At 39.1% G+C, this 144179-nt stretch overlaps 1 protein-coding gene, 1 long non-coding RNA gene and 2 pseudogenes across 3 annotated transcripts; 1 reads left to right on the plus strand and 3 right to left on the minus strand.

The window, feature by feature from the left end:
* Positions 1-2264: 2264 nt before the first annotated feature.
* LOC131403874 (centrosomal protein kizuna-like) lies at positions 2265-11096 on the minus strand (annotated as a pseudogene).
* Positions 11097-11402: 306 nt separating this feature from the next.
* On the plus strand, positions 11403-20807 carry LOC131403870 (uncharacterized). Its single transcript, XR_009219618.1, has 3 exons — positions 11403-11462; positions 18307-18354; positions 20690-20807. It is a non-coding gene; the product is annotated as an uncharacterized LOC131403870 (long non-coding RNA).
* Positions 20808-28441: 7634 nt separating this feature from the next.
* Positions 28442-31006, minus strand: LOC131403864 (mucin-16-like). Of its 2 annotated transcripts, none has more exons than XM_058538107.1 (2): positions 30667-31006; positions 28442-28538 (listed from the first exon to the last, which is right to left on the minus strand). In XM_058538107.1, the coding sequence occupies exons 1-2, from the start codon at positions 30916-30918 to the stop codon at positions 28521-28523; spliced, it is 270 nt and encodes an 89-aa protein (XP_058394090.1). In that variant the 5' UTR covers positions 30919-31006; the 3' UTR covers positions 28442-28520. The 2 variants fall into 2 exon arrangements, with proteins under 2 accessions (XP_058394090.1, XP_058394089.1); XM_058538106.1 differs by lacking the exon at positions 28442-28538 and adding an exon at positions 30266-30317.
* Positions 31007-47341: 16335 nt separating this feature from the next.
* On the minus strand, positions 47342-89286 carry LOC131403866 (androgen-induced gene 1 protein-like; annotated as a pseudogene).
* Between the last annotated feature and the right edge of the window lie 54893 nt (positions 89287-144179).

A 144179-nucleotide genomic window follows, 5' to 3' on the forward strand; every position in this document is an offset into this window, starting at 1 on the left:
ATCCTTCTAGTTGCTGTAGGTGGGACACGGCCTCAGCACGGCCTGAGAAGCGGTGCGTCAGTGTGCGCCTGGGATCCGAACCTAGGCCGCCAGCAGCGGAGCGCGCGCACTTAACCGCTAAGCCACAGGGCCGGCCCCTGGGTAGTACTTTTACCACACAAAATCAATGGGCTCAAATTTGGTAACAGACAGAAAACAACCATTGCTGACTGACCTTTCATCCTGGGACCATTCCATTAGGACAAACTATACAAAAATTCCCCAAATGCCCATATTTTCTAACAAATTTTGGAAAACTATATCCCAAAATTCTAAGGAACTTGGCTTTAAGATCATAGGAAAAAGTCAGTCATATAGGAGAAGGAGAGATAGAACATTCTTAATTCTATACACATACCCAACTTTTTTCATCTCAGAAAAAGCCTGAGTCCTGGGTAAGTACACTAGTCCCCCAGTTAATCCACCAAACTACTTACTGGTCCAATGAATTGCTATAAAAAGAAGCCTGCAAATACGAAACCCAAAACAGATACATTCTATCTCTAGTGATAAAGTTTCTGATGATGTAGTATATAATACCTGTACCTTTTTGATGAGAGAAGTATTCTTACTAGAAAAATCCATTGTGGGGCCAGCCCGGTGGCGCAAGCGGTTAAGTGCATGCGCTCCGCTGCAGCGGCCCGGGGTTCCCTGGTTTGGATCCCAGGCGCGCACTGACGCACCACTTGTCAAGCCATGCTGTGGCGGCGTCCCATATAAAGTGGAGGAAGATGGCCATGGATGTTAGCCCAGGGCCAGTCTTCCTCAGCAAAAAGAGGAGGATTGGCAGATGTTACCTCAGGGCCGATCTTCCTCACACACACACAAAAAAATCCATTTGGCTTGCCACTCTAATAAATCAAATTTCCCAATGACAGGAACCATGTTGGTTCTTCCATCCACAGTACAAGTACTTTGTACTTGGATGTGCTATTAATAAATATTTCTTGAACATCACTTTAAAGTCAATCAGACTATAAATTAAAATTTTCACCATAAGTAGATAATGAATGGTAAGAGGCAATACATTAAAGGTGCAACGCTGCTCTAAAAGAGAACATATCCCCTCATATACAAGGATGCCCACTTGGCTTTTCACTGTTGCTGGGACTGTTGGAAAGAAAGAGTGATGGCATCACAGTGTAACAGAAAATTCTAGTGGTGCCATGTGGGTTGGGGAGGCAGGCTGTATGGAAGGTCTGCCCCAACGGCCTCCGTGTCATTCCTATGCCCCTAGCCTTGATTTCCTCATTTTTAAAAGGCGAGATCTACCTTAGTTTGTTACGTAGGTTCCTTCCACTCCTAAAAGAGATTTGATGCTATTAGAGTTATTTTTCATTGCAGAATTGGTTTTCAACAGTTTCCATGTTTTCTACACAATTCCACCTAGTACCTCCAATCAATAATAAAAAATTATACATGAGCTTTCATGAGTTGGATATTATAATAAGTGCTCAAAATGTATAACACTGATGTTGTTCCTATTTAACATTAAAGATTCCAGTGTCCTCATATTTACATTCAGAAAAGGAAAGCTGGCTTAGATATACACTTAGAAGAACTTATTAACTCATATTTAATCGTATGACAAAAATGACACCAGGGCAAGGGATATTAGGATTAAGCAAATTAATTAGATACAAAGTTCCTAGCCTCTAAAGCTGAATTCCTAGTAAGTTTAACCGTTTGTCACCTTCTGTGTTACCACAACTTCAAAATGATTTGTTTTCTTAAAAGGCTGGAGGGTAGGGGTGGGGGGAATGACTTATGAATTAACCAGGGATTGTTTGGATATAATTATAAACTGCAAATCACCATGATTTCAATGATATTCAGACTTTTAAAGCTATTTTATAAAAAAAGAAAAGAAAGCAAATTAGACCTTTGCTAAGAGATTATTTATGAGTAAGGAACTTATACATTCATGACTGAGTGTTCGACAATACATTCCCAGTGGAATGATCTCTAAAAATGTCTATAATTAAAAACAGAATAGTAAAAAAAAATTCAATGGCTTACTCTCTTGTTGGTGAGTTAGTGGAGGATTCTTTTTTTGAATCAGGAGAGCTTAGAGTTTGCAAAATACAATTATGTTTTTCGGTGGATAGGGCACCTCTTTCTTGCTCAGAGTGGATTAATTTTAAGGCCTCTATTCCATCTTCTCCCTCCATCTTGTCACTCGGATCTGGCTGTGGTTCTGGACTCTCTAAAATCAGACCATCTTCACTTACGGCAACTGTGAGGTCACTGCTGCTGCTCAGACTTTCCTCTTCCTGCTGTTGCTGCATTTTCCTGAAGGGCTTCTGTGCCTCGGGGTCCCCGTGAGGAGGATGATCTGGAAGAGGGGATATGAAGAGACTACTGATCACTAAGTGCAGGGAGAAGCGAGGTAAGACGTTCCACCTCACGGAGTGGGATTATTCATCAGTTAAAACATGTAGAAACAATCCATGATTAATTACAGTATTTAAAAACTCATTAAAAATATTTTATTAAATATATTAAAAATATAACAATGAGTTTAAAAATCAGAGAATTCGCTTGTAAGAATATTTCCACATACATATTTAAGAATTCATTAGAATGGAATTTGTTGGCAAAGTCACCACTGTACTTTGTTTTTTGACAAAAGATAAAATTAGAGAGTACACTTTGTTCTTACATAAGACCACTACCACCCAGAAAAACTAAATACCAACAAAAATCAGCCTCTCACCCCACCTGAGAAACCTTCCTGAGCAGAATGCTTCTCTTGAGAACACTTACTTTCAGATGCACAGTATTCTGAGACTGATATCGGAGCGACTGGTAGTCTGGCACTGTCTTCCTTGACTTCAATATGTTCCCGTGTCAGTATTTCTCCCTCTGATGCCCCTGATCTGCTGGAACTGTCACACTTTAAATCAGTGGTTCTGCTCCCTGGACGTAATCTTCCCCGTAACAGGGAATGGAGTTCAGCAGACTTTTTGCTTTCAGATAAATTACTCTTGCCGTGACGTGAGTTGCTTCCTATCTCCAAGCAATGAGTCTGTTCCTCCTCAGACAATGGGCTGGCTGTCACTGGCGTTTTCTCACCAATCTGAAGAGATGTCCTTCCATCTATTTTGTCAGACTTATTTAAGCACTGTGTGCCACTATTAGTGCAGACTACATAGCTGTCTGTCACATCACTGCTCTGGCTGTCTGTCGCTGTGAACGTGGGTCAGGAATTGTTCTGAAGTTCTTCGTGGGTTGGGGAGATTTCTGCTCTGTACTAACATCTCCAGCGCTTGGGATGGCTGACATTTGGCGGCCCATAAAGATTGTTGCTGGTTGATACAATCCTCTTGACACAGCTGTCCCCAAGTTAATCCCTGCCTGCATTGCAACCTGCAGCACCAAAAGAGACGTGAGTTAAATGTATTGTGTATGAACAATTAGGTTGTTTAGGTTGTTTTCAGAAATGAAATGAGGTAAAGGAAGCATGACCATTGAAATCAACAGCTACCATGTTTATAAAACTCATGGCTTCCTACAAAATGAATGAGCAAAAAACTGGTATAGTCCATACTCTTTAATTTTAAAAACAGTGTTGGTTCACAAAGCAAATATTGTCAAGGAACTATGGAATCTATATTTTTCAAAAAGAAATGCATACATTGCACAACTATGTGAATGTACTTAACGCGACTGAATTGTACACTTAAATGTGGTTAAAATGGTAAATTTTATGTTATGTATATTTTAGCACAAGCCAAAAAAAAAAGCTGTGAGTTCTAGCCACTTTCCTCAGAGATGCTCAGATTTGATGGAGCTAGGAAGGTACCTGATGGCAAAAAAAAAAAGGGAGAGGGAGAGAGAGAGATGCATACAAAGGACTACCAGAGGTTTCAAAACTCTATTTCTGGTATTATGTGTAATATAAAAAACCCTCCAATAATCACATTCAAGATTGCATTATAATATTCTGCATATGTGCAAACAGCCATAATTTCTAGTCAACCTCAAATAACAACAACAGTTTTTCCTGAACATCTTCAAATAATTTTAAATACATTTAAAGCAATTTAAATTTACTGGCATGTCTATCAGGAGAATGAACATTGTCTCTTCCTTGAAAAGAGAGAGGGGAGGGGAGAGGTGGAAAAAGAAACAGAAGCAATTGGTTCAGTGGCTTGATCAAGGACACGCAGTGGGAAGCAGAACTGGAAGTAACAACCCTGAAGCCTTGAGGAATTTAAGTGCTTTTCTTCCAAAGAGACCAAAGCATCTCCACATATACAGTAGCATTTAGTTCACAGAGCCCTACAGAATAGATGGGGAGACGTATTTGCACCCCTTTTCTGCATATGGAAAAACTGAGGCCCAAATGTTCAGACAGAAAATGCCATAAACACAGCTGAAACAGAATCAGGTGTTGCTTCTCTTCAAATATACCATCTCTTCTATTCCAAAAAATAAAAGAAACAACTTTGATGTTAAAAACAAATGAACAGAGATGTCAGAGAAAATGGTAGAATAAGAACCTCTCAAAATTCTATGTTTCATAAAAGAAACAGTGACACCGGAAAACATCTTCGACACTGGAAAATAACTTAGAATTCCGGAGATTAACCACAGGCTTGCAGCAATCAGGGGAGCATTTACTCAAGAAAAACAACTGAATCTTGGTAGGAACAGTACACTTTATGGTGCTTTAACTTGTCCTATTCTCATTTCCCACTCTTCAGGTCTGCGGTAACTTTGAAAATCCACAGCCTGTAACCCAGCAGTCTAACAGCTACTGGAAGGAGTGGAAAAGAGATGGAATTCCTTCAACGCCCCATGCTCAGAGAACTGTCATTACGTGACTTATCTGGTGGTTTCCTGGAAGGCTACACTCACAAGACTGTCTTTATTTGACTTGACTTGGAGCTCACACAGTGCAAAAAGCCTTCTCCTTGGGGATATTTGTCAAAAATAATCAGAGACAGGGGCCGGCCCAGTGGCGCAGGCAGTTAAGTGCACGCACTCTGCTGTGGCAGCCCAGGGTTCGCCGGTTCGGATCCCCAGCATGCACTGACGCACTGTTTGTCGAGCCATGCTGTGGCGGCGTCCCATATAAAGTGGAGGAAGATGAGCACGGATGTTAGCTCAGGGCCAGTCTTCCTCAGAAAAAAGAGGAGGATTGGCATCAGATGTTAGCTCAGGGCTGATCTCCCTCACAAAAAAAAAAAAAAAAATCAGAGACAATTGTTTAACATCAAGGCTGTATATAAAAGTTGGGCAGTAGATAACAGTTGGGCAAACAACAGGCTAACCAAAAACCTTAAAAGGAAAAGCTGGTTAACAAGATGTCCATAGGGGGCTTTGAAAAGCTCCAACACACTCCTGGAAATCCAGATGGCCACCTGCACGCTCAGGCCTTGGGCATGCTCAGGAAAAGTCCTGAGAAGGGCCTAAGCTCTCACCTCAGGCTCACCCTGAGGCTCTGTGCAAGCACTTAGCAAAGGTCAAGGTGGAATTGTAAACTGCCTGGATGAGGGCTGAAGGTGTGCCCGAAGACACACTCAAAGCCCCTTGGCAAAGACTGTGAAACTTACTGGTTTTAGGCATTTCAAAAAACTCTGTCTAATCATTAGCTGATCACTAATAAGTGAATAGAACCTTCAGTGACCACACATGACAAAAAAATACTTTACATAATTAGTCCAGAAAGTCAGTAAACAAACAGCAACAACAAACTCTGAGAGGAAGAGAATCAGATGTTCAGAGTTGTCATATTTTATTATTTTCAAATGTCCAAATTGTAACAAAAAATTATGAGACATGAAAAAAAACAAGACAATAAAGCCCATACACAGGAAAAAAAAAAAAAGCAGTCAAAAGAAACTATCCCTGAGGAAGCCCAGATGTTGGACTTACTAGAAAAAGGCTTTAAATTAGCTATTTTAAATACGTTCAAAGAACTAAGGGAAATCATGTCTAAAAAAATAAAGGAAAGTATGAGAACAATGTCCAAAAAGAGATTATCAATAAAGAGATAGAAATTATTAAAAAAAAAAAAAAAAAGAACCAAATAGAAATTCTGCAGTTGAAAAGTACAATCACCAGAATAAAAAATTCACTAGAAGGGTTCAGCAGCAGATATAAATAGGCAGAAGAAAGTATCAACAAACTTGAATATAACTCAATTGAGATTATCAGACTGAGGAAAAGAAAGAAAAAAGAATGAAGGAAAATGAACAGAGAGAGATCTGTGGGACACCATCAAGCATACCAGCATAGGCACAATGAAAGTCCCAGAAGGAGAAGAGAAAGAAAAAGGTGCAGAAAGAAATTCTGAAGAAATAATGGCAAAAACTTCCCAAATTTGACGAAAAACATTAATCTACACTTTAAAGAAACTCAACAAAGTCCAAGTATGATAAACTCAGAGATCCTTACCTAGATACATCATAATCAAACTATTGAAAGCCAAAGAAAAAGAGAGAATCTTGAAAGTGAAAACAGAGGAGTGACTCCTCATATATAAGGGATCCTCAATAAGATTAGCAGTTGATGTCTCATCAGAAACCATGGAAGCCAGCAGGCAGTAGGATAACATACTCAAAGTGCTGAAAGAAAAAGACTGTCAATCAAGAATTCTATATCTACCAAAACTTTCCTTCAAAAATGAAGGAGAAATTGAGGTATCCCTTGCTAAACAAAAACAGAGAAAATTTGTCATTACCATACCCGCCTTACAAGAAATACTACAGGGAATCCCTCAGGCTGAAATGAAAGGACACTACACAGTAACTCACATTCATAGTAAGAAATAAATAGCACTAGTAAGGGTAACTACATTGGGAAATATAAAACAAAGCATAAATATATTTTTTGTTTGTTTGTAACTTCTTCTTCTCCTATATAATTTAAAAGACAAGTGCATCAAGCAGTAATTATAAATCTATGTTGATGAGTAGCATATAAGATATAAAGATATAGTTTGTATTACAATAACATCACAAGGGAGTGGGAAAAGAATGGAGCTATATAGGAGCAAAGTTTTTGTATGCTATTTAAATTAAATTGGTATTAATCCAAACTAGATTATTATAAGCTAAGATATTAATTATGACAGTAGGGTACCCACAGCAAAATAAATGACAGAGATTTAAAATGGTATACTAGAAAATATATATTTAGTGCAAAAGAAGGCAGCATGGAGGATTAAAGGAACAAAAAAAGATATATAGAAAACAAAGAGCAAAATGGCAAATGCAAATCCTACTTTTTCGATAATGACATTAAGTTTAAATGGAATAAATACTACCATTAAGGTAAGAGACTGGTAGAATGGATAAAAAACATGATCCAACTATATGCTGTCTAAAGAGACTCATTTTAGATTCAAAGACACAAAGAGGTTCCAAGCAAAGAGACAGAAAAGGGTATATGAACAAAGCCTCATGGAAAAAATACACTATGCAAACAGTAACCAAAAGAAAGCTAGAGCGGCTATATTAATATCAGACAAAATAGACTTTAAGACACAAAATTGTTACTTGAGACAAAGGACATTTTATAATGATAAAAGGATCAGTTTATGACAAATTTATAACAATGAGAAACAGATATCTATACCTATATCTATATATCTACACATATCTTAACAACAAAGCCCTAAAATACCTGCAGCGAAAACTGAGAGAATTAAAAGGAGAAATAGACAATTCAACAATAGTAGTTGGAGACTTCAATACCCCACATTCAATAATGGATAGAACAACTGGATAGAAGATCAATAAGGAAACAGAGGTCTTGAACAACTATAAACCAATGAGACCCAATAGACATATACAGAAGACTCAACCCACCCAACAGCAGAATACATATTCTTCTCAACTGCACATGGAACATTTTATATGTTAGGCCATAAATGAAGTCTCAATAAATTTAAAGGGATTGAAAGTATGAACTCTGCTGACAATAGAATGAAATTAGAAATCAATAAAGGAAGGAAATTTGGCAAATTCAAAAATATGTGGGAATTTAAAAACACACTCAAATAATTAATGGGTCAAAGAAAAAATCACAAGGGAAATTAGAAGATAGTTTGAGATGAATGAAAAGGAAAACACAACATACCAAAACCTATCAGAAGCAGTGCTTAGACTAGGGAAATTCATAGCTGTATGTGTCTATATCAAAAAAGAAGAAAGAACTCAAATCAGTAACCTAAACTTCCATGTTAAGAAATTAGAAAAAGAAGAGCAAATTAAATCCAAAGCAAGCAGAAGGAAGAAAATTATAAAGATTAGGGCAGAAATAAATGAATTAGAGAAGAGAAAAGCAGTACAGAAAATCAACAAAACCAAAAGTTGATTCTTTGAAAAGATCAACAAATTGAGATACCTTTAGCTAGACTGACCAAATAAATAAATAAATAAATAAATAAATAAATAGAGAGAAGATTTAAATTACTAAGTAAATCAGAAATGAAAATGGGTACTATGTTACCTACCTTACAGATATAAAAAAGATTATAAAGGCATACTAAAAATAATTGTATGCCAACAAATTAGATAACCTAGATGAACTGGACAAACTCTTAGATGGACACACACTAACAAAATCTACTCAAGAAGAAAGAGAAAATCTAAATAGGCTTATAACAAGTTAAGCAATTGAATTAGTAATCAAAAAACTTCCCCTAAAGAAAAGTCCAGGACCAAAGGCTTCACTGGTGAATTCTACCAGACATTTAAAGAATAATTAACACTAATCCTTCATCAACTCTTCCAAAAACAGGTGAGGAAGAAATACTTCTCAACTCATTCTATGAGGCCAGTCCCTAACACTGAAACTAGACAAAGATGTCACAAGAAAATTACAGACCAATATTTCTTATGAATATAGATGTAAAAATTTTCAATAAAATACTAGCAAACCAAATTCAGCAACATATAAAAGGGATTATACACCATGATCAAGGAGGATTTATCCTAGCAATGCAAAGTCGGTTCAACATATGACAATCAAGTAATGTAATATACCATATTAATAGAATAAAAGACAATCCCTCTGAATAATTATCTCCATAGACACAGAAAAAGCATTTGACAAAATCCAACATGTTCATGATAAGCAAAAAACACTCAACAAACTAGGAATAGAAGGGAACTCCCTCAACTTGATAAAATGCATCTAAGAAAAACCCACAGCTAACATCATAGTCAACGGTGAAAGATTGAAAGCTCTCTCCCTATGATTCAGATTAACACAAGAATGTCTGCTCTCATCACTTCTATTTAACACTGTACTGCAGATTCTAGCCAGGAAGTATGACAAGAAAAAGAAACGAAAGGCATCTAAACTGCAAAAGAAAAAGTAGTCACGTGCTGAATAATGATGTTTCAGTCAATGACGGACTGCACATATGACGGTAGTTCCAAAAGACTAGTACCATATAGCCTAGGTGTGTAGTAGGCTATACCACCTAGATTTGTGTAAGTACACTCTATGATGTTCGCACAACACTGAAATTGCCTAACAATGCATTCCTCAAAACATATCCCCATCGTTACGTGACGCATCACTGTAAATCTATCTCTATTTGAAGATAACGTGATCTTATATAAAGGACTCCACAAGGAACAAACAGAGCTAATAAACAAGTTCTGCAAGGTTGTAGGATACAAGATCAATATATAAATAGAAATAATGTACTTCTATACATTAGCAATAAACAATCTGAAATTGACATCAGAAAACAATTTCATTTACAATAGCATCAAAAAGAATAAAATACAACAGAATAAATTTAACAAAGAAGTGCAAGACAAATACACTGAAAACTATAAAACATTGAAGAAAAAAATTAAAGAAGACCTAAACAAATGGAAACACATTCTGTGTACAAGCAATGTAAGACTTAATATTGATAAGACAACAATACTCCTAAACTGATCTACAGATTCAAAGCAATCTCTATCAAAATCCCAGCTGGCATTTTTGCAGAAATTGACAAGCTGATACTAAAATTCATGTGGAAATACAAGGGACCTAGAATAGCCAAAAAAATCTTCCAAAGAAGTGCAAAGTTGGAGGACTCACACTTCCCAATTTCAAAACTTACTACAAAACTAGAGTAATTCTAGTCTGTACTGGTATAAGGACAGACATACAGATGAATGAAACAGAACTGAGAGTCCAGAAATAAATCCATGCATCTAAGTCAATTGATTTTTAAGACATCATCTTTTTAGAGCAATTTTAGGTTCAAGGCTAGAAGGGGCTGGAATTGGTTATTTCCTTTTCTCCACATAGAAGCCTAGGGCCTTCTGGAGTTGGGTATTTCCCTTCCCCTAGATCAGTTAGGTTCTGGTTAAATAGCTTCTCCTGAGGGCAGATACTGCTAAGAACAGAATGCTCTAGTGCATTTCAAAAATGGTTCCTTTTCCCCATTCCTCTACCTGAATTATGAGGGAATTTTTCTCCGATGTTCACTGTGAGGACCTGTAAACTCACAAAAGAGGGGAGTCTCCCTATGACTAGTCCCCCTGGAGTTTTTAATCTCTTGAACCTATTTACACTGAGCCTCCAGCAATTTGTCAGTTACAGTTGAGGTTTCTCTCCCTCAGCACTGGTTATTGTAGAGGTTTCAGCTCTGTTCTGGTAAGTTGTGATTTCTCTATGCACCTGGCAGTCCCTCCAATTTTAGGAGTAGTGGACTGCCCTATGATCTCACTTCTCTGACAGACTGAAGAAGAGTTGCTGATTTTTTGGTTTGTTTGTGTTTTTACTTGTTAGGATGGAGTGGTGACTTCTAAGTTTCTTACTTGTTGGACTGGCAAAGAGACTATATTGCAATTTTAACAGCTGCATATTATCCTGTTCTATAGATGCACCATAATTTATTTAACCAGTCTCATTTTGATGGACCTTGGTTTGTTTCCCACCATCTACCACTGCAAACCATGCTGCAACAATATCCTTGAGTGTATGTCTATCTGCAAACGTGAGAATATTAGTGGGACAGCTTCCTAGAAATAAAATTGTTGGGTCAAGATTGCCTTATAGGATATTGCAATTTCACCATCCAAAGAGGCCATTACGTCATTACTAAGCGTTTTCCATTATACCATATGGTTTAATTAGCAAAATTATATTAATCAACATTCTGATTTATCAATATGAACAGTATTTGTGATACAATGTGTCTTCTATTCCTTTTGTAATTGAAAAGCTGATATAATAACAAAGACAAATTTTAAAACAGGCAAAAATCACCTATTACCAGTACCCTAATGTAACAACTACTTTCATTTTTCCTATTCTCAAAATAAGTTATTTATAAAGATGGCTCCAAGTGATGTGCTACTGTGCTTGAGCTTCAGCTAGCTGCATGTGAGGACTCAGAGTAGGTACACAATAGCGGTCATTTAGTGAAGACCTGAGGCAAATCAGTGACCAGACTTGTGAGTTTGGAAGGCCTTGGATATTTCACTTTCAAGACCCATTTAGGGAGTGTTGATGAACCAATACCAGAGAAATTACTAACCCAGCTCAGGGAGTACACAGCAGTCCCTCCGTCTTTGTTGGTCTGTTAAAGGCCAAGACATAAAGCAAAGGTGTAGGCCTGTCTCAGAGATGAGAAAGCCACCTGGGAGGGCCAAAGGAAGTGCCTTGAGTTACTCCTTGCAACCAGTAGTTCTCAAACTCCTCTGACCCACTAAGAGAGGCAGAAGACTCCAGGCCCATTTCCACTGGACAAAGAATGCAGAGAGCCAAGAACTGGAGAGAAACAACAACAGTCTAAACGGTAACCGGTGCGATCAACAAAAGTAGCACAAAACCATGATTTAACTTACAGTAAACGCTTCCGTAACCACAGGAACTGAAAACAATGACCAATTCAAAAAAGCACGGTTAACAGTGGGTACTTCCTAAAAACAGGAGAAGTTACAATTCTCTGTGATACCAAGTAGTTATTAAGTGCCATTTTGCCAAGAATTCCAGACTTTTTAGAATATGGAACTCTGGGTCCTCAACAAACTCTAGTAATACACTAATTAATGAGAACATTATATTTTAGTGGCATGTAATAAATCAGGAGTTATAAAAAGATTACCCTTAATTATGCATAAAAATCAGTCTGGTGCATTATTCCCCCATAAGGATCAAAAGAGGCAACTTGTATTTGAGGATCTGCTGAGACCCAATAGGAATAAATAGAAAATTATTTAGGAGACTCAATAGGGAAAAAAGTTCTACTTTTTTGGAGGGGGAGAGGGGTAACTTTTTATTTTGATATAACTTCAAACTTACAGAAAAGTTGCAAGAATCATACAAGAAACTTCCCTAATACTCTTTAGCTGGATTTAACAATTGTTTATGTTTTGCCCCATTTGTTTTATCATTCTCTCTCCCTCTACATACATGCATGTGAGTATGTTTATATATATGCATACTATTTTTTCCTGAACCATTTGAAGGTAAGTTACAGACATCTTCCTTCTCTCCCCCTAAACAGTTCAGTATGTATTTCCAAATGTCCACAGGGACATTCTCTTTCATGAGCAGAGTTCAATGATTAAAATCAGGAAATTTTACATTGATACAATCTTATTTTTCATTCCACAGTCCACATTCAGATTTTGTCAATTGGCCCAATAATCTCCTTTGTAGCCAACTTTTTTCCAGGTTCAGGATCCAATCTAGGGTCATGTCTCTTAAATTTCTTTTAATCTGGAACAGCTCCTCAGTCTGTCTTTGTCATTCTTGACCTTGACATCTTTTTAAGAATATAGGCTGGCTACTTTGTAGACTGTCTCTCAATATGTGTTTGACTGATGTTTCCTCATCGTTACATTCCGGTAATGCATTTTCGGCAGGAAGACCACAGAAGTGTGTTTCTAGTTTTTAAGTGACAGGAATAATACTTTCATAAAGTAAGTTTTTTTTTTTCTTTTGTGAGGAAGATGGGCCCTGAGTTAACGTCTGCCAATCCTCCTCTTTTTGCTGAGGAAGACTGGCCCTGGGCTAACGTCCATGCCCATCCTCCTCCACTTTATATGGGACGCTGCCACAGCACGGCTTGAGAAGCTGTGCGTCGGTGCGCGCCCGGGGTCCGAACCAGCGAACCCCGGGCCACTGCAGCGGAGCGCGCGCACTTAACCGCTTGTGCCACCGGGCCAGCTCTGATAAACTAAGTTTATTGGGAGGGAAATTAACTTCCAATCTTTCTCCTATCAAACAAAATAGTTAGAAATATTCCCTTAAAAACTTGGCTTAAAAAAACAAAAAACAAGACTGACAATAATGTAATATCATTTTATACCCATTACATTAAATTTTTTAAAATTAAAATTATAACACTCAATCCTGGACTGGGTCCTGGAACAGCAAAGAGGCATTAATAGAAAAACTGGTGAAATCTGAATAAAGTCTGGAGTTTAGTCAATAGTGATGTACCTATGTTGGTTTCTTAGATTTGACAAGTGTGGCACTATAATGTAAGAGGTTAACAATGGCGGACACTGAGTAAGGGATTCAAGGGAAATCTTGATATTATCTTTGCAGCTTTTCTGCAAACCTAAAATTATTCTGGAATGAAAAGTTCACTTAAAAAATTATAACCCCCAGTATTGATGAATGATAGGTAAAACAGAAGCTCTTGCATTCTTGGTAGCAGAATAAACAGGCAGAATCCTCTTGGAAAAGAGTCAGACATTAAGGGTCCTAAATATCCTTGTTGCCTTTGATTCTATAATTCTACATGGAAACATTGTAAGGAAATAAACCTAACAGAAAAAAAAAGCTACGTGGACAAACAAGTTCATTTGCAGCATTATTTATAATCATGAAAAGTTGGAAGCGACCTATATGACAACAAAACAGGCAAGACTAGGAAGTCATAAAAATGAGGCAAATGAAGACTATGTCACATCAAGGGAAATGCTTAAATATGGTAAATGAAAAAAAAAATTATATATTCAGTATGCTTATACCTATGTAAAGATCAATCTAAACACAGGAAAAAGAAATTACCCAAAATCTGTTTGTACAGGATTATGCCAGGAAAATGAACATTGTCTTCTTGGCTTTTTTTTTTCCAATTTAACAAATTTAACTTAATTTAAACTGTTAAAAACAGTTTTATTGAGACATAATTCACAGATCATACAATTCATCTTTTTAAACTATATAGTTTAGCAGTTTTTTAGTTTATTCACAAAGCTGTGCCACTATCACCACAATCAATTTTAGAACATTTTCATCATTCCAGAAAGAAACTCCATACCCTTTAGCAATCACTCCCCATCCTCCCCAACCTCCAGCCCTAGCAACCACTTACCTTCTGTCTCTAAAGATTTGCCTCTTCTGGACATTTCTTATCAATAAAATTATACAATAGGTGTAATAGGTGGTCTTTTTTGAGTGGCTTTTTTCTTTTTCTTTTTTTTGGTGAGGAAGATCGGCCCTGAGCTAACATCTGTTGCCAATCTTCCTCTTTTTGCTGAGGAAGATTAGCCCTGAGTTAACATCTGTCCCCATCTTCCTCTGTTTTGTATATGGGATGCCACCATAGCATGGCTTGATGAGCAGTGCATAGGTCTGTGCCTGGGATCCAAACCTGCGAACCCGGCGCCGCCAAAGCAGAGCGCGTGTACTTAAGCGCTACACCACTGGGCCAGCCCCTGACTGGCTTTTTTCACTCAGCATAACGTTTTCAAGGTTTATCCATGCTGTAGCAGTTATAAGTACTTCCGTTTAACGGCCAAATAATATTCCATTGCATGGATATACCACATTTTGTTCATCCATTTATCAGATGATGGACATTTGAGTTGTTTCCACTTTTTGGCTGTTATGAATACTGCTGCTTTGAAATTTGCACATAAGATTTTGTGTGCATATGTTTTTACCTCTCTTGAGTATATACCTAGGTGTGGAGTTGCTGGGTCATATGGTAACTATGTTGAACATTCTGAGAAACTGCCAAACTGTTTTCCAAAGTGGCTGTACCATTTTACATTCCCACCAGCAATACTTTAAACTTTTATAACAAAAAATGTACAAGAAATCTGCAAAAATTAACTCCTGCTCACCATAAGGTAATGCTACATTTGAACGGGCTCAACATTTGCAAAGTAAAGTATTGGCTCTAGCAAAATACAAGCTGGGCTTTTGCAGGTTGGCAGATTTCCCACTTGCCGAGAACAGGCACAAAGACAGGCGTCTCTTTTCTTTTTTAAAATAGTCGGTCAGTTTGTGTGCTTAGCAACAGGAAATAGGGTGGTCTTGAATCTTAAAATTCTGAACATAATTATGTGTCTTCTCAAAGCAGTTTCTGAACCAGGGAAGCTGAAGAGAGAACGTCGCGTTTCACATTATTGTTGACACTAGAATAATAGTAGGAATTGACAGGTTTTTGAGAGACAGATGTTATTGCCGAAAGAAGGACCGTGTATCAGAATTTAAGGATCTGACATAATGATCAACTTTTTTACGCCTTCCTATTACTTTCTGTAGTTGAGTGCTTGAGGTAAATCTATAATCAAAGATTTTAGTTCAGTTCTTCCTTTTCCTGTCACAGTTACCCATCTGCAATTTCTTAAAAAATATTGAGAGTTGGGGAAAGTGATAGCAAAGCAAACAAAGACAACTGAAAATACTTATTAAGGAACAGAAGGTAACTTCTTCAATCAGGCATTCCTCTTTGCTGGAGGAAAAGAGGGGACATATATAAGGAGATATCAGCAAGTTTAGAATTATTGTAATGATGTCTCGGTTAATAATTACTAACCGGAATTTTCAAAGCAAGAGGATCTTGACCACTACTGTACTTTGAAAAAATATTTGTTATACTTCGTTTTACAATATGCTGAGGAAATTTTAATTTTTTCTTAATATATTTTTTCCCCAGACAAGGGAATTGGGAAGCATCAAGGTGAATGTAGAATGGAAACAGAGCTGTCAGACTAAATTTTCAGCTTTTCACACAGTATAATTATCACTTTTTAGTTTCCACATAAACAAGTCCTTAAATTACATTAAGAAGATTTCAAAAATATCCCTTAATAAAAACACATATAACAATCCTGAAGGAATTATTTTACTTTACCATGTGTTATAAACTGAATTGTGCTGGCCCCAAATTCTTATGGTGAAGCTCCAATCCCCAATGTGACAGGGCCTTTAGGGAGGTCATTAAGGTTAAATGAGGTCATAAGGGTGGAGCCCTAATCTGATAGGACTGGTGTCCTTAGAAGAGGAAGAGACAGCAGAGATCGCTCTCTCTCCACGCACAGGCACAGAGGAGAGGCCATATGAGGACACAGAGGAGGGTGGCCACATGCAACACAAGGAGAGAGGCCTCACCAGAAACCAACCCTGCTGGCACCATGCTCTTGGACTTCCAGCCTCCAGAAGAGGGAGAAAATACATTTCTGTTGTTTAAGCCACCCAGTTTGTAGTATTTTGTTATGGCAGCCTGAGCCAACTAAGACACCACACCAATGTGATTTGTAACTGTTCTTTCCTTTTTGCCACTGTGATAGATTATAGACACAACCAAATTTTCTCAACTGAGGCCACAAAGAGATGTCTCTGGCCATTAAATCCAATAGTCATTGGAACTATCTAAATTTTAAAATGGAGCCATTAAATTGAGGCTTCAAAGGATGTATTCTAAGTTATTTTGTAGGATAAATCACTATAAAATCAATATATTACAAGTTGTTACCACCATGGGGCTTTACCTCCCATTTCTTTAATTCATAGCTAGCCTCTCTATCCCCAGAGCTGGCCTCTCCACTATCCTAGATCAGCGGCAAGAAGCCAGGACCAAAGTATGGCTAACCTAGTGGAGAACAAAGATGGTGATGATGGTGACAGTGGTAAGAGTGGTGGTGACAAGATCAGTGAACATTTGTCAAGCACTTACCAGATGTCAAGCAGATATCTATTACCTTTTTTAATCTTCAAAACAACCATTATTATTATCCCCACTCTTACAAGATTTAGCAAGGTTGAACAATTTGCTCTCTGTCACAGGATTCAAACCCAGACACAAGCACTCCAGTGCCCATTTCTTATGCTACAATTCTCAAAACTGAATCATTTAAACTCAAATTGTGTTACTGAACCATAGCTTTTTGGAAAAAATAAATAAAAATCCCTAATAATGAATCTGAAGTCTATGTCTAATTTCTTACTAAATACAACCAGTACAAAACCAGATCTACTAAAATAGACTCTAAATGGAACTTGTACCTGATAAATAAAACCAAGTCCCTGTAGGGTAAATGGGAAGAGTAGAAAAGCAGACAGAAGCTTCAGGAGAAATTCAGCATTCCTAAATTGTACCAGTAGGTGATTTTCAAAAAATGATGGAACATTTTTTGTTCAACATTTTCCCCAATACCTCTAGGCCAAAGCAACTGCCTTCATCAAAACAATACAAGTTAAGTCTTGGTTTCAAGTAAAGAACAGAAGCTTAACAAGTGTCTGAGAATATCAAGGTAACTGCTCATTCTTTTATAATACAGTTTAATATGCCCTGTATCTGCTCGGAAATTCCCAAATAGGGTGACTCAGGATATAACTATGTCTCTTAGAGTTCCCTGTTCACTAAAGAATTACCACAGAGAGACAGAACACCAACTCCATTTTCTAATTCTGAGAGACCTGAGTAAAGATAAAAGCAACTCATACTCTACCACAATTAAAAAAGCAATCTCATCCACAGGCAGGCTCCTTTTTCCTAAAATGGATTAACCACCTGTCCATTCCTTCCTCATATATTTAATTTTTTTTTCACTATATTAACATTATTAAATTAACTAGAGCTTCTATTCCTAGAGCATAGATTACCAAAAGTTGGATTGCTGGGATAAAGTATATATGGCTATTAACTGTGATGGTTATTGCTAGATTCCTTTCCAAAAAAAGTTCTAGGCACTAACATTTTTTTTCAGACTATATGAAGCAGGCTGTCCTTTTCTACTAATACAGTATTTCATAAAACATAAGTACACAAAATTTGGAAAGTCTTCTAAAGAACAAGAAATCAATATTTGTTCTCCTGTGGAGGCTTCTGTAATCCCTTGTACTATCAAAAGGAGAAAAGAAACTGTTACTCACAAAATTTATCTGCCTCATGCAAAATCGACTTATGTTTCCTTTTCCCATTCTCGTTCACTTTTCCTCTCTTCCCCATCACTCCACTGTAAGATGTGCACCTATATGTATGAACACAGCTTTCTCGCTTGTAAGAGCCTTGACACCTAACACACTTGTCCCATAATTTCACCACAGAGAAGGCGAAAGGAACGATAGTTGGGTAGCCAAACATTTCCACAAAAGGTAAGACTTTATTGTTATTTTCTTTCTTGACTACGAGAGAAGCTAAATCCCTTAAAGAAAGGCTCCCTCTCATCATTTTCCTAAGTGAAATCTTTCTTCCAGTAACTGAAAAGTGAGTAGATATATTTATTAATTAAGGCTCTGAACCCGTCTGCTGAGATTTGCTCTTCTACCGACCAGTTGTGTGACCTGGGAACAAGTTACCTAACTTCTTTGGCCTCTGTTTCTTAATCTGTAAAATGGGTACAAAAATAGTTCTTACTTTGTAAGGTTGTTGCAATGAGAGTGTGTATATGTTTATGTTTGTGTGTATATTTATAAATATTTATATACACACATATATAAAGACCTTAGTACCTGAAACACAGTAAGACCAATGTAAGTGTTAGCTGTAAATCTGAGCCACATTCCCCACTACCCACCTGGAAGGCACCCCTAAAAGGAAGCAGGATGTGGAGAGTTCAAACTTCATTTGCCCTCTAACTCCATGTGAAATGGGAGGCATGCACACCTGGCTCAAAGAGAACAGCTGTCTCCTCTCCCTCTTTGAAGTCAGCGGGCCATTCTCACTCACCAGGTGTAGCAGGGGAAGGGGCCCTGGGCCCTGCCCCACGGGAGCTCATGGTCTAGCGAGCCTGGAGAGAAGAGCAGTTACTACCCTCTCCTGAAAACAGGCCTGCAGATCTAGTTTTAGGGCCAGGACTTGAAAAACTGTTTGTGTATTCAGTTTAATTTCTAATTGTTTTCTGAATAGAAACACACATGAATTAAAAGCTATTAAGATAAAAGAGGTCCAGCTGAACACAGAGAGACTACCTTTCGACTTGTCGTCGCTCTGGGTCAAATGAAGTCACATCTTTGAGGATGGCAGAGCTGAGGGGTCACCATCCCCATGAAGGCACAATGGCTTGGTATTAGAAACCTGGGCAACCGCTCAGAGCCCCACATTAGGGAGATTCTTGTGCACTGTGTATAACTGAGCAGTGATTCAAGGGGACTGTTGGTGAAGGAAGCACTGTGGGCTAGCAAGGGTAAGAAACTGAGGCTTATACAGACAACTTTAAGTAAGAACCCAACTCCTTCACCCCCTTCCCCTACTGTTCTTTCCTGTAGCGAGTATGACAGGGCCAGGCCCATATCCCTGAGGCCCTCACCACCCCAGTACATGCCCACAGTGTCCTCCTACAAGCACCCATGCCTCCTGGCCGGAGCACTTCCCTCGCTGCTGTGCAGCTGCCAGAAGTGGAGCCAGGCACAACACTCAGTCAGTGACAGACGGGAGGGGAACGGTAAACGCCTCCCTTTCCCACCCCCGTGTGCAATAACTCTGAGGCATGTTCTACAGTCTTCCAAGGGGACTGAGCTCCAGCTGCTCACAGAGGTAACCTACTCAGTCACACTCTTTATCGGCCCTGTCACTTTCCTCTCTCCTCTATCTGGGATTTTTGGGACCACCTCCTACATAAACTACTTATACTCAAATCCTTGTCTCAGGATCTGCTTCCTGGCAATTCCAACCTAAGTCATTTCCTCTTTAAATATGGGCACTTCAGGATAGTCTTATGACTCCTTTCCCCTTGCCAGGATGTTTATTTTAACCAGGTGTCCCCTCCAGAACACGGGTCACTTCACCCCTTGGAGATAAGCCTGGGCTCTACAGTGGCTGCCTTGGTCTTATGAATACTACTCAGATCCTGGGACCTGCAGGCTGTCCTCTCAGGATGGAACACTTCCCACCGTGTAACGCTGGGGTGTCTTCGTCTGGTGCCTCTCCTGCCGTGGGGCTTCTTCCGCTCACAGCTCCACCACCTCTCCTGACATGGCTCAAATCCACAGCCAAAGCCACTGCACACTAGGCACACATCTGTCTTCTTGCTTGAAGTTTTCTTCAGTGGAGCTTGAAGGTATTTCTTCTCTCCAAAAAAGCCAACTCAAATGGATGCTCCTTTTATTGGAAATGTGAGCAGTTTAGAGATGGGCACTCTGCTTTTCATGGCTCACCTGATTCAGCTGGAATATTACAGCACTAAGGGAGACCATTTCACTAGCTCCCAGAGTTAGATAAAAATGCAGAATCTAAATAAATAATTGAAATATTTCACATGATGTAGCTAGGATGTTTTTATCTGATCAGGAATTCCTCCCAACTTTTGAAGAGCCTTTCACCCATGCTCACTTATAAGGCAGTGCAGCAAGATGGCTAACAGTATGGCTGCTGGGGCCAAATGGTCAGGGTTTGATTTTTGCCTCTGCCTAGCTGTACAGTCTTAGACAAGTTAACTTACCCCTCTGAGGCTCCCTATAAAATGAGGATAACAACAGTATCTACCTCCAGGATTGCTGAGAAGATTAAACGAGTGGGCCCTCAATTCAGTGACTGGCATCCTTATAAGAAGAGATGAGGACACAGAGACATGGAGGGAAGAAGATCATGTGAAAGACGTAGGCAGAGATTGGAGATCTGCTGCCGCAAGACAGGGAAGCAGGAACCACCAGGAGCTGGAAGAGGTGAGGGAGGGTTCTCTGCTGTTGGTAAACTGTGTGTCAATTGTAGGCCTCTCCCTTTGTTCTCACTCAAACCATAAAACCTAACAGTACCTTGTCTTAAAAATTCTGATTATCATGTGGCTTATCATATGGCTGTCCTGAAGATCATGGACCATGCCCGATGCCATCATTTAAATTTCTCAGGTCCACAGTTATCACCCCTGAACTCCTTCATTTCTCATTGTAACTCACTGAAATCATAGTCTCCATCTAAGAATCAGTAAGGAATAATTTTAAATGTATGGGAGAGAAAACCCAGCGAAATTTAACTTAAAATAATTTAACAATATAAGAAGAAGGAAGAAAAGATTCGATGAGGGAAGAAATCAGCTCTTGGTAACGAGACTTGAGGAGTAGATTGTGTCCAGGCACAGAGATGCAGCATACAAATGAGGGGGCAGGTCTTGTCCTGACCGTCCCTGATGCCCCCCCTCCTCTGCTCTCCTCCCAGGTGGCCTCAAACCCTGTCAGCAGCTCCTGCACTGTGACCTCGCTCAGCTCCACTCCCCAGAACTCCAGGTCTGGCAGGTAAGAACCCCGTGTACACCCGGCTCCTCCTCCTGTCCCATAAAGGGTCCTGTGCCTGGATCCTGCTGGACCAGAGAGGGCCATTTGACACCCCATTCCTAGGACATTGGGGATTTGGAATATGCAGAGTAGCTCACACTGAGGAATTAGAACACCCTAGTCCTAGGGAAGAGTCAGCCCCACACCAAAGCTGTGGGATCCGGGAGGGAGCCATCACTGTGTTAAATCCAGAGGCCATTCTCAGGAGGCACAAGGCACAGCTGTCCACCTCCACTCCCTCTCTGCCCTTCTGTTTCTCAGTCACTCTTTGACCCTCTGAAATAGGCTTCCTTCCCCATGACTGCTAAGACTGCTCTATCAAAGCTCTTCAAGAAAGTCCAGAAAATTCCAGATCCTTCCAAAACCACCTCAGTCCTTTCCCTTCCTGACCCAGTGAAAGATCCCCCCATCTCACTTCTGTAACTTGACCCTTTTTGGTTAATTTCAGGTGTCAACTTGACAGAGCTAAGGGATGCCCAGAAAGCTAGTTAAGCATTATTTCTGGATGTGTTCACATGGCTGTTTGTGGAAGAGATTAGCATTCAATTCCATAGACTATGTAAAGAGGCCCACCCTCACCAGTCTGCGACCTGATACTACCACAAATACGCAGGCAAAAGATAAGTTCATCAAACACCATAAGAAACTACAGTAACAATTCAGAGCAGAAGGAAATGACAAATCTCCAGAAACCAACCTTGAAGTCACAGAAATTTACAATCTAAATGACAAAGAATTCAAAATAACTGTCATAAAGAAACTCACCAAGTTACAAGAATGTTCAGACAGTTCGATGAACTCAGGAATAAAATTAATGAGGAAAAGGAATACTTCATCAAAGAGACTGAAGCTATTAAAAAAAAAAAACAAGCAGAAATTCTGGATATAAAGAACATAATTAATGAGATAAAAAAGAATCTAGAATCCTTACAAAATAGAGCTGATATCAGGTTGAAAGAATAAGTGATTTAGAGGATAGAAATATAGAAATGCTTCTAGTGGACGAGGAGAAAGGACTCAGATTTTTAGAAAATGAAGGAATTCTTGGAGAAATATATGACGCAATTATAAAAGCAACCTAAGAATTATATGTATTCCAGAGGGAGAAAAGAGGGAGAAAGGAGCAGAGAGCTTGTTCAAAGAAATAATAGCTGAGAACTTCTCAACCCTGGGCAAGAACCGGACTTAAAAATACATGAAGCCAACAGAACGCCTAATTACATCAATGCTTAAAGACCTTCTCCAAGGCGTATAATAGTAAAATTGGCAAAAGACAATGACAAAGAAAAAATCTGAAGGGAAGCAAGACAGAAGAAAATAACCTACAAAGGAACCCCTATCAGGCCTTCAGCATATTTCTTGGCAGAAACTTTACAGGCAAGGAAAGAATGGAATGATATATTAAAAATACTGAAAGAAAAAAACTTTCAGCCAAGAATACTCTATCCAGTGAAATGATCCTTATGATACAATGGAGAAATACAAGTTTTCCCAGATAAACAAAGGCTGAGGGAATTCATCGCCACGAGATCTCCCATACAAGCAATGATCAAGAACGCCCTCATACCTGAAACAAAAAGAAGGCAAATGTCTACAAAGCTTTGATCAAAGAGATAAATAGACAAAATCAGAAAGCTACAGCTCTGTTTCACAACAGGGTAGCAAATACTTAATTATAACTTAAAAGAAGAAGGGAAGGAAGGCATCAAAAGTAACTATAAACACTTCAACTTAGTCACAACCGCACAACACAAAAATGAATAACTTGTGACAACAATAACTCAGAAGGAGAAGAGGAAAGGAATGGAACCTGCTTAGGCTAATGGAGATAAGAGGCTATCAGAAGATGGACTGTCTCATCTATGAGATCTTCATACAAACCTCAGAGTAACCAGCAAACAAAAAATCAGAGCAGAGCCATAGATCGTAAAAATAGAGAAAACTACCACAGAAAACCCCCAAAATGAAATGGTAGTCAGAAACACAAAGGAAGAGGAACAATGGAAATATAGATTAGGTGGGATTAAGCCCTCATGTATCAATAATCACTCTAAATGTAAATCGATTGAATTCTCCAATCAACAGACACAGAGTGGTGGGGTGGATTAGAAAACAAGACCCAATGATATGTTGCTGCCAGGAAACACATATCAGCTCTAAAAACAAACAGGCTCAGAATGAATGGATGGGAGACAATACTCCAAGAAAATGGCAAATAAAAGAAAGTAGGTGTTGCCATACTCATATCAGACAAAGCAGACTTCAAGATAAAAAAGACTATGAGAGACAAAGAGGGGCAGTATATAATGCTAAAGGGGACTTTCCACCAAGAGGACATATCCCATTCAACATAGTACTGGAGGTTTTGTCCAGAGCAATTAGGCTGGAAAAAGAAATAAAAGGAATCCCAATTGGAAAGGAAGAAATGAAACTCTTGCTGTTTGCAGATGACATGATTGTAAATAGAAAAAACCATAAAGAATCCATCAGAAAACTATTAGAAATAATCAACTACTACAGCAAAGTTGCAGCATACAAAATCAACTTACCACAATCAGTTGCATTTCTACTCTAATAATGAACTAACAGAAAGAGAACTCAAGAATACAATCCCACTTACAATTGCAACAAAAAGAAAAAAATCTCTAGGGATAAATTTAACCAAAGAGGTTAAAGACCTATACAATGAAAACTATAAGACATTATTGAAAGAAATCAATGATGACCTGAAGTAATGGGAAGATATTCCATGCACATGGATTGGAAGAATAAACACAGTTAAAAAGGCCATATTACCTAAAGTAATCTACAGATTCAATGCCATCCCAATCAGAATTCCAATGACATTCTTCACAGAAATAGAACACAGAATCCTAAAATATATATGGAATAACAAAAGACCTCGAACAGCCAAAGCAATCCTGAAAAGAAAGAACAAAGCTGGAGGCATCACAATCCTAACTTGAAAATATATTACATAGCTATAGTAATCAAAATGGCATGGTACTGGCACAAAAGCAGACTCATAGATCAATGGAACAGAACTGAAAGCCCAGAAAGAAAACTACACATCTGTGGTCAGTTAATCTCTGACAAAGGAGCCAAGATCATACAATGGAGAAAGGAAAGTCTCTTCAATAAATGCTGTTGGGAAAACTGGACAGCCACATGCAAAAGAATGAAAGTAGATCATTATCTTCCACCATACACAAAAATTAACTCGAAATGGATAAAAGACTTGAATCTAACACTTGAAACCATAAAACTCCTAGAAGAAAATATACGCAGTTCAGTCTTTGACATCGGTCTTAGCAGCATCTTTTCCAATACCATGTCTACTCAGGCAAGGGAAAGAAAAGAAAAAATATACAAATGGGACTACATGAGACTAAAAGCCTTCTGCAAGGCAAAGGAAACGATGGACAAAATGAAAAGACAGGGTCGGCCCCGAGCCTTAGTGGTTAAGTGTGCACGCTCCGCTACTGGCGGCCCAGGTTCGGATCCCGGACGCGCACAAACGCACCACTTTTCCAACCATGCTGCGGCCGCGTCCCACATACAGCAACTAGAAGGATGTGCAACTATGACATACAACTATCAACTGGGACTTTGGGGGAAAAAAAAAGGAGGAGGATTGGCAATAGATGTTAGCTCAGAGCCAGTCTTCCTCAGAAAAAAAGAGGAGGATTACCATGGATGTTAGCTCAGGGCTGATCTTCTTCACCAAAAAAAAAAAAAAAAAAAAAAGGAAAGACAACCCACCAACTGGGAGAAAATATTTGCAAATCATATATCTGACAAGGGGTTAATCTCCAAAATATATAAACAACTCATACAACCCAACAATAAAAAAACAGATAATCCAATCTAAAAATGGGCAGAGGATATGAACAGACATTTTTCCAAAGAAGATATACAGAAGGCCAACAGACACATGAAAAGATGTAAAACATCACTAATTATTAGGGATATTCAAATCAAAACTACAATGAGAGATCACCTTATACCTGTCACAACAACTATAATTCCCAAGACAAAAAGTACGAAATGTTGGAGAGGATAAGGAGAAAAGGGTACCCTCACACACTGCTGGTGGGAATGCAAACTGATGCAGCCACTAGGGACAACACTATGGAGAGTTCTCAAAAAATTAAAAATAGAAATAGCATACCTTCCAGTTATCCCACTACTGGGTATTTATCCAAAGAAATTGAAATCAACAATTCAAAGAGATTTATGCAGCCCTGTGTTCACTGCAGCATTATTCACAATAGCCAAGACATGGAAGCAACCCAAGCGCCCTGCTACAGATGAATGGATCAAGAAGAGGTGGTATGTATTATATACAATGGAATACTACTCAGCCAGAAAAAAAAGACAAGATCATCGTGTTTGCAACAACCTGGATGGACCTTGAGGGTAGGATGTTAAATGAAATAAGCCAGACAAAATCAAACATGCATGATTTCACTCATACGCAGAAGATAAACATATACAGGGATAAAGAGAACAAATCAGTGGTTACCAGAGGGGATGGGGGCTGGGCATTGAGTGAAAGAGTTAAAGGGGCACATATGCATGGTGATGGATAATAGTTAGACTACTGGTGGTGAGCATGATGCAGTCTATAAAGAAATTCACAAATAATAATGAACACCCGAAATTACACAATGTTAAAACCCTTTATAATTTCAATAAAATAATTAAAAAAGAAAAAAAAATAATTCATTCTTTTTTATGGTTGAATAGTATTCCACCATGGGGATATACCACACTTTGTGTATCTGTTAACCAGTAGATGGACATTTTGTTTGTTTTCCATTTTTGTCTAGAATAAATAGGTTGTTATCAACATGTGTGTACAAGTCTGTGTATAGACATATGAGTTTATTTCCTTTGCATGGATTCCTAGGAGAGGAATGGCTGGATAGACGTATGTAATTATTAAAGACGCATCCAAGCTATTTTTCACCAGCACTCGATGAGAGTTTCAGTGACTTGACATCTTCAACAACACTTGCTATAGTCAGTCTTTTTAATTTTAGCCATTCTCAAGTGTGGTAGAATCTCATGATGACTGTCACTTATATTTCCCCAATGACTCATGTTGTGAAGGAGAAGGCAAGCCACACACAGACTGGGAGAAAACATCTGCAAAACATATCCCTAGAAAAGGACGTGTACTTATAATATATAAAGAGCTCTTACAACCCAATGGTAAGAAGACAATCAACACGTCATGGCTTACCAGGAGACAGCAGATCAGGCCTGTGATGAGCACCAGGAAGCCCGCCAGCAGATGAGGATGAGGGCCCAGAAGGAGAGGTCTGGGGAGACAAGTGGTGGGGTGAGCCACCTCCTGTCATCGCCCCAGGGCTCCTGCTGACCCCACTGTGCCTCAACCGTCCTTGACAAGGGTTGGCCAACTTTCCTCATCATCCAAGACCCTGTGCGCATAGTTCTCTTCGATGAGGCACAGCATCAAGATACTCGCCCCCTACCGTGGTCCTGGGTTTTCTGCAGGTTTACCATGCTTCTCAGTCAAGGTGTCATTTCTGTTGGGAGAATATTCTGGAAGTGAATGAAATGGAGAATGCATGTGAGTGTGTTTCACTCTTTTTAATAAAACTTTTTAGACACAGAAAAATAAAGGGAACAGTCTCATAAACATCCATCATCTAGATTTAACAATGCATATTCCATCCAATTAAAACAATATTTCATCAATGTATAAATTATTAACACTTGCCGCCCTTGATTCATCCCATGTTTTCAATGAAATATTAAAGTCAAGTAGACATCATCATGTTTCACCCCATTTTACTTTCCATCTCTAAAAAGTGAGCACACTTTGCTACAAAATTCAAGGCCATTATCACAGAACAAAAGTGTAATAAATTAAACTAAATTAATACCTCTGGGCACAGAGGACTGAATTTGGGTTGGACTATCTTATGATGGCTGGGGGGAGAATGGGTCATCACAGTTGGCAAGCCTATGTGATCTCTCTAAATTCGTAAATTCCCACTCAAAATTGTTCTTCCGTGCCTAGAAACACATCATCCCCTTCTCCTTTATCTATTTGCTTAATATTCATTTTCTAGGATTAACCTACAATGTAATTTCCTGCAGGAAGTCTTCTCTGGTTACCCCCTAAAAATATGAGTTTGTTCAGATCAAATAATTGATAAGTTTCAATTCTCTATTCTTGTTATTGCCAGCAACAACATAAACTCCAGGAGGGAGTGGGCATGGGGGGAGGGGTGCAGGTCCCCCTACTTGTGCCTCTACCCAGACAACCTCTTAGAGGTGTGCTGTCTGATATGCAGCAGCAACAAGTCTCTTTTTGAATTAAAATTAATTTTAGTTAAATAAAATAAAAATTCTAACCTCAGTAACATTAAAAATCAGTAACAATAAAGACCAGTCACAATACCATCTTTCGAGCACTCAACAGCCACATGCAGCTATGCACTGGACAGCACAGATACAGAACATTCCACCACTGCAGAAAGTTCTAGTGCATTGGTGCTCATCTAGAGCGGGACTTGGCAAACTATAGCCTGTGGATCAGAAACCACATCCACCCCCAAACCTGTAAGTCTGCTTCACACACAGCTGGAGGCCCTCATTGACCATCGGGCCCAGTGGCTCTCAGTGCAGAGATAAGGAAACAAAAGTCCGGAGAGGGGAGGTGACTAGCTTGAGGTCACTGAGCTGTGTAGGAGAAGTTGAGGGCCTCCCATACTACACTGGTGTGCTTTTCTCTCTCTCAATGGTGGCTAAAGACTGGGGGACTATGCCACCTCCTGCCAGCCTGAGCAAGTTCAGTGTTCTCTCAGCCCCAGGCCTCCAGAGTCCCTAGAAAGGCCTCACTTTCTTCCCCAATGACCAGGGAGCCTTACCATCCACAAGGACATTCTTTCCGTCCAGGGTCAAGTTCTGCAGCTGGGTACCCTTCTGGTCAGCCGCAGGAATTCCTCATAGATGGCAACTCTATCCAGTCTCTGTGCCAAGGCGGCTGGGTACACAGTGAGTCCACTGCAGTGTGGTTACCATGGGGGACCGACCTGGAAGGACACAAGGGATGAACAAGGGTGTCTGGAATTCTACCCTGATTCTAGATTCCCTGCTTCTGGGTCCTGTCCAAGAGAACTTTCTGCAATAATGTCAACATTTGCCTGCACTACCAAATACACTCATTATTAGCCCCATGTTGTTATCAAGCACTTAAAATGTGGCTAGTGTGTGTGAGTGAGGAACTGAATTTCTCATGTAATTTCATTTAAAGTAATTAATTTATAAATAAATAACCACAGGGAGAACATTTTTGAAACTTTGGAGTAAGGACGTCTTCAAATGCATAAAAACAATGAGAACACTGGTAAAAATGGTCGAAATCAACTTTTCAGAAGTCTAGAAATTAATCAAAGGCTTGCAAGAATCTGAGGAGGGTTTAGTGAAGAAACATGGTGGAATCTTGATAAAGGGAGCAAACTTTGTGGCATTATAACTTGCACTATTCCCATCCTGCTCTCACAATATCCTCCATAACTTTGAAAACCGTCAGTCTCAGAACCATGGTAGCTGAGACAACCAGCATCCCAGCAGCCATAATGGGTGTGGAGCTCTGAAAAGACCCATCCCCACCCAACTGCAACTAGCTGACCTGCCTGGCAGCTCCCCGAAAACGCCCCATGTTCAGGGCTTGTTGTTACTAGACTCAGAGCTTGCCCAGAGAGGAAAGTCTGTCCCCAGGGCACTTGCTAAAAACAATCAGGGCTAATTGTTTCCTATTGTAGTTGCCTGAGGGAGTGATACCAGCTGAGGCAGGCAAGAGGTGAGCCAACAACTTAGAAGAAAAATTGGGGGAATGAGATGTCCACAGGGGGCTTTGAAAATCTCCAGGGTATTTCCGGGCATCCAGAAGGCCACAAGGGCTCAGGCCTGTGGCACGCCCAGGAAAGACTTGAGAACATCTTAATCTCTCACCTCTAGTTGAAGGGTTGGCTTAATATCTGAAAACTTGATTATGTAATACACCATATTAATAGAATAACGGCCAATACCACGCAATCTCGACCACATATACAGAAAAGAATTTCACAAAATACAGTGCCCTTCATGCCTAAAAAAGAAAACACTCAACAAATTAGGAATAGACAAAACTTTCTCAACCTATAAACAGCATCGATGAAAAACCCACGGCTAACACCATATTCAATGGTGAAAGACTGAAAATTTCCCCCTAAGACCAGGGACAAGACATTGATGTCTTCCCTCATCTCACATGTTAATCACAGGCACCAGAGGCTCTGATGAGGGCAATTAGGCAAGAAAAAGGAATAAAAGAAACCCAGATTGGAAGGGAAGACGTAAAACTATTTGTTTTGCAGATGAGAAGATATTGTATCTAGAAAAACCTAAAAAATACCACCCCCCCACACACAATATGTGCATCGTATCCCAATACGTGTATAATAAATTTAAATTGCCCCATCTGGTTAGTGGCTCCAATATTGGAGAGCACAGTTAGACCGCTAATATTTGTTGAACCTTTCCAGAAGAGGAGGAGGAGGAGGATGCTGGAGGTTGGCGGCCCCAAATGTTAATGCTTTTCTCAACCCCCGAAAATCTATGGAAGGAGATGGTAGGATTAGCTGACAGGGATGTGGGGCAGAATGGGCACCATGTCAGTGACTTCCAGATCAAGGATGTGTCACAGGAGCTCAGAGCCATCAGCCACCTGCTCAGCCAATGCTTCCAATCTCCTCAACCCACATCAAGTCGGTGACCAGGCAGGAGTGAAATATGTCTCATAGCTGGCTGCCTCTGTAGAGCTTGGTGACCTAGAACAAACGCAAGGGAGAGTGGGTGAGATGGAGGTCTCCTGGAGACGCAGGGGGCCACTGGAGCCAGTGAAAGATCACAGACCTTGGGGCAAGGGAGACCTGACTTCAAATCCTGGCTCTGCCCCTAACTCACTGTGTGACCTTAGGCACAAAAATCCCCTTTCTGAGATTCAGTTTACCCATGTGAGAAATGGGGAAGGCAGCTAGGACATCACCTCTGGACACTGAGAGAACCCAGGGACGCAGGGAAAGTGAAGGGTTGAAACAATCACGTAACAGATGTAAGTCCGACGGAGGAATGAGGGTGCCCTCAGGGCAAGGAGAGACGGGACAGGGGAGACCCCACCTGGTCCTGGGTGTCCCTCAGCAGGGCGGTGTACTCCGAGGATGTGGGCTCCGGGTTGCTGAGGTTCCAGCTGATGATGTGGAAATGTAGCTGGTGCTCTCTCTGGATGGATAAACTCTGGGCTGCAGAGCCTGGAGCCACCGAGAGGAAAAGCAGACAGGTGGAGACTCTCCGCTCCCAGCACAGAGGCATGGAGGCCCACGGGGTCAGGATGGTAGGTGCAGACGGCGTCCACACTGCTGGCTTCCCCATCCTTTTCAGGCCTGGGGAGAGAGGGATGTGGGGACTCTAGAGAGAGGTCCTGAAACCTCTGGGGTGGGGGCCAGAACAGGAAGGAGGAAATGGGAGGACAGGGGGGAGACTGAGAGAGGGGTGGTCACAAAAGTGGTCATTAGGGGCAAATACTCAGAGGAGGGTCTCACCTGAGGGAGACCAGTCTGCAACTCAAGGAGAAGAGGCCCAGGCTGCTCTTCTTGAACAAGGATCCAGCTGGGGAGGAAGGAGGAGGAGGAGGAGCAGGAGGGACAGGGAGTGGGGGAGGGGCTGGGTGGGAGCTGCTGGAACCAGGGTCTCCTCAGGCTCTGCAGGACCCTCTCAGTGGAGTTGAACGTGGCTGAGCTGTTGCTCCTGTCTGATGAATACTGGAGGGTGGAGATGGGGAAGGTGACTGTGAGGGTCTTCAGGTTGTGTCCCAAAGCTGCAAGACGAGAGGGAGAGCGATGGCCAGCACTGAGAGCTGGCCTGAGACCAGACCAGAGTCCTGCACTCATTATCATCTGTCGTCTTCTCTCCCAGTGTCACCACCACCCACCCGTGTGGTCACCCAGGTCAGAACCAGCATATCTGCTCAGCTCCTCCTCCCTCCCAGTAACACCAATTCCAGTTGCGCACCGGTCCTCACATACACTCCCTCTCTCCATCCCTGTCCCAGCTCAGGTCTTAACTTGCTTCACCCGGACCAACACCCCAGCAGGCTCACTGGATGCTCTGTCTAAAGGATGTTCTACATGCACCACTAGAAGAATCTTTCTGAAATGAATACCTCACTAGGGCCACCACTGCTCTAGTACCACCCATGGCTCCCTATGGCCTTCAGTGTTAGTTCAACCTTCTTGACCTGGCACTCAAGGCTCTACTCAATCTGGCTCCTGCTGACCTTTCAGTCTCATTTTATCCATCTACTGCGGGTTAAACTTCATGCTTCACGCAACCCAAATTCATTTCAATTCTCCCCATAGGGCATGTTGCTTCAGGCTGGAGCCTTTGCTCACGGAATCCTCTCTGCCAGGAAAACCCTTCATCCTCTAGTTGCCAGGGTCCCTCCTACTTATTCTTAAAGACTCCATTCTGGTGAAACTTTCTCTAGCAAGCTCTTCCCCTCCAAATTATGCCAGGCGCCTCTCCCCGAAACATCCCACATTGTACTATAATGGTGTGTTAATTTCACAAGACTCGGGGCTCTCTGAGGGCTGGCCTGAGACTGAACCGTCGGTATAATCTTTGTGATCAGCATGATTGCCCTAAAACCAGAATTTCACACCCTGGCTTCCCAGCTCCTGGATCACAACTGGCTGGTGGAGGAGTGGGGCCGGAGAGCTTCTCTTGGGAAGGAAAAGGGGCCCCCAGATACCTGTGGTGGCTTCTGGTGGCACAGGTGATGATGAAGTATGCAGGGACGTGGTGGCTGGCTCGGGAGCTGTGGCGAGGGCTGTCTCAGGGAGGGACAGAGTGGGAGGAGCCCCCAGGCTCACCCGGGCTCCAGCAGTGGCTGTGCCAGGACCACCATTCACAGGTGAAGCATACATGAGAGTGAGGGGAGGGGTGACTGTGTGAGTAGAGGGATGAGCAAGCCTGTGGATGAGAGGAGCCCGAGAGAGAGAGATAGGTGAACAAGAGAGACTGAACTCGGAGGAGAGGCAGATGGACGGGCAGAAAACTGGACAGACGGATGGGATACCTGGAAAAGGAGGACCAAGGGCGGGGCTTCAGGAGAATTAAAGTGAAAACCACGTGGGGTCAGAATGTGGTGGACAACACGTCTGTGTCTAAGGCTTTCTCACCCTGGGCTGGGACTCTCCACCAGAACCCGGGAGGGAGAGAAGGGATGAATTAGGGCCCTTCCAGGTGCTTCCCTCACCAAGGACAGCGGGTGAAGGAGAACAAGTGCTCCCCAACCCCAAATGCGGACGGGACCCAGGACGTCAGGGCCAGGAATACTCACTGGTGGTAGTCGGGGCTGCGGCTCCATAGGTGTAATCTGTGGAGAGAAGGCGAGAGGAGCTGAGCAAGAGTTGGGGTGAACATAAAGGATTAAGGGAGAGGGGGGATGTAGGGAGCTTTGTGGGGAAAGCAGAGGGGAAGTGGGGAGTGGTGTTCAGGGGGGAGGCAACGAGGTGGAAGGTGGCTGGACCCAGTGATCACACAGTGATGAGAAGACTGATCCCAGACCAGGAGCATAGAGAGATGGATCATAGCTCACTTTAGAGCAACGGAGGCAACACAGAACTCTGACTGGGAGAGAGAGTGTGGCTGTAGCCCAGCCCCTCACCACTGACGTAGAGGCTGTCCCCGTCCAGGGTGAGGGAGCCCAGGTGGGTGACGCCCTGGGTCTCATGGCTCAGCTCACAGTAGAGTCACTCTCTGTTCAGCCCGGGACCAGTGGGGGTCAGAATGGAAGGTGCAGACGATGTCCTCCCTAGTGGCTGCCCCACCCTTCTCAAGCCTGGGGGAGGGAGAACCTGGGGACATGGAATACTGAGCAGGGGTCCTTCTGGGTGTGGAAAGCGAGAGAGGGGAAGGGAGGAGGCTGAGGGAGAGGCTGAAGGGGCTGCTCTGATGTCTGGAGAGGCTCTCCTCGGTGTCTCCCATGTGAGACAACCCCCTCACAAGTAAGGCCTGACTTCCTTTAGGATGTGGAGGGGGGCCTGTGAGTGACAAAGATGGGTGAACACACAGACCTGGGTGAGGGGGCGCCTGCAGGTCTGCACGGACAGCAGCGAGGAGCACAGTCAGTGCCCTGTGCCATTTGACACATGCAGGCAAGAAAGTACCGTTACGTTCTCTCGGTTCTCCACTCGGAGGTCTTTTCTTTCTACTTCTTTCCTACTCCACAGCCATCACCCAGGCCTAGGGAACAATCATCTTATTCCTAATCTTATTCCCAGCACCTCCCATCTTGCCTATTAAGTCTACATTCTTAACCATGAAGTCCATTTGAACCAACGTGCTTAGACCAAACGCTAATCACATCCTCCTTCTACTCGCATCTCTCCAGAGTCTTCCCACTGGCCTTAGAACAGAATCCCAAGTCACCCCTGATCTGGTCCTGCCTGTCCCCCCTCGCCGGCGTGGCTCACACCCCTCCCCCTGTGTTGACTCGGCTCAGCCATCCCTCTTCTCAGTTCATGGACACACCAGGCTCTCTGCTTCAGGGGTGTCCTCATGCGGGTCCCTCTGTCTGAAACGCTCTCTTGAACACACTCCCACACCCTCACTCCAGTCTAACCCTCCAGACGCGGATAAGACCCCTGGGGACAAAATCACACGGAGGACGGTGACGGAGACTCTGAGGAGGGGCCGGCGGCGCCCGGAGCCGGGAGGAACAGAAGCCTCGGGCGCCCTGACGAACAGCCCGGGGGACACGGGGCTCCGGGGGGACGGAGGGACGCCGGGCCGTGAGGGGGCTGCCCGCGGCCCAGGCCCCTCCCTGGACCGCGACCGGAGACGGGACCGCCCGCAACTCACCGCGCCTCGCCCCTTCGACCGAAGGGCCACGGGAATGCGGTCCGCGCCGAGAAGACTGGACACACCGCGCAGACCTCCCGCTCCATCCACGGCGCCGCCCGCGCTTCCGCTTCCGGTCTCGGGCGGGCGTTCTGGGAGGACGGAGTTTCGGGGAGGACGGACGTTTGGGGGCTCCGGGTTGAGGCGGCGTGAGGGGCGGGGCAGGGCGGGGCCTCTCACCCCAGCCTCGGGGGAGGTGTCTAGTTTCTAGAGTTAATGTGAGGCCGGGCCGCGGGGTGGGTCAGCACCAGGGACAGGGACCAGGTCTAGGGGCGGGGCTGTGGGTGGAAACCAGCTCTAGAGGCGGGGCTGTGGGCGGGACCAGGCTGTGGGCGGAGCACGGGACCTGGCGGGGAGAGACGGAAAGAGCCGAACTGTGGCCGCGAAATCGGAGAGAGACGAACCCGAACCGCTGAGCCGAGGAGCGGCTGAAGATAATGTCAGTTTTATTTCATCCTTTCCAATAAATCATTCCTTTTGTATCATTTCCTGCCAATATTGCATTAAGCAGGGCCTCCAGTGTGTGTTTCGTAGTAGCAATGATAATGAACGTTCTTCTCTTATCCTTGATTTCAACATTGCACCATAAAGTTTGACTCTGTAAATACTCTTTATGAGATTGACAGAGTTCCCTTCTATTCCTGATTTTGTAAGAGTTGTTTTTGTTGTTGCTGTTTATTTTTTAATACACGAATGGTGTTGAATTTAATTAAATGTCCTTTTCTGCAGTTATCGAGGTTATTATTTCTCCCTTTTCAGGGACTAGATAGAGTACTGAATTACATGGCATGACCCAAGCTTAGTCATGATATGGCCTTCTTATAAAATATATCTGGATTTGGAATGCTGATTTGATTTTTATTTAGGATACATGAACTTAATTCAAGAAGGAGAGTGGCCTGTTATAATAGTCAATTACTAAATTGACTAAGGAAGCATTTCAACTCTGCAGTTCTCATCCAGAATATTTCCTCGGATGAATAACGGACATAACAGAGAGGTAGAGAAAGTCTCTGTAAGGCATATACTCACCTGTCTCATTGGAAATCTCATTCTCTGGGCAGGGAGTGCAGTGAAAACAACAGAAAGCCTCTCTCTCCTGAGGGCTCTTCCTAAATCCAGGACTACAATTCTCCCTGCATAAGGAGCATGAAGTCTGGAGATAATCAGATACCTGTTGGTAACAGCTGTGACTTTTAACTAATTTTCTAATAACTAGAATGTTTTAGATTATTGGGCATTTAACAAATATATATATATATATTTTCATTTTCTGAGGAAGATTCACCCTGAGCTAACATCTGTTGCCAATCTTCCTGTATTTTGTTTGTGGATTGCTTCACTCCTTTCCATGGCTGCATAATATTCCAATATATAGCTATGTCACATTTTGATTATTCATTCATCCATTGATAGACATCTAGGCTCTGTTTACCTTTTGGCTATTGGGAATAGTGCTTCTGTGAATGGTTTTTACATTTTTAAATGGTGAAAGAAAGTCAAAAGAAAAATAATATTCCATGACACATGAGAAGTGTATGAAATTCAAATTTTGTTGTCCACAGATAAAGTTTTATTGGCACCCAGCCACATCCATTCACAACATCTATGGCTGCTTTCACATTATAACACTGGAGTTGCAACAGTGACCCTATGGCTTGCAAAGCTGAAAATATTTACTACCTGGCCCTTTACAGAAACAGTTGCTGAACCTTCGGTGAAGGAATCAGAAGGTTCATTATTAGTCACCTCCTTTGCAAGCTCTGCTTGGATGAAATATTAATGCTCTCTTGTTTCCTCTTATTATGTTCTCCCACATTTGCGGGCTGCAGACAAATTAAGAGAGAGCCTCATTGTAATATCCTGTAAAAATAATATATGTACATATTTGTATGCAGTGTATAGTAATAGTGATAGTAGCTGATAGATATTTACTGTGTACATCCTACTCTGCCAAATGCTTTCCGTGCATTGTTTCATTTAGTCCTCAAGATAACTGTGTGAAGTAGACAAATATTTTTTAGTAGATGAGAAAACTGAGGGTCAAAGAGACTGTCAATTGTTAAGGTCACATATTACATGGTTGGATCTGGAATGCGGATGTTATGGCTGAATTGCATCTCCCCAAATTGGTATGTTGCCGCCCTAACCCCCCGGGACCTTAGAATGTGACTGTATTTGGAGACAAGGCATTTAAAGTGGTGATTAAGGTAAAATGAGGTCATTAGGGTGGGTCCTAATCCAATATGAGTGGTGTCCTCATAAGAAGAGGAGATTAGGACACAGACATGCACAGAAGGGAGACCATATGAGGACACAGGGAGAAGGTGACCGTCTGTAAGCCAAGAAGAGAGGCCTCGGGAGAAACCAACCCCACTGACACCTTATCTCAGAATTCCAGACTCCAGCACGGTGAGACGATAAATGTCTGTTGTTTAAACCACGTAGACTGTCATATTTTGTTACAGCAGCCCTAGCAAACTAATACTGTGAAACTCATGCTATCTGCCAGAAAAGCCAGTCCTCTAAGCTCACAGAATTTATTGTCCCTGATTTGGGCTGTACCCTTCAGACGTCCCTCTCCTTCTAGAAGTTCTTCCTTCTCAGAGGCTTAGGCCTGGAGGCTCATGTTTTTTCTTCTCTAGATTCTTGCAGATCCACTTCCCTGAAATTCTGGCCCATGGGCCCTGTGCTTGGGGAGCAAATGTGATGATGTATTATTTTCCTCTCCAAGCTTCTGCACTTTCACATCTTCCTCTGGTTCTACTTCTGGGAGTGTCTGAAGGTCTAGGGTGACAGTTCTTCTAGCTGTTCCTTCTGCCTTTGAGATGGAATGATAAGTAAGAGCATTCGTGGATCTGAGTTTCTGCAGTAATCTGCAGAGGGAGCGTGTGTGTCCAGCAGGGCTTGCAAACACCAGGAATCTGCTCCAAGGGGGTGGGAAAGCAAATTGTGACACATTCACAGAACAGCACACAATGTAGATTGAAAAGAGTGTGGCCGAGCTCTAATTATTGCTAAGGAAGGGGTTTCCAAGAAATATTTCTTATCAGTCAGTGTGCAATTAGGAAATAGAAACTGTACACATTTTTATTGTTTTATCTTGATTTTTAAGGAAGTATAGCTAGAGGTTGTATCTTAGCTTTCTAAGGTCAAATGTATTTATCTTTGTGAAATGAGATCAAGCCCCATATGAAAACAAATTTAAGAGACCACGATTCTCTGGAGAAACTCAAAACTCATGTCTTTTGGTCCCTTTGTATAGCATAAAATAATTTTGTCCCTTTATATAGAATGGGCAATAAAATAACTTGGCAGAATGGTGGGCACTCTTTATTTTGGAGCCAATCTTATCAACTTTTGGAGGGATGATTCACATACAACACACGGCTTCCTTTCACAATGTAAAATTTGCTGTGTTTTGACAACCTCTGTCACAATCAAGATAAAGAACATTTCCATCATCCCCCTCACTTTCCTCGAGGCTTTTTCTGATACATCCCTCCCTCTGCTTCACCCTAGGCCACCATTGATTTGTTCCTCCTCTCTCCCCTATATATGGTTTGCAACCTCTAAAATTTCCTATTGTTGGACTGTGTGATGGCTAACTTTATGTGTCAGTTTGGCTAGACTGTGGGGACTAGTTGTTTGGTCAAACACCAGTCTAGGTGTTGCCGTGAAGGTATCTTTCAGATGTGATTAACACTTAAATCAGTAGATTTTGAGAAAACCAGATGGCCCTCCATAATGTGGGTGGGCCTCATCCAGTCAGTTGAAGGACTTAAGAGCAAAGATTGAGGTTTCCCAGAGTGGAAGGAATTCTTCTTCCAGACAGTAATGTAGAAATATAGAAATTCTGCCTGAGTGTCTGGCCTTCAGCCTCAAGACTAGAGCATCAACTCTCACCTGAGTCTCCAGCCTGCTGGCTTGTCCTACAGATTTTGGACTTGCCAACCCCCACAACTGCATGAGCCAATTCCTTAAGATCTCTCTCTCTCTCTTCTATTGGTTTTGTTTCTCTGGAGAACCCTGACTAGTACAGAACTATTCCAGCATTTACTCTTTTGTGTCTTTTACGTCAGATTTCTTTTCCTCAGCATAATGTCTTAGAGATTCATCCACATCATTGAGCAAGTCAGCGCTTCATAGTGTAGATATATCACCTATCAATGGACGTTTGGGTTCTTTCCAGTGTTCAGTGATTGTGAATAAAGCTGCTGTGAACATTTGTGTGTGAGTCATTCTGTGGAGGTATGTTTTTATTTCTCTTGGATAAATACCATATGATCCAGTAATCCAACTTCTGGGTACATATGCAAAGGAAATGAGAACAGGATATTGAAAAGATATCTGCACCCCCATGTTTATTGCATCATTATTCACAATAGCCAAGATGTGGGGACAACCTGTCTGTCAACAGAAGAATGGATAAGGCAGATGTGACATATATATGATGGAATATTATTCAACCATGAGAAAGAAGGAAATCCTGCAATTTGTGACAATATGGATGGACCTTGAGGGCATTATGCTAAGTGAGATAAGTCAGACAGAGAAAGACAAGTACTGTATGACCTCACTTATAGGTGGAATCTAAGAAAAGCTGAACTTGTAAAAACAGAGAGTAGAATGGTGGTTTCCAGGTGCTGGGGTGTTGATGCAATGGGGAGATGTTGTCCAAAGGGTACAAACTTGCAGTTATAAGATGAATAAGTTCTTGGGATCTCAAGCACAGCATAGTGATTATAGTCAACAATACCGTATTGTTTACTTTAATGTTGCAAAGAGACTAGATTTTAAATGTTCTCACCACAAAAAAGGATTGATAATCATGTGACATGATGGAGATGTTAACTGATGCTGCAGTGGTAATCATGTTACAATATGTAAATATATCAAATCAACCCATTGTACATCTTAAACTTAAAAAAGTGTATGGATATATTTCCATTCTAGTTGGTAAATCACGACTTCAGTCCAGCTGCATATCTAGCCTTTACCATAAGATATCCCACAATCCAGCTACTGATGAGTTAGTGGCTGGCACCAGGGGTGGCCCCTAGGATCTTGTCTGAGGCTCATAGCCAGTGTCCGTTCTGTATGGTCAGTGCCCTGCCCAGACCAGGAATCCTATACTTTGAATATCACCTGTGCAGAAAAATATTAACATAATTGGCCATTGGTTGGGGTCTGGGAACTTGGACCCTGCCATGAGGATTCTTGTGCACTGGGTTTATTGAGGGAGGACATTTAGCAGAGGAGGAGTGAGGGGAGCAGGTAGGACAGAGGGAGGAGCTGAGCAAGGAGGTGGTCTCAGTTGGAATCTAGCCTCAGCCTAATCCCCTGGGGAGCCCTGTAACCTGAACAACACCACCGAATTGATCTCACCTTGGGGCGAGGGCTGGCTTTTTGTACTTCTGTGACCACCAGTTATTGGCTGTGGGCTGGGTCAGAGGGCTTGTGCAGCTGTTGGACTGGAAAGCAGTCCTCTGGGGAAGCGGAAGCTGTGAGCTGTGAGCAGGCGACACCCCCGGAAGCTGGGGGATGGGTGCACCAGCTGCTCAAGGGTGGCTGGACAGGGAGGCATCAACAGTGTCTGCTACAGGGGGCTTCAATTAGTTTAGGATGACTGGGGTTTTGGGGGAGTGGGGAGGCTAGAGGGGGAGACCAGTGTAAGATGAGGGAGGGTCTCGAGTGCCATATTAATGAGCATGGACTTCATCCTGAAGGTAATAGGGAGCCATGGGAGGGTTTAGAACACAGAAGGAGCATAGTCAAGGTGGGCAGGGCTTCCCTGGAGCCCCCCACACACAGTGTGAGGATGAGTGACATCTCTGGCGCTCCTCCAGGCTGACCTCTTCCGTCTTGAGTGTCCTTAGATTTCCCCTTTGCTGGGAAAGTCACAAGGGGTTAGGTTTCTGCAATCGCTTGACTAGAATGGTTCATTTCCTCCATCCCATCTTTCCCCTTTTTCTCCCCTTATGACTTCCCTCATCCTTGCAGGACCTCTGTGGTCCAGATATTATAGCCTTGGTCACCTCTTTTGGGTTTGAAGGGTGAATGGCATCTTGTGTGCTCAATCACTCACTAAGACCCCAGACCCCATCTGTGGTAGGTAGAATAATGTGGTTCCCCACCCCAAGTTGCCCACATCCTAATCCCTAGAATCTGTGAATATATGACCTTACACAGAAAAAGGGACTTTGCAGATGTGATTAAGTGAAGGATCTTGAGATGGGGAGATTTTTCTGGATTATCCAGGCGGGTCCAATGTAATCACAAGGGTCCTTTTAAGAGGGAGGCACAAGGGTCAGAGAGAGAGAATAAGAGAAGGAGATGGAGGGGGAGAGAGAGAGAGAGAGAGAGAGATTGGGATCTATGTGTCTGTGTATCTATATATGTATCTATGTTTCTATGTATTTATGTATCTATATATGTACGTATGTATGTATGTATGTATGTATGTATGTATGTATGTGTGTATCTATCTATCTGTCTATCTATCGAGAGGGTGAGAGAGAGAAAGAGGAAAAGGTAGAAGAAGAAGAGAGAGAGAGAGATTTGAAGCGAGAGATTTGAGGAGGCTACACTGCTGGCTTTGAAGCTGGAGGAAGGGGTCTTGAGCCAAAGAATGCAGGTGGCTTCCAGAAGCTGGAAAAGGCAAGGAATGGATTCTCCTCTGGAGCTTCCAGAAGGAGCACAGACCAGCTGCCGTCTTGATTTCGGCCTCATAAGACTCATGTGGGACTCTGACTTCCAGCCCTGTGACATAATAAATTTGTGTTGTGTCAAGACTCTAAGTTTGTGGTGATTCATTATGGCAGCAGCAGAAGACTCATTCATCACCTCATCCCATTCCCATCCCCACGAGGAATCTGGGCTTGATCAGAAAACCTTCCAATTCCTTAATGCAACCTCCAAAAGTCAACTCTTCCTTCTGTCTCAGACTCCCCACCCACATCCTGATGTTACCCCAATTCTCTTCCTACTTCCCAAATTCCTCTCCATCTCCACAGCCCCTGTCCTAGACCAGACCACCACCACTCTTTTCTCTCTCTTGGATCAGCCTCACTTTCTCCCTGTCTCCCCACCCATGACCACATCCTGTGCAACACCCACTCTACACAGCACAAGTGTTGTAAAACACCAACCTGCCCATTACTCCCTTCCTGAACCTCCTTAAATTGTCCTGAGGATAAAGCCTCAACCCTTTCACCCACTTCAGAAGATACTGGATGAAATGATCTTTGGCGACCTCTTCAATTCAATTGTGGCTGGTACCATGCCTCCTATGAGTAGCTGTAGCCATTTGGCATAGTGGGATAATGATATTGACAACAGTAACTAATACTCTTGAGCATTTAATCTGTCATGCAGGATTTTTTTATTTTATCACATGAAACCTCAAACCTTATGAAGTTATTATCGTCATTTTACTGATGGGGAAACGTTGCTTCTCAGTGTGTTAGTTACTTCTTGCTGTGTAACAAATTACTCCAAAACTTAACAACTTTAAACAACATATTTTTATTTTCTTATACTGTATCGGGGTCAGGTATCTGGAGGTGGCCTAGCTCGGTGGTTCTAGATTGGGGTCTCTAATGAGGTGGCAGTCAAACAGATGGCTGGAGATCTCAGTTCCTCCTCACAGGGGCTTCGCCACTGCGCTGCTTGAGTGTCATAACAGCATGGTGACTGGCTTCACCTCAGTCAGTGATCCTGGCAAGAGAGAGCACGGAGGAAGCCACAATGACTCTTACAACCTCAGGTGTCTCAGATGTCACACAATGTCACATCCTCCTTTTCCTGTTCATTAGAAGCAAGTCACTAAATCCAGCTCACACTCAAGGAGAGAGGAATTAGGCTCCCCCTCTTGAACGCAGGAGTATCAAAGAATTTGTGGACATCTGTTAAAGCTACCCCGTTGGTCTTTTTGCCTCTAGGGTCCACACTCCTGGATGCATTGAACAAGGATTATAGAAGAAAGTGCAAGTCCCAGCATCCCCTCCCAGGTAGCAATGTTACCAGACATTACTGCATCCCTTCCACAGCGATCCTTTGGGACAGGGCCTATTGCTATTCCTATTCTCCAGATGAAGAAACTGAGGCCCAGACAGGCAAGTCATCTCCCAAGGTCACTTTGGGAATATCTTGCAGATTCAGCATTTGATCCCAGGTCTGTCTGACCTCAGACCCTATCACTGTGATAGCCAACGCTGGGGGATTTCCTGTCTGCCAGGCTCTGTTCCAGGCACGTCACATATGACCACTCCTCGGATGTTCATGTTAGCCACACGGAGTAGATCCTACCATTACTGGGCCCATCTCATAGATGGGAATGTTGGGGCATAGAGAGATTGAGAAGTTGCCCAGGACAACACATGACTGGCAAGCGGTGGAAATGGGATTTGAACCCCCCAGCAAGCTGGTTCCAGAGTCTGCTTTTACCCTCCAGTGCTTCTCAAACACAACACAGCTCTGTTTATCCTCCTTCTTGGTGGAATTTGCTGCATTTTCATGCTGGCTCTTAACTGCAGCCTCACTGGGGCAGGGTCCCTTGATGAATCTGCTTCAGTGATCATAACTCCAGGATGGGTATCTTTCCTTGCACAGATCGAAAGGGAGAATGCAAAGACAAGTGGGGCTTTTCTTCCCAAGAACTTGGGGCTGGTCTTTCCATTTCATTTTTTAGCTTGTAGCAGATACTCTTGGTGCCTGCCCACCCCCGTGACCCTCAACCCCTCAGGACACACTAGAGTGAAATCTGCCAGCCACTGCATTTTGTTATCAAGAGGGTTACACTCTGGAGCCTCAATCTGTGAGTGACAGGAGCTGGTGGATAAACACCCCAGTTCCCTCGCCCCTCGGTTGGGATAACTCTGAAGAGTGCACTCTATGCTGCCTTCCAGAGGTGCCAGGGAGATTAAGATCCAGTTTCTCACTGTGTAACCTGCTTGATTACACACCTGCTGTGGGCTCTTTCCCTTCCGTATCTCACTTCCCCCCTCACTAGCTGGAGTTTTGGTGGCCCTCTTTGCAGAACTACCCTTACCAGAATTCTTGTCTCAGCTTCTGCTTCTGGAGGACCTGAACTAAGGTGTTACTAGACCTCCATATTTATGAGATTGTGCATGTGTGTGTGTTGGGTTGGCTTGGGGAGCTGGGAATGGGATGGGAGCGTTGTTGTGCATTGAGGTGATGATGGATATGATCAGATATAGTGGAGAGCTGAAGGCAGATGAAATGAGTAAACTCTAGACTTTGGATTCAGAGGGTCCTGGATTCAAATCTCAGGTCCAAGTAATCTTGGACAAGTCACATCTCTTCTCCAACCCTCAGTTTCCTTTTGTAATTTTTGGTAAAATAGGTGGGGGTGGGAATCCCTACTTTATGATGTTGACATGATGATGAAATTAAATTTTGTTGGCAATGTGTCTACACAGTGCCTGGTACATGATGGCTATGGTGCTTATTTTTATGGAGCAGGCTGGGAAGAGACCCTTGAGTTGGGACTTGCCTCATTGGAGTCAAGTGGTGGAAGCCCATTTATCATTGGGTGCAATGGAGGAAGGTGATGAGAGATGGGAGGTAAATGTTGGTGGGGAAAGGAAAAAGGGAGCAGGAGGGAAGGAGAGAGAGATGGAGAGAGATAACATGGTGACACAGCAGCCAGACCAATTTTTCTTCACGGTGATGAGAGGAGAAAATAAGGGGTTTGCCACCCTGTCCTCATTTAGTGGGAGCAACTCAGCAAAAAGGGTCATGATATTCTCACAGTGTTGAGCAATTCCAGCTCCACCCCTGCCCTCTTCCCACACTTTCTGTAATTGAAAACCCGGAGAACAGAGAAAAAGTTCCCCTCCTTGAGTGACAGAAATGCAGCACGATAGGGACCTTCAGCTTGCTCCTCTTCTGGGGTGAGTGTGAGGCTGAATGGGGCACTCGGGGAAGCCTGGGCTGGAAACAGGCTGTAGGAAAAAGGGAGGGCCATGGACCGTCCAGCCAAGAGGTCATAAATGTAGGTTGGACACTGCAAACACCTTTATTGGGGGACCTTCAACAAAAATCACTCTAGCTCAGGGAATTCCATCTGTCAGAGCAGAATTCCTTTATAGCCATTCACTTGACATGTATTTCCTGAGTACCTACTATGTATCAGGAGCTGTTCTAGGCAGTGAGGATAGAGAAGTGAATAAACAGGCGAGGTTCCTACTCTCGTGGGGCTAACATCCTAGTGGGAGGGTGTGGGTGGAAAATAATCCACTAACAGTAACAGCAACCACCCACTTACCATCATTCTAAGTTCCTCAAATATAGAATGCATTCAACCTCCACAGAATTTCTCTGATATTGGGTCATCAATAGCTCCATTTTACAAAGGAGAAAACTGAGGCAAAAGAGATTAAATATCTTGCCCAAGACAGCTTAGCTGGTAAGGGGTAGAGTCAGGGTTTAAAACCAGGCAGTCTGGTCCAGAGTCTGTATGCTTTATCACTACACTATGCTACCACAAATAATAAACAAAAGTATTTCAGGTAATAATAAGTGCTATGAAAGAAGTTGTTATAGAGTGTGACTAGGGGTTGTATTGAAGGCGGAAGTCAGGAAAGACATTTCTGAGGGGATGATATTTGTGCTAAGATCAGAACAATGAGATGGAGACTTTCTGTCTGTCCTCTTATTGCTTCTTCTTTAGGCGTCAGTTTTTCTTGGTATTGTTTATCTTCTATGTTGTGGTTTCTTTGACATGTCTTGTGAGTTTGGGTCATGGGTTCAAATCTAAGAATGAGGGATCTTTTCTAAGTGACAAGTGTGGGTTTCCTCTGCTGTTGTAGAGTTTCTCCTATTTTATGAAGGAGGAAACTTAGGTATGATGAGATTAAATAACTTCCCTGAGGCCACATGGTCTGTAATTGGTGAAGCCAGATTTTTAAACCCGCATATTTTGATGCCAGATTTGGTATGCTTAAATACGATACTCGGTTGCCTCTAAGATAATTCATGAGCAAGAGGATTTCAGTTAGTGATGGTGAGTTGGAGTGTTGGGAGTTTGGGTCTGTGGAACTGGTTGACTGGAAGGCTTCATCAGAAGGAGCAGATAAGTCATGGACTCCAAATGCAGGAATGCAGGGTTGTTGCTTTGGGGTGTCAGCACTGGTATTAGCCATTAGCACCCCTCATTATGCCCTGAAGTCAACCAGCAAAGAGTAGTGATGATGACTTTGATGATGTTGATGGTGAGGGTGATGATAATGGTGGTGGTGGTGGTGGTGGTGATGATGGTGATGGTGATGATGAAGATGATGATGGTGGTGGTGGTGATGATGATGGTGGTGGTGGTGGTGATGATGAAGAGGATGATGATGGTAGTGGTGGTGGTGGCAGTGGTGCTGATGAAGATGATGATGGTGGTGGTGATGAAGGTGATGATGGTGGTGATGATGATGATGGTGGTGAGGGATAATGATGATGATGATGATGATGATGATGATGTTGGAGAAGAGCTAAATGCTGGAGGACTACACTGCCTTTTAGATATTTAAAAAAACTAATTGCCCTACCATTTCATGAAATTTTAATACCACAGGTAGACTGTACATCTATTTGTGTATTATATGTATATCTATATGTGTATTATACATAAAAGAGTAAGATTTTTTTCATCTTTCCCAAAAGAACCAAGTTTTGCCCTTTTGGGGGAGATGTCATGCCTTTTGAGAATGCGTGTTTTATTGTACATCTTTGAAAACCGGCTGGAGCTATTTTTGTAATTGAAAAGAAAATGAATACAATCAAAATGAAAAACCAAAATAAAGTGCAGAAAGGCAGGAATGGTGGCTCTGAAGATTATGTGCAATAATGTATGTTTCTCACTCAATTGGGTTTCTCATGTAAGCTCATCAAACCTGAGGCCATGCCAGGAGTAATTTTTAAGGTTGAGCCCCAAAAGCTTCTTGCTGCTTCACGGTATTTTTCTTTTCTTTCTACACAGGGTGTTGTGGTATATGTAGCTGCAGAATATTCGCATCAACCCCACCGGAATCAGCGACATGGCGTAAGTTGGTCCAAGAGAATCCATATGTCCAATGTGGTGGGAGGACGTCTTCTGGAGAGGAGATTCTTTTGTTCAGAGGCTGACAGCTGGTCACTTGCTGAGAGCTAGTTAGTGGCAGAACAAGGGATAACTTCCAGGTCTCCTGGTTCCCATTCCAGGCTCTTTCCTTTGTACCTTAGACTTGCTGTGTGACCTCAGGCAAGTCACATAACCTCTCTGATCTTCAGTTTCCTCAGCTATGAAATACAGATAACAAGATTCCTATCCCACAGGGATGTTGTGAAGCTTGAATCAAAAGAGGTAACTTTGTAAACCACCTGGTATGTGTAATAAGAACTTCATAAATGGTAGTGTGGTGGGTATTGGGATGAAATTTAATCAAACTACAACTCAATGTGAAAAAAATACATTTTTTATGTTTAATTAAGAATTCTCATCTTCCATATAAGCTCCTGTTGGATAGAGGAGGAAAACGTTGTCAGCTCTTAGTGTTCTCAATGTCTCAGTTTCTCAGTTTAGTCTTACTTGGAAAACCCAGTTTATATTGTGTGAAGACTTAATCTTTCAAAATTTCTCACCCTGCTCTTGTTCCTCCCAAGATGGCATCTGGGTGTTGGTGTAGGTGCAGCTTATGGGATCTTGGAGCTGTGAAGTGTGGACTCTGGTTGGGGTGTTTTGTCTACAGATGGAGCATGGTCCTACCTTGGTTCTTGCTTGTCCATCAATCCTCTCAGAAGCTCTGCATCCCCCAGGGGTCCATGCAGTAGCTCCTGGTTTCCATGTCCAGGCTATAGAAACCAGAAGAGTTTTCTTGGGTCACCTACTAGCTCTCCCTGTCTGCTGGTTCTAATCCTTGGCCCCCACACCATGTTGGATGTGGCAACAGCAGAAAGAAAGCTTTTGTTGGGAGAAGTCACCCCTTAGCCTTGATGCCCCTAAATTCACCCACTCCTATCTGGAAGTCTCTGAGGTGACCCATCTCCACTTGCATTTAGCCTTGAGGTGAGATGGCAGAGAAGCAGGAATCCTGGTGAGTCTTCTTCATCTTATCTCTCTTTTAGCTTCCCACAGTTTTCTTTCTGCCTGTATAACAGGTATATCCCTTACATCATATCCTGAGTCCTCTCTACACCACAGCTTAATGAAATCTCTATCTTCCAGTCCTCCAAGCCTGGCTATTGAAAAATAAAATTTATTGAGATATAACATTGTGCAAGTGTAAGGCATACAATGTGTTGATTAGATACAGTTATATATTGCACAATGATTACCACCATAGCATTAGCTAAGACCTTCATCACCTCACATAATTACCATTTTTTTTGTGGTGAGAACATTTAAGATCTACTCTCAGCAACTTTTAAGAATATAATATAGTATTGTGTACTATAGTTACCATTCTGTACTTTAGACCCCCCAAACTTATGCATCTTGTAAGGCTTTGCTTTCAAGACTATTGTCTTCTTGGGAACTCAAAAACCCAATTTGATAAGGAAAATCTGAACATTACCGTTTGGCTGTCATTGTGTGTCTGCAGCTAAAACATCTGAAATTTTCCTGAATGAGATGAAATCCTTTGGCAGAATGGGTTTGAGGAGGGGGGGGTGTCACATCCCTATAAGTGGAAAAGAGAAAATTACGTCAATATATTTCCAAAAAGATCATCCTTGATTTAAAAAATCTATCATTTTTTAAACAATAAAAAAGTCTTTAATAAAAATTTTTAATAAACCTGAGCCCAGAAAGCCTTTGGTTGGTGAGAAAGAGCTAATCTCCACAGTTCTGGGACCCCGCCCAAGCCTGGCAGAGTGTGGGGAAGTTAGGTGGATAAATGAAGAATATGTGCCCCACAGAGAGAGTGTGAGAAAAGTATGGGAGAGGGATGTACAAGGAATTTATAAACGGGAATTCAAAAGGCTTAACCTTTGAGAAAATTTGGTACCATCAGGATTAAAAATCCATAAACACAGGTGTATTAACTTTGTGAGAGTTCATTGAACTGTACACTTATGATAGTTGCACTTTTCTATACATATATTACCCTTAGTAAAATGTTATCAAAATGCGCATGCACTTGACACAGCAATTCTTCATCCAGGAATTTACTCCAAAGAAATAGTCATATAACATAGAGAGATATCTCACTATACACTCAAGGGTGTGCATGTTAGTACTATCCTGGTAACAACCTGGTATAAACTAAATGTTTGTTTACACTCAGGGACTGGTTGGGTTAATTGTTGTGCTGGTTAGAATAACTCTAGCTACTGTAACAAATAAACCCAAAACTGTCAGTGGCTTAATAAAAAGAAATTTAATTCTTGTTTGTTTAAGAGTCCAATGCAGATATTTCTGGCTAGTGAGTGGCTTTCCTCCACGCGATGATTCAGGGACCCAGATCCTTCTGTATTGTGGCTCAGCCAAGCTAGGGTCTCAGAGTCTTCTGCAGGCAGCGGCAGAAGGGGAAAGAAACAGTGGAGAAGGCACACCCACTTCATAAAATCCTAGGCCTGGCCGTGACACATGTCACTTCTACTCACGGTCACATGACCATACCTGGAAGCAAGGTGAGCTGGGAAATGTAGTCCATGGTTGGGCAGCTGCCTTCTAGTGACAATTCCACACCATAGAAAGGGGAGCGTGGAGTTTTTGTTTGATCTTTGGCTACCTCGCTATCTCTGGTGCATCTATAGCTCATGGATACAATGGAATACTATGCAGCTGTTAAAAAGCATGAGTTAGGTCTATATGGACTGACTTGGAAAGTTGTCCAAAATGTATTATTTTCTTAAATTTCTATTATAGAAATATTAAACAATCAGAGGCAGAGAAAATAGTATAACAAATGGCCATGTGCCCACTGTCCAGCTTCAACGCTTGACAAAAAAAAATTTGCTTCTCTTGGTTTGCAAGACATACTGTTGAGTGAAAGAGCAAGTAGAAATAGAACAGAGCTGCCCAAAAGAACTTTCCATGATGATGGACATGTTATAGATCCACAGCAGCCACTAGTCACATGTGGTTATTGAGCAGTTGAAAAATGCTGTTGGCACTATCTTCATGCTGCCTCAAACCTACCTCAAACCAACAACCAAAAGAACCCCACACTTCCCCCTCAAGGCACAAGGACACTTCCTCTCTTCAGTTTCAAAATAGAGTTTCTCTGTCATATTTTGTTTAAGGGTGTGAGTCCAAAGGAAGGTTTTTGCTTCTAGACAAACTAAAGCAGCTCTCTGCTAAAAAGAGGGCACATAACTAGCAATAAACCCATATAAGAAAACAATGATCCTCAACTCCTACCTCACACCACACACAAAAATCACTACCAGATGGATCATAAACGTGAATGGTAAAATGACAAAGCTTCCAGAATATAGCATAGGAGAACATCTTCACCATCTTGGATTATGTAAATATTTCTTAAAAGGACAAAAGAAAGCACGTACAGTAATGGAACACATTAATAAATTGGGCTTCATTGAAAGTAAGAACATAAATTGATCAAAAGATATCACAGAGCCAGCCCTGGTGGTCTGGTGGTTAAGATTTGGCACTCTCGCCACCGCGGCCTGGGTTTGTTTCCCAGTCGCGGAACCACACCACGCGTCTGTCAGTCGTCATACAATGGTGGCAGCTCACGTAGAGAACTAAAACTAACAACTAGGATACACAACCACGAACTGAAGCTTTAGAAAAGGAAGAAAAGTGGCCAGCCCGGTGGCGTAGTGGTTAAGCTCACACACTCTGCTTTGGAGGCCTGGGGTTCACAGGTTTGGATCCCGGGCGTGGACCTACACACTGCTCATCGAGCCATGCTGTGGTGGCGTCCCACGTACAAAAAATAGAGGAAGATTGGTACAGGTTAGCTCATGGACAATCCTCCTCATCAAAAAAAAAAAAAAAAGAAAAAAGAAAAAAAAGACATCATAAAGAGTGAAGATAAGCTATCATAAAAGATACACTTGTAATATATATCTAACAAAGAATTCATGTTTTTTTAAAAAGCATCCTACAAATCAGAAAGTAAAAGAGAGACCACCCAATTTTGAAAAATGGCAAAAGACATTAACAGGCACTTCATAAAAGAGCCTACCCAAATGGCCAACAAGCAAATAAAAAATTTTAACATTATTAGTGACCAGAGAAATACAAATACAAACCACAATGGAGTATTACTACATATCCCCCAGAATAGCTAAATAAAAGTCATAAAATAAATCAGAAAAAACACTGACTCTATAAAGCACTGGTGAGGATACAGAATAACTGGAACTCTTAAAGACTGTTGGTGGGAATGTAAAATTTTAAAACCACTCTGGAAAACTGTCTGGCAGTATCTTCTAAGCTGAACAAATGTGTATCCTATATGCAGCCATTCTAATCCTAAGCAGACATGCACACACATGTGCACCAAACACACACACAAGCACGTCTATAGATACATTCTTCTTTTTTTTTTTTTAATAAAGATTGGCCCTGAGCTAACACCTGTTGCCAATCCTCCTCTTTTTGCTAAGGAAGGTTGGCCCTGGGCTAACATCTGTGCCCATCTTCCTCTACTTTATATGAGACGCCGCCTCAGCATGGCTTGATGAGCGGTGCGTAGGTTCAGGCCTAGGATCTGAACCCACGAACCCCAGGCTGCCAAAGCAGAGTGTGTGAACTTAACTGCTATACCACTGGGCCAGCCCCAGATGCATTATTCTTAATAGCTTAAAACTGTAAATAACCCCAAAATGCGTCAGCCATAGGATGGAACGTAAATTTTAAAATACACAAAATGGAATTCTACAAAGCAATGAAATAGAACAAATTATTGCCACATGCAATCACATGGATGAACCTCCCAGACACAATACTGAGCAAAAGAAGCTAGAGAAAAAAGCAGTACGAGTTGCATGATTCCATTTCTATGGAAATCAAGAACCAGCAGCACTAGTCTACAGTGACAGAGGTCTTAAGGGTTGTTACCTTTGAGGAGGTAAGTCCATGGAGGGGACTCAAGGTGGCTTCTGGGGTGCTGGTGGGGTTTTTTGTGTGTGTGAGGAAGATTAGCCCTGAGCTAACATCTGTTGCCAATCTTCCTCTTTTTGCTGAGGAAGATTAGCCCTGGGCTAACATCCGTGCTCATCTTCCTCTACTTTATATGTGGGACACCACCACAGCATGGCTTGATAAATGGTGCGTAGGTCTGCACCTGGGATCCGAACCTGTGAACCCCGGGCCGCCGAAGTAGAGCATGTGAACTTAACCACTACGCCACCAGGCCGGCCCCAGGGTGCTGGTGTTTGATATCTTGATTTAGGTGGTGGTTTACAGATGTGTCCCCTTTGTAAAAGATTTTTGAGCTACTCATGTAAGATTTGTGTACTTCTCAGTAAGTCTGTTACGTTTAGGTAATAAATAAATTAAGTAATTAATGAGTGAGTGAATGAATACAGAAATTTATAAATAAATGGGGCATAGTAAAATGGAGTCAAATGTGTGGAATCATGGTATTCCACACTAACGCACCTTTAGTCCAGGGGTTTAAAAGGCATTTCTCACAGTAAATGTCTTAGAAAATTCAATATCTGTGTGTATACCACATATATAAGTCTGTTTGAAACTGGCAAAAGCGAGTGTTAATATCCTCACATACAGTTAAAAGCGTCATTTTATATACCAGAGCCAGATTCTGGGCTCCGTCCAGCTGAAGTTGTTAAGGAGAATTCTCTGAGCTGCAAACTGCCCTTCTGTTTTTAATTCCCAGAAACCGAGGTTAGATTAGGGACAAGGAAAACCAAGGAGTTCTCTTTCGCTTGCTGCACCATCGAATAGACACCACAGACATTGGACTATCCCAGTCAGACGATGCTTCCTTCCAAGTCTTTTCGTTTGGTTTTAGGTTTCACAAGATACTGTCTTCAACTGAGTGAATTTCTCTTAAATGCCACGTAGCAAGTGGGAAAGCTTACAGAAAATTTTATCTCACCATTTTTAGTACAGTAAATCTGGAATGTTCTTAAAACAGATTTGAGTCTAGTGCCTCTAATTCACACTGTTAGAGCAATCTTACACAGTAAACACGGAGAGAAAAGCCAGCGTAGAGTCACCTCTGGCCACATGGGATATGACCTTCCCTTTTCTCTGAAAATCCTTTTTACTGAACTGCAACTTGAGACATGTAATTCAGCATAAAAGCTTTTGTGCAGCCATTTTGACCAGTCTAAACGTTCAAGCAAAACATATAACTCCACTTAAAACAACCATAATTCAAGCAAATGAGTTTTCAGAGGGAAGTTTATGTAAAATCATGCTGTCCATCATATATTTAACTGGACCAGGAATTTAATGGAAGTGTTTATCTTTGTTTCCCTCTTTTAGAAGAAACATAACCAGACAAACACAAAGAACCCCAGGAACTGAAACACACAAAAGATACGAAGTTGAAAACGTTTCCAAGTTATCATGGTGTAAGGATATTTCAGTTGATCTCCAAGCTTTCACAAGAGACTCCTAAGTCAGGGGTTCAGAGGACTCTTACAGAAAGATATCCCGTCCACCTCTGACCCAGAATTCTTCCCCTCTTCCCTGTGTCCCCCTATGTCATCTTGTCCCCTTTGGAACCTCCAGTAAGGCTCCTTCCCCTCTGCTTCTCAACTACTTGGTACAAAGGCTAAAACGCAAGTAAATAGATGCCGAGATTTCCACATATGGCCAGTTGGCATATTTTCATTGCTTGCATCTGGGGGAAAAGTTTTCCAGTTTACTTTTAAGGACCTACATTTTCACTTATAGTTCAAAAATATCTCAGTTCACTCAGACATCACTATAATCTTGTATAGCTGGTTTCCACAGTCTAGATGATAGGATCTGCATCTATGGTAATGTTTTGGATAAGCTATCACTTTGCTCTAAGTAAATTGTCCACTTAATGTTCTTTATTTACTCAAGACACATCTCTATAATGAGTAGACATCTTTATATTAAAATCAATCCTTGATTTTATTTGTCCATCAATAAAAAAAATTGCTTTTTTACCCTCAAGAAAATCCTAACCCAACGTTTGATATAACCTATACAAATTTTATGGTAAATGAAGGCTTTCCTAGAACAGTGGTATAAAAATTTCACTTATCTGTAGATACTATGAAAATTGTTATGTTTAACTTTTAAATACAGAAATAGCTGAATGAAGGGCAGTGGTAGGATCTGGGGAGAAGAAGGGGTAATCAAGGGAGGCCACCGTGAACCTAATCCAGGGTCCAAATTACTAAACTGAACTAAGTTTGAGAATTGGGAGAATAGAATATACGCTTTGCTAATCGAGAGATATCCAAATGTTATTGGTAGAAACCAATATATTTACTTATTTATTCAATAAACATTTTGGGGGCTCTCTAAGTGTGCTAGACACTGTTCTATGTGACGAGGATTTGGAAATGACCAGGACATGGTCCCTGACCTCAATGAATGCAGAGTGAATTGGAGGAGACAGATAAGAAACACAAACAATACACATATTTGTTTTCTAGTACCACAAACTAAATGGCTTAAACAACAGAAATGTATAGTCAGTCTCACAGTTCTGGAGGCTAGAAGTCCAAGATCAAGGTGTCAGCAGATTGGTTCCTTCTGAGGGCTGTGAGGAAAAATCTCTACCATGCCTCTCCCCCAGCTTCTGGTAGTTTCCTGGCAATCTCTGGCATTGCTTGGCTTGTAGAAGCATCACCCCAACCTCTGCCTTCATCTTCACCTGGTGTTCCGCCTGTGTGTGTCTGTGCCAGACTTTCCATTTTTATAAGGACACCAGTCAGGTTGGATTAGGGCCCACCTTATGCCATTATGATCTCATCTTAACTAATTATATCTGCAATGACCCTATTTCTAAATCGGGTTACACTCTGAGGTACTGCGGGTTAGGATTTTGACATAAAAATGGGGGGGTGGTGGAGCGGGGACACAACTCAATTCAAAACCATACAGAAAGAAAGGCATTCAACCTCCCTCTAATCATCCACAGACTTTCCTTAATGGCCTCCATTCCTACCACCTATTTCCAAGTCAGTCCCCTGTCCCTACCATCTGCCCCAGTGGGAGGCTGGCTGTCTGCAGAGCTAAAATCTCAATGAATGGGAGCTACTGCAACTGAGTGTGCACAATAGCTGTGTGACGGTCCTTGCCTTCTACTTAACTTCCAAAGCAAAGCCATATGTCAGAACCCAGAATACTGAAGTTCCAAAAAAATAAATCGGAGAACTCAGTAATACATTCCCTGACAGAAAATGATCCATTTCACTTGTGTTGCCAATTCAAGGATAGAATTGTGCTTGTGGACACATTTTTTCTGGAGCTGTGGGGAAAATATTGATATCATTTGGTACTTTTTTCTCAGTAAAACCTACACTTCATAGTGTTTATAGTCAACTTGAGGAAGCATTTCAGCTATCACACTCCTAGGGAAATATTTTAGACTTAAGGATGTAAATAATAGGAAAATGACAATACAAAACAGATCTCCGAGCTTCCAGAATTTTTGTCTCTGCAGGTCTATGCTCTGTTTGCTCACCCTCATGGCTCCATCAGCAGCCTCAACGTGAAGATCATTGACGCCTCTCTTCTGAGTGCCACTCAGGGCTCTGCCTCTTCCCCTAATATGCTGTTCACTACCTCCCACTCTTAGCACTGTCTTGAGTTTTCTCTTCGGTCGGTCAAATGCCTTTGGTTTATCTGGTTTCCTTGGTTGGGAGACTTCACTAACCACTTACCTTACCCTAGCTTGACCACACCCTCAGTATTCTGCTCTGTTCTCCTTGGTCTGTACCATGCTGCTCTTCTTTTAAACATATTTTTGTGAAAATGTAGAAATGTGGCAATGAGCTGAGAACACACTCAGAATTCTGTCTTAGCTGAGCTAAATTGCTAATAGGCCATTGTCCACCCCAGACAGACATCCCCAATTCCAGGCTTTAGTTCTAGGCCCACTAGCTGTAGCTCTGGGATACACTCAGGATATTCTATGGCTTCCATGGTTTCTCTGATCCAGCACTGAAAAACAAAAACAAAAACAGAAGAGCTCACACCTGGGCAGGCTAAGAGGTCTTTAGTGAATCATACGTCATACACTCAAGGTCTTTAGAATTACAAAGTGCCCAGTTGAGACAAAGGACCACTATCTTCTTCCGCAGATGGCATCTTCAGGCTGGAAAGAGGTGCCCTCATGAGGAAAAGAATCCCTCCACTAAAATGAGGTCAGAAGGAAGCTCCACCCTCAATTAAAAGAGGGGCCAGTGTCCTTCATTTACTACTGTGAAGGGATTAGAGGAATATAAGGCAAAGGCCTTTATAGAATAGGGCTGGAAGCCCTGTAACTTGGCAATGGTTCTATTTTTTATTTTAGTCCCTTGTCTGTTTCCATGGAAGAATTAGCTGTAAAACTTGAAATAAAAAAGTTCAAGAAAGGCAATGAGGAGGATTCTCAGAAACCAGCATGGATCAACTCTCACCTCCATATTTGTGTATCAAATGGCTTCTGAGAAACAATGCTGTGGTTGACTAAAATAAAAAGAGAAATCTCTTACCACCATCCCCACCACTACCACAACCATCAGCAGCAACAACCATCAGAAACACTGTCAGTTCCCTCCATTTAGTTCAGAAAATGAAGGCAAAATACTTTGATGAGGAAAACACTTTTCACTCAGTTACTCATAAGAATTCTGGCTAGTACCCAAACCTCTTCGTGGGCCCTGGTAATTCTCCTTTACTGAACAATTTTGGGTTAGAACTTCGCAGGAAGAAGGAAGTTTAGTAACTCATTTTGGAAAACTTTGATATTTATCACATCTACCTGTCAATGCTATAAATGAAACCGCATGAGCTAAAACAGTGTACTTCTGAACACAGCCATATCCTTCACCAGGCAAAGGCAGAACAGGTATATGCACTCTACCACGCAGTGTGGTTCCTTATGTGGGTGGTCTTAATTCAGCTAATCAATGTTACCTTAGAATCCAGCAGTGACTGCTCGGAGCAGAGTTCTCAGTCATTCATAAGATCCTGTACATGTCTATTTCACTACACTTTCACATTGCTTTATAAGTGTTTGGGTCTGATGCCCCCACTAGACTGCAACATTTCTGAAGGCAGGAGCTGTGTATTACTTGTCATTGTATTACCATAACCTAGCAGAGTGGCACATGGTAGGTATTTAGAAAGTGTTTGCTGAGTAAACAAGTCAACTAATAAAAAATGGCTCCTTTTTCATTTTCTTTGCGTTGATTTTAAATGTATAATTCGGTGACACTTTCTGAAAGAACAGATTCACTGGTAATGGCCTAAGACATATATGTATGCTAGATATTTGTGCTAATGTGTACACAAATCTTCAGGACTCTGGGATAACATAAAAATTAAATTAAGTGGCAATCCAGTGTATGGAGTTTTATTTGTTTCTTTGTTTTAGTTTGCTTTTGACTTTGATGAAAAAATAAACGACTGTTTTGATATGTCTACATCTGTCTCTGCTCATAACTAACCTTTGTATTTTATTAAGTCAGATATCTGCTAACTAGAACAAAAAGTAAAGGTGCACGATGGTGATGAAAAATAATGTCAACTCCACTATTATTTTATCTAGGACACTTTTACATGCCAGATTCAGAATGTTAGCATGAATGCAATGATAAACAATTAGTATAATCTCTCATTGGGTATATTCTGTCTATGGTCTTTAAAATATATCCAGGGGCCGGTCAGGTGGCGTAGTGGTTAAGTTCGCGTGTTCCACTTTGGTGGCCCGGGGTTCGCCGGTTCGGATCCTAGGCGCGGACCTACTGAGGCAGTGTCCCATATAGAAGAACTACAACTCTACAACTATGATATACAACTATGTACTGGGGCTTTGGGGAGAAAAAAGAAAAAGAGGAAAATTGGCAACAGATGTTAGCACAGGGCCAATCTTCCTAGAAAAAAAAAAATCCAGAGTCCTGAAATAATATTTCGATTTAAAGTCTCCTGGATGTTTTAGGTCATTCTTCTGACTGAAAACGTTTGCTAAGACATTAATTCAGGATCACAGTAGACGTTTCTATTGTGGTCATGTCTGACATGTCATTCTGGACTCTGTCTCCCCGATTTTCAGGGCCCCATCCCTACGGCTGTCCTCCAACAGTCTCCAGCCCCTGCAGACCTCTACCTGTTCCAAGCTTCTTTCTAGAAGGAATACATGCCCTTAAACACGGTCTTCCTCTCCCCAACCCTTCCAAATAGCTCCTCTTTCCTCTAACCAATAATTCCCCAGAAATTAGGCTAAGATAGTAGAAGGCAAACAATGCAATTACCTAATTAGAGTAATTTGCACAATGTTGTGAATAATTGATATGTACCACTCTTGCAGGCTACTTGCACTTTAATCGATGGAATGTTCTCTCCAGGATTTTTTTGATCATTGGGTTCAGTGGTTTCCCAGATGCCTCTACATGTGCCATCTCACTATCATATTTTCTCACCTTATTCCCTTAAAATAGGAACTTCAAGAATGAAAGCCAGCAATCCATCTCATTTTTGTGAACTTAGCTGTGCCTGCTACTTAAAGCAGTTTAACATCAGTATAAGTAAAAAGAATTATAAGAAAAATAAAAGGTTTTCAGATATGCATCCAAAGATGATACAAAATAAAATTCAAACTTTTTTTACAACACTGAGCTTAAATTAATTATTTAAGGCAATAAACTTTAAGTATGACCATATTATTCTATTCTCCATTAACATCTTATAAAATCTTTATGGAGGGTATGTATACATAACTTGCCTTTTAAAACAAAGGGAATAAAGACAGATCAGAATTTTGAGGGAGCACTTTTAAAACTAGGAAGATTTAACTAGCACATTTTCATAATATTGATTCTTATTATTTCCTAAAGCAGATGAATACTTTTTTATTTTGTAGATTAAAAAATGTCAGTTCCTTCTTCTTCTGCTTTCCTTATAAAAATAATTGATAGCCTTTTCTATCCATGTCACATTGAGACAAAAGCCAAAAGAATATTTTTAACGAAAACAAAACTCCAACCATCTCTGAGACCAAAGTAAACAAGCTGGGTCAATGAGTAGAACACACAGTTTTCTAAGAGCAAAGGGAAGCCCTCTTCATGCAAATCTTATGGTTCAGAAGATCCACTTAGCAGTTGACATTGGAAGAAGAGAAAGTACTGGCACAAACAGTGGCAAAAACTAACCTAGCATAGTCAGTGGGTGACATCAGGGCCCATGGTGTATATCCCATGGGTGTTGAAAGTTTCAATAATGCTGATTGAAGCCATGTAAAGGGTAAACACATTTTTAAATCAGTATGACACCACTGGCAAACAAAGAAAATCATACTTGAATGGAATTCAATGCTGGCTGAATTTTACTAAAAAGCTGGCCACAAGTCTGCCATTACACACATGTTTCAGTTTGGCACTGGGCCTCTCCAACAACAACGCAGGTGAAATTCCACAAAAATCCGCTCCTAATAAATCATCCTGTCAGTTAGACAGTAACATTTACATATCATCCTTCCAATTCCTAATTGGCTAATCAGTTGCAAGACCAAATTACACAATACTGATGGCAATAAAAAACACAGGCATGTAAAGAATATTTTTTGTACTCATTGTACTGTCAAGTTTAACCTACTTAAACATGCTATATCTATTTGGATAAAGAAAGCCTCCATAATGACACCATTTTTATGAAGCAAAACTAATCAATAATACTAACCAACACAATATATTGTTTAGGAGTACATACTATTTTTTTAAAAAGGGAATGGTACCACAAAATTCAAGATGGCAGCTACATCTAGGCAGGAGGCAGAAATATAGGATGGGAAAGGACCATGATATGGAAAACAACAGTAGTCATAAAATGAATTTTTAATTATGCTTAATAATTTGTGCACACATCTATTATATTATTTAATGTTTATCATTTTTTCCATGATTGACTTTTAAGAGGTCTCTGTCTTGCTTAGAATATGGAGTACCCTATGTCATAGAGCATAGCAAGCTTGGATTACGTAGAGAGAGTATCTATATTTATTGTTAGAATTAGAAATCTCTTTGAAAGCTCTTTGAACTTTGCAATATTCTGGCTGAAAAGCTTATGAAGTTTTCTGCAGTAGCAGCAGCATATAAAAAAAGCTAATGATGTGCTTTTAGTTCTTTGATATTTATCACTTTTTTAAAAGTTAAGACTTTAGTGTTTTAAGAGCAGTTTTTGAGTCACAGAAAAATTAAAGGGATGGTACAGAGATTTCCCATATACTCCCTGCCCCTTCTCCACAGTCTCCCCCATTATCAACATCCTGCACCAAAGTAGTACATTTGTTACAACTGATAAACCTACATTGACAAGTCATAATCACCCAAAGTCCATAGTTTACCTTAGGGTTCACTCTTGGTGATGTATATTCGATGGGTTTGGATGAATGTATAACGACATGTATCCATCATTATGGTATCATACAGAGTATTTTCACTGCCCTAGAAATCCTCTATGCTTTGCCTATTCATCCCCCCGACCACCCCCCAACCCATGGCAACCACTAATTTTTTTTATTGTATCCATACTTTTGCCTTTTCCAGATTGTCCTATAGTTGGAATCACACATTATGTAGCCTTTTCAGATTGACTTCTTTCACTTAGTAACATGCATTTAAGGTTCCTCCGTGTGTTTTCATGACTCGATAGTTCATTTCGTTTTAGTGCTGAACAATATTCCACTGCCTGGGTGTACCACAGTTTATTTATTCATTCACCTACCGAAGGACATCTTGGTTGCTTCCAAGTTTTGGCAATTATGAATAAAGCTGCTATAAACATCTGTGTGCAGGTTCTTTTGTGGATATAAGTTTTCAACTACTTTGGGTAAATACCAAGAAACACAACTTCTAGATCATATAGTAAGGGTACATTTAGTTTTGTAAGAAACAGCCAAACTCTCTCTCAAATTAGCTGTACATTTTCCAGCAATGAATGAGAGTTCCTGTTGCTCCATATCCCTGCCAGGGTTTGGTGTTGTCATTGTTCCAGATTTTGGCCATTCTAATAGATGTGTAATGGTATCTCATGGTTGTTTTGATTTTCATTTCCTTGATAACATATGAAGTGGAGCATCTTTTCACGTGCTTATTTGCCATCTGTATATCTTCTTTGGTGAGGTATCTGTTAAGGTCTCTGGCCTATTTCTTAAATTGGGTTCTTTGTTTTCTTACAGTTGAGGTTTAAGAGTTCTTTGGATAGCGGTCCTTTATCAGACATGTCTTTTGGAAATATTTTCTCCCAGTCTGTGGCTTTTCTTCTCCTTCTCTTGTCTTTTGCAGAGCAGAAGTTTTTAATTTTAATGAAGTCTAGCTTGTCACTTATTTCTTTCATGGATCATGCCTTTGGTGTTGTATCTAAAAAGTTATCACCATACCCAAAACCCATCTAGGTTTTCTCCTATGTTATCATCTAGTACTTTTATAATATGGCATTTTACATTTAATTCTGTGATCCATTTTGTGTTATTGTTGTGAAGGGTGTAAGATCTGTGCCTAGGTTCATTTTCTGCATGTAGATGTCCAGTTGTTCCAGCACAATTATCTTTTCTCCATTGTATTGCCTTTGATTCCTTGTCAAAGATCAGTTGTCTGTATTTATTTAGGTCTATTTCTGGGCTCTCTATTCTCAGAACAGAGATCTATTTATCTATTAATCTATCCATTGATCTATTTTTTTTTTCACCAATACCACACTGCCTTGATTACTATACCTTTATAGTAAGTCTTGAAGTCAGGCAGTGTCAGCCCTCTAACTTTGCCCTTCTCCTTCAATCTTGGATTGGTTATTCTGGGTCTTTTGCCTCTCCATATAAATTTTAGAATCAGTGTGTTGATGTCCACAAAATAACTTACTGGCATTTTGACTGGGATTGCATTGAATCTCTATAAATTAAGTTGGAAAAAACTGACTTGTTGACAATATTGAGTCTTCCTATCCATGAACATAGACTATCTCTCCATTTATTTAGTTCTTCTTTGGTTTTGTTCATCAGAGTTTTATAGTTTTCCTTATATTGATCCTGTACATAATACATTAGATTTATACATAAGTATTTCATTTCATTTCATTCCTAATGTAAATGGTATTGTGTTTTTAATTGCAAATTCCATTTGTTCATTGTTGGTATATAGGAAAGTGAGTGTATCCTGAAACCTTGCTACAATCACTTATTAGCTTTAGGAGATGTATTTTGGTCAATTCTTTCAGATTTTCTACATAATATTTACCACTTTTTAGTGAAAAACAAATGTGGCCATCTTTTGTGGAATCAAAAAATAAGGTATGGTTACTCCCTTAAATGCTAGGTAAAAACGGATTTTTTTAAAAATCAAAAACCCTTTGCTAAAATTTCTTCAAGACCTAAAACTGGTTAAAAGTTTTTTTTTGTTTGTTTGTTTGTTTGTTTTTGCATTACATGCTCTGTCCGATATGAAGGTTATTCTCTGATTTTTGGTAATTTCTCAAAAGGATATCAGTTGATCATTTTCATCATGTAATTAATATAGTAGCTGCCCAGTTAGGTTGAAAATTTCAAGAGCTAGGTACAATTGCCAAATTGTTTACATTTTTAAGTCCATTTTGAATAAATGAGATGCCCTTGGGGAAAATACACAGAAGATGTAAATAAAAATTCAATTAACCCATAAGAACAATGCACCTCGGATTTGTACAAAACCACAGTCCTGGATGATGGTGGTATTTACTGAGATAGAGAACAATGAAGTAAAAGCAGATTTGGGAGGTGAAACCAGGAATTGTTTTTGAACAAAAATTTTAAATGCATATTAATCTTCTAAGCAGAGACCTAAAGCATGCAGTTGTATATAGGAAAATGGAGCTTAGGACAGATTGGGACTCAAGACATAGATCTGGAGGATCATCATCAGATAGAATGTATTTAAAGCCACAATAATAGGTGAGATCCCCAACGAAGGAATGTAGACTATACAGGGAAGAGGATCCAGGGCTGATTTCTGGGGCATTTGACATTGAGAGGTTAAGAAGAGGAAGAGAAACCAGCAAGGCAGACTAAGAAGAAACAGCCAGAAAAGTAGGAGAATGTATTTTAGCAGAAGCCAAGTTTTAAGAAAGTGTTTTAGAAAAAAGAAAGTGACCGACTGGATCAAATGTTCCTGAGAGTTTATGTTAAATGAAGACTCAGAATTGGCATTATATTTGTCAATGTGCTGGCCACCGCTGACCTTGATTAGAGGTCTTCCAGCAGAGTGGAGTGGGTTTAAGAGAGAATGGGAGAAGAGGAAGTGGAAACGGGGAGTGCAGAGAGTTCTTTCAAGGAGCTTTGCTAAAAACAGAACAAGAGAGAGTGACGTCAGCATCATGGCGGAGTGAGCTTTCCCGTGAATTCTTCCCCCACAAAATACAACAAAAGTAACAGCCACAGACAAACAACGGAATCCCAGACAGTCAAAAGCTGGAGCGGAGGGATCCACACTGCCGCACATCTGAGAGCGGAACGTGCTGGGCCCCCGGAGGAAGTGGGGAGAGGTAAGGAGAACTCCGCTCCCTCCCCATCAGATCAGCGATCCGGTCCGCGCGGCTCCCAGAGAGGGGGGAGGGGCGGCCCTCGGCGGGAAACTGCAGCTCTTCGGGCGCTCTCAACCAGTGGGAAACTCCCGCACAGAGGGCTCAGAGGAGCCACAGGGCTACCATCAACATCTGAGCAACCCAGAGAGCGGATAAAGAGGGGCAAACGAGAAGCCTCCCACGTCAGGGACCCAGAGGGCAAAAGAGAGAGCTCCCCCCTCCCCACAACCCGGAGTCTGCAGCTCGACCAGATCTAGCGGTCCGAGGCAGACCTGAATAAATTGGACTGGACCCGTGGATCGCAGTGGGGAAAAGAAACAAAACAAAACAAAACAAAACTGCGGATCGCAGCAGAAAAACTGGGGCAGAGCGCAGGGGGCTTAGACTACACAGCCCTTCACCACCACACAGTGGCGGCAGGTGGAAAGTGCAACCAGAGACTTCCAGGATGAGGAAAACCAAAACCAACACAGGAACCACAATGCAAAAATATATGAAATCACCAGACCAGAAACAAAATGACAAGCAACCAGAAATCAACCCCGAAGACACAGAAATCCATAAACTAAACGACAGAGATTTCAAAATAGCTATCATAAAAACACTCAACGAAATACGAGACAACACAGACAAACAATTCAATGAGATTAGGAGTTTCTTCACAAAAGAGATTGAAATCATAAAGAAAAACCTATCAGGGCTGATGGAGATGAAGAACACAATGGAGGAGATAAAGGAGAATCTGGAATCTTTAAAGAACAGAGCTGACAATATGGAGGAAAGAATTAGTACTTTAGAGGATAGGAATACAGATATACTCCAGATGGAAGAAGAGAGAGAACTAAGACTAAAAAGAAATGAAGAAAGACTCCGAGAAATATCGGACTCTATTAGAAAATGTAACATAAGAATTATAGGTATTCCTGAGGGAGAGGAGAGGGAAAGAGGAACAGAGAGCCTATTCAAGGAAATAATAGCTGAAAATTTCCCAAATCTGGGGAAGGAGCAGGAAATACCAGTAAGCGAAGCCAACAGGACTCCTATATATATTAACAGACAAAGGCCTTCACCACGACACCTAGTGGTAAGGCTAGCCAGGGTCAACGACAAAGAAACAATATTAAGGGCAGCTAGACAAAAACAAAAAATAACGTACAAAGGAACTCCCATCAGGCTCTCAGCGGATTTCTCAACAGAAACTTTTCAGGCTAGAAGAGACTGGAATGATATATTCAAAATACTAAAAGACAAAAACTTTCAGCCAAGAATACTCTATCCAGCAAAAATATCCTTCAAATATGATGGAGAAATAGTAACTCTCCCAGATAAACAAAAGCTAAGGGAGTTCATGGCCACGAGACCGCCACTACAAGAAATACTCAAGAAGGCCCTCAGGCCCGAAAACAAGAAGAGAAAGGGAACACAAAGCTTGGAGTAAGGAGAAAAGTAGGCAGACAAAATCAGAGAAATAGTAGATCTTTACCGGAATAGGTTAGCAACCACTTAAATACTAAACTCAAAGATCAAAGGAAGAAATTCACCAAAAATAAATTTAACCTCATCACTGTAAACACACAGCCACAACACAAGATAGAATAAGGTATAACAAGAGCAACTTAGAAGGGGAAGAGGAAAGTGACTGAATTGACTTAGTATAAGGAAATAGGAGGCTATCAGATAATGGACTATCTCATACAGAAGATTTTTTGCCCAAACCTCAAGGTAACCACTAAACAAATAATCAAATTAAAACCACATATGATAAACAAAGAGAAAACTAGAAGAATCATAAGACAGAACAACCAAACTGAATTGGCAGTCCAAAACAAATGGGACAAGAAACAAAGGAAATGCAAAAGAACCAGAAAATAAGTGACAAAGCAGCAACATTCAACCCTCATATTTCAATAATTACCCTAAATGTAAATGGATTGAACTCTCCAATCAAAAGATACAGAGTGGCAGAATGGATTAAAAAGCAAGACCCAACAATATGCTGCCTTCAGGAAACACATTTTAGCACTAAAGACAAGCACAGGCTCAGAGTGAAAGGATGGAAGACAATACTCCAAGCTAATGGCAAACAAAAGAAAGCAGGTGTTGCCATACTCATATCAGACAAAGTAGACTTCAAGATAAAACAGGTTAAGAAAGACAAAGAAGGGAAATATATAATGATAAAAGGGACACTCCATCAAGAAGTCATATCACTTATAAATATATATGCACCCAACATAGGAGCACCAATGTACATAAAACAACTATTAACAAACCTAAAAGGAGAAATCAACAACAACACAATAATAGTAGGGGATCTTAACACCCCACTTACAGCAATGGATAGATCATCCAGACAAAAAGTTAATAAAGAAATATTAGACTTAAATGAAAAACTGGACGAGATGGACCTAGTAGACATATACAGAGCACTCCACCCAAAAACAGCTGACTACACATTCTTCTCAAGCGCGCATGGAACATTCTCTAGGATAGACCATATGTTGGGAAACAAAGCAAGCCTCAATAAATTTAAGAGGATTGAAATCATAACAAGCATCTTTTCAGACCATAAGGCTATGAAACTGGAAATGAACCAGGAAAAAAAAACTGGGAAAGTGACAAAAATGTGGAGATTAAACAACATGCTACTGAACAACCAATGGATCATTGATGAAATTAAAGGAGAAATCAAAAACTATCTGGAAACAAACGAAAATGATAACATGCCATATCAAACCATATGGGATGCAGCAAAAGCGGTCCTGAGAGGGAAACTCATAGCGATACAAGCCCACCTTAACAAACAAGAAAAAGCCCTAATAGGCAACCTTAAATTACACCTAACAGAACTAGAAAAAGAAGAACAAACAAAGCCCAAAGCCAGCAGAAGGAGAGAAATAATAAAAATCAGAGCAGAAATAAATGATATTGAGACCAAAAAAACAGTAGAAAGGATTAATGAAACAAAGAGTTGGTTCTTCGAGAAGATAAACAAAATAGACAAACCCTTAGCCAGGCTAACTAAGAAAAAAAGAGAAAAGGCTCAAGTAAATAAAATTAGAAATGAAAGAGGAGAAATTACAACGGATACCATGGAAATACAGAGGATTATAAGAGAATACTATGAGAAATTATATGCCAACAAATCGGACAATCTAGAAGAAATGGATAAATTCTTAGACTTATACAACCTCCCAAAATTGAACCAAGAAGAAATGGAGAATCTGAATAGACCAATCACAAGTAAAGAGATTGAAATAGTAATCAAAAACCTCCCAAAAAATAAAAGTCCAGGACCAGATGGCTTCTCCAGTGAATTTTACCAAACATTCAAAGAAGATTTAATACCCATCCTCCTCAAACTATTCCAAAAAATAGAGGAAGATGGAACACTTCCTGAATCATTCTACGAGGCCAACATCACCCTGATACCGAAACCAGACAAAGACAATACAAAGAAAGAAAATTACAGGCCAATATCGCTGATGAACATTGATGCAAAAATCCTCAACAAAATATTGGCAAACCGAATACAACAATATATTAAAAAGATCATACACCATGATCAAGTGGGATTTATACCAGAGACGCAGGGATGGTTCAACATCCGCAAATCAATCAACGTGATACATCACATCAACAAAACAAAGAATAAAAACCACATGATCATCTCAATAGACGCAGAGAAGGCATTTGACAAGATACAACATCCATTTATGATAAAAACTCTCAATAAATTGGGAATAGAAGGAAAGTACCTCAACATAATAAAGGCCATATATGACAAACCCACAGCTAACATCATACTCAACGGGGAAAGACTGAAAGCCATTCCTCTGAGAACAGGAACGAGGCAGGGCTGCCCACTCTCACCACTCCTGTTCAACATAGTACTGGAGGTTTTGGCCAGAGCAATTAGGCAAGAAAAAGGAATAAAAGGAATCCAAATAGGTAACGAAGAAGTGAAACTCTCACTATTTGCAGATGACATGATTGTATATATAGAAAACCCTAAAGAATCTGTTGGAAAACTGTTAGAAACAATCAACAACTACAGCAAAGTTGCAGGGTACAAAATCAATCTACAAAAATCAGTTGCATTTCTATATGCTAATAATGAACTAACAGAAAGAGAGCTCAAAAAGATAATACCATTTACAATTGCATCAAAAAGAATAAAATACCTAGGAATAAATCTTACCAAGGAGGTGAAGGACCTATACAATGAGAACTACAAGACATTATTGAGGGAAATCAACGATGACATAAAGAAATGGAAAGATATCCCATGCACGTGGATTGGAAGAATAAACATAGTTAAAATGTCTATATTACCTAAAGCAATCTACAGATTCAATGCAATCCCAATCAGAATCCCAATGACATTCTTCACAGAAATAGAAAAAAGAATACTAAAATTTATATGGGGCAACAAAAGACCCCGAATAGCTAAAGAAATCCTAAAGAAAAAGAACAAAGCAGGAGGCATCACAATTCCTGACTTCAAAACATACTACAAAGCAATAGTAATCAAAACAGCATGGTACTGGTACAAAAACAGACACACAGATCAATGGAACAGAATTGAAAGCCCAGAAATAAAACCACACATATACGGACAGCTAATTTTCGACAAAGGTGCTAAGGACATGCAATGGAGAAAGGAAAGTCTCTTCAATAAATGGTGTTGGGAAAACTGGACATCCACATGCAAAAGAATGAAAGTGGACCATGTGCTATCGCCATACACAAAAATTAACTCAAAATGGATCAAAGACCTGAAGGTGAGACCTGAAACTATAAAACTCATAGAAGAAAATATAGGCAACACACTATTTGACATTGGGTTTAAAGGAATCTTTTCAGATGACATGCCTACCCAGACTAGGGAAACTAAAGAAAAAATAAACAAGTGGGACTTTATCAGACTAAAGAGCTTTTATAAGACAAATGAAATCAGAATCAAGATGAACAAACAACCAACCAGCTGGGAGAGAATATTTGCAAAACATACATCTGACAAGGGGTTGATCTCCATAATATATAAAGAACTCACACAATTGAACAACAAAAAAACAAACAACCCGATCAAAAAATGGGCAGAGGAAATGAACAGACACTTCTCCAAGGAAGATATACAGATGGCCAATAGGCACATGAAAAGATGCTCAACATCACTAATCATCAGGGAAATGCAAATCAAAACAACACTAAGATACCACCTCACGCCCGTTAGAATGGCTATAATCACCAAGACAAAAAACAACAAATGTTGGAGAGGATGTGGAGAAACAGGAACCCTCATACACAGCTGGTGGGAATGCAAATTGGTGCAGCCTCTATGGAAAACGGTATGGAGATTCCTCAAAGAATTAAAAATAGAGATGCCCTATGATCCAGCCATCCCACTACTGGGAATCTATCCAACGCACCTGAAATCAACAATCCAAAGAGGCTTATGCACCCCTATGTTCATTGCAGCATTATTCACCATAGCCAAGAAGTGGAAGCAACCTAAGTGTCCCTCGACTGACGATTGGATTAAGAAAATGTGGTATATATATACAATGGAATACTACTCAGCCATAAAAAAAGACAAAATCGTCCCATTTGCAACAACATGGATGGGCCTGGAGCGTATTATGTTAAGTGAAATAAGCCAGAAAGAGAAAGACAAACACTGTATGATCTCACTCATATGTGGAATATAAACAAACACATGGACAGAGAAAACTGGACTGTGGTTACCCGGGAAGTGGGGGTGGGGGGTGGGGGATGGGCACAAGGGGTGAAGGGAGTCATATATGGGGTGAAGGACAAACAAAAATGTACAACCCAAAATCTCACAATGTTAGAAACCATTAAAATATCAATAAAAATGTAAAAAAAAAAAAAAAAAAAAAAAAAAAAAAACAGAACAAGAGAAATAAGGTGGCACGAAAAGATTCAAGACCAAGATCAATTTTATTCTGTTCTATTTACGTTGAGAAATGACACAGATACCAATCTACATGTTTGTAGATTGATGGAAATAAACCAGTCAAAATGGAAAACCGTACAATACAGGAGGGAGAGGAGATAATGTCAGTCTTGGAACGCTCAAGTAGACGAGAGGTTGTGGAGTCCAGCGTACACGTGGAAAAGTGTAGAGGTCCAGACAGTTCATCCACTGTAACAGCAGGGAACAGGGAGTACAGTTTCAGATGAAGGTAGATTGGCAGATCTGATGGTGGGAGAATGTAGAAGTTTCTTCTGATAGCTTTTGTTTTCTTATTGAAACAAACAGGAAGTTCATTACACTCTTTCACCAATATGGAGATTGTTCTCTGAGCGACAGAGTGATCTGAGTGAGAGGATCAGGGGAGAGATGCCCAAGATTTGAGGATAGAGGAAAATAGGTGAAAGAGGCATTGTAAGATTAGGAGATTCACATGACTAGGGACATGTGGTACATTGTTGGACAGCAGTGAGGACCCACTTGATACCTGTGATCATGAATAACAAGCAGACCAAATAGCATGCTTCTGTGATTTTCTGTAATCATACTCAGCTGCTCAGATGCAGGCATGAGTAGGCAGGTAGTTGGGTTTAATTAGAATTACAGATTTTCTAGGTAAATAAGATCGAAGGCAAAAAGGGATATGGTAGTTGATGGTTTGCAACGATGTGCTTATAATGTTGGACCACAGAATCTGTGCTAAAAAAAAAAGAAGGAAATGAGAGGGACGTAAGGACTGGGAAAGGTGCTACAGCAGAATATCTCTGAGAAATTCTCCCACTACAAAAAAACAGAGCAAGCCCCATTTCAGGAAAAAGCAAAGGAGGTTACATCTGACAGGCATTCTCCTAGAAAAAAATCTCATTTTGCCTTCATAATTTAGATCTTCTGACACAGTGCTGCTCCCTTTCTATTTGTGCCTAAAGTCACTAATGGCAATTTTTAAAATATCAAATTAGGTCACATCATAATGGCTTTTTGTGGCAAACAGAAATTGGCTCGAATATGTTTATTACAGTCAAGTTATGAGTTTAACTTGTGTTAACATATGGAAAATTTAAAAATATGAGAAGAAAAAATTCATTTTAAATTATAATGCCAGGTTGCCCTTCAGTAAAAATGTCAAGTAGGAATAAAGCAATTGCAATTGTATTCCTAGCATATCTATATCATATTCTTATTAACTTCCAACTTAGATAGAGATCTCTAAACAGAGATAGAGATGTAGACAGAGATAGAGATCTCTAGATAGAGACAGACATAGAGATACAGATCTATAGATAGCGATCTATGGCTAGATTGAAAGATATTCTTTTCTTCTTTTTGAAATTGTTTTTCCTTAGAGTAGTCATTAAGAAAACTGCACATCAATTATTATCATATAGTATTTATTGATCCTCCATACCAGCATAGCACTGTGGTAGTAAACACATAAGTGAAATTTTAGCCCAAGGGAATTCACATTGTGAAGTATCAAGATTAAGTCTTATTTACACTGACAATAACACAAGGTTCTTTTTTTTTTTTTAACTCTACGCTATTTGAAATCAGAATTTAAGATCAAAGATGGGAGCAGTCTGATTGGGTGAGGTCTTTAAAATATCTGAGTCATTCTCATTCTAGATAGGCCTAAATAATACTAGAATTTACCTTTGAAACTGACCAACAATAAAAGCACACTAATAGTTCAGAAAAGATAATTTAGCCAATTTAGGCATATCAATTTATATTCATTCATGTAAACCACAATGAAAGCAGCAAAAACCAACCCTATTCAAATGAGTACTTTCAGGTTCTAATTACAAATAATTCTTATGTACTCATTAAAGTCGTATCTCTGCTAGGAAATATTTGGCAAGATAGTTCTGTGTAACTTTAAGCAGGAAAACAGCATTAAAAATACGTATAATGCAAACCTCACTAACTCAGCTAGATTTCCAACCAGTAGTCTGCCTTACCGACATTTTAGTTTTTAATTGTACCACTATTCCTTGTAACCTGAAAAAAACCTAATAGATTCCTTAGACTTAACTCTATAATCCATCAGTTTCAGAGACAACACAAGTTTTATACTATCTCTATTTCATGCTTGAATTCTACATTTTAATTCCTCTCTGATTCTTCAGTAAAAAGGCAGTAATAAATAGAATAAAAAAAAAACAAGAAGAGGTAAATAGTGGTGGGATTTTCTGAAACCTTATGTAACTGATATATACGTCAATTACCTGAACTCAAAAAGATAACTTGGTTGGGTATAAAATTTTAGATCACATCATTTTTCTCCTCAAAATTCTGCAGGTATTGCTCTGTTACTTTGGTTTGGAGCCTAAATGATAGATACTAAACTTAGATGACTCAGAGTACTGTCATTTTTGCTCCTTAGCAGGTAATTTGTTGGAGTGCTCTATTTATGTTTTGTTTCATTCTTCATGCATGGAGGCTTACATGATGGTTAATAATTATTTCAAATCACAAACTTTGCCAGGATGAGTCCAGGTGTGTATCATTTCTTATTTATTTTGCCTAAGAGACAAGGAAGCTTTTCAATCCATATACAATCATGTGTCACTTAACGACGGGGATACATTCTGAGAAATGCATCCTTAGGCGATTTTGTCATTATGTGAACATGATAGAGTGTACTTACACAAACCTAGCTGGTATGGCCTACTACACACCTAGGCTATATGGTGCTAATCTTATGGGACCACCATCATATATGTGGTCCGTTGACCAAAATGTCGTTATGCTGTGCATGACTGTACTTGGGCACTTTTCTCCCCCCCAGCAGTGGGAATTTTTTTCAATTTTGTTTTGATTATTATTTCTGTTCTTACTACTGTAGTTTATGTTTCAGAAACAATCAATAATTGTTATCAAATCTCCATTCTCTTTACCTCAAGGCTTCACTTTCATTATTTTAATTTCGTTTTCCTTTTCTTTTGAATTCTGGGAGGATTTCTTTACCTTGTTCTCTGCCATACTGATCTGATTTTCCACAGTATCAGTTTTATTTTTTACTGGCCCCATTGTCGATTTTAATTTTGCCGCTGCATTTTTTAGAGTCTTGCAATTACCCTTATCTCACCCACCCCCCTTTTCATCGCATCCTGTTACCCTTCCGTTTCTCTACTCTCCACTTAATGACTTTATACTCTATTTCTTGGATGCCAGGTTCTTTTTCATTCTGTTGAGGATTTTGAACAGTTTTCTAAAATTTTTTGGTTTTCAACTGTACATAATTTTCATTAGTGTGCTCTTCTGGCGGCTTTTCAGGATAATATTTCATTGCCTTTGTTATGCAATAATATTCAAGGGTTGCATACAGTTGTTTGTTTTAAAGATTTTTATTTTATTTATTTTTCCCCCCAAAGCCCCAGTAGATAGTTGTGTGTCATAGCTGCACATTCTTCCAGTTGCTGTATGTGGGACGTGGTCCCAGCATAGCCGGAGAAGTGGTGCACGCCCGGGATCCGAACCCGGGCTGCCAGCAGCGGAGCGCATGCACTTAACCGCTAAACCATGGGGCCGGCCCTGTTTTTTCATTTTTTTCTATTTCCTCAGCCTGGAACAAGAAAATATTTGTCTAAGACTAGTATTTTCCAACAGAGAGGATATGTAGATTGATCTGGGGGTGACTCTTTTGCTTCAGTGCTCTTTTAGTCCCAGGGCTGTGGCTGAATAATAGTTTAAATGTGTAGTTCTCGCACAATTTTAGTAGTATTCTGTAAACTTCCATGTAATGAGCCTGTGCTCTATTGAGAAGGCATTTTCCCCCACCCACGGGTTAATTCTCTGTCACTCTGAAGTAATGGAGTACATGAAAATGAAACTGTAAATCCCAGAGTACACTCCTGCTGATGTTCTCTTCTGATTAGCAGGAACCTACAGCACCTTCTTTGTGTATGTTACATCTCCCAGGATGCAATGCACTTGAGTTAGTCTTTTTCCTACTTCCTTCCAGCTCTGTGGTTTTCTGGGTTTTACAGACCCGGATCAGGCAACACTTTGGCTGCCTGCCAGGTGTATCCTCCTGAAATAAAAAAAAAGTCTTTCCAGATACCTTATCCCTGAATCAGAAACAGGAAAGGAGCGTCAGAGCCATCTTTTCAGATTTTAGACCATCGGATATGGGGGGGGGCTATCAATTACATATTTGAAAACAATTTCACTAGCCCTGGCTTTCATGGATCTATCCTCTCAGATTCTGGAATGAGGTTGGCTATAAATTCCAAATTTTTGACATTATTGTGAATTTTCATCCTTTCCATTTATACATATATAAATGGAAATATACATATATATATATTTCTACCATCCCCAAGTTTCACATAAAGAAACTAAGGCACAGAGCAGATATGAGGCTTGTCCAAGGAAAGAGTCAGATGCAGGACTAGGCTGAAAACCCAGGAGATTTTACGCCAGAGCCTGTGCACTTAATCACTGAACTCTCTATCCTTTCTGAACATTATACTTAATTAAGCAATTAGTTTTATCGTAAAATGACCATAGTCTTTTCAAATCATGGTTCTTGTCCCTGGTCACAGGTATATATGTAACAATTAGAATAATAGTATATAACATTTATTAAGTACTTGATAAATGCTAGGCATTGGGTTATGCGGTCAACATACATTATCTCATCTAATCCTCACAACTCTGTGAGATATGTACTATTTTTATTCCCATTTAAAAAATGAAAAACAACAACATTAGGCCTTAGAGAAGGTAATAAATTTGTCCGGAGTCAAATAATTGGTAGATGGAAAGGCTGAGATTCAAATTCAATCTGACTCCTGAACCCAAGTGCTCACCTCTTATGCTATAAAGCCTCTATTTAATCAGTATATAAATGTTGTATATAATTCTCCAATAAATTGACAGTATATTATGCTAAAAAGTCACATGTTAAGAATTATCATTTTATATATTCAACTATAAATCAATACTTTGTGAAATAGAAATGTTCCTTCATCATATGCAAATGGTTTCAAATTAGCCAGAGACGTCTGAACGTATTTGTGGTAGGGGATTTAAATTCAATAATTTTTCCATCTTCACTTTGGTAGATCTTTGTGCACTGCGTGAAGAGGCTTTTTGACCCTCTGACTTCCTGTAGGGTTTAACCAGTAAGGAGCACTGGCAGGAAATCAGACAGAGGAAGGAAAGGAAAGCTGGGGTGTTTGTTTTGCTCGCTCAGTCCCTGAAGGGTCCCTACGTGCTGGATGAGCACCAAGGTCGCTGCTCAGGCCTAGCAGTGGTAACCTGCTCCTGTTACTTGCCCAGCCCACAAGTTTTGTATTGTATTTTGAGAGTTCTCCACACCTGTCCACCCTTATAAATCATTCCTTCACCAAACTCACTCAAATCACCCAATTTAAGTGTGCCATCTCTCTTCTCTGCCAGGACCTGGGCTGACACAGAAATGATTTATTCTGAGATAGAACACATGCCTTGCTATTTTAGAAGACAATATTTTCCCATGCTATATGCATTCTTAATGTTCATATGTCTTTTTTAAAAATAGCAAAGATGTGTTAAGTGTAATTACAAAGAAAAAGACATGTAATGTTATAGCAAACACACTTTCCTCAGACTCCTAATGTTGACTTTTCAAATTGGATCTAATAAATGACTCAGCTAAAGTACAATTTTAATGCAAGATGAACGGAATGCACAAGTAAACCCATGATTACTGTGCATAGAAAAGTATTCTTGCTCACTTCAGCCATGTCAATTCTATCCTAATTAGGATGCTCTAGGCACTTAAAGATTTATGCTTGGCTCAAGGAGTTATGAGCCCAAACTAAGTGTGCCTAATATCACTGGGTTTTATAAGCACAGCATCAAAGACAGTTAGTCACTTACATTTATGAGATATGTGATGAAATATTTGCAGGGCATCTCCTGGACAGGAAATTTTGAAGTCGAAGAACCTTGAGTGACCATTGGAATTATTTTTCTATTCACAGTGTTAGCAGGGATACAGAGAAATAAGTACTCTAAATATTGGAGGAAGTGTAAATTGATTGATTTAAATTTAAGATACTCTCTTAAAGACTTAGTATAGTAATTCCATCTCTAAGAATTTATCTTAAGAAAATAATCACAGATGTGTGTGGAGATTTATCTAGTCATATGTTCACTAACACAATCAACATAAACACCCACATGAAGGAATATCTAGTCTTTAAAAATGACGTTATGGAAGAATGTATAGTAGCATGGAAAAATGTTTACAAAATATTCTAGATGGAAAGCAAACAGGTATTAAAATTACATGTAAGCTACTCCCGGTGCCAGCCAAGTTGGAGAAAGCTGTCTACAGACCATCATTCCCACTGATTACGACTAAAAACTCTGAACAGAATACAAAAGGCAACTACCCGGGGACTTGGAAAAGTACGCTTAGCAAGTGGATCGGGAACTAAAGTGAAAACTTGAATAAGGATCCATAAAGGGTGAGGTTCATGCGTTTTAATTTTCCTTTTCTCCCTAGATTTGACCTGAGGATGAACTGAATCCTGGAATTGTGCAGCAATCACTGACAACAAAAACTCCAGGAGAAACACCTTCTTTCCAGACAGAGGACTGGGAAAAAGACAGTTACGTGCTGGAGATTGTGAAGCAGATCCTTTTTTCCTTTTTATTTCTCTCCCAGCCTTGCTCTGAGGCCAGGCCCAGTTACAGAGTTGCACTGGCAATAGCACAAGTATCTGAAACTCCAAGGAAAACCCATCTCTCTAGCCGGGAGGAACAGGGAAAAAGGAAGCCCTGTTGTATGAAGAGTGTGGAGGGAGTATGAGGTTTTTTTTTCTTGTTGCCTCATTGTGAAGGTAGCCCCAATTGTGTAGGACTGCATGACAGTATGGGAGGCTACAATTCTGAGAGGACTCCATCTTTCTAGCCAGAGGAACCAAGAAAAGGAGCATCTGAGAGTTGGAGAGCATGGGACAAACCATGGAGACCTGGAAAAGGGCAACTCCTAATTCTGTGTATGAACTAACAGAACTCCTGGACCTCCACAGAACAAACCCAGAGAAGCATAGCAGAGGTGGCAAGACCTGAGCTACCACATGAACCATTGCCCAGACTAAGAACTGAGTGATGTAAGCTCCAGTAAGATCCAAAAGGCATGGCAAGATCTTGAACAATTAAGCTGACATTAGAACTACCATGCGCGAAAATACAAGGTTTGAACCTAACCTGGTTGATTGCCTCCTAAGCAATCAAACAGACAAACAAGTCAACGTTCTCCAAAGGACTTTAACCAGACCCAGAGAGCACAATCCAAAATAACTTGACATACAAAGAGCCAGGAAAATTGGACCAATATTCAAAGAAACAGACAATCAACAAATGCCAACTCCAAGATGGACCAGATGTTGGAATGATCAGGCAAGGCCTTCAAGACAGCTCTTGAATATTCCTCCATAAGGAATAATAATACAAAGAAATATATCCAAATTGCCAATAGTTAAATTAAAATTAAATACCAAAAAAATTCAAATAATCCAGAAGAAAGCAGGAGACAGGGAACAAGGAAACAAAAAAAGGTAACAAAAAGAAGACAAGTAATAAATGGCAGACATAAATCCAACCACATCAATAATTAAGTTAAATGCACATGATGTCTACTAAAGGATAGAGATGACCAAATTAAATTAAAAAAATAAGACTCAACTATATGTTGTCTATAAGAAACCCACTCTAAATATATCAATACAGATAAGATAAAAGTAAAAAGATGGAAAAAGGTATACCATTTAAACACTAATCAAAAGAAAGCTGGGGGCCAGCCCAGTGGTGTAGTAGTTAAGTTCACACGCTCCACTTTGGCGGCCTGGAGTTCATGGGTTTGGATCCCGGGTGCAGACAAATGTACCACTTATCAAGCCACACTATGGCAGGCATCCCATATGTAAGGTAGAGGAAGATGGGCAGAAACACGCAATTGTACTTAGAGACTTCAATGTTCCTCTCTCAGTTAATAAGACAGTAAGTAAACAGAAAATCAGCAAGGACATAGAAGATCTGACCAACACCATTCACCAACTTTATGTAATTGACATTTAAGGAACAATCCACCCAACAATAGAACAATACATTTTTTTTCAAGTGCACATGGAATATTCAACATGATAGTCCATATTCTGGGCCATAAAATCAAACTTAACAACTTTAAAAGAATTGAAATCATGCAAAGAATGGTCTCTGATTATAATGGAGTTAAACTAGAAGGAAATAACAGAAAGATATCTGAGATATATTCAAAAATGTGTAAATTACACAACACATGTCTAAATAACCCACTGTGAAATAGAAAGACTCTTGTGGGGGCAGGGGGTATATGGGAAATCTCTGTGCCTTTCCCTCAATTTTGCTGTGAACTTAAAATTGCTCTAAAAAAAAGCCTTAATAAATTGTTTTAAAATTAGGAAAACTCAAAGAGAATAAAAAAATACTTTGAAGTGAATGACAATGGAAATAAAATGTATTAAAACTTGTGAGATGCAACTAAAGCAGTACTTAGCAATTAAATGCCTATATAGGGAAGAAGAAAGGGCTCAAATTTATAAATGAACAGCCTAAGCTTCCACATTAAGAAACTAGTAAAAGAAGAACAAACTAAACCCAAAACAAACAGAAGGAGAAAAATAAAAGAGGTTAAAAACAGAAATGAATGAAATTGAATACAGAAAATAACAGGAAAAAACAATGAAACCAAAAGCTAATCTTTGAAAAAAATCAATAAAATTGAGAAATGATTAGCCAGACTGATGAAGAAAAAAGAGATAAGATACAAATTACCTATATCAGGAAAGAAATGTGGTTATCACTACAGGTCCTACAGACAGTAAAGAAAGGTAAGAAGAGAATGCTGAACTTAAGATGAAATGGGCCAATTCCATGAAAGACATAAACGACCAAATCTCAGTGAAAAAGAAATAGATACCTTGAATAGTCTTGCATCTTGAAATCAATCAAACTGAATTTGTGGTTGTGACTTTCCAACAAAGAAAATTCCAGGCCCAGTGTTTTTTGCTGGTAAATTCTATCAAAAATTTCAGGAAGAAGTAATACCAATTCCACTCAATCTCTTCCAGAAGACTGAGGAGGACCAAAGCTAGCATCACACTAATATCAAAGTCAGACAAAGAAGAAGGAAAAAAACTACAGACAGGGGCCTGTCCCATGGCCTAGTGGTTAAGTTTGGTACGCTCTGCTTCGGTGGCCTGGGTTCTGTTCCTGGGCATGGACCTACACCACTCTTCAGCAGCCATGCTGTGATGGTAACCCACATACAAAATAGAGGAAGATTGGCACAGATGTTAGCTCAGGGCAAATCTTCCCTAAGCAAAAAGAGAAAGATTGGCAACAGATGTTAGCTCAGGATGAATCTTCCTCAGCCAAAAAAAAAACACAACTACAGACAAATATTCCTCATAAACAGAGAGGCAAAATCAACAAAATATTGGCAAATCAAATGCAGCAACATATAAAAAGGACAATATATCACAACCAAGTGCATTCCCCTGGGAATATAAGACACATTCAATATTCAAAAATCAATGTAATTCACCATATTAACAGGAAAAAAAATAAAAGCCATATGAACAAATCAATAGATGCAATTAAACTATACAACAAAATTCAACATCCGTTTATGATATTTTTTTAAAAGCCTCTCAGCAAACTAGGAATAGAAGGAAATGTGCTCAAACTGATAAATAATATGAGCAAAAAAATCTATAGCTAACATCCTACTTAATTGCAAAGCCTATTTTCCTCCTAAAAAAGAAATAAGGTAAGGATATACACTCTCAGCATTTCTACTCAATATTGTACTAGAAGTCTTAGCCAATGCAATAAAACATGAAAAATAAATAAAAGCCATGACGATTGGAAAGGAAGAAAACTATCTCTACTAGCAGATGACATGATTGTTTACATAGAAAAAAAGAGAATCTCATGGAATCTATAGCAAAGCTCTTAGAATGAATAAGTGAGTTCAGCAAACACAGGATATAAGGTAATATGCAAAAATCAAGTGAATTTCTATATACTAGCAATAAACAACCGGAAAGTAAAATTTAACAAAACCAGACCATATGTTTCACTGCAAGGATATACAGACAGCAAGCAAACACATGAAAAGATGTTCAACATTATTAGCCATTTGAGAAATGCAGATTACAACCACAATGAGGTATCACTACACACCAATCAAAATGGCTGAAATTAAAAATACTAACAATGTCAAATAACTGGCAAGAATGAGGAGAAACTGTATCACTCACACATTGCTGGTGGAAATGTAAAACGGTTCAGCCACTCTGGAAAACAGTTTGGCAGCTTCTTTTAAAACTAAAGTTGCAACTACCATACGACCCAGCAATTGCCCTCTTGGATATTTATGCCAGAGAAATGAAAACTTATGTTCACACAAAAACCTATGCATGAATGTGTATAGTAGCTTTATTAACAATTGCCCAACACTGGAAACAATCCAGATGTCCTTAAGTGAGTATCTGCTTAAACAAATTGTGGAGCATCCATATCATGAAATACCACTCAGTAATAAAAAGGAACAAACCATTGACACACATAACAACTTGGATGACTCTCCGAGGAATTATTCTGAGTGAAAAGAGCCAATCCCCAATAGTCACATATATGATTCCATTTATATAATATTATTGCAATGACAAAAATCATAGAAATAGAGAACAAATTAATGTTGCCAGGGATCAGGGATAAGATGAAAGGAGAAAGTAGGGGTGGCAATAAGAAGGCTACATGAGGTATCCTTGTGGTAGAGTAACTGTTCTGTATCTTGATTGTTTCAATATCATTATTCTGGTATTACACTACAGTTGTGCAAGATGTTACCATTGGGGGAAACTGAGTAAAGCCTACCCAGGTCTCTCTCTATTATTTCTTCCAACTGATATGAATCTACAATTATCTCAATAAAAATGTCAATTAAATATAATAGATTTAATAAAACACTCATTTTTAAAAGTACCATTTATAATAGCATTAATAAAAATACAACACAAGTATAAATCTAATAAAATATGTATGGGAACCATACACTGAAAACTATAAAATACTGATGAAATAAATCAAAGATCTATGTAAATGGAGAGATATATCATGTTCATGGATTGGGAGAGTAAATATTGTTAAGATGTCAATTTTCCTCAAGTTGTTCTATAGATTCAACAAAATCCCACTCAAAAATCCCAGTAGGATTATTTATAGATATTGACAAAAGTATTATAAAATTTAAAGAGGCAAAGTAATTAGAATAGCCTAAACAAATTTTGAAAAAGAACAAAGTTGGAGGACTCACACTACCTGCTTTCAAGACTTATGGTAAAGCTGGGATAATCAACACAGTGTGGTACTTGTGAACAGACAGACACATCAGTGGAACAGAATACAGTTCAGAAACAGACCCTCAACGTAGCCAACTGATTTTTGACAGAAGTGCGAAGGAAATTCAATGGCAAAGGATAGTCTTTTCAAGAAACGGTACTGGGACAACTGTACATCCATATGCTAAAAAAAAAAAAAAAAAAAAAATAGGACTCAACTCTACACTAACCTCACACCTTATCCAAAAAACTAACTTGGAAACGGATCACAGGCCCAAATGTAAAACCTAAAACTACAAAACTTCTAGAAGGGAGTAGAAAAGAAACTCTTTGTGACCTCGGGTTAGGTAAAAAGTTCTAAGAGAAACATCAAAAGTATGTTCCATAAAATAAAAAAATTAATTAATTGGATGTCATCAAAATGATAAACTTTGCTCTACAAAAGACACTACTAATAAAATTCAAAGATACACCACGAACAGGAAGAAAATGTCTGTACATCACATATTTGGTAAAGAACTTTTATTTGATATACACAACAACTTTCAAAGCTTAACAATAAGAAAACCTATTTTTTTTAAATTGGCAAAAGATATGAACACTTTGCAAAGAAGATATTTGTACAGTAACAACGCACAGGAAAAGATATTTGACATCATTAGTCATGAGGGAAATGCAAATTAAAACCACAATGAGATACCACTACACACCTATTAGAATAGCTAAAATAGAAGAAAAATTGACACCACCACGCACTGACGAGGACGCAGAGCAACTGGAACCCTCGTACATTGCCGATGGCAACGCAACAGGGCACCTCCACTCTGGGAAACAGTTTGGCGGTTTCTTACCAAGTTAAACAGTTACTTGCCGTATAACCAAGCAATCCATCTCCTAGGTACAAACTCAATAAAAACAAAAACACACGATCATACAAAAACTTGTATGCAAATGTTTATAGCAGCTTTTTTCATAATCACCCAAACTAGAAAAAACTCAAATGCCCTTCAACTTATGATTGGATCAACAAAGTGGTACATTAATGCCTTGGAATACAACTCAGCAATTAAATGGAACAACTACCAGTACACACAAACACATGGAGGCATCTGAAATGCATTATGCTAAGTGAAAAGAGCCAGACCCAGAGGCTACATACTCTATGCCTCATATATTTTTCTAGAAAAGGCAAAACTATAGGGATAGAGAACAGATCTGTGGTTGTTGAGATGCATGGGAGGGTTTGACTATAAAAGGGCAGCATGAAAAAACATTTTTAGGTGATTGTGGTGGCGGCCACATGGTTCTATGCATCTGTCAAAACTCATAGAACTGTACACCAAAAAGAGTAAATTCTGGTGTATGTTAACTAAAAAATAAATTTATACAAACCATATGTATATATGGAAACTTTGTTTTAAATAAAAGTATATATATGGCTCAAAAGGCAAATATTAAAATACTAACGTTGGTGTCTATGACTGATAAATATTTTTCTCTGTAATTTAAAACTAATTTTTATATAGAATATGATTTTTCTGAAATCTGACTATATATGTACACACACATATATACATATACACATATATATCTGAAGTCTGACTCTCTCTCTGCGTTTCTGTGTGTGTATAAAGTTCTGAAATGAATACAATCTTCAAGCACTAAAATGCTAAGATGCACAGAAAATTAGAGATAATCAAGATGGAATACATTTTCTTTCCTATGGTTTCCTATATTGTACAAATTTTCTATAATTCTATGTATCGCTTTTGAAATTAAATTAACACAGCCTGACAGGTCTGAATATAAGTCAGCATGAAGAGGGTAGGCCATTGTCTAACTGACTTTTTAGAATTCCATGCTCCTAAAGCATTGTAATGAACACATCCCGAATTCTCAAGATTCAAAATGACAGTGTTCTTGCCATTTTGCAAATTCAAGCAATTTCTCTGGTTGCGCTTGATTAGCCTGTGTTGATCAGGCCTATGGAAGCCACATCCTGTATCTTGCTCCCCTCCACAGTGGGTCTGATCAAGGGGTCTCTCACATTCAAAGAGAACTCTGTGCTCAGAGGGCAGGACTAACCTGCAGGTGGGAAATGGGCCCTTTAACTGTCCAGCCACAGGCTTCTAGACACAAAAGAAAGCTCTGTTGCTATGGAATCCTAAGCAGAAAGATTTTTCCAAGCATGCTTTGGATCACAGGCATGTCTGATTCAAGACGGAAAATTGTACTATCGTTCACGGTTCCACAGAAACACATGACATTTCAGGAGAACACAGAGAAACAAATGAAAACCCTCAAGAGCAGCTACCAATTTTGCTAAATGTTATACCAGACGCGGGGGACGGTGGGGATCGGAAAAGAAGTGACCTCAACGAGTGGTCAGATGACTTTCTGTAATTTAAAAAACAGTTGCAACTAAGAAAGAGGATGGGCGATTATATCACCAGCTATTTCCCCCACGCTGAAAAAACCAGGCCCCTGTTTTATGTCTGATCCAAAAGAAACGCTTTCAAAGAAGGTGAAGAAGATTCTACGCAACGTATTATACTCGCAATTCTTCCCCTAGGTTAGGAAACAGCATTATATAATCCCTAAAATTTATGTGCACATGTCAGGGTCAAGTTTGATTCTACCGAAAAAAAATGTGCAGTTTCACCCTCTTTGTATAATATCCAAAAAAAAATAAAACACCCACCTAACTTTGTTCACTGAGTACTCAATGAATTACTGGCCTTCGCATGGCACTCTGTGGTTTTGACTGGCAAGCTAAGTACCATAGTTACATAATAATATACAGGATCTCTTCTCAAGATATTTCATTTCCTATTTAAAATTAAGCCATGAACTAGAGTCAAGAATATTTTATAAGTCTATCAGTAAATATGAGACCAAATGCATTATTTAGGATACTTATGCAGTTTGTTTTTCCTTTTTCACACTTTTTTAAAGGTCAAAAATTCTTAACATGTCTAAAAGCGAAAATGTATCCTCCAGGTATACTTGATGATTTCCTGCTCTTTGAACACCCCAAGCTTTTCCACATCTGAGCCCTTATTTATCTTGCTCCCTCTGTGATTTTCTTAAATTCTTTTGCAACACGGATTTACATAACAAAAATAAATACTTAGATTATATTACTTTAAACCTCTACAAAAATGCCTTCAACCAGTCAAAATATAGGACCATACCTTTGGCTGTCATAAAAATCAGATATAAGAAACATCAAGTGTAAGAATATTTCTATACCATATTCTGCTAAAAAAACAATCAAAAGCATTACTTACTACGCTACTCGATGTCCTTTATATGACAATCTGAGTGATAAATAACCTTGAAAAGTCAGTGCTTGGAAAGAACTGTATGTTTCCTGATAAATTGTTATGGTTCCTTTATTCCAACACTACAGACAATGCAATCAAACGTGTATTCTTTTTCGCCTTGGCTGCCCTGAAGAGTAGCTAAGTTTGTTTCTCAATTGCAATAAATAATCTATCCCTGGTGCCTAATACATATTTTTCTCTTCCTTTTATTTTAAAGTTGTAATTTTTTACAACACGTTTTTAATTATGTCACAGTAAGAGTCACCCTAAATATGTTTTGAAATACGTTTAAATATGTGTTAAAGGCAGAATTAATATATCAAAGCTGTGTCCTACAAGACATTCCATGTTAACTTACAAAACAAAAGCAGTGTGTCCCAGAGTTGCATTTATCAAACCAGAATGCGCAAAGAAATCACCTAGAGGTCTTCTTAAAGTGTAGATTCCGATTCAGAAGGTCTGGGATGGAGCCCGAGCTTCCACATTTCTAGCAGGCTCCCAGATAAGGTCCATCCTGCTGGTCCTCAGACCACACTTTGAGGAGGCAGGCCCTGAGCAATCTTCCGCCCATGCATGAATGACAAGTCAGTACAGGAGGAATAAAGAGTAAAATGGAGCCTTTCGAGATGATAACTCTCAAAATGGTGAGTACCACAAACTACAGCAAATGAGATAGCCAGATGTTTGTTTCAATCTTTGCAAATCAAAATATTCCAAACCCAGCATCAAAATTAATTTTTAATAATGAATGTCCAGTTCACGTTTTCCAAAGAAGCTGATTCTGACTCATGTATCCATCAGACAGTCTACCATATACATCTGAATAAAGTTCTAGTTGTATGTTTCAAAAATCCCTATTATTTTGAATGTTTGAGAAGGAAATAGGACAAGAAAAGAATACTCACTGAAAATTTGGAAAGGGAAAGTTTCCATTTATTCAAATGTCTACTAAACACCCATCATACTCCAGCCTTACACTGAGGCCTCAAACTAGAGTTGCCTTTTTCTTTTAATTTATTTATGCTCATTTTATTCTGATTCCCCATTTTTATTATCTTTAGGGGCAAGTATCCTTTAATGAGTGAATAAGTGAATGAATCTGCATCATTTGAAGAAGATTCATCAGCTGTGATACTGGTTAAGGAAACACTTGGACATCAGGTAGTTTAAATTTTCTTTCTTTCCAGGTTATTTCCAGTTAAGAGTATTCCTTCTCTAGGCATGACATGTCGCATAATGATAATTTCTAGAATACTTCCCAGTAAAGCGAAGACCTAGTTTTCCCAATGTTGGTCAATTTTTATAGATTCTCATATTGTCCATTGTTATATGTATGTCTTCTCTGCATAGCTTCATGGATTCAGTAGGCAAAAACCTGTATTTTGGTGAAAGCTAAAATTAACCAGTTATCTAACATACATAAAGAACTAGCTGAATCACTACATAAGCACAACATTTAAGTTTTTCTTCTGGGTCAGAGGATTGAGAGCCAAGTGTACTAGTTTTCTATTGCTGCTGTAACAAATTACCATAAATTTAGTGGCTTAAACTACAGGCATTTATTATTTTACACTTCCGGAGGTCAGAAGTCCAGAATGGTTCTCACTGGGCTAAAATCAAGGTGTCAGCAGCTCTGTGTTCCTTCTGGACGCTCTAGGGGAGAATTTATTTCTTTGCCCTTTCCAGCTGCTAGACACCTCCCACATTCCTTGGATCTTGGCCCATTCTTCCATCTTCAAAGCCAGCAATGTTACATCTCTCTGTGATTTTCTTCCACAGTCACATCTTCTTCCATCTGACCCTTCTCTTCTGCCTCCCTCCATTTTCAAGAACTCTTGTGATTACACTGGGTCCACCATGGATAATCTGGGATAATCTCCCTATTTTAAAGTCAGCTGACTAGCAACCTTAATTCCCCTTTGCCATGTAACTTAACATATTCACAGTTTCTGGGGATTAGGATGGAGACATCTTTGGGGTCTCATTATTCTGCCTACCATGCCAAGACAGTGGTCCATTTCCATTTAATAACTTGAATTTTCCTAAAGCACTTTAGTTATCTTGAAGCTCTTGGGGAATAACAATATACGATTACTGATAGCAATAACTTGCATTTCAGTTTTTAACCATGAGCTCTGATTCTATCAAGATGACTCACATACTCAAAGAAAGATACGGATATAGCTGGAATGGCCACTGCCACATAACCATCTGCTCCCAGATACACGTAGCCTGAGCTTCCCGATTTACGTTCCAGTAAACTGAGGCCATGGAACATAGAATCAGACTGTGGCCACCAGGATAAATGTCCTGACACTGCAATCCAAGCTGGTTAGAAAAAGGGCCTTCTCGTTAAAGTTTAGAGAAGGTAAATCATCTTCCAAAATTGCTCTAGTGAACTTAGAATCATTAAAATTGTCCAGGGCACAAAATAAGAAAGTTTATTCGGTTTTTTTTTAAACACACAAAAAATGAAAGTGAAATGGGTAAATTCTAGTAGCCAAATCTTTTCCTGCCATTACTAAAGATTGACAGGTTGGTTGTTTTAACAGCTGTCCAATGTTTAAGCTCTGAAGACTTTAAATCTCTAATAATAAAGAGAGTAACACTTCGCATGAGTGTTTTTATGACTATATTCTAGACACTGTGTTTATGACTATATTCTAGACATTCTCACAGGAAGTCTTGATTAAAGATAATTATTATATTTCAATCAGAGGCCACAGAGAGTAAAAAGTTTGAACGATTGGCTGAAGGCTCCATACAGACTGAATCGAAATATGAAACAAAGTAAAAGTTTCAAATTTGAATTTATGGCCTGCCTGAATTCTGATAGACAAAAGCATAGTTGCCGTGATGAGTGTAACTTAAAATAGGCAAGTCCAATCATCAAATGCTATATAAATATACACTGCATGACAGTTTTAAGTAGAACCAAGTTGGCTCTGCTACAGTTTCATGTCACCCAAAGGTTAGGCGAGGGAATGGTTTCTTGTGAGTTATTTTTTTTAAATAAGGAAGATCAGCCCTGAGCTAACACCCACTGCCAATCCTCCTCTTTTTGCTGAGTAAGATTGGCCCTGGGCTAACATCCGTGCCCATCTTCCTCTACTTTATATGGGAGGCCGCCACAGCATGGCTTGATAAGTGGCACGTCAGTCTGCACCCAGGATCCGAACCTTCGAACCCCAAGCAGCCGAAGCAGAGCGTGTGAACTCAACCGCTATGCCACAGGGCTGGCCCCAGCGGTGTTTTTTAACACTCAGTAAGCAATGCCAGTGTGAGAAGCAGTCATATCTCATGGGTTAACCAACACCCTCAACTTCTACCCCTCTCACCTGTTGACCCCGTCCTCTGCTCCCCCAAAACTGTACCTAATGCAGAGGTGCTTCTGAGAACTGTTCACAGTTCCTGTGGCTCTGGCGGAGTCTCCAGCAGTATCCAGCAGCTCAGCACTGTTCCTTGGCAACACGCAAATGGGCCAGCTCTAAGCAAGATCTGACTGAGGAATGGTATAAGGTAGTCATCCAAGAGGAATTTTGTTCACACGGCCCCTAAAAGAACTCTGAAAATCTATGCACATATTTTTAAAGAACATCTAAACATTTTTAACATAAGTTTAAACATTTGAGAAAGGGACATGATTTCTAACACTCTGATACATATTTATTGGAACCTCAGGGCTGCAGGTTTCCCTCATTCATCTATGGAAAATGTCTGCTATATAACATAATTGGCAGAGCCAATTGTCATTTACAGGCCAGTCAACCAATAAGACTTTCTGTTAAAACAAGTCTGACTTCGTTTTTCAATCAAATATGAAGATAGTCCTGGTGGCAACCATCTACCTTCTGAGTGCTTAAAAGGAACAGATAAATACAGCACAGAGCCTTGTCATGTGCTCGGCCCTTGAATGAATAGGGAAGAAGAAAGGAGAACTGGCAGGCATCACCCATGTTCAAAGGCAGATCAGTTTCAAGAACCAGATGGAAGTTGAGGGTCTGAAATTGAATCCGCTGAAACACTCTCTGCCCTGAGAAGCCGGGTATGTGCACAGTTGGGATACTGCTGGGAAAAAGAACTTAAATTCCTCTCTGAAAGTACCTAACATGATACAAATATAAGGCAGTATTTCTAAACAAAAACTCTCTGCATTTCTCTGAGGCATCCTAAGCCTTTGTCAATATCTTAAAACAGGTTTCAAGTTCTCTTCATCAATATGGAGGATCAACAATTAGAGATCATAAGCTTGCTTGAGTAGCCAACCTCATGTGTAATCTTGGACAGTTCTAGCATCCCAGGAATCGGTTCTACATTTTCTCTAGTCCTTAGAATTAGTTGCTCTTGTTTTGACTCTCTGCCCTTATTTTATCATCTCTTAGTATATGTTTGACCCAGTCTAAATTAGTCATCTTTCACCCTAAAGTTCCTAGATTCCTCCCCATGTTATTACTGGGCCTTATGCTTCTGTTCTGATTGTCTGGCCCTTTTAGTGCCAGAAGGGGACACGCCTTTAAAACAAACAAACAAACAAACTCCAACTGCCAAGGTTACCAAGTTGTGCAAAAGAGGAGCTGCTTATGCAAACTGCTTCAGACTTTTATACGGGAAGGAAGAGTGCAGAGTCACACTGGAAACGCATTTTGCAAATCTCTCTCCCCTAGTGTTTCTGGAGTAAAAGGTTTTAAGTAAATTACTGACAATGGGCAAAAAAACACATGGAAAAAAACACTTTATTAGGTGCTTTCTCTTCTTTAGGAAGAGAATTTTGGTCCTTTCAGAGGAAGCTCCAAGTAATTCGACAATGCCCAGTTTCCTTCAGTTGCTGCAAGTGGATCCCACGGTGGGTGCTCTGGAAAGCACCTTGGGGGCGAACGGGTCTGAGGCCGCTCATGATCAAGGTCGTCCAATCCACTTGCAAAGTTGAGAATCTTGCCGTGTCACCCTAGCAGCAGGTCTGTGTTCCCCTCCAAAGAGCCCACCACCTGGCGCACCCCACCTCCACTCGGGCCCCAGCCAGCAGGTAACGTCGCGCGCTTTAGAAGGTGCTGCTGCGGGGCCGCTGCAGACGCAACCGCCGGGGAAGAGGCGAGGACAGGGGTGGATGCTGCAGGCGCGCGCGCAGGTGCTCGCGCACCCACAAACACACACAGGCTCGGGGTGCGCGGAGGACGGGGGAGGGGCGGGGACGGCCTTACCAGATCAATGAACGTCAGGAATTCCCAGCTCCCTCCGTAGGTCTGATGCGAGGGCATGTCGATGGCCTTGTAGTTGCACGGGATGGAGCAGTAGGACAGCAGGATCGCCACCGCAGCACCTGGCAGGGGACAAGCGCCATGTCCGCCAGAGGCCTGGGCGGGCGCGGCGGCGCCGAGGGCGGGCGGGAGCGCAGGGCGGGGGCGGGCGCCGTGGGAACCCGGGCGCGGCCGGCGGGGCGGGCGGGGGCTGCGGCGGGGCGCCCCCGGGGGACCCGGCGACCTGCGCGGGCGGGGCGATTGCGGGCACTGCTGGCGGCCGGGCGGCGTGGCGTCAGCTCTTTCGTCGCCTCCGTCGTTCTGCTCCTGCGTTCGCGGGGCCCCGGGACACCCGACCGGGGGCGCCCCCTAGGCGTCCCGGCGGTGGGTGGGTGGCCGCCGAGCGCGCTCGAGCTCCGGGGCCGCGGCTGGTGGCATCTGGCGGGCGGAGAGCGACGCGGCCCGGAGAGGGAGGTCGGCAAACCTGCACTGAAGGAGGGGACCCCAGTGTAGACAAACGTTCCAGCCGGGGCATTGCAGCGGAGGTCAAGGGTGGCTCCTGTGGCCAACTGGGGTGCTCTGTGGCCACAGGAGGTGGAGGCGTGAACTTGGGGTGTAAGCCCGCGCCCCGGTGCCCCCGAGTGACTTGCTTTATTTTGGACCCAATTGAATTTTCAGTGTTAAACTACTATTAATCACTATGAAATTCCCTTATAAATTCTATTCCAGTGCCTTGCACTTTTCCACGGGAACTTTATAAATATCATATCAGTATATAATATAACAAGACAGGCTATGCACTTTGGACGAGAGGTGTATACGTGAAAGATTATAAAGGAAAGAGTGTCAGATAACTTTCTGCTACAAGATTACATTCAGCTTAAAAACAAATCATTCTGAGTTTGGATGTAAAACCCGGTGTGTAATTTGATACTAATCTTTTGAGGGTTAAACGGGTTTTGCCCTTTTACTTATTTGTTTTTTCCTACACTACAATACCAGGGCTTCATGGAAGGAAAATAAATATCAACTGGATTCCGTCTGCCTTCCAGTAAATGTTGTCACGCTGAAGTTGCATCAGTCTGTGGGCAGCATTTTTTTTTTTTATCATGATCGCATTTCAGCCAACCAGATGCAGGGTCAGATGATGAAAAGACCACATAGGTATTTCCTGTGGATCCATTTAAAACAGGTGTCCTCTCCAAATAGTCTCTGAGTCAGAGGATGTGGAGGGAGGGCGCAGGGAAAGCCGAGTGTTAGAGAGAAAGGAGCAACTCATGAATGTTTTCCTGAATTTTTCCAATGAAGCTCTAAACCAAAATAAAGAAACCACGTAGATTTCTTTCATTGGCCTTATAATTATGCTAATAGAAATTGATGTCACAAAAATCAAGATAATTCCAAGAAGATTCTACTGGCATAAAACTATTTATTATTGGCAATTTCTACTTTTATTTTTATGGAAAAGTTGGGTCTATTTTTTTAATTGTTTATCCATGTTACATGTTCATAAGATTGCAAAATTAAAAAGTAGATCTATTGAAGATCTGTCTTACTAGGTCCTTAATAAAGTTTTATGAGTTAGAGTGATGTCCTCAGTGTTTGATATACCTTCCTACCTTACAATTTAGAAACTCATTAATGAGACTCTCTGTCCTTATCGTTACAAAATATAATAATATTTTCATAAAGTCATTTAAAATTTTATTCTATGGTCAGTTTCTTTTTAAATAACTATAGGACTAAAATAAGTGATTTGAACTTATTCTAATGTGTTTGCTTTTGTTATTTTGTGATTTTCTAACCACAGTAAGATAGTGAGTTTTGTGTTTGTTCTTTAATCAAACATCTGCATAAATTTTGATTCAAATATTTTATGAGACTGTCAGTCTACAATATCTGGAACTTCTTGGTAACTGTGTATTAACAAGTCCAGGTTGCTCTTTTTGCTTTTTAGACCATATCTAATAATTTTAGTTATGCTTTAAAGGTATTCTTTGTGAAAAAATATTAAGCTATACACAGTTTGTGTTTTTACAGTGTAAAAATACAATGGGGTGTTGCTTTTAAAACATCACTCAGTAGGTTATCCCTTTTTATGAACTATAATACTTTATTCATTGATAAGTATTTACATGATGATTCCATATTCGAGTTACAGAATACTGTTTTTTATTGTATAGAAGAAATATCTGCATGTCACTTTGTCTTTTTCATTCTACCATACAGTTAGTGGGGATGGAGGAGAATAGCCTTATGCAGTTGAGTTTCATGGAAACATATTTCCCAAGGGCAGATTTCTAGGCCCTGTTTTAGCTTCTCATTACGTTAGTGTACTGGGGTGATTGTAACAGCTCCTACTCTTCATATGTGGGCTGAAGATACTCTCCCTTAAGAACTTCTAAAAGCGGACACAGACTCCCCACTCCTTTCTATTTTGGAGGGGAGGGTGTCTGACATACTGGTGATGATAATCCTCGCTAATTTGGGAAATGACAGGGACCCCTGGGTCTCCCTTATGTTGTATTCCAAGAAGCCAACTTCGTACAGCCATGAGTCTTGGCTTAAAACTTCAGGAGGAAGAATCGTGTTCATGCATATCCTTACAATATTCGATGTTAATGCTATTTCCTTTGGTTCTGTATTTACGTTAGATAAGCATTTTCTAACGATATCAATATAGATGAGCAATTCGTTTTTCCCCCTTTACATTTCTCTGCACAACAAGGGTAGAAGTTGGGATGTATCCCTTTGAGACATTTGGGCATCACAGAAAAGACACTGTGGGTTTCTTATTTTTTCTTCATTATAAAAGTAGCTTATTGATGATATTAAAATAGGAAAGTTTAAAAAAATTACCCCCACTCTCATCAACCAGAGAAAACACTGCAAATATTTTAGCATGTACCTGCCAGTCTCTTTATAATATGTAGCTAGTTATGACACACTGTGTAACAATTTGCATCAAGCAGATTTTTTTGCTTTAAATTTAATAAGAATGTTTCCTTATTATTTAAAATTCTTTGTAAAAATCACGTCTAGTGATTGCATAGTATGACATAATATGAACTTATCATATTTTGCTTAAACTTTTCTCTGCTTTGGGATATTTAGGTGTTTCTAGTTTCTCACTATAAATACACTATAATGTCTGCATTTTGTGTTGAGAAAGCCACTTTTTAAGGATTTTTTGTAGCCCAAAACCAGTTAAGAAACCACCCTTTTATAATCTAATGTGTATATTTCTTTACACGTGTTTATATGAACTGAGGTGCCAAGGAGAGCTCTTTCACACTAGAGGGCAGTTGGGAAAGATTAAGATCTAAGTAAAAGAAGTAGGTGCAAGTCACTCTTTTTTCCAGCCGTTGATGCTCATTACAGATTTTAAAAATCGCCTTGGATATGAAACATAGTGCCAATGCATTTCATCAGTCAGATTTTTTGCTGGTAACCAGAAAGAGCTATTTACAGCCTAAATGAGCAGCAGCTACTAACAGCTGTGCTGAGGCTGCTGGTTGCAACAGTTTTCGCAGATTTAAAAATGGACTGTATTTGCTGTAGAGAACTCCGCTAAATTATGAGATTTCTAAACACTAAGGATTCTATGGAGCGTCATTGATAAGCTTTAGAAAAAGTAGTGTTGAGATTAGGCTCGAGTCGCTGGCTAGATCTCATACAGATCTGAGACATCCTCCTGGCTCCCTGAAGGCTGTCGGTGCATTTGCCTGGAATGCTCTCTCTTTGTGTGTGTATATCCAGACCAGCACATCTGGCAGGACTTGGTATGAGTCCACTTTGACAGTCCCTCTTCGGGACGTAGGATGTGGTCTTCCTGCTCTGAACGACCCACGTGGATGGCTTACTGGTGATTCAAATTCTACATGTACTCACTATATCCTTCTTAGAAACTACCCACTCTGCAGAGTCCGCAGTCTCCGGAAACAGCACCAGCATGCTGTTAGAAACATTAGGATGGAGCCAGATGGCCTGGGGGTGCCAGTCTCTTAGTGGTGTTAAAATGTCTCTGGAAGTGTAGCAAGGGAAGGTAATCCACTTGCCAGAATTCTTCTCGTGGAGGGGACTGTGTGTTGTTAGAAGAAACACTTTCATAAACTATGGTGGATGGGGGTGATTGGTAAGAGAGACCTTCTAAAGCATTCTACAATAACAGTATGCCATTGCTAAATTTCTTCTCCCCAATGGGAGTTGGGGTAACTGCAGAGCTTTTGTTTTGCTGAGTGGACTGTATACATGAATTTAGGACTAGAACTCTATTGCTCTGTGTAGTGGAGGAGAGGCAGACCACCACCAGGAGGGTCTTTGTTTCCCACAGCCTTTAGCCTCTTGTCTAAATAAATGTTGAGCAGGTATTTAAAAGACATTTCAGGGGGCCTGCCCAGTGGCATAGCAGTTAAGATCGCACACTCCCATTCTGCTGCCCGGGGTTCGCAGGTTCGGATCCTGGGTGCCGACCAACGCACCACTTGTCAAGCCATGCTGTGGCAGCGTCCCACATAAAGTAGAGGAAGGTGGGCATGGATGTTAGCCCAGGGCCAATCTTCCTTAGCAAAAAGAGGAGGATTGGCAACAGATGTTAGCTAGGGCTAATCTTCCTCATTAAAAAAAAAAAAAACATTTCAGAGGTCTTAAACTCAAATCCTTTAGAGCCCAGGCACGTATCATAATTAAGTAAAGCTAGATGTAAGGTAATAGGGCATAATTGGGCCTACAAAAAACTAACATAAATGCCCTACCTAGATGCACTTCAATTCAAACTTTTTAACATTGTGTGAGCCAAAATAAAAGAAAAGCACACTTGCATAAAAGCTAGATTCAGCTGCAGGTAAAGACTTTTGGATTATCCTTTTGAAAGAGTGCCATGTGAACATCTTACCCAGAGTGTCCAAAAAACCCTATCCCTCACTCCTCCTCCTCAGCTGCAAGAGTTAGGATTACTTTGGCTGTAATTGATAACCCTATTCCTTGAGGCAGGATGGAGGAAAATATGAAGACAGGCCAAAAGGGCACATGTACACTATCCCTTGAAGATGGTGTGCTGAGGAAGCTGTCACACACCAATCCACCTACACCTCATTGGCCAGCACCCTTCCACATGGCCAAAGCTAGGAATAGCAGCCTCCCTTCTGGGTGGCCATGTGCCCAGCCCGAAATCAGGGCTCAATTAGTATGGAAGGAGGATGTTACGGGTTGAATTGTGTCCCCCAAAAAGATATGCTGAGGTCCTAATCCCCAGTACCTCAGAAAGTAGCCTTGTTTGGAAATAAGGTCATTGCAGATGTAATTAGTTAAGATGACATCATACTGGCATAGGGTGAGCCCTAATCAAACATGACTGGTGTCCTTATAAGAAGGCGGAGACACACAGGGAGAATGCCACGTGATGATGGAGGCAGAGATTGGAGTCATGACAAGCCAAGGGATGTCAAGGATTGCAGACAGTCACCAGAAGTTAGGAGAGAGGCCTGGCACAGATTCTCCCTCACAGACCTCGGAAGAAACCAACCCTACCGACACCATGATGTGTAGCCTCCAGAACTATGAGACAATCAATTTCTGTTGTTTTAAGCCATCCAGTTTGTGCTACTTTGCTAATGGCATCTCTAGGAAAGTAATACAGGGGAGAAAACAGATATTGGAAGATCACTAACAGTTTCTGCTACAACATCCAATCAACAGTCAAATTCTAGTAATTTATTCTCTGAAACATTTCTCAAATATGAGCCTTCATTTCTCTTTCTATCGCTGTTGCCTCATTGAATAAGCTCTAACTGGCTTCCTGCCTCCATTGTTGCATCTCCACATCACCCTTATCACTGCCTAGAATTATCTTCCTGAAACTATAGATCAGATTATATCACTCTTCTCCTCAAAAATAATCAGTGATTCCCCACGGGCTACAAGAAACCTCACTATTTCAACTTTCATTCCTGCTCCTTTTAAAATAATTATGCATTCCATTATCATGGGAATACTTATTTTTCCCCCAAACTCAACATTTACTTTTAGTCTTTCATGCCTCTCAGGCACTAATGATTCACATCACCTTCTCCATCTATTAAAATTCTACTCATCTCTCAAGACCCAGCTCTGGCAGAAATTCTCTAATAATGTCTACATTTGCAAATACTTTGCCAACTAGGAAGCACTTGCACCTTATACTAAATGGCGATCGTAGCATCTTCTGATGGGGCAGCCCGTGATCATCCCTGGCACGACCACCGTCACCCTCCTATCACGGGATTACCCTGAGATGCCCTTCACATGGAAGTAGCCAATCCATAGGGGACATAGTTGTCAGAAAGTGTTCCCTCTCTTTTGTGAGATGGAAAGCATATTACCCGATAGATTGAGATCACGTGAAGCAGCTAACTAAACTATCCCCTTGGGTCCTAGACTCTGTCCATAGAAGGCAAACCTTTGGGGGACCTGGTAGCCTCTGCAGCAAGGCAATGTCACAGAATGTGGAATGCATGGATGGTGGGATGGGTTGCCACTTCTTACCATATTAAGCAACTTTCCCCCAGAATGAAGGTCAGCTAAAACGTCTGCAGCCCATTTATTGGCCCTCTGTGTTAGTTATCCTCAAAGGTAGTTAAAAGTCTGTTTTAGAAACACTTGTAATAAACATCCAGCACGAAAGAGGAATTCGATAAAATTAAACCAAATACCATCATTTTGTTTTCAGGAAACATGTGATCTGCCATGAGAGGTGGCAGCATTAGGCAGTCTCACCAAGTGCCAGGAGCCAGTCTAAATTGTCTGTGAAGGTGGCCAACTGAGGGCAGAGAGAACTCTCACTTCCCTCGTCCTAAGGGAAGACCCTGGTCGCCAAGCAGGCCTGCTGGAGCCAAGGCTATTTCTGACGCCTCGCCCCCCCAGGAGCTGAGCATGTAGTTTTCATTCCTCTCAAGAATTCCTGTGTCAAAAAATGCAGGTGAATGGTCCACATCACTGACGGCTGCGCTCTGAACATAGAAGAAGATAGCGGACCCACAAGGATGTTTGGAAGATTGCCTGGGAATGCAGTGATCCGGCTGGGCCAAGCCATGGTTCTGAGAAAGTTGGAAACTGCTGGAAGGATTTCCGAGAAATAGTTCACTAGTGCAGCCCTTCTCATCTCTATTTTTTCCTGCTTTATTGTGTACATGATGGCTGGAGCTGCAGTAGCCATCTTGTAAGCATGAGGAAAAGAATCAGAGGATCACAGAGATCTTGCCCTGACATCCATAACCTGCTGAACCAATGCCAGCAGTGGCCTCCTTCCAGAATTCTTGTGATGTGAGAAAAATAACCTCCTATTTATTAAAGCAGTGTAGTAGAGTGTTCTGTTACATGCAGCTAAATAATGGTAGAAGGAGATGTTTGGGGTTATTTCCTGGCATGCTTCAAAAGTGCTAAATCATGGGATAGTGGGATAGTACTAAGGAGACTAGGGTTCAAATTTATGTATTTTTTTTTTTTTTTTTTTTGTGAGGAGATCAGCCCTGAGCTAACATCCGCCAATCCTCCTCCTTTTTTTTTGCTGAGGAAGACGGCCCTGGGCTAACATCGGTGCCTATCTTCCTCCACTTTATATGGGACGCCGCCACAGCATGGCTTACCAAGCAGTGCGTCGGTGCGCGCCCGGGATCCGAACCAGCAAACCCCGGGCCGCCGCAGCGGAGCGCGCGCACCCAACCGCTTGCGCCACCGGGCCGGCCCCTATGTATTTTTTATTTAATAAACACTCACATAACACTTACTGTGGGCCAGGCTCTGATCTAAGCACTTTACAAATATTAACTCATTTTAGCCGCACTGAGGGTGCTTACTTACTATTATCATCTCCATTTTACATAAGAAGAAATGGAGGAATAGAGAAAATTAGGTAAAGTACTCAAGGTCACACAGCCAGTAAATGGCAGAGCTGGGATCTGAAACCGTGTATTTTGGTTCCTTTTTTTTTGCTGAGGAAGGTTTGCCCTGAGCTAACATCCTTTGCCAATCTTCCTCTCGTTGTATGTGAGCTGCATGGCCACTGACAGATGAGTGGTGTAGGTCCACACCCAGGAACTGAACCTGGGCCACCAAAGCACAGTGAACCAAACTTACCCACTAGGCTACCAGGGCTGGCCCTGGGTTCTTAATCATTATACTAGACTGCCTGATGCTGCCAGTTGGTGCATATCACATCCCACATTCTAATTCCCCTTCTGCTACTGATGAGGGGTGTGATTTTGATTATATTTTCTCATATGTTAAAGTTCTGACCTCCCCTCCCAGGTGGCTGCCTACTCCTCCCACATTAATATCTGACACAAACACATCATATCAGCCAGAAACAACATCTGTATTTCCACATCTTTGTAGGCATCAGTGTCTGATTTATAAGAACGAGAAAATTTTAGCTAAGAATTCCAAGAGCCACAAATCATTTCATCATAACTTTCATGAAACGTCTATTACCGACAATCTCTCTGTTACCATTTAACTACATCATTTAATTTCATGGTACCTGAGGCATCTGAAGTTATCTTTTAAAAACTTGAGCTCTGTCATCTTTAAATGAATGCTTCATCAATACCTATTTATGCTCCATTTCCCCCTTATTCCTTTCATATAAATTACATTTGATCACCAGATTCATCCAATAATTATGTTGTTTATTTGCCAGAATTGCATAATGATATTCCTTTGAGTTTTGCTTCAATTGATGAATTATTTTCTTTCAAAATACTTTTTTCTTCTATCATAGTATATATTGGAGGCCAGGCAGTCACAGAAAGATAGAATCTTCTATTTGGAGGAGAACTAGTCCAGTCCCTTCATTTTATAGATGATAGAACTGAGGCTCAGAAGAGTTAAGTGACTTGCCAGAAGTCACACCGTTAGTAGCAGAGCCGGATCTAAAACTTCCCTTAGGGTAATTTTTTTCTTTTCTTTTTGTTTTGCTTAAATTAATAGATTTTATTTTTATTTATTTATTTATTTATGCAAGGAAAGATTCACCCTGACCTAACATCAGTTGCCAATCTTCCTCTTTTTTTTTTTTTTCCTCCCCAAAGCCCCAGTGCATGGTTGTATATCCTAGTTGTAAGTCCTTCTAGTTCTTCTCTGTGAGCCACCACCACAGCACGGCAATTGACAGACAGGTGGTGTGGTTCCGTGACCAGGAACCGAACCAGGGCCACCAAAGCAGTGAGAGCGCCAAACTTTCACCGCCAGGCCATCAGGGCTGGCTCAATAGACTTTATTTTTTAAGAGCAGTTTTAGGTTTACAGAAAAATTAACAGAGAGTACGGAGAGCTCCTATATACTCACTAATTCCCTGCCATACACAGTTTCCCCTGTTATTAATATCTTTCATTAGTGGAGTACATTTATTGCACTTGATCATTACTGGTAATTACAGTCCGTAGTTACATTAGGGTTCACTGTTCTTGTGTTGTACAGTTGTATGGGTTTTGACAAATGTATGACATCATGTATCCACCATTAGAGTATCATGCAGAATAGTTTCACTGCCCTAAAAGTGGCCTGTGCTCCACCTATTCACCCCTCACTTCCTTTCCCTGAGTCCCTGGTAACTATTAATTTTTTTATTGTCCTATAGTATTGTCTTTTCTAGAACGTCATATAGTTGGAATCATACAGTATGTAGTCTTTTCAGACTGGCTTCTTTCACTTAGCAACATGCATTTAAGGTTCCTCTATGTCTTTTTGTGGCTTGACAACTCACTTCTTTCTATTGTTGAATAATATTTTATTGTATGGATGTACCACAATTTATCCATTTACTTAAGGACATCTTGGTTGCTTCCAAGTTTTGGCAATTATGATTAAAGTTGCTACAAACATTTGTGTGCAGGTTTTCTTGTGGACATAAGTTTTCAACTGATCTGGGTGAATACCAAGGAGCACAATTGCTAGATTATATGGTAAGACTATGTTTAGCTTTGTAAGAAACTGCCAAACTGGATTCCGAAGTGGCTGTACCCTTTTGCGTTCCCACAAGCAATCAGTGAGAGTGTGTATTGCCCCACATCCTCATCAGCATTTGGTGTTGTCAGTGTTTTGGATTTTACCCACTGTGTAGTGTGTATCTCATTGATGTGTTAATTTGAATTTCCTTAATAACATATGATGTTGAACACCTTATATGTTTATTTTCCATCTGTATATATTCTTTGTTGAGGTGTCTGTTCAGATCTTGTGCCCAGTTTAAATTGGGTTGTTTTCTTATTGTTGAATTTTAAGAGTTCTTTGCATATTTTCCAGACAAGTCCTTCATCAGATATGTTTCGCAAATATTTTCTCCCAGCCTGTGGTTTGCCTTTCATTCTCTTAACAGTGCAGAGCACTTTTGCAGAGCAGAAGTTTTAAATTTTAATGAAGTCCAGCTTATCAATTCTTTCTTTCATGGATTTTCTCTTATGTTATCTTTTAGAAGTTTTATAGTTTTGCATTTTACATTTAGGTCTGTGATCAGTTTTGAATTAATTTTTGTGAAAGGTGTAAGGTCCGTACCTAGATTCATTTTTTTCCATTTGGGTGTCTGGTTGTTCCAGCATCATTTGTTGAAAAAACCATCCTTTCTCCATTAAATTTCTTTTGTTAAAGATCAGTTGACTATATTTGTGTGGGTTTATTTTGGTTCTCTATTCAGTTCCATTGATCCCCTTGTCTACTCTTTCTCCAATACCACACTGTCTTGGTGACTATAGCTTTACAGTAAGTCTTGAAGTCAGTTAGTGTCAGTCTTCTGACTTAGTTTTGTTTCTGTTGGCTATTCTAAGTCTTTTGCCTTTCCATATAAACTTTTGAAATAGCATTGCAAAAATAACTTGCCGGGATTTGACTGGGAGTGCGTTGAATCTGTATAAATCACTTTGGGAAGAGCTGACATCTTAATAACGTTGAGTTTTCCTATCCATAAGCATGGGATATCCATTTATTTAGATCTTTTTTGATTTCTTTCATCAGAGTTTTGTAGTTTTCCTAGTATAGATCTTGTACATATTTTGTTAGATTTATACCTAAGTATTTCACTTTTTTGGCACTAATGTAAATGGTGTTTTGCTTTTACTTTCAAATTCCAACTGTTCACTGCTATTCTTTAGGAAAACAGTAGACTTTTGCATAGTAATCTTGTATTCTGCAAACTTGTTATAATTTTTAGTTCCAGGAGTTTTTTGGTTGATTCTTTGGGATTTTCTACATAAACAATTATGTCGGTATGAACAAAGACAGCTTTATTTCTTCCTTTCTGATCTGTATACTTTTTATTTCTTTTTCTTGTCTTATTGCGTTAGCCAGGACATTCAGTACAATGTTGAATAAGAATGGTGAGAGGGAACATCATTACCTTGTTCTCAATCTTAGGGAGAAAGCATCTAGTTTCTCATCATTAAGTATGATGTTAGCTGTAGGTTTTTTTAAAAGATATTCATTGTTAAGTTGAGGAATTTCCCCTATATTCCTAGTTTGCTAAGAGTGTTTATCATGAATGACTGTTGGATTTTGTCAAGTGTTCTTTTCTGCATCTATTTATATGTTGATATGATTTCTGTTCTTTAGCCTGTTGATATGATGGATTACATTAATTGATTTTTGAATGTTAAACAAGATTGGCATACCTAGAACAAATCCCACTTGGTCATGTATAATTTTTTATACATTGTTGGATTTGATTCGCTAATATTTTGATGAGAATTTTTGCACCTGTATTCATGAGAGATATTAGTCTATAGTTTTCTTTTCTTGTAATTTCTTTGTCTGATTTTGGTATTAGGGTAATGCTAGCCTCATAGAATGAGTTAGGAAGTATCCCCTCTGCCTCTATTTTCTTGAAGAGATTGCAGAGAATTGATGTCATTTCCTTCTTAAATGTATCATGGAATTCACCAATGAACTTACCTGGCCTGGTGCTTTCTATTTTGGAAGGTTATTAATTATTGATTCAATTTCTTTAATAGATATAGGCCTGTTCCCATTATCTATTTCTTCTTGTGTGAATTTTGGCACATTATGTCTTTGAAAGAATTAGTTTGTTTCATCTAGGTTATCAAATTTGTTGGCATAGAATTGTTCATATTGTTCATATCATTCCTTTATTATCCTTTTAATTTTCATGGGATCAGTAGTGGTGATGCCTCTTTCATTTCTCATATTAGTCACTTGCATCTTTTCTCTCTTCTTCTTGATTAGCTTGGTTAGAAGGTTACAATTTTATTGACCTTCTCAAAGAGCCAGCTTTTGGTGTCAATTATTTTCTCTATTGTTTTCCTGTTTTCAGTTTCATCGATTTCTGCTCTAGTTTTTATTATTTCTTTTCTTCTGTTTACTTGGTATTTAATTTGTTCTTCTTTTTCTATTTTCCTAAGATAGAAGCTTAGATTCTGAATTTACATCTCTCTTTTTTCCTGATTTATGCATTCAGTGCTATAAATTTCTCTCTAGTCACTGTTTTCTCTGCATCCTACAAATTTTGATATGCTGTATTTTCATTTTGATTTAGTTCAAAATAGTTAGAATTTCTTTTAGGACTTCTTCTTTGACCCATTTGTTATTTACAAGTGTGTTGTTTGATCTCCAAGTATTTTGGGATTTTTCCAGTTTATTTTTCTGTTATTAATTTCTAATTTAATTTTCTTGTGGTCTGAGAGCATAGTTTGTATGATTTCTGTTCTTTTAAATTTGTTAATATATGTTTTATTGCCCAAAATGTGCTCTATCTTGGTGAAAGTTCCATATGAACTTGAGAAGAAGGCATATTCTGCTGTTGTTGGATGGAGTATTCTATCAATGTCAATTAGATCCAGTTGATTGATGATGCTCTTCAGTTCAATTATGTCATTACTGATTTCCTGCCTGCTGGGTGTGTCAATTACTGATGGAGGGGTGTTGAATTCCCCAACTATAATAGTGGATTTGTCTATTTCTCCTTGTTATTCTGTATTTCTTTTCCTTTTTTTTTTTTTTTTTTTTTGCTTCATGTATTTTGATGCTCTATTGTTAGGTGCATATACATTAAAGATTGTTATGTTTTCTTGGACAAATTGACCCCTTTATCATTATGTAGTACTGTCTTAGTGCATTCAGGCTGCCATAATAAAATAGCACAGGCCAGATGGCTTATAAACAACAGAAATTTATTTCTCAGAGTCCGGAGGCTGCAAGTCTGAGATCATCATGTGCTGGCATGATTGGGTGAGGACTCTCTTCTGGGTTGCAAACTTATTGTGTATCCTTACATGGTGGAAGGGCAAAGGAGCTCTCTCATGCCTCTTTTATAGTGGCATTAATCTCATTCATGAGCGCAGAGCCCTTATGACCTAATTATCTCCCAAAATCCCAATTCCTAATACCATCTCATTGAGCATTAGGATTTCAACATATGTATTTTAGGGGGACACAAACATTCAGACCATAGCAAGTACCCCTCCTTATATCTGATAATTTTCCTTTTTCTGAAGTTGGCTTTGTCTGAAATTAATATAGCTACTCCAACTTCCTTTTGATTAGTGTTAGCATGGCATATCTTTCTCCATTCCTTCATGTTAGTTTATCTGTGTCTTTCTATTTAAAGTGGGTTTCTTATGGACAACATATAGCTGAGTCTTGTTTTTTATACACACTATCTCTGTTTTTAATTAGCGTATTTAGACCATTCATGGTTAAGGTGATTATTGATATGGTTGGATTAACATCTACCACATTTGCAAGCGGTATCTGTTCATTGCCCTTGTTTCTTTTTTTGTCTTCCACTCTTTTTCTGACTTTTCTGGTTTTAATTGAGAATTTTATTTTATTCTATTTCTATCATCTCTTACTACATCAATTATACTTCTTTTTAAAATTCTTTTAGAGGTTGTCCTAGATTTTGCAATATACACTTACAACTAATCCAAGTCTACTTTCAAGTAACACTATACCACTTCACAGAGAGTGGAAGTGCCTTATAACAGAGTATTCCCAATTCTCCCCTCCTGTACCTTATAATATTTCTATCATTCATTTCACTCATCCATAAGCTATAATCACCAAATACATTGTTGTTATTATTATTTTAAATAAACTCTTATCTGTTGAATAATTAAGAATAAGAAAAATAAAATACTTTATTTCACTTTTATTTATTTCTTCTCTAACACTCTTCCTTTCTTTATGTAGATTCCAGTTTCTGACTTATATCATGTTCCTTCCCTCTGAAGAACTTCTTTGAACATTTCTTTCAAAGCAGATCTACTGGCTTTGAGAACAAATTCCCTCAATCTTTGTTTGTCTGAGAAGGTCTTTGTTTCTCCTTTATTTCTGAAGGATAACTTTGCTGTACACAGAATCCTAGGTTGGTGTTTTTTTACTTTCAACACTTTGAATATTTTACTTTATGTTCTTATTTGCATGGTTTCTTGCTAACAGGGTAATTTGGATCCAACTTAGTCCCAATTTTCAAGAATAACTCTCAAAGCAATGATTTATTGTTTTTTCATGTCCTTTCCTTTAATAACTTTTTTATGTAGTACTTTATAACCTCTTTGATGCCAGAAAATACTATGTTCCCCCCTGGTCTTTTTTCCTTCTCCATCCATCATTCTGAAAAAGGAAAATGTACTCAACTCAAGGTCCAAATCAACTGTCTTTGTTTCTCTGACTTTCATTGACATCTACCCCAGCTTCATCCTCATCACCTGTCACTACTAACACCCCAAACAGGCTGCCTCCTCTGTAGTAGCAACTTCTTATACTATTTATCAAATCATATTATGCCTACTTTTATAGGACTTTTCCCTCCTAATACATATACATTATGGGTTCTTCAAGAGAGGACAGTGCTTTAATTAATACAAATGCCCAGAACTCTTTTGGGAAGCTGTGACCCTTTGGAGTATTGGAGTAACTTAAAAGAAAACCATTGAGTGCCATGGACAGATCGTTAACATCCCTTTTTTTGTACTTGTTCTGAAGCAATTGAGAAGGGAAACAGCTACAAATTAATATCAATTGTATTACTGGTAAAGCTGGCAAAAATGAGAATACCCTTATGAAACTGTCAACATCTCTTACTGGGACAGAGCTTGACCCAACAATTTGACTCTATTAAGAAGAGAAGAATGTGGGTATCCTGCAAGGACACTCATCTGAAAGAGAATCAGAAAATAGGCTTCTTTCTCATTTTCACCAGTTGGAGAAGTCACTCCTCACCAGGAGTCATGAGCATGAGAAGAAGGGTGCAAATTGTCTAATACATTGAGGAAAGAAGAAGAAATTCCTATTTGGTGGGTTAGCAGGAACCCTGAGAACATTGGGAAAAAAAGACAAAGGCTAGTAAAATTAAAAATTGATATATGAGTTGTAATTTCTAAGGCAATCACTTAAAAGATGGTAAAAAAAAAAACAAAACAAAAAAACCAATATAATCTTTAGTTAATACAGAGAACAAATGCCCAACTTACATATAATGATGAGAAAAGACGTTGGGCCCACATGGAAAATCTGGGATAATATCCCCATTTTAAGGTCAGTTCATTGGCAGCCTTAATTCCCCTTTGCCATATAACCTAACATATTCACAGGTTCTGAGGGTTATGACGTGGATATCTTTGGGGAGCCATTATTGTGCCTACCATAATGTCTCTCGCAGAGTTTGTCAGAACAAGTAGGTAAGAAAAATATAGCTGTAAAAGATTTTAATAACTCAACTAAGAAATGATTTAAAAGTCTACAGAGAGCTCTATCAGCCAATATATAGAACATTTATAAAAATTATCACTAGATCACAAATAAAATCTCATCCAAAAGTAGAAAGCATACTGAATGCTGTAGCCTTCCTCTACCATCTCAAATCCCCAGATGTGCCCTAAAAATATATAATTAATGAAGAAACCCAGAACTTCTCTGGGAAACAAAAAAAGGTGCCTCAGTGGATCAGAAGCTGTATTGAATAACTGAAGGATGGAAAACAAATACAATCAACTGAAGAGGAAATGTGTAGTCAACATGCATCCAGGGTAGGCATTTATAAAAGAGTTCTTCATGCCCTGGGTTGGCAGATGCAGTGGGCAGGAAGAAGACATCAGGAGTAATGGACTTGGTGATTAGTTGGGGTACTTCAGCAAGAGCAACCAGATGAGTCAACCCCTCTGCACACTTGCACCCCCAGAACAGGCAGCAGCCTGCAGGTGGGAGCAGTGCCCATGGCCGCATGGGTCAGAGTGCCCTGGATGCTGGAACCCCCATTCCCAGTTGTTTGCTACCAAAAAAATGTATACAGTACTCAGAAGAATATGCTTATCCTTAAATGTATTTATCAGGAAAGAAATATTTTAAATAAATTTTCAACCCAGTAATATAGAAAAATAGAAACCAAAAAATATTATTTGAACAATTTAAAAAGACCTTTAAACATACATAAACTTTGGCAAAATATGCTAATGTTTACTTCAAAGGTCTGTTTCCATGAACATAAGTGAGTTTGGCCTCACTTTGCATTTCTAATCCTATGATTTTTGGATTTAGTATTAAGATTATAAAATAAGCTGGGTAATTTTCTAAAATTTGGTATAGAATAAGGGTTACCTATTTCTTGATGGCTTGTTAAAAACTTGCTTGCAAAACCATTTGAGTCCAGAGTCTTTTGGGCAGTGGGTGGTCAAGGATTATTCTGACTAGCAGTTCAATTTCTTTGTGTGTGTGTGTGTGTGTGTGTGTGTGTGTGTGTGTGTGTGTGTTAGGAAGATCAGCCCTTAGCTAACATCCATGCCAATCCTCCTCTTTTTGCTGAGGAAGACAAGCCCTGAGCCAACATCTATTGTCAATCCTCCTCCTTTTTTTCCCTTTTTCTCCCCAAAGCCCCAGTAGATAGTTGTATGTCATAGTCGCACATCTTTCTAGTTGCCGTATGTGGGATGCGGCCTCAGCATGGCTGGAGAAGCGGTGCATCAGTGCACGCCCGGGATCCGAACCCGGTCTGCCAGTAGCAGAGTGCATGCACTTAACCACTAAGGCACGGGGCTGGCCCCAGCAGTTCAATTTCTTTAATGATTGTGCAAATTTTGTATTTCTACTTGGGTCAATTATATGAATTACATTTTAAATAATCTTGTCCGTTTCATCTAACTTCTCAAAATCATTAGCATAAAGTTATTGATATATTAGCTCATGATTTATTAATTCTCTATCATATCTGTACTTATATATCATTCTTAATATCATTTCAGTGTGACTTCTTTTTCTTCTTGATCAGCCCTACCAGAAGTTTCTCTGACTTATTAATCTTTTCAAAGTCTGTTTTTATTTCATTATATTCTATCTTTAAATTTATTATTATCCTAATTCTGCAATTTTTAGGGGTATTGCTTTCTAACTATTTGAGGTGAACATTTACCTAATTTGTTTCCTATAGTTCATATTTTTAAATACATTCCTCCTGACCTTTAGCTGTATCCCGCACGCTTTGGTATATGTTGATTTCTAATATCAGTGCAGAGTCCGCAGATGACATGATTTCTGTTGTGATGATTCTTATAATTTATTTATATTTCTTTGGTGACACGGCAATATTGGTAAATGTTCAATGTATGATTGAGAAGAACATTTTTTTCATTTGAGTAGGATTCTATTCAAATATATTAGATCATGCTCATTAATTGCACTTTCAAATATTCAAACTTTAAAAGTCAAATATGAATGTCTATGTTTTTAAATGTGAGTGGTTTTACCAGCTTGTATTTATCCTGCAATTTATACATGTTGTCCCATGTATGTGACACGAAGGGACTAGTTTTTCCATTTGTTTTGTTTCCTGACGACTCCCCTTTATTTCCTCCCCTGTTTTGAAGGTTACGTGTTTTATTTCTACTGTTTGAGTGCCGACATTGGAAACTTAACATACATATCTACCATGATATTTTTCTCACAAAGTATAAAATTAAGCAATATCTCTGTTTTGCCTTTGAACAGCTCAAGGACCTTAGCATTCTCTAGCTTCCCTTTCCTCTTCCTCCGTCTCGTGTTTCACGTTACTATAGATATTTTATTTCCACCTTGTTTTTAACATAAGTATAATTCTATTATTGCTTAGTGAATGATGATTTAGATTTGCTAATATATTTTTCTGATTCTTTCTTTTTTTGAGGAAGATCAGCCCTGTGCTAACATCTCCCAATCCTCTTTTTTTTTTTTTTGCTGAGGAAGACTGGCCCTGGGCTAACATCTGTGCCCATCTTCCTCCACTTTACATGGGATGCCGCCACAGCACACCTTGCCAAGCGGTGCGTCGGTGCGCACCTGGGATCCGAACCGGTGAACCCTGGGCCGCCGCAGCGGAGTTCGCACACTTAACCGCTTGTGCCACCGGGCCGGCCCCTCTGATTCTTGCACACCCTGTTACTTCTTGTGTCATGTTTCTTCTTTCAGTATTGATACTTTTTTGCTGAATTATATCTTTCAATAATTCTTTCAATGGGTACCTGTTGAGAATAAATTCTCTTAGGTTTTTAAATGTCTGGGAAAATCTATTTTGCAATAAGTCTTGAATAATATTGATAAGGGATTAAATTATAAATTGAAGGTAAACTTTCTTTATTATTTTAAATATATTTTACCATTGTTTTCTAGAATTAATTGATTCTGTTGTCAGTCTACTTGTCATTTCTTATGGATACTCTATACTTTCTCCTTGGTACCTTGCAGGTTTTCTCTTTATTATTGATGTTATGCATGATATTATGTATCTAGACGTGGACTGTATATTTAACAGGTTTGTGCATTTTCAATATTTATTCAGTGTCTAGAAAATTTCCAGGTCCTGTTCACATACCCTGTTGGAGATTTCCTCTCCTTCATCCCCTTTATTCTCTTCTTTGGAGGCTCCTATAGTAAACTTCTTCCAGCAGACCTCCAGGTCCCCTAAATTCTCTTTCATATTTTCTATCTCCTTGTCCCTCTGTGTTGATTTCAGATTTTTCTTCTCGAATCTGTCTTCCAATTCACTGGTTTACTCTTACGCTGTGTTCAACCTACTATTAATTCTTGTAATGAGTTTTTCTTATTTGAACAACCACGTATTTTTCACTTTTAGTATTTCAATTAGGTTCTTTCCTATATTCACTTATTTTTGATCCAGTCTTGGCTTTCCTTTTGTGGACCAAATACTTTCTTTATTTCTTTGAATGATTTTAAACATATTAATATTAACATCTCTTTCTATGAGTCTTATATTTTTACTTCCTTGGAAATTAGTTTTTCTTCTTATTGGGTCCATGGTTTGTCTTCCATGATAATTAGCTCCTTCATATTTTTAGAGTTCATCACATGCTCTGGAGCCTTGTTATTGAAAGTTTTGTGTTATTTTTGCTTTCGCTCTATGAGATTCAACAGATCAGAAGGAATTTTTACTTGGTTTCATGACTCTGTGTCTGAACCTATGTGAATGTATTTCATCCTTGCCCAAAGGCAGGTAGTTTGATTTAGCTCTCAAACTCCAGCTGAAGGGTGGAAAATTTCAATCCCTATTCACAGAAGTGTCAGTGATTCCCTGCTCTCTGCTTTATGCAAGGAATCCAGTGCCTGGAGTCTTGATTCTGATTCATCGAGAGCTTAAAATCCTCAGCTCCTGACGTGTCTATACAGGTCCTCAATGAGAAGGCCCCAGAGGATGTTACGGATCCTTAGAAAATACAACTCCATGGAAGATGAGTTCACACTCAATAAGTGCAGTATGGTACTAGTCACTAGTGGTAATATGCAAATAACAGAACAGAGGTTGAAAGGATACACAACAAATCAATAACTAGAGTTGCTACTAGAGATGGGACTGAAGGAAATTGCTTTATCTACATTATATGACTCTTTCACAATAATAATATATTTATATGCAACTTGTGTAATTAAAAATTTTATATATTTGAAAATTAATAATACGTACAGGAAATATATTTTGATTCAATGCAATAAACATAGACATTAACATTAAAAAGAGTCAACTATTCAATATCACCTGGAGATAAAAATACGATCTTCTAGATAACTCCTGAACAAAGAGGAAGAAAACCTGATAACATAATGTAATTGTAAGAGATGTAGCCAAATTATAACTTAGAAAAAATTTTGTTAAAAATAACTTATATAACTGAAATTAAAAAAGAGCAAAATAAATCAAAAGAGAGGAAAGGATCTAAAAGCAGTGATTTAAACAAGAGAAGACCAAACATTAGAGTTTATTGATAAAAACAGTGAGCTGTTATTTAAAAAACTGTAAAAACAAAACAAAATGAACAAACAAACAAATCAACCCCTGGTAAGTCTAGCCAAAATAAAATTCAAGAGAACACAAATATAATATCAGGAAAGAGAAAGAGGATATTAAAAAAAGGAAATTACAATTTTAAAATAAAATTTGTACACTTACCTGCAAATAAAAGTTTAAAATAGATTTTTTTTCCTAGGAAACTACAAACAACTGAGTTTAACTGAATGTAATCTAAGAAGCCTAAATAGATTAATAGCCATGGAAAAGCTGCAAATTTTAGCAAAACTCCTATCAAATGGTTCTGGGCCTTGTTGGTTTTTTCAGAAATTTTTATCTAATATTTAATAAACAGTTAAATTCTATATTATTTAACTGTTGCAAAGCTTTTTTTGAAAGCTCTAAAAAGCCTAACTTTGATATCGTAAACTTAAAAAAATTTATCACAAAACCGTGAGCTAATCTCTCTGAAAAGCACAGATGAAAATGATCTATTACGAAACAGCAAACCCAGCAGTAGATTAAAAGAATAATGTAGTACACCTGATCACATTTGTTCAGGAACACAAAAATCACGCAATGTTAGAAATATGCTGATATAATTTCAGTGGATGGTGAAAGGGCGTTTTCTAAATCTCAACATTCCTTCTGATTAAAATTCCCAGTGAGCTATGAAAGAAGCAAACTTTCTTCACTTGATAAGGAGTATTTTTCAGAAGTCCAGAGCAAATATAATGCTTAATACTAAAATATCAAAAATAACACATTGAAGTCATAAATAAAATAAATCTTTCTGCTAATACCACTATCAGTCAACAATATTGTGGAACTTCTAACCGATGAAAGAATATAAGAAAAGGAAATGAAGTATACATATTGGGAAAAAAATGTACGATCACTTACCAAAAATTATATAATTTCCTTGGAGCAAAACCAAGAAAATTATTTGATATATTAATAGCAACAGAAAGTGAGTACAGAGAAACAGTCAATACAAGAATAATATAACAAAAATCAATAACAAGTTTGAAAATGAAATGGGAGAGAAGGCTCATTAACAACACTAATAAACACACCCAGCCTAGAAATAAATCCAACAAGAAAGACACAAGACCGTTAATGAAATGCAGTCATGTATTGCTTAACAACAAGAATATGTTCTGAGAAATGCATTGTTAGGCGATTTTGTTGTTGTGCAAACATCATAGAGTGTACTTACACACACCTAGATCGTATAGCCTACTACACACCTAGGCTACATGGTATAGCCTATTCATCCTAGGCTACAAACCTGTACAGCATGTTACTGTATTGAACACTATAGGCAATTGTAACACAGTGGTAAGTATTTGTGTAACTAAACATATCTAAACATAGAAAAGGTACGGTAAAATATGGTATAAAAGATAAAAAATGGTACACTGTGAGGGCACTTACCGTGAATGGAGCTTGCAGGACTGGAATTGAGTCAATGAGTGATGGTGAGTGAATGTGAAGGCCTAGGACATGACTGTCACTACTGTAGACTTTATAACACTGTACACTTAGGCTGCACTAAATTTATAAGAATATATTTTTCTTTCTTCAATAATAAATTAACCTTAGCTTACTGTAACTTTCTTATTTTATAAACTTTTTTTAACTTAGTGACTCTTTAGTAATAACACAGCTTAAAACACAAACGCATTGTACAGCTGTTAAAATGGCTACGATGTCACTAGGTGATGGGAATTTTTCAGCTCCATTATAATCTTATGAGACCACTGTCGTGTATACATGGTCTGTCATTGACTGAAACATCATTATGCAGCGCATGACTGTACAAAAAGCAAACTGAAATAAAGAACAAACATAACCATACTGGGGAAAGAGTATAAAGTGATAAATTATAATAAAGTTATTGCAACTCAGTTAAAAACTAAATGTAGCATTTTAAGAACCTTGAAAATTTAATTTTAATTGTATTTGGAAAAGAATACATAAATTAGAGCATTCAAGAAAAATATAAAAAAGATTAATGAATTTTTGACTTGTAATTTATTAGAATATATTATATAAATTAGTAATTAAAATATCCTGATACTAATAGAGATACAAAACAATAGATCAATAGACCTTGATTTATATGGGATTTGCTATACGATAAAAATGACAGTTCGCGTCAATGGAAAAAAGACGTATTATTCAATAAATGGGGTGTGAAATTTGGCTATCCAATTGGGAAGAAATGAATTTACATTCCTATATCAAAACCATATCCTAAATTGTCTCCAGAGCAATTAATGCTTTATCCATAACAAAAATAAGACATTTACCAGGAGAAAATAATTTTTATGTGGGGAACACCTTGCTATAGGTATATAACATCATGATAAACACCATAAAGAAAAAGATGAACAGAAGTGACTATATAAACAAAAATAAAAGACAAACGACAAAAGGAGAGAAATTTAACAGTCAATGTGTTACAATTCTCTCTCTTACAAATCTGAGATAAAGGAAAACACCACTACAGGAAATATACAAAAAATATGACAAAATTCACAAAATAACTACACGTGATCATTAAACATATCTTTTAAAAGATACTTAAACTCACTTATAATTAAATAAAAGTAAATTTCACTTAGACTGGCAAAGACTAAAAAGGATTAGAAATTTACAATATTAGGTATGCCAACAGGGAAATAAGGATTTTCATACATTCTTGGTGCAAGTATAAATTAGAAAAATATTTTGTCCTAGTAATTTCTAGGAATTTACCGTGGAGAAATATTGCCCCAAGTAATTGAAGATACATGTATAATGATATTACCTTCAGCAAAAACATCAAAGTAATCCAAATGTCCGTGACCAAGGGACTGGTTAAATGAATTATGATATCTCCATATGATTGAGTGGAATACTATGCAGCTATTAAAAAGAATGGAGTGAGTCTGTGTGTATTGATATAAAAAGATGCCCAATGTATATTGTTAACTAAAAAGAAAGTGCAAGTCACACACACACGCACACACACCCCCCCCACACATACACACTATGATGTATTTTTTGGTAGTACTTGTACATACATGTTTGCATAAACACAGTCAAAAAGCTGGAAGGATATACACCAAATGTGATTAGCAGTTTTCTCCGAGGGATGGAGTGGAGATTTTCACTGTTTTCTTCTTTTGAATGATTTTTGCAATATAAAACAAAGAAAAGTAAAAACTAAGAAATATATGGTACAAATGGTAACTCAAAGCTAAACTTGCACCTAGCTCTGACTTTAAATGCCAGAAGAGAAGAAACTTTGAAAGAATACAGTTTAGGCTAGTCCTAAATCTCTGGAATCCAGTAAATTTCATAGTTTTTTTCCTTGACTTCTCCGCTGATTTCACTGGGATTATCTGCTACACAGATTGACGGCGAGTCCAAAGGGCATTGTCTATGATCAGGATGCCAGTGTGTGGCGCTAGAGAGTCACCAAGCCCCAAACGAAACTCAAGCGCTATAGCAGGGTAGGGTTCCCCAGTCAACAAAACCAGGAACCCGTGCCTGCCAAGACAATAATCAGACCTATGGAGCCATTTTTATAATCATCTCTCAATACTCTTCCATGGACCATCGCTGAAGGGCATGTGAGATGACAGCAGTTGAATCAGGTAAAACCACCTAAGGTTGGGCAGAAGAGATGCTCTGAGGACATGAAAACACACCTTCAATGTAGCAGGACACTGACTTGCAGGGGATGGAAAGAATATTAGGAATTGACTTGGGTAGCTCTTTTGGAACACAGACCTCCTGTAGAAGCAGAAGTTTCCTCCGAGAAAATGGCAGCAAATAGGACTGCAGCCACAAAATAAAGAACAGTCCAGAAAATACAAATGAGCATGTCTCTTCCTACAAGTAACTATATATCTTTATAGCATCACCTTCAAGCCTCGCAAATTTCATTGCCTCTACAGTTTTATAACTCTTCGGAGAGACGATTTAAAAAACACCACTGTTCACGAATAAGATTTTAGCGCATATACATAGTTATAAATAGTGAGATTAGATGGGAGGGAAATCCATACAGTGGTAAAATTAGTTTATAAATTTTTAACTAGCTAGTGCTTTCATCTAAGTAAAAGAATCACGATTTTTTTCTCAGCATTTCCTTTTAAAGAGATAATAAAATTAGGCTGTAAAAGGATTCACAACATCCTGCTGGAACAATAGATGATCAAGTCCAGGCAAATTGTCATTGGCACACACTTGTCTTTCTCCTGATGGGAAGGGAAATTTCAAGAAAAACTCTGCAAAGTAATTTTTATAGAGTGAAGGTAATTGTGCATTAAAATGTGCATTTGACTGGATTCAGGCCCAGTTCTGCTATTTATTAATACATGGAATTGCTTAGCTCATCTTGGACAGCCTCTACAAACCCTGAACCTCAAAATCAATTTTTTTATCAAAAGATGGGACTGAACTAGATGTTTATAGTTATCAACACATACATGTTATGTTGTAGATTTTCAACAAATTGTAGATTTTTCAACAAAATGCTACAGTGTATATATATCCAAGTTACTAATTCACAAAGAGTTGATAAATAATGTTAGAATGAGGAGGAATCCCAAAAGGACCTATTTAAATAAGGACTTCAAATCTATTAAAATGAAAAATAAAAAAAACATGGGAATGAGGAAAAGCAGCAGCAGCAGAAGGAGGGAGAGGGAAAGAGAAAAAGGAAAGGCATCGAGGAAAGAAAGAAGGAAAGAAAGACGTGCGAGAGTAAATTAAATTTAGAATGATTTCCAGATTTAATCTAAAAACTAATCTTTATTGACAAAAGTAAATTTATTCTGTTTTTTCAATGGTACTGTTTTTAAAATGTGCTTTTTTCAAATTAATAAAAGTATTTTTTCAAATTAATGTTTATTCTATTTGAAGTCATAGTATATGTTATTGTTTGTTCTCAAAACAATACAAAGAGAGTTGTATGTAGGAAAACAGCCTAGTTTTGGTATAAGCTTTTTAAATAATTATTATAAGTTTTTGTATATGATATACACAAACTATACGCGTAAATGTCATATTACCAGGAAGACATTTTGAGTTGTGTAATAACAAAAACACCCAGATCCCAAATCAAATAAATTAGAAATGCTGTTTCCTCATTGAACGGGGAAAAGTGTTTATAAGAGAAAGAGGTAGATAAGGAGTCTGATTTTTTAAAACTAAACTTTTATTTTTGAATAGTTTTAGACTTACGGAAAAGTTTCGAAGATAGGACAGAAGAATTACTATGCACCCTGGACTCAGTTTCTCCTATTGTTAGCATCTTACATTTTAGGATACATTTGAAACAAATAATGTACAATGTATACATTCTAATTAACTACCGTGCCTACTTTATTCGGATGTCCTTCATTTTTACCCAATGAGCTTTGTCTGTCCCAGGATCCCATTCAGGATACCACATGACATTTAGTCGGCACGTCTGCTGATGTGAGCCTCTGTAATTCCCAGTTCCCCACAACCGGGCATCCTGCCTTCCCATTCACTGGGGCGACTCGAGCCCTGAGCCAGGCCATCTTTAAGCGGCTCTAGTCCCGCGGGCAGAAGGCTTCTCCTCCAGTTCCATCTTCATGACACTGACCTCATACTGAAGGCGTCTGCTGAGGGAGCAATTGGGTCCTGAAGTCAGGCTCCTTGGTGCTCTGTTCCAGCAACTGATTTTCTGAGACTCCTTGCTTTTTATTGGACCTAGGATAAAATGTCTCCAGCTGAACTCTGACTTTTGCACTCAGGTCCTAGGCACAACCTCCCTTGGGTGCCATGTTCTTAAAAGATGGTCTTGTCCCCAAACCCACCTTTCTAGGTGCCTCTGATTCTAAACTTGGGCTTCTGCTTTAATCCAATTCGAGATCTTTGTTCAATAACCTACATGGTTTCTCTCAGAAAACTAGGAGCTTGTTTTTTTCGAGGCAAACCTCCTGCCAGATATTGAATCCTGTCCCTGAAATCCAGCCCACCAGCTAAGGCCCTCCTTCCCCGTGGACCCTGGGTCTCCTGTGGCTAGGACCCACACGCTCATTGAGACATTGGTGTTGTGTCATGGGTGTCCACGCTCACCCATTCCTCTAATGCACTCCCTACATGAAGGTGATGATGGCCAGAGGCCGCCCTGGTTCCTGGCACAGAGGATGTACTCAATCAACTTTCTCTGAGCAAACGCCCATGAGCCCGAGGCCAGGCTGTAAGCCCTGACTCAGGTCAGCTTGCCCGGAGCAGGGCGGGCCCTTCTTCTGTGGGGCCTGGCTCCTCCCTGCCTGTCCTGTACGACTGGGAGTCATTGGCCACACTCTCCAAGTGAAATGCTCCTTCAACCCAACAACTCAGCAAAAGAGGGAAACTCATTCTTTGAATGAAAAAAAATTTAGGAACATTTGGGGGCTATTTCCTGACTTTACCAAATATGTGTTAAATTCTATACTGTGTTTTATAATTTTACTAACCAAGATTATAATAGTTATTGTCTTTAATAGTGATCTTTCCTTGTTTAAGGCTACAGACGTCATGATGGGCAAATTTGGTGAAGGTAAACCATTTGCCTTAGCTCTTTTTATTGGACACAAAATTGATTAATAAAAATTTGAAAATCAAATACAAATATCTGGCAATACTAAAACCACTGGTTATGTAAATATAAAATTCTATTCATTTAGGGATACTTTTTCTAGCAAAAATCTTTATTTAATTTGAAAAATCTGAACAAGTATTATTTTTTACCCAATTTCTAAAATCAGATTTAGCAGCTAACATAACCCATAATTCCTATAACAATTTCAAAGAATAGGATCTGTTGATAAACACTATCTAGAAGATGTTTTTCTTATATTCCATTGATTTTAGTTTGTAATTAATGTTTATTGTTTTTTGATAAAGTTATTCTCTATTTGTAATTATTGACACCTTTATATTTAAATGTGTCTGTAGTCTAGACAGGATACACTTATTTGCATGATAAATAATAGATAAATGATTAGGGTGCCATTTGCCATTAATGTGATTGATGGACTCCCCATTGCACTCCTTCTCTGTTCCTATTGCGGCTCTGACGCCAGTGGTCTCCGCCATTGTACGATGCCTGTCTCACAATGAACGGGGCTCCTCGTGTGTCTTAAATTTGCTCTTTTCGTTTTGCCATGTCACAAAAGTGGTGTTTAAAATGGAGCTTCAAATCAGGACGTGTTTTGCTCTATTACCACTTTGCTACATAAAATTTATTTTTCAGAGGCAGAATCTCGGGGCTATGTAGTAGGAGGTGTGAGAGAAGAGAAACTAGAATAGAAGTGGCTTTTCATGGCTGGGTTTCCTGAGGTGATGCAAAATGACAGAGTGGAGCGTTCCCTTTCTCCTGTGCAAGTTCCCAGAGCTTGTAAAGGGTGACCGCAAGGCCGAGAATTTCAGGTGGACCTCAGGGAGGATGAGAAGCCCTTCTGCCCATCCAGCAAATATCCATGCATCACTTGTACTCATATTGATATTAAGAGAAATCTAGTGTATGTTTGTGAACATCCTTGTTTTGCTTCTACCAAGAACAAGATACAAAGAACAGGCTTAAATTAAAGGTATTATGTATTGTATATATATATATATACCTCCATATATTATATAATTCATATATATATATATATATTTAACTGCAATGAGAACTAGATTAAAATTGGGAAAAAATATATCCATGATTACAGGATATAAAGTACTAAACAAACCGAGTGTCCAGATCTTGGTTTCTAATACTGTTCTCCAGTAAAAGGAACCAGGCTCCTTAGAAAACTCGTTGATTCTAGGACTGGGGCAGGAAATATACAAGATGAACCTGGAGTAGTTTGTAGTGTCATAAAGGAAGGAGGTGCTCCAAAAAAAAAAAAAACCCAAAGTTGGAGGTATGTCAAAGGGACACAGGAACCAACAGAAAGAGCTCCCAACGGCCAAGGCTGGAACAATTTGAGCAAGAAAAGATATAATGTAGTACTGAATTGTAACCCAAAGTATTTAACAAATATCCATGAGTTCATACTGACATAAATAAATAATTGAATAGATAACGAACCCATGTAGAAGAATTCCAAAGAGTTTGTATAGATACTGCCCCCTCAAGGAGGTGGAGATAACTTCCATTCCTTAAATATGGGCTACTTATAGTGACTTCCTTCCAAAGAGCACAGTGTGGAAAGAGGGAAGAGTAACCTCACAGTGGAGAAACCTTAAGAACTATGACCTCAGCCAAGTGATCAAGCTTAACATCATCAGTGGTAAGTCACGTTGACAGCATGTACGCTTGATGTGATTGATGAAAATGGTACTCTACCTCTGTGTTCTTCTTCCCACAAATTCACAACCTCACATCTGAATAAAGTATGCACTTTATATAATAATGTATCAATATTGACTCATCAGTTGTGACAAATGTACTAACGTCAGGTGTTAATAATTGGAGAAACTGGGTGCAGGGGTTATGGGACTCTTCTGTACTGTCTTTGCAACGTTCCTGTAAATCTAAAACTATTCTAGATTAAAAAGTTCATTTAAAAATAAAATTTTAGTGCTGGCCCCCTGGCTTAGTCGTTAAGTGCGCCCGTTGCGCTGCTGGTGGCCCAGGTTCGGATCCCGGGCGCGCACCAACGCGCCGTTTCTCTGGCCATGCTGAGGCCGCGTCCCACATACAGCAACTAGAAGGATGTGCAACTATGATGTACAACTATTTACTGGGGCTTTGGGGAAAAAATAAATAAAATTAAAAAATAAAAAACTTATAAAAAAAATGTACTAGACCACAATATCAAAGTAGAGAGAAGTGCTCCTTCATAAAACTCTAATGATCCAAGATGCAGACTAAAAATTACACATAAATCTGTTTAGAATTAATCAGTAAAGCAAAAAGTTAGGGAAAATTGGGGAAAAATAAGAATAAAAGTATCATATAGTCATACAGTATAATATTAGGCAGCCCTTTGACGTTAATTTTTGAAAGGTATAATGGCATAGGAAAATGCATGTGAAGTAATATTAAATGAAAAGATGATACAAAGTTGTACATATAATATGAACAACAAATATATGGCAAACAATTAGAAAACTGGGCAAAGAATATAGTTGAGCAAAAATAAATGTTTAATGGAAAAGGAGATACATTTGAAAATATTTTTAAAAATTAAAAACGCCAAAGTACAGGGCAACTGCACAAAGGGAAACTCAGTTGGAGAGGGTAATTTTTGGTGCAAGCCTTTACAGGAGAATTTTAGCATTACGTTTTAAACAGCTTCAAAAAGGCATAGCATATGTTGCAAGCCCTGAGCATGACTACCCGAGACGTTCAAAGCATTCTGCCTGCCTTACCCCATTACAGAATCTGGAAGGCTAAAATAATCACCCAGCCTGGCAGCGAAGGGTGCGTCACAACAGAATGTGGGCAGACGTCCCTGGGGAGTTCCTTCCCGAACAAATGAAGTTTCGCGAGGAGAAAGCTCTGTCCTTTCTTCCCGCTTTGGATCAGCTTTACTAACACAAGGCATGTAAACGCAGGAGCCATTTTGTAACATAGAGGATGCAAGCCAAAAGCTCAATTTGGCAAAGCTGAAAATCAGAAGAAGACGGGCTCGCTGATGACATCCTTGAGCACGTGTATCAGGCAGACCCGGATCCCTGGCTTTTTTCTGGCCTGAGACCAATAGACGTCTTTTTAAAACCACTGCGGTCAGATTTTTCTGTGACCTGTAGCCAGATGCAATCCTTATAGTTACAACAAAAATACAGGGAAGCAGACCAAGAGTGCAACTTGGGGCAAACTTTCCGAGGGCAATATAGCAATATGTGACAAAAACTTCTGAACTTTAATGCACATGTATTTCACCTATATGTATTTATTCTAAGTGAAAAATTAGAGATGTGCACAAATATTCATATATATGAATATTAATTTGACCACGCTTAATAATATAAAAAAATGACTCTTTCACGTCCCAACGATATGTTATTTACCTAAGTATTGTAAAATATTTACATAAATTATGATGTGATCATCCAAAGGAATACTTCACAGTCATTAAAACTCAGGTTGTATAAGTTCACAGGAAAAGTTTCATAATAAATGTAAGAAGGAGTTTTTTCAAAGAAGTAGGAACCATTTGATATATTAATAACATAACCATAATTATTATTATTAATATACAATATTCATAAAGTATAATAATATAATGTCAATATAATATATGTTGATATATAATATATATTAATATTATACAATATATAATTGCAAAATATAAATATAATTATAAAATATATAAAAATACAATTATATTTATAGAGACAAAAAAATTCCAGGTGGTAATCATATTGCAATACATAAATGTATCAAATCAACATGTTATACACTTTAAACTTACACAATGTTATATGTCAATTATACCTCAGTTTTTAATAAAAAGAAAGAAAAAAATGGGGGGATTTTACCAACCAAAATTATAATAGTGATTGTCTTTAACAGTGTTCTTTATTTTTCTTTACACTATATTTCACTTTTTTTATATTACATTTTTCTAGATTTTCAAAATTTACATGGATTCTGTATTACTTTTTAAACTAGAAAAGAATACATATTATTTAAAAAAAAATTTAAATCACGCTTAGAAGTAGGCTGTGATGTGAATGAACTTCAGTCAATGAGTATAAAGTTACTTTTAAAATGGTTTGACCTAGCCTTACTCCTAGTTAAATGCATTCCACTGTGAGAAGACTTAGTCGGCTTTGTGTTTTAGAGTCTAGAAAGTTGCAGTTTTGTGTAACTATGAAGCTGGGTTTTGCACGTGTTAATACAACTTTCTTATCTGTTCCATGGAGTAGAAAAGACGGTAGTGTTGTAAACATAGCCCTTGGAATCTGGAAATTTGAGTTCTCAATTTGGATTATTTAATCCTCAATTGTGTTTCCACTAAGTCTCTTCACTCTTCGGAAATTATATTTTCCTATGTGTGAAAGGACATATTGTTAAATCTTGAGGCCTCTTGGGAAAATGATGTGTTTGGTGACACCGTGACCCCAGGAAACGGTGTAGCTGCAGCGCTTTCCTTTCGTTTTAACACATTAACCTCACTCATCTCCACAACCTCCTAAAAGGCAGACAAGCCACAGATGTTACCATGACAAGCAGCCGTCAGACGAAGCAGTGGAATAAACAGGCACAGAGGGAGGAGGATAAATTGCCTTTCAGACCACGTGGGAGGAGAAGCTTTCAGCGCCAAGGATGAGTCCACGGTTACAGTCTCAGGTGAAAATGTACTTGCTCGACATTCCAGAGAGGAAACTCCGCCGCCCCCTGACTTCTCGAAGCTACTCAAGGCCAACTTCTAGCGTGGAATGAGAAACCGCAGCTCACATGACTGCTTTGTGAGGTAGAAATGACATGCCACGTGGGGAAAAACCCAGGAGGAGACCCATGTTAGCACCTTCTCGTTACCCTTATAGATTTCTTCAGCTTTCCTATTTGAAAAGGAGTTACCATCAGCACAATTCAGGGACCTGGAGAGTTCTTTTTCCCCGGCAAATCTAAATTAATCCCAACCTGATTGGGATGGGCATAGAGAAGATTCCTTCCATCTCGACTTCTTAAAAAAAATTAAAGTGGTTTGAGAAAAACAGACTAGAAAAAAGATACAGAAACGTAGAAATGGATACAGTGTACTCCTGAAAAGATGTCAAGACTCTGTTCTCTCTTGCTTGCTCTCTAGCACTTTCTCTCTATATTTATTTATGCCAACCTGGGTGGGAAAATGTGGCAGTATACACATTCTGAGGGTTTTTTTCATTTTTATGAAAGCCTGGAAATTTACCAAAGTAGCCTCGGGATGTGGGCTTCTCTTCAAGCATTATGATTCCAGTTACATACGAACCATATAAATTTCACTCGTGTTGAAAAGACATGAAATGAAGTTTGAAGATTGGTTAAAAATTCAGGGGTATCATTCAGAAAACTAAGTTTACCAAGTGAATGGCCCATGTGATACTCATTTCTTTAAAACTGTGACTGAATTTCCCTTTTTCACAGAAATTCCAATGGAAAATGTCTTTTAGTGTCTCAATCCCGTTTCTCAGTGCAGGAGAGACTGCTCTCGTCTGGATTCCCTCACAGACAGAAGTTGTTAAACTCAAGCCAGAGCTCAGCCAGGCCTTTTGATGAGCTCTTCCCCAACTAGCAAGTCATTGGGGGCGTCTGGAGACTGATTCATTGACTCTCTAAACTGAGTTCAGAGCAAGAAAAACATCAACGAAATAAAAAGGCAACCTACTGAATGGGAGAAAATGTTTGTAAATTATATATCTGATAAGTGGTTGATAGCCAAAATATACAAAGAACTAATACAACTAAATAGCAAAAAAAAAAAAAACCCACAAAAATTCAGTTAAAAAATGGGCAGAAGATCTGAATAAACATTTCTCCAAAGAAGACATACAGATGGCCAACAGGCACATGAAAAGATGCTCAACATCCTTAGTCATCAGGGAAATGCAAATCAAACCCACAATGAGATATCACCTCACACCTGTTAGAATAGCTGTTATCAAAGAGACAAGAAATAACAAGTGTTAGTGAGGACGTGGAGAAACGAAAACACTTGTGCGCTACTGATGGGAATGTAAACTGGTGCAGCCACTATGGAAAACAGTATGGAGATTCCTCAAAAAATTAAAAAATAGGACTACCATATGATCTAGCAATTCCACTTCTGAGTATTTATCCAAAGAAAACAAAATTACTAACCCAAAAAGATATATGCAACCCCCCATGTTTATTGCAGCACTATTTACAATAGCCAAGATAATGGATGAATGGATAAAGATGTGGTCTATATAAACAGTGGAATATTATTGAGTCATAAAAAATATTAAAATCTTGCCATTTGTGACAACATGAATGGCCTTGAGGGTATTTTGCTAAGTGAAATGAGCCAGACACAGAAAGACAAATATTGTATGATCTCTCTTACATGTGGAATCTAAAAAAAAAAAAAATACCAAGCTCATAGATACAGAGAACAGATTGGCGGTTGCCAGAGGTGGGGGGTGAGGAGTGAGAGAAATGGGTAAAGAGGTCAAAAGGTAAAAATTAAAAATATAAATAAATAAAAATAAAGATAAGATGTGGGTCATTTATAAGAAGGGCTTGATGGAAGTATCAGAGAACTTTTCTCATTCCAGGCTCTGGAAATCAGCCAAAACTGACTGAAATAAGCTGACCATGGATATTAAACAACTAACTCAGGATCTAGTGGGCTCGGTTTTCAAAGGGTTTCTGGGTTTGTTCCTCAAGTCCTTTGAAGCTGCAAAAATTCACCAAAAATTCATGTAGATGCATCTGTGTTAGCAAGCCTAATAAATACCCAAGCACAAAGCTTTCAAACCAAACTGATTTTCACGTACAGAAATACTGACAATGAGGGCCTAAATTAATCTGTGCTTACCATATTGTATCAATTGGAGTTCGATTCTGAGCAGTTTTTACTAAAACCTTGAAGAAATTCTTTGATGGAAAAGATAAGAGGTGAGAGAGAAAAATTATGCCCCGCAAGGATTTCTATAATAGTTTTGTAAGAAATGATTTAGGGGAAAATAAAAGGATACAGAATTGAATTTCAAGGGAATCCCAGTGGCCAAATCTGGGACAATTTGAGCAAAAAAATAAATAAATGAATAATGATGACAATAGATTAAAATCCATAGACTAAAATAAGAAGCCATGACTCCATACTGATATAAATAGATAATTGAAACACACAAACGGGGAGAATGGAAAGCCCTTCCTCACAGTAGAATTCCAACTAGCAAATATAGAGGGAAGGGTGAAAACAGAAAATCACTACTTGGCAACCAACACAGTAATAATTGTTTCAGGCAAGCATCATCAATAGATGCTAAAATTACTGGGTGAAAATATCATGAGAAAAGGGATGTTTACATAGTCTCAAAGTATCTCCCTACAAGTTACTTATTGGTTGTAACAGGAAAAATAGTAACCTTCCAGTGAAGAAATTAACCAAGTGATCAAAGTCAACATTACCAGTAATGAGACAATCAACAGCGCGTCTCCTGATACGTCGCCCTGAAGAGGATACCATATCATTTCTGCAGTATTTTTATCCCAAATAAGGAACATGAATTTAATCATGAGAAAATATCAAATAACTCTAAATTTAGGAGTATTTCCAAAAATAACTGACCAGCACTGTTCAAAAGTGACAAGGACATGAAAGGCAAAGAAAGATTGAGGGAGAGTTCCAGATTAAAGGAAACGAAGGATACATAGCAACTAAATGCAATATGTGATCATGGATTGGATCCTGGACAAGAATAATGTCATTAGAGACAATTGGTAAAAATCTGCATAAGATTCAATGATTATACTGAACCAATGTTAATTTCCTGATTTTGATCATTTGGTTATGTATGATGTTAACTTTTGAGGAATCCAGGTGAAGGTATACGGAGATTCTTCGTGACTATTTTATAAATCTGAAAGTATATAAAAAATAAAGGTCAAAAAATTAAAAATAAACATAATAAAATGGGTAGAAAAATAATTTTACATTTCTCATAGAATTTGAAGTACTTTTAGTAGCCACAATCCTGTGAGGCAGTATCCACATTTTTAAGACAAGGAAACTTAGACTTATGAAAGTTGAAGTCACTTGCTGTAAGATCACGGGGTTAGTGAATGTTGACTTCAGGACCTTTTGACTCTAAAGACTTAAGAGATAAGTGATACTTTAGAATTCAATTTCATCATATAATTATGTCATTATTATTTTGCTTTAGAAAATCATCTTTATTGAGAAATCATTTTCGTACAATAAAATGCACCTATTTTAAGGGTAAAGTTTGGTGAATTTGAGAATAGTCATGTAACCCACCACCAAAATCAAGATATAGAACATTTTGTCACCCTAAAAAACTTCCTTATGTACTTTCCTAGTCAATTACTCCCTTTCTCCCAGAATTACAAATTACTCGTATGTGCTTTCTGTCAGTTTAAATTAGATTTGTCATTTCAGGACCTCATATAAATGGAATTGTTTAGTATATATATTTTTGTGTCTGACTTCTCTTGCTCAGGATAATGTTTTGAGATTCATCCATGTTGTTGACTGTGTCAGTAGTTCGGTTTTTTTTTTGTTTTTTTTTAACAGGGGTGGGGAGAAAGTCCCTTCTTTTTATTTATTTATTTATTTCCCCCAAAGCCCCAGTAGATAGTTGTATGTCATAGTTGCACAGCCTTCTAGTTGCTGTATGTGCGACGCGGCCTCAGCATGGCCGGAGAAGCGGTGCGTCGGTGCACGCCCGGGATCCGAACCCGGGCCGCCAGCAGCGGAGCGTGCGCCCTTGACCGCTAAGCCATGGGGCCGGCCCAGTTCGTTATTTTTTATTGTAGAATTCCTTTGTACGCATATACCGTAATTTGCTTATCAATTTACCACTTATTGATGAGCATTTGAGTTATTTACAGTTTTGGTTATTATGAATAAAGTTTCTGTGAACATTCATGTACAAGTCTTTTTGTGGGTATGTGTTTTCCTTTCTCTTGTGTAAATACCTAGGAATGGGATTGCTTGGTTGTATGGTAAGCATATGTTAACTTTATAAGAAACCGTGAAACTGTTTTCCACAATGGTTTACCATTTTACATCCTATCAGCAATGAATGGGAGTTCCAGTTACTCCACAACTCCTCCAATGTGGAACATAATCTATCCGAGTGCATATTTCATGTGTTTTTTAAAAGAATGCTTATTCTGCAGTTTTTGCATGGAGTGGTCTATGCATATGTCAAGTAGGTTGCTGTGTTGAGCAAATCTCTTCTAATCTTACTGATTTCCATCTAGTTTTTCTATTACTAAGAGAGGGTTATTAATATCTCCAACCTTAATTGTAGATTTGTCTATTTCTCCTTTCAGATCTGCCAGTTTTGCTTGATGTATTTTGAAGCTGTTATTGTAGGCACATGCATTTAAGATTGTTATGGCATTTTGATAAATTGACCTCTTTAGCCTTATGAAATGGCTTCTTTATCTCTAATAATATTCCTTGTTTTGAATTCTACTTTGTCTGATATTAAGAGACACTTCAGTTTCCCTATGATCAGTGTTTGCATGTTATCCATTTTTTCTTCCTTTGACTTTTTTTTTTAATATTTAAAGTAGATTTTTTGTAGACAGCATAAAATTAGGTTATATTTTTTATTCAGTCTTACTATTTCTGCCTTTTAATTGAACTGTGTAAACCATTTAGATATAATGTAATTATTGATATGGTTGCATTTAAATCCATCATCTTACTATGTATGTTCTCTTTGTCCCATTTGTTCTGTGTTCCTTTTTTTCTCTTTTCCTGACTTCTGTTATATATATTCAATATTTTTTATTATTTCATTTCATCTGCACTATTACTTACTATCTCTCCCTTTTTTCTTGAAGTGGTTGCTTCCTTATGACGTACATTCTTAACTTTTCAGTCTACATTCAATCACTATTACATGTAGGAATAATGTAGGAATCTTAAAACACTACACATCCTGTCTCCTTTCCTGTCTTTTGTGAATTTTTCATATTTTTTTTCTACATATATTACAAAAAATATATATTGATTATATTTTTAATTGAAATTTATCTTTTAAGGAATTAAAACATGAGAAAAATATTTTTTGTTTACTCACATATTTACCATTTCTGGCACTCTTCAATCTCAATCCTTTGCAAAGATCCAAGTCTCTATATTGTGTCATTTTCCCAAAGAACAACCTGTAATGCTTCTAAGTACAAGTTTGCTAGTGACAACTTTTGTTTGTCTAAAAAACTTTTTATTTCTTTATTATTAAAAGGTATTAGGTAAGATACATTAAAGGATATTTTCAATGGATATAGAAATGTAGGTTGACAGTTTTTTTCTCTTTAGCACTTTATAGGTGTCATTTCATTGGCTTCTGGTTTCATCTTGCAGAATTTTTTCGCAATAGGTCTATAGTTATTCTCTTATTTTGTTCACCTGTGGTTAATGTGTCTTTTTCTCTATTTTTTTTAAAAAGCCTTTTCTTTTTATTGCTGATTATTTGCAATTTAATTATGATAGGCCTTGGCATGTTTTGTGCATTCATGTGTGTATGTTTATCTGGCTTGGAATTTGTTGAATTTCTTGAATCTATAGATTTACAGTTTTCATCAAATTTACAAAATTTTTGTCCATTATTTCTTTAAATAATCTTGCCCTCTCCCTAAGACTCAAATTACACGTGTTAGACCACCTAGTGTTATTCCACAGGTCACTGATGCTCGATCAATATTTAAAAAAATATATTTTATCAGAGATGACAGACATGCAGTGCCTACACCCAAACATCTAAAAACAATTGTTTCTCGTATTTTGTCCAGTGTTCCAGCTGTTTATGGTGGGAGGGTAAATCTGTTATTCCATTAAGGCTGGATACAAAAGGCTACTATTTTTCTTTTAATTTGCTAAGTTATATCTCACAAAGGCAGTATTTCCTAAACCCATTACCCCCAGGATTGACCTGTGTTTCATAGGCTGCACAGGGCTTTCTGCTTCACTAAAATGATTCGGTTCCTCACCATCAGGACCCAAACAAGAACTAAGGCCATATCAAGCCTGTGAAATAAAACAGAAGTGTTCTCAAGGGCAAAGTGGCAGTAAGTAAGCACAAAGATGGGATACATCTTGATGGCCCAACAACCAAGCTCTTTTCCAAGAAGAGAATGCTTTCCTATCATGAAGTAGAACTCGATGAGTCCTCACTAGGCACTTGGAGGGAAAGAGTTAATTAAACAAGAAATGGTTCTGGCCCACTTTGGGCTGCTAAGAGTTCGAACATCAATAAAATCATACATAGAGAGAACAACAGCCAAATTAAATAAACAACATACTAACATTCTGCACTAGAAAAAGGAAAATAATATATATTATGTAGAGGTAATTATGGCCTTAAGTGTGTATATTTCAATCTGTGCTTGAAAATCTTTGATGAATCTCCCATGTCCTCAAGATGATTGAGATAGAGACCCTTTAGTCTCTGGCTGAATTTTATTTTCCTAGACTCTTCTTTTTTTTCAGCTTTATTGAGATATTATGACATATAACATATGTAAGGTATACCATGTAATAGTTTGATACACATATATATTACAAAATAATTACCGCAATAAAGTTAGTTAACACCTGCATTCCCTCACATAATTACCATTTTTTGTGGTGATAATATTTAAGCTCTACTCTTAACAATTTTCAAGTGTATAATACAATATTGTTAATTATAGTCACCATGCTGTGCATTAGATCCCCAGAACTTATTCATCTTATAGCTGGGAGTTTGTACACTTTGACCAACATCTCCCCATTTCCCCGCTCCCCAGCCCCTGGCAACCACCATTCTACTATTTCTATGATTTTGGCCTTTTTAGATTCCACATAAGTGAGAACATACAGTTTTTGTCTTTGTCTGACTTATTTCACTTAGCATAATGCCCTCAAGGTCCATCCATGTTGTCACAAAAGATGGGTTTTCCTTCTTTTTTATGGCTGAATAATATCCCATTGCATAGGTACACCATAACTTCTTTATCCATTCATCCATCGATGGACACTTAGGTTGTTTCCATGTGAACAAAGCTGAAATGAACATGGGAGTGCAGATATCTCTTTGAGATAGTGTTTTCATTTCCTTTGGATACATACCCAGAAGTGGGATTGCTGGATCATATGATATTTCTATTTTCAATTTTTTTTTTTTTTTTTTTTAATTTTAATTTATTTTATTTTTTCCCCCAAAGCCCCAGTAGACAATTGTATGTCATAGCTGCACGTCCTTCTAGTTGCTGTATGTGGGACGTGGCCTCAGCATGGCTGGAGAAGCAGTGCGTCTGTGTGCGCCCGGGATCCGAACCCGGGCCGCCAGCAGCAGAGCGCACGCACTTAACCGCTAAGCCACGGGGCCAGCCCTATTTTCAATTTTTTGAAGAAACTCCATTCTGTTTTCCATAGTGGCTGTACTAATTTATATTCCCCCCAACAGTGTACAAGAGTTCCCCTTTCTCCACATCCTCACCAACACTTGTTATTTCTTATCTTTTTGATAATAGCCATTCTAACAGGTGTGAGATGATATCTCATTGTAGTTTTGATTAGTGATTAGTGATGTTGAGCATCTCTTCATGTACCTATTGGCCATTCGTGTGTCTTCTTTGAAAAAATGCCTAGATTCTTCTGACTTGCCTGCTCTGTCATTTCTCTCCTGCCCCCTAGAAGCCCATTTTCTTCCTCTGCACCTGGTGAGCACCTACACAATGTTTATGACCCAGCTCTTCTGGGAAGCTCTTCCTGGTTCATTCAAATATAGTTTCTTACTTCCTCCTCTGTGCCTCCATAGCAGTTAGCACTTTTATCTATCATACTGTATTTTGATTATTTTTAAACCAACATCACCATTAGTCTATGAGAGCTGGAAATTTATCCTAGTCTTATTTTCATCTGTAGATTATAATATTGTAGTTGACACATTTTAGTCAGATAGTAAAAAATTTGCTGGGAAAATAAATGAATCAATGAGTGAGGTGATTAATATAAAAAAACTTAATGAAGAGACATGCAATTTCATCCTTGGAATAAAACTAGGAGGAATTTGCTAATTATAAATTCTTGCTAGACAGAACAGAATCAGGTCTTCTCCTGGCAAACCTGCATAGTTTTGGGAATAAGTTTGTAGAACAACAACAAAAACAACAAAATTTGTAAAGAAAGGAAAGGTAGGAGTCAGCCAGGGTAGGGAGCACATCCTTGTGTCTTGACCTCATGTGGAATTTAATTGGTTGCCTTATTGAAGATATCTTCTTTTCAAGAGTCAATTTTGTCAAGGGAATCTTTGAGGAAAATATGGAATTTAAGGGACCTCTCCTTTATCATTACAGGAGCAAAAGATTAGGCAGACAATTGTATGTAGGCAAATTATGAAAGAAATTACAGTAGAGCCATTCTTTTGAAATTATAATATTTTGAGACACCAATTACATGGCATTATTTGATAGAAGACATTCATACATTTAAAAATACTTGTTTTAAAAAACAATCTTTTCTTACTCTGTTCATATCCCTAGTTATTTCTTCTGCGAGCAGCCCATATCGCAAAGGATAAAATTGTCATGCAGAAGAGTAATAAAGGGAATTCTCATGAAACTTAGAAAGGTTCAGAATTCAATAAAAATCTCCATCTACCCATTTACCCCAACATCCATATGAGGACCCAGTGGCCCAAACATAGCACAGTATGAGATGAATAGAAAATTAACAAGCATAAAATAAATATTTGTAATAAATTCATTGAAAAATACGTAATTCTTTAGAAGGAAAGAGGAAGTACTGAGCAAACAGGTTTTACCTCCATCAAATGGAAGAACTTAGCATGTAATAGCGCTCAGCTTAAATAGAAAAAAGAGATCCGTGTTCCTCATCTCGTACACTAAACCATTCATATAGCTCTTAAAATATAAAAGGAAAGTCTATAATTATTAAATTACTATGTATAAATAGTTAATTACATATCACAAGCCCTAAATTCCATAAAAGTTTATCAGAAACAATTTTTAAAAATATTTTAATATAGTTTTCCACCATATTCAGATTTTTACTGTCTCAACTCCAAGTGCTGTTTCATATTAAGTCTAAATAGAAATGTAGGTTTTTATAAAATATTGTTAATTTACAAATATGATAGAAAAAAATAAAGACACGCATTCCAATGATTCAGTATTGTGGCTAACACGTCAAGTTTTGTTTATATATTTCTGTGTGTGTGAATGTGTGTGAGGAAGATTAGCCCTGAGCTAACATCTGTTGCCAATCCTCCTCTTTTTTGCTGAGGAAGATTGTCCCTGGGCTAACATCCTTGCCTGTCTTCCTCTACTTTATATGTGGGACACCTGCCACAGCATGGCTTGATAAGCGGTGCATAGGTCCGTGCCCGGGATCCAAACCTGCGAACCCCCAGGCCGCCCAAAGCAGAGCAGGCGCACTTAACCACTACACCACCGGGCCGACCCCTCAAGTTTTGTTTATATTTTTTAGTGTGTTCAAATAAGAAAAAATTCAGTTATGGTAATCTTATATATATATCATATATATGACAAGCTCATATACATACGATATGGTAAGCTTATATGTATGACAAATGTCCACCTCTAATTATAGAAATGAAGCACACCATCACACAACGTTGCATTAAAAGCACTAGGGAAATTTGCCGTTCCTTTACCATATATTGTCATGTTTATCGTGTATTGTGACATTATATCTTATCTGAATTAGGTACGATTTTCACCGCCATGAAGAAGCAGATATTTTTACCCTGAACAATATCATTCATCAAATGTGACGGGAGTTATCTTATGGTGAGTTTGTCGGTCATTGGCTAGCAGAGAAAGCAGGTATGATTAAGGAAAGAGGTATGGTGAGTAAAGGAGGCTCTGTTTGCAATCTGGAACTTGTCAAGTGACCTCAGGAACTTAATCAAATTAGATAGCAAACTAAAAGGGGGCCAATCCACTTGTAGGTCAGGGCATCCAACTATAACTGCTCACGATGAAAACACAATTCAGTAGTCAGGGCTGAAACTGGCGAAATGCAGAAAGTAACATCCAAATACTAAGATCATATTTAAGAATTCTCTCTTTGTGCTGATTTAAAATTTTTATTTGAAAGTACCCGTGACGGTGATTGATACAGACTAGATGCTTAATATACGTTGGCTTACCTTTTGTGAAATAGGAAATATCTCACAGGAGTGGCATGGCCACCAGCCAGCTTGTATACTCTTGAGCAAATCTCTTAACCCTTTGATCTTTAATTTCTTATGTAAAATTTGTACAATGAGAGCCCTTTCATGCTAAGATATCTACAGTACAAAACACTACAATTTCTATACACGAAAGACTAGCAATACAATACAATTCTCAAGAGAGACTGAAAGATATCTTGAGAGGCCATTCACCTTTTCGTAAGACAATTCAGCTTGATAGGCGTAAGATGCTGTGTTATGGGGAATTCCACGATGAATACGCACGGTCTCTCAGTCTCTCCTCCTAGGAAGAAACTTCTTGAGAATAATATCAAACATCTATTAAAAACTTCTTTTATTCCAGGCACTGGACTATGTTTCTCTTCATTACATACTTACAACCCAATGCTTAAGTTACTAGCATCACAATGCTGAGGAATCAATTCAGAAAAGTCAGCGAAGATGGCTATGGTCATACCTTATGCAACCACTAGGTAATAGACCAGCAACTAGAGACCCTGAGTGCTTCCCCATTGCAGCTCTGTGTCTTTTTTCAGGCACTGGTTTACTTTAAGGCAGAAAGTGGTAAGTACTGAGTGGCTCCTCCAGTAAAATGCTCAAGAGTCCTTGAGAAACAAAGGGAGATTTCTTTATTTTTTTAAGTGGCATTTGGATTGAAATTGTAATAACTATAAGTAAGGCGATGTCAAAGTAATCCCATGTCAAAACAGCTGGGTCAAAATGGCTGTCAGAATATGTCATGTGTCTGCCATCATGGGTCAAGGAAGAAAATGAGATCCACTAGATGGGGACAGATCGTCTCTGGGGGAACTGGGTTCAGTGTCTAATGACAGGAAGTTTGGGGACATGATGCAAAATCCTAGATGTAGTGATTGGCCCTCCAGTTCTGAGTCCGGCAGGCAAATCGTTCTAAACCACACTTACAACCACTTGTTGGAGGAGCTCCTGCTCCTTGACGTCTTCTGGATAGTTAAGACGGTACCTCTTTGCCTTTGTAAATGTTTTTGCCTCTGCTTAGAACGCCTCTCCTCTTTAGTTTCCTGTATTAATCCCACCTACCCAAGACAAACCATGCTTGCTCCATGAGGTTTTTCCCCATGTAGCCCTCCTCTATCGAGGTCTTTCTCATCTAAATTTCCATACTCTTTACATTTTTTTAAAAAATGATGTTATGTTTTCAGAAAAGTTGGGAAAACATTACAGAGAATTCTTGTATGCCCCTCACTCAGCTTCCCTGGAGATTAATTCTTCAATAACAATGGCATTTTTGTCCCAACTAAGAAATTTACAAAGGTACAACACTATTAACTAAATTATAGACTTAATTTGGATTTCATTGGTTTTTCCACTAATGTCCTTTTCTGTTCCAGGATCCAATCCAGGATACCACGTTGTATTTAGTAACCACACTTTTGAAATCTTATATTATTATTTGTGACTTATTTATCATGCTTTACCTTGCATTTGAACAATGTGTAGACATTTATCCATCTTCTAGGCTGGAATCACCTTGAAGGCAGTGTTCACGACAAGTCTCATTCATTTTGTTACCCTGAAGTGACTTGCACTGATTATATGCTTAGTAAATATTTATTAAGTTAATATATATAAAATAAATTACTGAGGAAACTTATCATATCTTCACATTCTCTTGGATTTTCTTCACCCTCATTGGCCCTTCATTTGTTAGCTGCTCCTCAACTCACCAGCTTCTAAATGTTGTACACCCAGGCCTCAGGCTCTGGGCCACTTCTCTTTTCTTTCTGTGCTGTAGGTGACAGGTAAGTGATCTTATCCAGTCTTGAGGCATTAAATATTTCCCAAATATTTTAAAGTTATTCTAAAATTGTACCTCTAGCCCATATCTCTCTCCAAATGTCTAGATTTATATGGCAGCTCCCTTCATGACCTCTAAATTTATATGTCTAATTGTTGTCTGGAAATTAACACATCAAAAATGCAGCTGCTAATCTCCCCTGCCTCAAGCCTGCTGCTCCGGCATTTATCTCCATCTCAGTCAATACAGCTCTGTTTACTCAAGTCAAACACTTGGGAGGCTCCTTCTCCCTTTCTCTTACACCCACATCCAGCCTCTCAGAAAACACTGGTTCAGAAAGGTTTAATTTTTTGAATGATGTGCCCAAAGGTCACAGAGTGGTGGGAGAGTCAGACTCAAATCCAAGATATTTTCCCATTATCCCATAGCTGCCTTGGGCATTAGAGACCACAGCAAGAAATTAAGTTGGCCTACCTGGGTCCAGCTAGATGAACAAAGCTAGGAGGATATAAAGACCAGAAAGTGGAGCAAGATGGAAGTCCCAAATCTGGGGAAATATCTAAGATCTGAGTGACTTAACTGGCAGGTCATAAAAAACGGAGACTAGATACAAGTCTCCAATAACCAGAGGCCTCATGAACAGAGATCTCAATCAAGGATCTTTTTTCCGCAGTCTCTTATTCAATCATTTATTCAACAACTAGCTGCCAGACACTGTCATAGGCACAGGAAACATAGCAATGGAAAAGAGAAATGAGGTCGGGCTTTTGTGTTTTTTACATTTTAGCAACAGAAGATAGATAATAAGCAAGTCAATAAATAAAGAAAAGTGCTATGAAGAAAATAAAGCAAGGTGAGGTAATAGTAATTAAGAAGGTCAGGGAAAGTCACTGTGAAGAAACATTTGAGCTGAGCCATGAAGATTGAAGTGAGAGCGTTTCAGATAGAGGGAAAGCAAGTGCAAAAATAAAATAAAATAACAGCATAAAATGACTTAGAGTGTTATAGGAAAACAAATAAGACCAGCATGGCTAGAGAAGAGCAGAGGAGCAGGGTATGAGATGAAATTAGGGAGATAGGAGGGCCAGATTGTAGAAGGTTTCGTATGGCTTGGAAAGGCATTTGTGACTTATTCTAGGGGCAACGGGAACCATGATCTAATGGAAAATATGTGAGGATTGTGTCTTAGTTTAGTGACATTTGCAACTTTTGCTGAACATCGGGTGCAGTAGGGAATAGAGCGATTGAGCTAAATCTTACAGCTAACTAGCATATCTGACCAAAATAAGTCATAAAAGATAATTGATAGTCCTATCTTTCCTGCTCCAAGAGAGCATTTAGGCTCAGCAGAATTGTATTTTAACCCTTGTAGCAGAACAAAGGACCAGAACCTAAGAACGCCATTCTTTAGTGATGGTATTCACCATTGGTAATGAAATTGCTCTTTCAGGCTAATATTAACTGTGTAATTATTGGCAACTAAATACTCAATACATACTCTTAAATGGATGTGGGAAAGTAGGTAGCTAGCCTCAGAAGAAGAAGGAATCACACTTTCTTTCTTCTACTAAGACTGTTAGAACATTCCATGGAAGTCAGGACAATGTGACGTAGAAGTCTATTTTGAACCTCTATGTCCACTCTGAACATGGCAGCATGCTTAAATTGCTTCTCCCTCTCTCTCTCTCTCTCTGCCTCCTCCTCCAGTCTGCCTCCCCATTAATCCCCTAATGAAAGCTAACTCTACAAAGCTGAAAACTCCCATGCTTGTCACAAATTTGAATTCTGGGGGAAAGAAACCTGGAAGGTAAGTCTGAGAAGCAGAATTATTTTGCTGCCACTTTAAAAATGCTGCTTCAAATCACTCAAATTTCAATATCCCAGTTTTCTCTTCAGTTTGTAATTACTATTAGTATTCTATCAACCACAAAATTTTAGCCAATTATGCTACTGAGGGCTGTGTTTAAAAAAAAAAAAACAATTACAGATGGCAATCTACTTTGCAAATCTCTTCTATAAAAATAAAATAATTCGTTAAGTTGGTTTCCTGGTCAGACAAAAAATCAAAGCAAAGGAGTTTGAGGTTTGTTTCTTATTTAGTATTGGTCAGTTTCCACAAGAAAACTGGCAGGAGATACTGCAGTACTTTCCATTTTGTGAGATTGCCAAATAGAGCCAATTTATTTCCAGAACAACCTTGAAAACGTTCTTCTGATTTTCAGCAGATATGTTTTTTGCCTTTAATTGGGGTCTTTCACTTAAATATCTTTCCTATTTCTTGTTTCTTTTTAGAGATTATAGTCTTTCTGATAGAGTGATATAAATCTCAGTTTCTACTATAGATCAGCACATGCCAAGTCACTCAATTCTATAAAGGATCTGACTCAGCAAGAAGAATAAAAACATGACACACTTGTCATCTGAAATGCCCATTTAAACATTACCGTCCACATCTCTACAGGTCTTCTTCTAGAAGCTCATTGTTCCTTTCAATCCAAAATTGCTCTTCAAAAGATTCAAAAGGAGGAAGTGAACAAAACTGCATGAGAGAGAAGTATGTAGTAGGGCTTGGAACATCTGGGTCATGTAGGACCATCTTACACAATATCTTGTTGAAAGTTGTGTGTGTGTGCACACATGTGCGATGAACATGCAAATACTTCAATTTCATGCGTTTATCAATTCACAGTCATGAAGTGGAGTGGGCCTCAATAAGAACACTATTCATTGTTTACCCAAAGATAGCCTAACAGAACTATCCTTAAGGTAATATAATTTTCTATGGGTATTGTTTTAACAAATCTGCTATTGACTGATTGGATGTTTAGAACTTAACAGTAATCTTCTTCAACTAAACATATTTAAATATTACTTATGTACCAATCTACACATTGAATTTAATAATTTCAATGATCATAGATAATTTAATCAATGCTCCTTGAGTGATGAGCCTCATAGCCTATGTGTTGTGATATTTACGTGATAGGAGGTGCTTCCAACCACTTATTCTATGTCATGTGAAAGTCCCAGTAATAGTATAAGCAACTCTTAAATGAATAGCCAAAGCATTATTTATTTTTAAAAAGCCAAACTGAAATTTGTGGAGGAAAAATAAGTCAGCATTTAATGGATGAAACAGAGAGTGGAAACATCTGACAGAACAGCAGGAAACTTTGTACTGTTTTGAATGCCTCACCACTACTCATACCATCCGTCAGGCATTTCTCATGAAATAAACAATTTTCAGAAGTGTTTTGTCCAGAGAAGAGACATTTTACATTTTATTGATTTATTCATTTGACGTGGACTTCAAGTAATGGTGTTTGAGACAATCTCTTGAGAAGGAGATACTTTCATACGAATAGCTAGTAGTTCTTTTATTTGAAAGTATTTATTGAGGATGTGAGATGTGGATACATATTCTAATAGATAGATCACATGGAAAATGTGTGTGTGGGGTGGCCTGAAAAGAAAGGAAGAGCTGCCAAGAGCAAACGATGAATTTCCTGCCGTTTTTATTTCCCCAAATCTGAGTCGCTGAGAAAGGTCTGGCTGATAGAAGGAACTGGGGGAAGGGAGAGGAAAGACGGGTCTTCTCCAGGGGGCTCTTCTTCCTAAAACACTTGAACTGTTGCCACAATCTGGCCATATTTTTATGCCAGTGGAAACACAACATTCTCCTCATTATTTACAATTTTCATACTATGTCTCAGTTGATACTACACGTCTCTTCCCGGCATTCTATATGTGAAAATTAAATTTTTTTAGATCGTTATCATTTCCTGAGTAGTTTAGGGGCATTTCTCATAAAAGTCCAATGACACTCTTGACTTTGGCCATTGGTGGCTTGTTATAATGTTCTTAACATCACATTTCTAGGATTTCCTCTATTTAATAATTTTCACTTTAGTTTTTCTCCTTTTGTTTCGTCTATCCTACAAATGGCAATTTTTTCATATCAAGGAGACAAGTGTTATGATATTAGGTTCTGACTATAGTCTCAGCTTCAATGTAGGTATACGTTTTTGGACAAGTTACTTAACCTCCTGTTTCTTCAGTCATAAAAGGGCAATGGTGATGGATGCTCCTCAGGGCTCTGGTGAAGGTTGATGAGATAATGTAGTTAGAGCATCTGGTTCATATTAGGAAATAAATGTTTATTCCCTCCCCACACTTATTTCCTCTGTTTCTTTAATCATTATTCCCATTACTGTCTCCATCTTTCCTGTGATGTCTTTTATCCATCAGTTTCTCCTCCCCTGCATTCAGGGCACCACCTTTGTCCTTCTCATGAATGGCTGACAAGACAGAGGTGCTGTGTGCTGAAGCCTGGACTCCCCCCATCTATTATGCTATGTTCAAAACAATCTTAAGGGTCCACAATTCATACTTCTCAGAGCAAGAAAAAGCAGCAAGAGTTCTAAAAATACCAGAGCAATTCTGGCCTTTACTCATGCTTTTCAAATTTAATTTATCTTTCATCTACATACTTCTGAGTATCTTCTGAGGTCCAGCTGTATTTTATTTCTTTCCTCTTTCATACCTCCACCCCTATATCTCTCTTTGTAATTTCATTATTCCTTTGCCTTCCATTAACATTTTTTTCCTCCATCTGACTACCCTCTAGTTGGGTATCCATTTGGGATTAACAGTAATTTCTTTTAGTTAAATCCTGTGGCCTCACATCTCTAAATTTAGTTACCCCGTACTGGCCTTAACACTCATTACTGGCCTAAATGTTTCATCTGTTCTGTGGTAGCATCGATTTCCTCACATTTCTCACCCAGCTCCTCATTCTCATATGCGGCATGGCTTCAAATTATGGTGCCGCTTTATCTAAAATATCTTTTGTAACCACTTATTCTTCTCCCGTTTTCCAGGCATTAAAAAAAGCCAAAACTCCACCTATTTTCCATTTTATTTGCTATGATGTTTATTAATCAGGGCTCTCCAGAGAAACAGAACCAATAGGATATCTATCTATCATCTATCTGTCTGTCTGTCTATCTATCAGATTTTTAATATAGGAATTGAAGAGATTCCTTGAATTATATGAAAGAGGAATTATATAATTCCTCCAATTATAGGAATTATATAATAATTTTATTATAGGAAGAGGATATTTATTATAGGAATTATACTGAAATCAAGTTTTAAAGCTTCCTACTCAGTAGAGCCCTGAAATCTGCTTATTCTTTATTTTTCTCTGTAAGTATTTCTCTGCAAGTTTTCCACACAGGCTTTAGGTATATCAAAAGGAATCCTATATTGGATATATTACTTTGGATTCTCCTTGGCCAAGGTTTAGCCAGTGATAAAAGGCAGAAGAACATGTGCAGAGTTACTAAAAACTATCATGGAGAAAATAAATGATTTGTTTGTGGCTCTACGTGCTAATTTATATCAAGACACCCAATGTGCCTACCTACATATGAGTTCACTAGCTTTTTTCAGAATCAGAGAACTGTTTGGGGCTTATTCAAACCCATTAAGATGGTTAGCTATTACTTCATATAAGCAAGATAAATAAGTCCCTGGACAACTAATAATAGCTTTCCAGCTCTGCTTTATAACAGCACCAAAGCCAAGTAGTCAAAGAAAACATTTCTCACCAACCTCTTTCACAAGCACCACCTAATGGCCTCCATGCTCTGTGTTGTGTTGAATATAAGGGTGGTATGACTTAGTACTCACATTCCTAGTAGATGCTAATACTTATGCTGACATTTCAGTTGGTTTGGCATGATCCCCACAGTTTCCGCAGTAGGGCGAGGATCATTGGCCCATTTTCAACGATCATGCCCAAGGACTGAGAGATTCTTTTCTCTCACTTTCCTTATAGATTCTCTCACTTCATAGTCTCTCTGATACCCTTTCTTTTCAATATTCACAGAGTCACCAAATTGCTGCCTTTTTCATGTGTATTTGGACTATGGAAACCAGGTTGGTCTCCTTGCTGCTAGTCCTGCATGACTTTAGTCTATCTCACTTGTCACAGCAAGGTGAGATTTCCTACAGCAGAGCTTAGAGTCCTTCCACCTAATGCTCCAAGACTTTAATGCCCTTCCATTCAGGATGCCACGAGTGGGTACAGTCAGAGTCCCGCACTTGTCCACCATTATGCCCACAGTTCCAAACAAAAGTTATACTTTACCCTTATTGTGTCTTTCTCCTCTCCTTTTTCAGGAGGATCCTTCCCCTTGAAATACTCTGCTGCTTTCCTCTTACCCTGCTTCCCAATCTCAGTTTATTGAAACCCTATCTATCCTTAAAAAAAAAAAAATTCAGACACAATTCCACCTCCTCCATGAAGCCTTCCTAGAATTCCTTTAAAAGTGGTTTCTTATTGCTTTGAGTTATAATTATTTGTTACCTGTGTTACAAATACAAGGTTTTTTAAGGTCCTGGATCTACCAGGGAAGCTAACACTTTCTCTTGCACTTAAAATTATTTTCTCATTGCTTCAAGTGACTCCATCAATTATACCCTTCTCATTTTATTATTTACAACTCTTGTTTCATTCTTTCCTAATATGTTAATCAAGACATATTGGCACATCCATTGGAAAAAAATGCTTCAAGTAGAGCAGTGTGTTGGGTTCACGTTGGCCAGTTAAGAGCTGGGAGTCAGAAAGAAGAGAATGATGGTAGGTGAGCAACATATGCTAACTGAAGAAATATATTAAAATAATACATTTCTGTTTCATTTCCTTTTAATCCATTCTCCACACTGCAGCCGCTGTGTTAGTTCATCTGCTGCTGTTGCTCTGCTACATAAGCCTTTAAAGTCTTGCCATTGCTCTTAGGACGTATAAACGCTTAAAAGTTCTTGTGATGATCTGGTTGCAGTTCACCTTTGTGGCCTGCCTTTTCCTCACTCCACTCCACTTGTCTCTACACATCGAACTTGTTACCTCTCTGGAGAATCTTTACTCTCTCTGGGTCTTTCTACCTGCTGTTGCCTCTGTAGGACATAATCTTCTTGTCCTTCTGTCACTCTCATTCTCCAGCAAATCCCAACTCATTCTTTGGATCTCAGCTTAGACATAATTTCTTCTGACTGCCCAGGACTAGGATAGGCGCCCTCCCAAGATTCTCATATAGCTACCGTGCTTCCCCACCATGGGCCTGTGTGGTTATTGCTCATTTATCAGCAGAAGTGCCTCACCAGATTAACTCTGAGAGTGCAGGGCTGTGCCCGGCTTGTATACCAGTTGTATCCCAGCATATCTTAGGTCAGCAAGATTTAATTTTACACAAATGAATTGATATGTACATTTTTCTATCGATATTTATCATATATGAACATGTGTGTGAACATATATAATATCTCTCTGTATAATATCTATATTATAGATATAATATAGAATAATAGAGGTATATTATTATATTATAATGTAGTATAATATATTATAATAATATATTATACTCTATCTATCTATAGATTTGTATCTATATCTGTCTATATATCTATATCTATATATCATAAGATGACAGGTCTGATGAGTGACAGGTTGGATGCTCCTGATCTTCAACCTCAAAATGTGTCACAGACTAAATACTTCAGAAGGTCACCTAACTTATATCCTGTCTTATGATTTCTATCCTTGATAAACCTTCGCTTCTCATCTGCATAAAATATCTTCCTGACTCCTTTCTGACTTCCTCCTTCAGAATTATTTTTAATCCTTCTCTCCTCCAGATATAGTTCCTCACTTTTTGACAGAATCAGTGCATTATTCTTTGGGCACAAGGCATCCATTTTGCACATCATCCTAAGCAAATCTTGCCTTCAAATTTGGTTTATGATTTAAAGTAAACTAGACTATGGAATTAATGTTTTTACATTATTCACTCTGCATTTTCTCCTTGTTGTTATTATTATTTTACTTCTGCAAACTCTCGTAGCCTGAAGCTCATTAGGAGGTCTAGGACATCATTTACTTCCTCATAATTAGGAAAAGTGTGGAAACAAAACCATGGTTACTATGGCTCATCCTACGCTGATGTTCTCAGTGAGTCTGTGAAGGAAGGAAGAAACCATGCAACATGTATTCAATGTTAAGTAGGATCATGCAAATCCAGGGGCCCAGCCCACATATTAAAGAGACGCTGTGGCCAAAACAGAGTTCCACATTCTTCATCCTACTCCCTGTCCACATTATTACTTCGTCCACCACCTACCAACTTCCCCAACCAAGCCCCTCAGTGTGCTCTCTGGCTTCTTGCCGTTCACTTTATCTACACCCTCATGAGATATCTCTTGCCTTCCGGTTTGACAAACTAGAAAGGACAGCAAGATTCTTCACTTTCTCTTACTGGACAGGACCCTTCCTCATAAGAGTTATTCTAGGCTCTGTTGCCTCCCTGGTTCTGGCTCCAGACGGACCAATGATGGCTGTTATCTTGAATGCTTATAATCCCTGTGGAAATGGGAACAGTAAGCTACTTGGATTTCTGTCAATGTCACTATTCTACAATGGAAAGCATGCAATTGCTGAACCCACCCTGCCTCACAGGACAGATGTTCTCCTCTAGGGTTCTTGCTGCAATTGAAAAACTTTATGATCTTTTAGACTCTGGCATGTCCTCTTTTTGTAATAACTATTTTGTAAAGCTACCTTTATGTTTCGAAAATAAAAGTCATGAATAATATAATCTACCTACACATAGTTTCAAAAGTCAATATAAGGTACAAACTAATATAAAAGAGAAGAAAGAAGAAAATAATTTATAATAGATTAGATGGATTTCATTATGTAAATGCTTAGGAATGAGCATTCTAGAAGACATAATAGTGTAGTCAGATGGTTGTACCTGTGCACCAAAGCAAGTTGTGACAACTACAAAGACGGATGGTTAGAGGTGTGTCTACTTTGGAGATTCAAATAGCATGCAAAGCGGTGCTACTGTCAGAATGTGATTTTCAAAAACACTGGTAACGTCCAAACAAAATAAAATATGATCTTCCCCCTGGGAAGTGTAGTGTTGCTATATAAAATGGAATTAGCTTCTAGACTCAGATAATATAAACAGGTTTTTAACTTACAGGAAGAGCTTGTGGGACATTGACATGCTATGTGGGATGCAAGATAATTTTTTATTGTCTGGACTGTCTCATGTATTGCAGGACAGCCGGCATTCCTGAACCCTACCTACAGATCTAGTCAAAGCCAGTAGCTTCTTCATCACGGTGACAACCAAAAATTGTTCCTCCTCCCATTTATAAAATGCTACCAAGAGGATGGTAGAGCGCCCATTGAGATCCACTGCTCTGCATTACCCACCTGCCAGGGAATGTGGACAGAGAAAAAGAAGACGTGGCAGAAATGGGAGGGGTGTGAATTGACATTTATTACATCCCTACTATGTTGCAATGTTTGTGAAGGAACTTTACATGTTTTTTAACTTCGTCTTTAAAATCGACCATTGAGGTAGGCAGCCTAGAGAGGTTAAGTAACTTATGCAAGTTCACACAACTAGGAAATAATGAGCTGAGTAGAGCTTGAATCAGCAGCTAGTAGCATTCTTGGATCTTCGGCTGTACAGAAAACTAAGAAATGGTCAATATCACACACACAGCAGGAAAGACCCCTTCATGGACATTTCAAGGGGGTTCCCAGCTGAGCCATACCAGATGCATGAAAGCCCAGGCCAGGCAAGTAATGTCAATCAAACCACTCAGAAGCTCCAGCTCAGTGAGGTCCTGCCCACTGCTGTGCGGCAGAGTCTAAATCGTGGCCCAAGACCCAGCCCTGGAACAATGCCTCTCTCTGTGGGATTTTTCTTAAAAAAAAAAAAAAAATCATTGTCTTCCCCTTTGTAATAGAAGTAATAGATGCTCATTAATAAAACATTCCTACAATGTAGAGATCTATAAAACGAGAAGTGAAAATTCTGTAATCCCTTGTTGCTAACCAATTCGTTTACATCCTTTGGAATTTTTCTCCTGAGCATATAAAAATAGCAATTTTAAATGAGATCACACTCTACATATTGTTTTTAACTTACTATTTTTATTTAACAATATATTGTGACTTTCTCTCTTTGTCCATATACAAAAAATTATTCCTTGCCCTTATTTTCAATGGTTGCGTAATATAGAATTGCTTGCCTACTCCTGCACAAGGTCCATAAGGAAACTTCACCTAGGGAAAACAGATCACAAAAAGTAATTTTTTTTTTTTTTTTTTACATTTCTGCCATCACAAACAATCCTACTGTGGGCATGACTGAGCATATATCTTTGTGCAAAGGTACAAGTGCTTCTGCAGAATAAATTTCTGGAATTGTTATTGTCAAATTGCCCTCTAAAAGGCTCTATCAATATACAATTATACCAACAGTACTTGAAAATCTCAATTCTCTACACCCCAGCAAACTCTAGTTAACAATTCTTTTTTTTTTTTCTTCTATTAGTTTTGGAAAAATAACGCGTGCTCGTTATTTTAAAAACACAGTATATGAAAAAGTACTATTAATCTCTTGAAATCACACCCTTCAAGATTTCCATTGAAATATTTTCTCTGCATATCTGTAGTGTGTTGATTGGGGCATCTACAAAAGATATGTCCACTGGGAACCTGTCAATGTGGCTTATTTGAAGAAAGGTATCAGTATCAGTACTCGTACTGTCAGGGATCTCCAGGGAAACAGAACCAATAGGCTATATATAGATATAGATAAGAGGAGATTTATTAGAATTGGCTCATGCAATTATGGAGGCCAAGAAGTCCCACAGTCTGTGATCCGCAAGGTGGAGAACCAGGAAAGATGGTGGTATAATTCAATCTGAGCGTGCAGGCTTGAGAACCAGAATTGCCAATGGTGAAACTCCCAGTCCGAGACCAAAAGCCTGAGAACTTAGGTCTGTTGGTGTAAATCCTGGAGTGAGGAGGCCTGAGAACCAAGAGCTCTGATATTGGAGGGCAGGAGAGATGGATGTCCCAGCTTGAGAAGAGAGGGAACAAATTAACCCTTCCTCTGCCTTTTTGTTCTACTTCAGCCCTCAACGCGTTGGATTGGATTCAACTGGATGATGCCCATCCACAGTGGCGAGGTGGATCTATACTCAGTCTACTGATTCAAATGCTAACCTTTTCCAGAAACACTGCCACAGACATCCAGAAATAATGTTTTACCAGCTATCTGGGCATCCCTTAGCCCAATCAAGTTGACACATAAAATTTAACCATCAAAGGACTTTGTTCTTT

This window comes from Diceros bicornis, unplaced genomic scaffold, assembly GCF_020826845.1.
Source record: "Diceros bicornis minor isolate mBicDic1 unplaced genomic scaffold, mDicBic1.mat.cur scaffold_93_ctg1, whole genome shotgun sequence".
Lineage (NCBI taxonomy): Eukaryota > Metazoa > Chordata > Mammalia > Perissodactyla > Rhinocerotidae > Diceros > Diceros bicornis.

Excerpts from the sequence above, each read along its gene's own strand:
- LOC131403864 (XM_058538106.1), bottom strand. The coding sequence starts at position 30,918 with ATGGGGAAGCCAGCAGTGTGGACGCCGTCTGCACCTACCATCCTGACC. Across the intron at positions 30,318-30,666 it reads TGAGGGACACCCAGGACCAG|GTCACCAAGCTCTACAGAGG; the intron begins GTGGGGTCTCCC and ends CGTTTGTTCTAG.